The sequence below is a fragment of the Gasterosteus aculeatus genome, chromosome 11 (genome assembly GCF_964276395.1).
Source record: "Gasterosteus aculeatus chromosome 11, fGasAcu3.hap1.1, whole genome shotgun sequence".
NCBI lineage: Eukaryota > Metazoa > Chordata > Actinopteri > Perciformes > Gasterosteidae > Gasterosteus > Gasterosteus aculeatus.
The window spans coordinates 18,608,703-18,714,591 of record NC_135699.1 but is presented as its reverse complement, the minus strand read 5'-3'; the positions used below and the strand labels follow the sequence as shown (position 1 = coordinate 18,714,591).

The 105,889-nt window shown below is 43.5% G+C and overlaps 5 protein-coding genes, 3 long non-coding RNA genes and 1 pseudogene across 10 annotated transcripts; 5 read left to right on the top strand and 4 right to left on the bottom strand.

Annotated features, from left to right (window-relative positions):
• Window positions 1–6: 6 nt before the first annotated feature.
• LOC144384628 (uncharacterized) lies at window positions 7–13,400 on the top strand. The gene is made up of 2 exons (XR_013451447.1): window positions 7–4,629; window positions 5,725–13,400. It is a non-coding gene; the product is annotated as an uncharacterized LOC144384628 (long non-coding RNA).
• A 1,656-nt stretch (window positions 13,401–15,056) lies between these two features.
• Window positions 15,057–20,889, bottom strand: LOC120828484 (uncharacterized). Its single transcript, XR_013451383.1, has 6 exons — window positions 18,473–20,889; window positions 18,239–18,401; window positions 17,280–17,359; window positions 16,979–17,043; window positions 16,088–16,170; window positions 15,057–15,817 (listed from the first exon to the last, which is right to left on the bottom strand). It is a non-coding gene; the product is annotated as an uncharacterized LOC120828484 (long non-coding RNA).
• A 4,028-nt stretch (window positions 20,890–24,917) lies between these two features.
• On the bottom strand, window positions 24,918–26,389 carry LOC144384632 (general transcription factor II-I repeat domain-containing protein 2B-like; annotated as a pseudogene).
• Window positions 26,390–29,813: 3,424 nt separating this feature from the next.
• On the top strand, window positions 29,814–65,739 carry scn4ab (sodium channel, voltage-gated, type IV, alpha, b). Its single transcript, XM_078084331.1, has 31 exons — window positions 29,814–29,974; window positions 40,792–40,975; window positions 41,742–41,879; window positions 42,276–42,396; window positions 42,918–43,005; window positions 45,921–46,049; window positions 46,579–46,670; window positions 46,750–47,025; window positions 47,878–47,941; window positions 48,032–48,173; window positions 48,411–48,611; window positions 48,693–48,798; window positions 49,186–49,424; window positions 50,005–50,076; window positions 50,217–50,318; window positions 50,423–50,779; window positions 53,875–54,073; window positions 54,382–54,584; window positions 55,308–55,416; window positions 55,880–56,034; window positions 57,969–58,142; window positions 59,014–59,136; window positions 59,511–59,795; window positions 61,281–61,334; window positions 61,442–61,579; window positions 61,669–61,773; window positions 61,886–62,156; window positions 62,396–63,017; window positions 63,093–63,237; window positions 63,884–63,961; window positions 64,063–65,739. The coding sequence occupies exons 2-31, from the start codon at window positions 40,844–40,846 to the stop codon at window positions 64,429–64,431; spliced, it is 5,289 nt and encodes a 1,762-aa protein (XP_077940457.1). The 5' UTR covers window positions 29,814–29,974; window positions 40,792–40,843; the 3' UTR covers window positions 64,432–65,739.
• A 2,994-nt stretch (window positions 65,740–68,733) lies between these two features.
• gh1 (growth hormone 1) lies at window positions 68,734–71,409 on the top strand. Of its 2 annotated transcripts, none has more exons than XM_040191397.2 (6): window positions 68,734–68,869; window positions 69,370–69,500; window positions 69,584–69,700; window positions 70,649–70,792; window positions 70,862–71,008; window positions 71,082–71,409. In XM_040191397.2, exons 1-6 carry the CDS (start codon window positions 68,860–68,862, stop codon window positions 71,142–71,144), a joined length of 612 nt encoding a protein of 203 aa, XP_040047331.1. In that variant the 5' UTR covers window positions 68,734–68,859; the 3' UTR covers window positions 71,145–71,409. The 2 variants fall into 2 exon arrangements, with proteins under 2 accessions (XP_040047331.1, XP_077940460.1); XM_078084334.1 differs by having other exon boundaries at window positions 68,776–68,869; window positions 69,584–69,748.
• An 864-nt stretch (window positions 71,410–72,273) lies between these two features.
• Window positions 72,274–73,881, bottom strand: LOC120828077 (uncharacterized). The gene is made up of 3 exons (XR_005713480.2): window positions 73,748–73,881; window positions 72,952–73,210; window positions 72,274–72,830 (listed from the first exon to the last, which is right to left on the bottom strand). It is a non-coding gene; the product is annotated as an uncharacterized LOC120828077 (long non-coding RNA).
• cdc27 (cell division cycle 27) lies at window positions 72,717–84,850 on the top strand. 2 transcript variants are annotated; one of them, XM_078084332.1, is made up of 20 exons: window positions 72,717–72,939; window positions 75,627–75,702; window positions 75,801–75,948; window positions 76,157–76,282; window positions 76,587–76,684; window positions 76,773–76,918; window positions 77,114–77,334; window positions 78,502–78,601; window positions 78,870–78,979; window positions 79,107–79,206; window positions 79,313–79,493; window positions 79,607–79,779; window positions 80,638–80,700; window positions 80,945–81,025; window positions 81,094–81,221; window positions 81,330–81,447; window positions 81,526–81,654; window positions 81,824–81,898; window positions 84,081–84,210; window positions 84,491–84,850. In XM_078084332.1, exons 1-20 carry the CDS (start codon window positions 72,913–72,915, stop codon window positions 84,580–84,582), a joined length of 2,322 nt encoding a protein of 773 aa, XP_077940458.1. In that variant the 5' UTR covers window positions 72,717–72,912; the 3' UTR covers window positions 84,583–84,850. The 2 variants fall into 2 exon arrangements, with proteins under 2 accessions (XP_077940458.1, XP_040047273.1); XM_040191339.2 differs by having other exon boundaries at window positions 80,548–80,700.
• A 246-nt stretch (window positions 84,851–85,096) lies between these two features.
• On the top strand, window positions 85,097–94,270 carry LOC120828070 (uncharacterized). Its single transcript, XM_078084333.1, has 10 exons — window positions 85,097–86,194; window positions 86,558–86,629; window positions 87,322–87,353; window positions 88,889–88,943; window positions 89,064–89,140; window positions 91,844–91,993; window positions 92,074–92,155; window positions 92,848–92,957; window positions 93,258–93,395; window positions 93,472–94,270. The coding sequence occupies exons 2-10, from the start codon at window positions 86,563–86,565 to the stop codon at window positions 93,502–93,504; spliced, it is 744 nt and encodes a 247-aa protein (XP_077940459.1). The 5' UTR covers window positions 85,097–86,194; window positions 86,558–86,562; the 3' UTR covers window positions 93,505–94,270.
• Window positions 94,271–98,409: 4,139 nt separating this feature from the next.
• On the bottom strand, window positions 98,410–102,607 carry LOC144384578 (interferon alpha-G-like). Its single transcript, XM_078084330.1, has 6 exons — window positions 102,529–102,607; window positions 100,539–100,813; window positions 100,309–100,401; window positions 100,036–100,197; window positions 99,875–99,946; window positions 98,410–98,653 (listed from the first exon to the last, which is right to left on the bottom strand). Exons 2-6 carry the CDS (start codon window positions 100,671–100,673, stop codon window positions 98,546–98,548), a joined length of 570 nt encoding a protein of 189 aa, XP_077940456.1. The 5' UTR covers window positions 100,674–100,813; window positions 102,529–102,607; the 3' UTR covers window positions 98,410–98,545.
• Window positions 102,608–105,889: the final 3,282 nt, after the last annotated feature.

Below are 105,889 nucleotides of genomic sequence, written 5' to 3'. Positions count from 1 at the left end.
CATTGGCTCCGCTTCTTCTTCTCTCTCTCTCCTGGACCGTTGGTGGAGTAACATCTCCCCGTCCTTGGCTCCCGTTATGTAGCCGCTAACTGCTGTTTATTGTCCCTGAAGAAGACCTAAACCTGGTCGAAACGTTGGATGTACAGTAAGACGATTCTCATGTTTTGTCGGGCTCAAGAAAAATAAACGGCAAAGAACAATCCTTTCTCCGTTTTTTTTGCTAAAAGCTAAGTCATGCTGGAGCTAAATGCTAATGCTAAGCGGGCCCATAAGCTAACTGAGGCTATCCTAGCACAGCCCGCTAGCGAGTCCATAGACATTGAGGCGTACTACGCACAACATGAGGCGAACGCGAATGCGGCACGACGTATGACGATGCAATAACATCGAAGCAAGGGGACCGGAGAGAGGAGAGAGACGACGCACACACGATGACCTGCTAACCGAGCCACGCCGCTGAGACCGCTCCAGGTGCAGCGTCAGCTAAACCGCAACACGGACGGCTGCTGATGAAGGTGACGGCTTCGTGTTTACTTTTAACAAATAAATAACAGTTTAATAATAGAAAACTGGAGGCTGGAGACGGAGGACAACAGGAGGCTGCGTGGATGTTCGGGACTGCGGGACCTGTCCGGTTTGATGGACCGTGCACCGACAGTGGTCTTCGGACCGCTGTCCCAACCCTTTCACCCCTAACCAGCCAGTGCCTCGCCGGTCTGGGTCCTGTCTTCGCTGGACGTCTGTGCGGTCCCCGATGTTCCTGTCCCTAAGCCTAACCACAGAGGTTTTAAGCCCTAATCACAACCACAGTGACTCACCTGCAATCCACTAACATGGACTATTTCCTACTTTAATATGTATTCCTGCTATTAGGATTCTTCATCTGTGTGTACAATACTGTTTGCAATTATTTAAGAGACAAAGTTAACTCCCAGAATGTTATGCATATTTATAAACAGGACGTAGCTCAAAATGAAGCACAATTTGATTCCTAGTAATGTTTGCAACTCTGGTGAAGGTATGACAAATGTATAATTATTATAATGCACTGTATTGATAACGCCAATAGGGATGACTTTATGCTTGAAGGCAACATTGAAGGGCAATGGACCCATTCTTCAGTGGTTTGTATCTATCAGGGTGTTTTTAGATGAGACACCGGAAGGTGACCGGATGTCGTCATACCCAGCTCTATTATCATTGGCTCCGCTTCTTCTTCTCTCTCTCTCTCCTGGACCGTTGGTGGAGTAACATCTCCCCGTCCTTGGCTCCCGTTATGTAGCCGCTAACTGCTGTTTATTGTCCCTGAAGAAGACCTAAACCTGGTCGAAACGTTGGATGTACAGTAAGACGATTCTCATGTTTTGTCGGGCTCAAGAAAAATAAACGGCAAAGAACAATCCTTTCTCCGTTTTTTTTGCTAAAAGCTAAGTCATGCTGGAGCTAAATGCTAATGCTAAGCGGGCCCATAAGCTAACTGAGGCTATCCTAGCACAGCCCGCTAGCGAGTCCATAGACATTGAGGCGTACTACGCACAACATGAGGCGAACGCGAATGCGGCACGACGTATGACGATGCAATAACATCGAAGCAAGGGGACCGGAGAGAGGAGAGAGACGACGCACACACGATGACCTGCTAACCGAGCCACGCCGCTGAGACCGCTCCAGGTGCAGCGTCAGCTAAACCGCAACACGGACGGCTGCTGATGAAGGTGACGGCTTCGTGTTTACTTTTAACAAATAAATAACAGTTTAATAATAGAAAACTGGAGGCTGGAGACGGAGGACAACAGGAGGCTGCGTGGATGTTCGGGACTGCGGGACCTGTCCGGTTTGATGGACCGTGCACCGACAGTGGTCTTCGGACCGCTGTCCCAACCCTTTCACCCCTAACCAGCCAGTGCCTCGCCGGTCTGGGTCCTGTCTTCGCTGGACGTCTGTGCGGTCCCCGATGTTCCTGTCCCTAAGCCTAACCACAGAGGTTTTAAGCCCTAATCACAACCACAGTGACTCACCTGCAATCCACTAACATGGACTATTTCCTACTTTAATATGTATTCCTGCTATTAGGATTCTTCATCTGTGTGTACAATACTGTTTGCAATTATTTAAGAGACAAAGTTAACTCCCAGAATGTTATGCATATTTATAAACAGGACGTAGCTCAAAATGAAGCACAATTTGATTCCTAGTAATGTTTGCAACTCTGGTGAAGGTATGACAAATGTATAATTATTATAATGCACTGTATTGATAACGCCAATAGGGATGACTTTATGCTTGAAGGCAACATTGAAGGGCAATGGACCCATTCTTCAGTGGTTTGTATCTATCAGGGTGTTTTTAGATGAGACACCGGAAGGTGACCGGATGTCGTCATACCCAGCTCTATTATCATTGGCTCCGCTTCTTCTTCTCTCTCTCTCTCCTGGACCGTTGGTGGAGTAACATCTCCCCGTCCTTGGCTCCCGTTATGTAGCCGCTAACTGCTGTTTATTGTCCCTGAAGAAGACCTAAACCTGGTCGAAACGTTGGATGTACAGTAAGACGATTCTCATGTTTTGTCGGGCTCAAGAAAAATAAACGGCAAAGAACAATCCTTTCTCCGTTTTTTTTGCTAAAAGCTAAGTCATGCTGGAGCTAAATGCTAATGCTAAGCGGGCCCATAAGCTAACTGAGGCTATCCTAGCACAGCCCGCTAGCGAGTCCATAGACATTGAGGCGTACTACGCACAACATGAGGCGAACGCGAATGCGGCACGACGTATGACGATGCAATAACATCGAAGCAAGGGGACCGGAGAGAGGAGAGAGACGACGCACACACGATGACCTGCTAACCGAGCCACGCCGCTGAGACCGCTCCAGGTGCAGCGTCAGCTAAACCGCAACACGGACGGCTGCTGATGAAGGTGACGGCTTCGTGTTTACTTTTAACAAATAAATAACAGTTTAATAATAGAAAACTGGAGGCTGGAGACGGAGGACAACAGGAGGCTGCGTGGATGTTCGGGACTGCGGGACCTGTCCGGTTTGATGGACCGTGCACCGACAGTGGTCTTCGGACCGCTGTCCCAACCCTTTCACCCCTAACCAGCCAGTGCCTCGCCGGTCTGGGTCCTGTCTTCGCTGGACGTCTGTGCGGTCCCCGATGTTCCTGTCCCTAAGCCTAACCACAGAGGTTTTAAGCCCTAATCACAACCACAGTGACTCACCTGCAATCCACTAACATGGACTATTTCCTACTTTAATATGTATTCCTGCTATTAGGATTCTTCATCTGTGTGTACAATACTGTTTGCAATTATTTAAGAGACAAAGTTAACTCCCAGAATGTTATGCATATTTATAAACAGGACGTAGCTCAAAATGAAGCACAATTTGATTCCTAGTAATGTTTGCAACTCTGGTGAAGGTATGACAAATGTATAATTATTATAATGCACTGTATTGATAACGCCAATAGGGATGACTTTATGCTTGAAGGCAACATTGAAGGGCAATGGACCCATTCTTCAGTGGTTTGTATCTATCAGGGTGTTTTTAGATGAGACACCGGAAGGTGACCGGATGTCGTCATACCCAGCTCTATTATCATTGGCTCCGCTTCTTCTTCTCTCTCTCTCTCCTGGACCGTTGGTGGAGTAACATCTCCCCGTCCTTGGCTCCCGTTATGTAGCCGCTAACTGCTGTTTATTGTCCCTGAAGAAGACCTAAACCTGGTCGAAACGTTGGATGTACAGTAAGACGATTCTCATGTTTTGTCGGGCTCAAGAAAAATAAACGGCAAAGAACAATCCTTTCTCCGTTTTTTTTGCTAAAAGCTAAGTCATGCTGGAGCTAAATGCTAATGCTAAGCGGGCCCATAAGCTAACTGAGGCTATCCTAGCACAGCCCGCTAGCGAGTCCATAGACATTGAGGCGTACTACGCACAACATGAGGCGAACGCGAATGCGGCACGACGTATGACGATGCAATAACATCGAAGCAAGGGGACCGGAGAGAGGAGAGAGACGACGCACACACGATGACCTGCTAACCGAGCCACGCCGCTGAGACCGCTCCAGGTGCAGCGTCAGCTAAACCGCAACACGGACGGCTGCTGATGAAGGTGACGGCTTCGTGTTTACTTTTAACAAATAAATAACAGTTTAATAATAGAAAACTGGAGGCTGGAGACGGAGGACAACAGGAGGCTGCGTGGATGTTCGGGACTGCGGGACCTGTCCGGTTTGATGGACCGTGCACCGACAGTGGTCTTCGGACCGCTGTCCCAACCCTTTCACCCCTAACCAGCCAGTGCCTCGCCGGTCTGGGTCCTGTCTTCGCTGGACGTCTGTGCGGTCCCCGATGTTCCTGTCCCTAAGCCTAACCACAGAGGTTTTAAGCCCTAATCACAACCACAGTGACTCACCTGCAATCCACTAACATGGACTATTTCCTACTTTAATATGTATTCCTGCTATTAGGATTCTTCATCTGTGTGTACAATACTGTTTGCAATTATTTAAGAGACAAAGTTAACTCCCAGAATGTTATGCATATTTATAAACAGGACGTAGCTCAAAATGAAGCACAATTTGATTCCTAGTAATGTTTGCAACTCTGGTGAAGGTATGACAAATGTATAATTATTATAATGCACTGTATTGATAACGCCAATAGGGATGACTTTATGCTTGAAGGCAACATTGAAGGGCAATGGACCCATTCTTCAGTGGTTTGTATCTATCAGGGTGTTTTTAGATGAGACACCGGAAGGTGACCGGATGTCGTCATACCCAGCTCTATTATCATTGGCTCCGCTTCTTCTTCTCTCTCTCTCTCCTGGACCGTTGGTGGAGTAACATCTCCCCGTCCTTGGCTCCCGTTATGTAGCCGCTAACTGCTGTTTATTGTCCCTGAAGAAGACCTAAACCTGGTCGAAACGTTGGATGTACAGTAAGACGATTCTCATGTTTTGTCGGGCTCAAGAAAAATAAACGGCAAAGAACAATCCTTTCTCCGTTTTTTTTGCTAAAAGCTAAGTCATGCTGGAGCTAAATGCTAATGCTAAGCGGGCCCATAAGCTAACTGAGGCTATCCTAGCACAGCCCGCTAGCGAGTCCATAGACATTGAGGCGTACTACGCACAACATGAGGCGAACGCGAATGCGGCACGACGTATGACGATGCAATAACATCGAAGCAAGGGGACCGGAGAGAGGAGAGAGACGACGCACACACGATGACCTGCTAACCGAGCCACGCCGCTGAGACCGCTCCAGGTGCAGCGTCAGCTAAACCGCAACACGGACGGCTGCTGATGAAGGTGACGGCTTCGTGTTTACTTTTAACAAATAAATAACAGTTTAATAATAGAAAACTGGAGGCTGGAGACGGAGGACAACAGGAGGCTGCGTGGATGTTCGGGACTGCGGGACCTGTCCGGTTTGATGGACCGTGCACCGACAGTGGTCTTCGGACCGCTGTCCCAACCCTTTCACCCCTAACCAGCCAGTGCCTCGCCGGTCTGGGTCCTGTCTTCGCTGGACGTCTGTGCGGTCCCCGATGTTCCTGTCCCTAAGCCTAACCACAGAGGTTTTAAGCCCTAATCACAACCACAGTGACTCACCTGCAATCCACTAACATGGACTATTTCCTACTTTAATATGTATTCCTGCTATTAGGATTCTTCATCTGTGTGTACAATACTGTTTGCAATTATTTAAGAGACAAAGTTAACTCCCAGAATGTTATGCATATTTATAAACAGGACGTAGCTCAAAATGAAGCACAATTTGATTCCTAGTAATGTTTGCAACTCTGGTGAAGGTATGACAAATGTATAATTATTATAATGCACTGTATTGATAACGCCAATAGGGATGACTTTATGCTTGAAGGCAACATTGAAGGGCAATGGACCCATTCTTCAGTGGTTTGTATCTATCAGGGTGTTTTTAGATGAGACACCGGAAGGTGACCGGATGTCGTCATACCCAGCTCTATTATCATTGGCTCCGCTTCTTCTTCTCTCTCTCTCTCCTGGACCGTTGGTGGAGTAACATCTCCCCGTCCTTGGCTCCCGTTATGTAGCCGCTAACTGCTGTTTATTGTCCCTGAAGAAGACCTAAACCTGGTCGAAACGTTGGATGTACAGTAAGACGATTCTCATGTTTTGTCGGGCTCAAGAAAAATAAACGGCAAAGAACAATCCTTTCTCCGTTTTTTTTGCTAAAAGCTAAGTCATGCTGGAGCTAAATGCTAATGCTAAGCGGGCCCATAAGCTAACTGAGGCTATCCTAGCACAGCCCGCTAGCGAGTCCATAGACATTGAGGCGTACTACGCACAACATGAGGCGAACGCGAATGCGGCACGACGTATGACGATGCAATAACATCGAAGCAAGGGGACCGGAGAGAGGAGAGAGACGACGCACACACGATGACCTGCTAACCGAGCCACGCCGCTGAGACCGCTCCAGGTGCAGCGTCAGCTAAACCGCAACACGGACGGCTGCTGATGAAGGTGACGGCTTCGTGTTTACTTTTAACAAATAAATAACAGTTTAATAATAGAAAACTGGAGGCTGGAGACGGAGGACAACAGGAGGCTGCGTGGATGTTCGGGACTGCGGGACCTGTCCGGTTTGATGGACCGTGCACCGACAGTGGTCTTCGGACCGCTGTCCCAACCCTTTCACCCCTAACCAGCCAGTGCCTCGCCGGTCTGGGTCCTGTCTTCGCTGGACGTCTGTGCGGTCCCCGATGTTCCTGTCCCTAAGCCTAACCACAGAGGTTTTAAGCCCTAATCACAACCACAGTGACTCACCTGCAATCCACTAACATGGACTATTTCCTACTTTAATATGTATTCCTGCTATTAGGATTCTTCATCTGTGTGTACAATACTGTTTGCAATTATTTAAGAGACAAAGTTAACTCCCAGAATGTTATGCATATTTATAAACAGGACGTAGCTCAAAATGAAGCACAATTTGATTCCTAGTAATGTTTGCAACTCTGGTGAAGGTATGACAAATGTATAATTATTATAATGCACTGTATTGATAACGCCAATAGGGATGACTTTATGCTTGAAGGCAACATTGAAGGGCAATGGACCCATTCTTCAGTGGTTTGTATCTATCAGGGTGTTTTTAGATGAGACACCGGAAGGTGACCGGATGTCGTCATACCCAGCTCTATTATCATTGGCTCCGCTTCTTCTTCTCTCTCTCTCTCCTGGACCGTTGGTGGAGTAACATCTCCCCGTCCTTGGCTCCCGTTATGTAGCCGCTAACTGCTGTTTATTGTCCCTGAAGAAGACCTAAACCTGGTCGAAACGTTGGATGTACAGTAAGACGATTCTCATGTTTTGTCGGGCTCAAGAAAAATAAACGGCAAAGAACAATCCTTTCTCCGTTTTTTTTGCTAAAAGCTAAGTCATGCTGGAGCTAAATGCTAATGCTAAGCGGGCCCATAAGCTAACTGAGGCTATCCTAGCACAGCCCGCTAGCGAGTCCATAGACATTGAGGCGTACTACGCACAACATGAGGCGAACGCGAATGCGGCACGACGTATGACGATGCAATAACATCGAAGCAAGGGGACCGGAGAGAGGAGAGAGACGACGCACACACGATGACCTGCTAACCGAGCCACGCCGCTGAGACCGCTCCAGGTGCAGCGTCAGCTAAACCGCAACACGGACGGCTGCTGATGAAGGTGACGGCTTCGTGTTTACTTTTAACAAATAAATAACAGTTTAATAATAGAAAACTGGAGGCTGGAGACGGAGGACAACAGGAGGCTGCGTGGATGTTCGGGACTGCGGGACCTGTCCGGTTTGATGGACCGTGCACCGACAGTGGTCTTCGGACCGCTGTCCCAACCCTTTCACCCCTAACCAGCCAGTGCCTCGCCGGTCTGGGTCCTGTCTTCGCTGGACGTCTGTGCGGTCCCCGATGTTCCTGTCCCTAAGCCTAACCACAGAGGTTTTAAGCCCTAATCACAACCACAGTGACTCACCTGCAATCCACTAACATGGACTATTTCCTACTTTAATATGTATTCCTGCTATTAGGATTCTTCATCTGTGTGTACAATACTGTTTGCAATTATTTAAGAGACAAAGTTAACTCCCAGAATGTTATGCATATTTATAAACAGGACGTAGCTCAAAATGAAGCACAATTTGATTCCTAGTAATGTTTGCAACTCTGGTGAAGGTATGACAAATGTATAATTATTATAATGCACTGTATTGATAACGCCAATAGGGATGACTTTATGCTTGAAGGCAACATTGAAGGGCAATGGACCCATTCTTCAGTGGTTTGTATCTATCAGGGTGTTTTTAGATGAGACACCGGAAGGTGACCGGATGTCGTCATACCCAGCTCTATTATCATTGGCTCCGCTTCTTCTTCTCTCTCTCTCTCCTGGACCGTTGGTGGAGTAACATCTCCCCGTCCTTGGCTCCCGTTATGTAGCCGCTAACTGCTGTTTATTGTCCCTGAAGAAGACCTAAACCTGGTCGAAACGTTGGATGTACAGTAAGACGATTCTCATGTTTTGTCGGGCTCAAGAAAAATAAACGGCAAAGAACAATCCTTTCTCCGTTTTTTTTGCTAAAAGCTAAGTCATGCTGGAGCTAAATGCTAATGCTAAGCGGGCCCATAAGCTAACTGAGGCTATCCTAGCACAGCCCGCTAGCGAGTCCATAGACATTGAGGCGTACTACGCACAACATGAGGCGAACGCGAATGCGGCACGACGTATGACGATGCAATAACATCGAAGCAAGGGGACCGGAGAGAGGAGAGAGACGACGCACACACGATGACCTGCTAACCGAGCCACGCCGCTGAGACCGCTCCAGGTGCAGCGTCAGCTAAACCGCAACACGGACGGCTGCTGATGAAGGTGACGGCTTCGTGTTTACTTTTAACAAATAAATAACAGTTTAATAATAGAAAACTGGAGGCTGGAGACGGAGGACAACAGGAGGCTGCGTGGATGTTCGGGACTGCGGGACCTGTCCGGTTTGATGGACCGTGCACCGACAGTGGTCTTCGGACCGCTGTCCCAACCCTTTCACCCCTAACCAGCCAGTGCCTCGCCGGTCTGGGTCCTGTCTTCGCTGGACGTCTGTGCGGTCCCCGATGTTCCTGTCCCTAAGCCTAACCACAGAGGTTTTAAGCCCTAATCACAACCACAGTGACTCACCTGCAATCCACTAACATGGACTATTTCCTACTTTAATATGTATTCCTGCTATTAGGATTCTTCATCTGTGTGTACAATACTGTTTGCAATTATTTAAGAGACAAAGTTAACTCCCAGAATGTTATGCATATTTATAAACAGGACGTAGCTCAAAATGAAGCACAATTTGATTCCTAGTAATGTTTGCAACTCTGGTGAAGGTATGACAAATGTATAATTATTATAATGCACTGTATTGATAACGCCAATAGGGATGACTTTATGCTTGAAGGCAACATTGAAGGGCAATGGACCCATTCTTCAGTGGTTTGTATCTATCAGGGTGTTTTTAGATGAGACACCGGAAGGTGACCGGATGTCGTCATACCCAGCTCTATTATCATTGGCTCCGCTTCTTCTTCTCTCTCTCTCTCCTGGACCGTTGGTGGAGTAACATCTCCCCGTCCTTGGCTCCCGTTATGTAGCCGCTAACTGCTGTTTATTGTCCCTGAAGAAGACCTAAACCTGGTCGAAACGTTGGATGTACAGTAAGACGATTCTCATGTTTTGTCGGGCTCAAGAAAAATAAACGGCAAAGAACAATCCTTTCTCCGTTTTTTTTGCTAAAAGCTAAGTCATGCTGGAGCTAAATGCTAATGCTAAGCGGGCCCATAAGCTAACTGAGGCTATCCTAGCACAGCCCGCTAGCGAGTCCATAGACATTGAGGCGTACTACGCACAACATGAGGCGAACGCGAATGCGGCACGACGTATGACGATGCAATAACATCGAAGCAAGGGGACCGGAGAGAGGAGAGAGACGACGCACACACGATGACCTGCTAACCGAGCCACGCCGCTGAGACCGCTCCAGGTGCAGCGTCAGCTAAACCGCAACACGGACGGCTGCTGATGAAGGTGACGGCTTCGTGTTTACTTTTAACAAATAAATAACAGTTTAATAATAGAAAACTGGAGGCTGGAGACGGAGGACAACAGGAGGCTGCGTGGATGTTCGGGACTGCGGGACCTGTCCGGTTTGATGGACCGTGCACCGACAGTGGTCTTCGGACCGCTGTCCCAACCCTTTCACCCCTAACCAGCCAGTGCCTCGCCGGTCTGGGTCCTGTCTTCGCTGGACGTCTGTGCGGTCCCCGATGTTCCTGTCCCTAAGCCTAACCACAGAGGTTTTAAGCCCTAATCACAACCACAGTGACTCACCTGCAATCCACTAACATGGACTATTTCCTACTTTAATATGTATTCCTGCTATTAGGATTCTTCATCTGTGTGTACAATACTGTTTGCAATTATTTAAGAGACAAAGTTAACTCCCAGAATGTTATGCATATTTATAAACAGGACGTAGCTCAAAATGAAGCACAATTTGATTCCTAGTAATGTTTGCAACTCTGGTGAAGGTATGACAAATGTATAATTATTATAATGCACTGTATTGATAACGCCAATAGGGATGACTTTATGCTTGAAGGCAACATTGAAGGGCAATGGACCCATTCTTCAGTGGTTTGTATCTATCAGGGTGTTTTTAGATGAGACACCGGAAGGTGACCGGATGTCGTCATACCCAGCTCTATTATCATTGGCTCCGCTTCTTCTTCTCTCTCTCTCTCCTGGACCGTTGGTGGAGTAACATCTCCCCGTCCTTGGCTCCCGTTATGTAGCCGCTAACTGCTGTTTATTGTCCCTGAAGAAGACCTAAACCTGGTCGAAACGTTGGATGTACAGTAAGACGATTCTCATGTTTTGTCGGGCTCAAGAAAAATAAACGGCAAAGAACAATCCTTTCTCCGTTTTTTTTGCTAAAAGCTAAGTCATGCTGGAGCTAAATGCTAATGCTAAGCGGGCCCATAAGCTAACTGAGGCTATCCTAGCACAGCCCGCTAGCGAGTCCATAGACATTGAGGCGTACTACGCACAACATGAGGCGAACGCGAATGCGGCACGACGTATGACGATGCAATAACATCGAAGCAAGGGGACCGGAGAGAGGAGAGAGACGACGCACACACGATGACCTGCTAACCGAGCCACGCCGCTGAGACCGCTCCAGGTGCAGCGTCAGCTAAACCGCAACACGGACGGCTGCTGATGAAGGTGACGGCTTCGTGTTTACTTTTAACAAATAAATAACAGTTTAATAATAGAAAACTGGAGGCTGGAGACGGAGGACAACAGGAGGCTGCGTGGATGTTCGGGACTGCGGGACCTGTCCGGTTTGATGGACCGTGCACCGACAGTGGTCTTCGGACCGCTGTCCCAACCCTTTCACCCCTAACCAGCCAGTGCCTCGCCGGTCTGGGTCCTGTCTTCGCTGGACGTCTGTGCGGTCCCCGATGTTCCTGTCCCTAAGCCTAACCACAGAGGTTTTAAGCCCTAATCACAACCACAGTGACTCACCTGCAATCCACTAACATGGACTATTTCCTACTTTAATATGTATTCCTGCTATTAGGATTCTTCATCTGTGTGTACAATACTGTTTGCAATTATTTAAGAGACAAAGTTAACTCCCAGAATGTTATGCATATTTATAAACAGGACGTAGCTCAAAATGAAGCACAATTTGATTCCTAGTAATGTTTGCAACTCTGGTGAAGGTATGACAAATGTATAATTATTATAATGCACTGTATTGATAACGCCAATAGGGATGACTTTATGCTTGAAGGCAACATTGAAGGGCAATGGACCCATTCTTCAGTGGTTTGTATCTATCAGGGTGTTTTTAGATGAGACACCGGAAGGTGACCGGATGTCGTCATACCCAGCTCTATTATCATTGGCTCCGCTTCTTCTTCTCTCTCTCTCTCCTGGACCGTTGGTGGAGTAACATCTCCCCGTCCTTGGCTCCCGTTATGTAGCCGCTAACTGCTGTTTATTGTCCCTGAAGAAGACCTAAACCTGGTCGAAACGTTGGATGTACAGTAAGACGATTCTCATGTTTTGTCGGGCTCAAGAAAAATAAACGGCAAAGAACAATCCTTTCTCCGTTTTTTTTGCTAAAAGCTAAGTCATGCTGGAGCTAAATGCTAATGCTAAGCGGGCCCATAAGCTAACTGAGGCTATCCTAGCACAGCCCGCTAGCGAGTCCATAGACATTGAGGCGTACTACGCACAACATGAGGCGAACGCGAATGCGGCACGACGTATGACGATGCAATAACATCGAAGCAAGGGGACCGGAGAGAGGAGAGAGACGACGCACACACGATGACCTGCTAACCGAGCCACGCCGCTGAGACCGCTCCAGGTGCAGCGTCAGCTAAACCGCAACACGGACGGCTGCTGATGAAGGTGACGGCTTCGTGTTTACTTTTAACAAATAAATAACAGTTTAATAATAGAAAACTGGAGGCTGGAGACGGAGGACAACAGGAGGCTGCGTGGATGTTCGGGACTGCGGGACCTGTCCGGTTTGATGGACCGTGCACCGACAGTGGTCTTCGGACCGCTGTCCCAACCCTTTCACCCCTAACCAGCCAGTGCCTCGCCGGTCTGGGTCCTGTCTTCGCTGGACGTCTGTGCGGTCCCCGATGTTCCTGTCCCTAAGCCTAACCACAGAGGTTTTAAGCCCTAATCACAACCACAGTGACTCACCTGCAATCCACTAACATGGACTATTTCCTACTTTAATATGTATTCCTGCTATTAGGATTCTTCATCTGTGTGTACAATACTGTTTGCAATTATTTAAGAGACAAAGTTAACTCCCAGAATGTTATGCATATTTATAAACAGGACGTAGCTCAAAATGAAGCACAATTTGATTCCTAGTAATGTTTGCAACTCTGGTGAAGGTATGACAAATGTATAATTATTATAATGCACTGTATTGATAACGCCAATAGGGATGACTTTATGCTTGAAGGCAACATTGAAGGGCAATGGACCCATTCTTCAGTGGTTTGTATCTATCAGGGTGTTTTTAGATGAGACACCGGAAGGTGACCGGATGTCGTCATACCCAGCTCTATTATCATTGGCTCCGCTTCTTCTTCTCTCTCTCTCTCCTGGACCGTTGGTGGAGTAACATCTCCCCGTCCTTGGCTCCCGTTATGTAGCCGCTAACTGCTGTTTATTGTCCCTGAAGAAGACCTAAACCTGGTCGAAACGTTGGATGTACAGTAAGACGATTCTCATGTTTTGTCGGGCTCAAGAAAAATAAACGGCAAAGAACAATCCTTTCTCCGTTTTTTTTGCTAAAAGCTAAGTCATGCTGGAGCTAAATGCTAATGCTAAGCGGGCCCATAAGCTAACTGAGGCTATCCTAGCACAGCCCGCTAGCGAGTCCATAGACATTGAGGCGTACTACGCACAACATGAGGCGAACGCGAATGCGGCACGACGTATGACGATGCAATAACATCGAAGCAAGGGGACCGGAGAGAGGAGAGAGACGACGCACACACGATGACCTGCTAACCGAGCCACGCCGCTGAGACCGCTCCAGGTGCAGCGTCAGCTAAACCGCAACACGGACGGCTGCTGATGAAGGTGACGGCTTCGTGTTTACTTTTAACAAATAAATAACAGTTTAATAATAGAAAACTGGAGGCTGGAGACGGAGGACAACAGGAGGCTGCGTGGATGTTCGGGACTGCGGGACCTGTCCGGTTTGATGGACCGTGCACCGACAGTGGTCTTCGGACCGCTGTCCCAACCCTTTCACCCCTAACCCTAACCCTCTAACCCCCTAACCCCCTAACCCCCTAACCCCCTAACCCTAACCCTAACCCACACTTAGCCCCGGCTAACCCTAGCCCACACTTAGCCCCGGCTAACCCTAGCCCACACTTAGCCCCGGCTAACCCTAGCCCACACTTAGCCCCGGCTAACCCTAGCCCACACTTAGCCCCGGCTAACCCTAGCCCACACTTAGCCCCGGCTAACCCTAGCCCACACTTAGCCCCGGCTAACCCTAGCCCACACTTAGCCCCGGCTAACCCTAGCCCACACTTAGCCCCGGCTAACCCTAGCCCACACTTAGCCCCGGCTAACCCTAGCCCACACTTAGCCCCGGCTAACCCTAGCCCACACTTAGCCCCGGCTAACCCTAGCCCACACTTAGCCCCGGCTAACCCTAGCCCACACTTAGCCCCGGCTAACCCTAGCCCACACTTAGCCCCGGCTAACCCTAGCCCACACTTAGCCCCGGCTAACCCTAGCCCACACTTAGCCCCGGCTAACCCTAGCCCACACTTAGCCCCGGCTAACCCTAGCCCACACTTAGCCCCGGCTAACCCTAGCCCACACTTAGCCCCGGCTAACCCTAGCCCACACTTAGCCCCGGCTAACCCTAGCCCACACTTAGCCCCGGCTAACCCTAGCCCACACTTAGCCCCGGCTAACCCTAGCCCACACTTAGCCCCGGCTAACCCTAGCCCACACTTAGCCCCGGCTAACCCTAGCCCACACTTAGCCCCGGCTAACCCTAGCCCACACTTAGCCCCGGCTAACCCTAGCCCACACTTAGCCCCGGCTAACCCTAGCCCACACTTAGCCCCGGCTAACCCTAGCCCACACTTAGCCCCGGCTAACCCTAGCCCACACTTAGCCCCGGCTAACCCTAGCCCACACTTAGCCCCGGCTAACCCTAGCCCACACTTAGCCCCGGCTAACCCTAGCCCACACTTAGCCCCGGCTAACCCTAGCCCACACTTAGCCCCGGCTAACCCTAGCCCACACTTAGCCCCGGCTAACCCTAGCCCACACTTAGCCCCGGCTAACCCTAGCCCACACTTAGCCCCGGCTAACCCTAGCCCACACTTAGCCCCGGCTAACCCTAGCCCACACTTAGCCCCGGCTAACCCTAGCCCACACTTAGCCCCGGCTAACCCTAGCCCACACTTAGCCCCGGCTAACCCTAGCCCACACTTAGCCCCCGCCCCCCCAAAAAAAAGGTCTTACCTTCTGCCAAAGCCTGTAGAGAGTTGGATTCTATCATTTTGCAAGAAATAACAAGACTACTTCATGCAACTTATTCAGAACAGTCTTAAACACTAACACAATCTTTCACCTAAAACATTGGCGAATGGAAAATCGTTAAAACCGAATAGTTCAGGAAATACAACCAAAGACAAGAAGCACCGCAAGTACATTATGCAATCATACCATTTAAAACATTTTTCTAGACCCGTCACACAGCCTGCATGACAAGCATTACATAACCATTACTGGGAAAAAAAAGTCTTACCCGTTAGTCAAATCGCTAATTTGGCAGGAGCATTTGGCAATTTCCAAAGGAGGCTAAAGCTGCTTGCCCCTGAAGCAGGAGCATGTAGTGTTCTCTGAATCATCCTGTGTGGTAGCACAACAGTACTTTAGCAAACAAGAAATATTTAAACACTCACAAGAATGCATCTTTTTACACACTGGGAAAGCGCAGATAAAAACTTGATTAGTTCAGTACATATTAGCAGCAGATGCAGTTAACCAACAGTCAGGCATTCTAACATTTTATTAGACTTTTCACACAGCATGACATGAAAAGCAGTACTGAGAAAGGGTCTTCCCTCTCAATTTTCACAGGAGGCTGAAGTTGCTTGGCCGCTCCCAGGGAGCCCAAGGCAGGATCCTGTTGTCTTCTCTGGACCGTCCTGCATGGAATCACACAACTACTTTACCCAACCGGAATGTCAAACATTGATCGCAGTTTCCCTGTACGAGCAAAAAGCTGCCAAATTTAAATGAAGCAGCTAAAGAGGGTGGCATAGTTCAGGACATCCAACCACATTTTAGAAGATACAGTTAACACATTATGCAACAGTCAGGCTCTTGACGGTTTGAAAAGGAATGTTATTAGACCCGTCACACAGCCTGCAAGACAAGCATTACACATCAAAAACCATACTGGAAAAAAGGCTTACCGTTCACTCAAATCACTAAAGACTGCTGGTAATTTCCACCGTCATAGGAGGCTGAAACTGCTCGACCACCTCTCTGGACCGTCCTGTGTGGAATCACAACTCATTCTGAAAAATCTTTGAAACACTGACAAGATTGCTCTTTTTGCCCATAGGCTAATGTTATTTAGCAATACTAACACATTGGCCAACAGAAAATAGATAAACAGCAGCTAAAGGATCCAAATAGTTCTTAAAGACAGGCCACAACACAGGCATTCTTTACAGTTAGAAAGACATTTTATTAGTGCCATTACAGCTTGTACGACAAGCATTACATTAAAAAAAACACCTTGACAAAGAGCCCAGGTCTCGCCCATCTTCTCCCTCTCCTCTAGAATACATTGACATTTTATTAATTCACTGCCAAAATTACATTCCAGGTACACAGTAAATTTGACTGTCAAATTGGAGAACATTGCAACGCTAAGCCAGTAAACAAGGTCTTAACCTACAGTCTTGGGGTTACACTGAAGTGTACAGCACTATGAGGTTGACTTTTTCCAATTTAAAACATCTGCATGAGAAATATTTAAGCAACTATTTAAATCAATAAAGTTATTACTATAACACCCACTTTTGATATATTGTGCAAAAAACTGGTTCAGTTAATGAAAAATTGCTCTTTAAATACAAATTTAAAATGACAGTTTTAATTACCGTCACAGAAATGTGTATTTAAAGTGCATTTTTACAGGGTACACACATAATATTCACTTGCACTATGGAACAAACATCACAATCACCACAAAACACCAAGCAATTCAAACAGTTAAAACATTGTGAAAAATACGTGCAGTTAAATATGAGCAGTGGCTCTTTAGTAATGTACTTGTTAACACAAGTCAGTCATACCTTTTGTTTGCTTTCATGGCACCACGGTCTCCACTGGGTTTCTTGCCCAATGCATATTGAACCAACTGAAATGAGTAAATGACAATACAATATTTAAAAAAAATGAAATGATCTGCAACAATTTATGAAACAGGGTTACGAAATATCCCACGGGCAATCCACAGGTAGGTCAAACATTTTACACATCAACTAACCCGTTTGGCCTCCTACTTGTCCCTGAAATTCAGTGGTAGAGTTGAGATTAAAAGTAATTGCCAAAATCTTTGTCCATGTATTGAAGTGAGGTTGCCCTTTAACCTACCCCGAACTTCCGAACCTTGGAAGTTTTAGTTTTTCCATTGGTCATCTTGATTCTGCAGGTGTAGAACCAGCCATAGCAGCCTGAGAAGAGATCACAAGCAATTAGTAAAGTTCAACGTGCAAGTAAATCCTCTCTAGAGGTACCATTGGCCGATTTCTATTTGGGCGGTCGACAGATACAAGAGAATGAGGGAGAAATAGTTATAGGGCTGTTGTATTAGAATGCATTAGTTTTAGCTGATGCATAGTGTGTAGATCAAGTCATGAGAAGTTGAGCAACTGGAAGAAAGACATTTGTAACCACCGGTAGCACAGAGTTAAATATTTCCTCATAAATTATCCAACAACCACGGATCAACAGGTGACTGAAGTCAGACAGAGGAAAAAGTATTCCCAGATTAACATTTAGTTAAAATATAGAAAGCATACAAAACAATTAAACCAATTTCCATCAGCTGTAGAAATAACCAAATGCACCTCTACAAACAAATTGAGTGCTACTGGTGACTGGGCTGCACCGAGGCAGGAACATTACAGGTCATTTAGCAGACGCTTTTATCCAAAGCGACTTACATTACCACTTTAAACCCATGGATTTTTCACATTTTTGCCCGGGGAGCAATTAGGGGTTAGGTGTCAGGTGTTGCTCAGGGACACTTCGACATGGAACATGGGGCAGCCTGGAATCGAACCAACAACCTTGTGCTTCCCAGCACACCTTCTCTAACCCCTGCACCACGACGACACGAGGGACAGGGACAGGCTCTGGCACAGGGCACTCACAGACTCAGTTTCTCCACACAAACAATATAAAATAGAGGCATGCTATGTAAAAAGAAAATACAGACAAACACAACGGACAATGGGATGAGCAGATGAAAGGCCCAGCCACCAAACCCACCATCTGGGATGCTACCCTGCAGACAACCTCAAACACAAAAATAAACACAAATTACTTACCAAAAGTAATCATCTGCAAACTAGTATTACCAACATGAAGAAACTCCAGACCAGAACTGAACAAGCAACACTAAACAGCAATGGCTTCTAATGCCAGCCTGGAGTTACTTTGAGGCTCCTCCACCTGGTATGGCTCACACATGATTTGGGCCTCCCTGACGAGCTGGGAGACACAAACAGAAAGATCACCAACGGCCAAACATTTTAAAAAGAACTGAGAATGAAAACACCTACCAGCTCACTGGCTTCTCCAGCCCAGAAAGGGACAAGCATGCCAAAAGCAGCTTCATTATGGGCAGCTTTATACCCTTTCTAATGGGTGAACCAGGAAGTAGGAGGTACCAAGGCCTGCCTGAACCTACAGTAGCTCAGGAAGGACATTTTCTCACTGGCTACACATTGAAAAAGATTATATATTATTCAAATCATTGAGTTATAATCTCACCGGCTGAGCTTCTTCCCAACAAAGATGAACTTGTGTTGCAGTATCACCATTTAGATTATTTCATCAAAATCTGGCTGTGCACCCAGTAAGCCATGGATCAAAATTTCCCTCACCTGTAGTTTAGTCCATTATATGCCACATTTTTGGCCAAGCTTGCACTGTCATTAGTTTTGGTCCTTAGACTTTTGTTTTAGAGTATTTGAGATATCCTTGGTAAAAACATCAATGTAAAGAGTGAAAACATTTATTATGTCCAATAGAGGTCTGCTGAAGCCACGTGCGTGTAAATGATTTGCAATCTGAAATTGATGTATCTCAGAAAGGGGAAGAAGCACATTTGCAGAATGCTGAATTCGAAGCAAAGACTTTTAAATATATTGGAATGCCATACGGGCAGCACAGTGGGGTCATGGTTAGCACTGTCGCTATTGATTGCAGCCCCCAACGACCCTGTGTGCACCATAAGTGGTTTGAAGATGAATGGATGGAATTACTTACTATTATTTTGGTGGAGTACATATTCTACTGGTTCCACTACATTAAAGTGGGTCCTCCAAGCACTGTAAAGTGCACCTATGCCACCAATTGCTTCTAAGAAGGCTTCTCTCACAGAACGCACTGGCTAGCTTTTCAACTACTGACTGGTCAAACTTCCATTCCAAACATCCATTATCTCTTAATGCTTGGCTAATAGTCTTTTGCGTAGTCTGCACAGACAGAACCAATCAAATAGTTAAAACTCCTGCCAAATCTAATCTGTATAAGACACAAGAAAGATTTTCTATTCTTTAAGCAAAACGGAAGTCATTTTAACCTCATTATCCTTCCCCAAGTTTTGAGAACTCCCATTGTAAAAAAATGAATTTAAAATAGCATTGCTCTCTATACTTTCCTCATCTGGAATAATATTTGCGACATTGGCACAAGATTGTCCAACTGCATGTATCTCAGGCTTAAAGATTTTCCCTGTTTTCTATATCTCTCATAGATTTCGGTTAGGGTTAGGGTTAAATTAGGAACACACATGTTATCTTATTATCTATTCTTTTTTTTAATGGTGAAGGGTGTGTTGGAAATACTCCCTTTCAGTGGACAGTTGGACCACAAGTATTGCAGTTGAACATAGATAGGCTTTGTTGACTGTTCTTTGGGCAAAGTGATTTATTGACAGGAGAAATGCACAGGTGTACAACGTGGGCCCGAGGTACGCCTGTAGAGGGTCCCAGTAGCTCAGGTTTTTGAGCGTTGGATTACGGCGGTCCAGGTCCCACAAAGAGTTATTAAAGTTTCACACATTTTGTTGATGGGAAAATACACAAGTGTCCTAAATGGACCAGAGCACGCTTCCCGCGGTCCGATAAGCTTAGGTCTGGTCTCATTCGAACCGCACCACTGCTCTCCACATAGGTACACCAACCACAAGATGGTGCAACCTCCGCAGACCAATTGATGTCCAAATCATGCCCTGTATCGATAGAAGAAGAGGAAAGTGTCTCACATTGGTGATGACATTATTTATTCAACTGTATTTATGTCACATTTCACACATGAGGCCTAGATACGTCATATGATGATGATAAAAACAATTCTAACAATAAAAAAATACATCTTCAATAATAATTGATAACACGTTGACCTAGCCCTGCGATTGGCTGGCGACCCATCCAGGATGTTCCCTGTCTATCGCCGAAAGTTGGCTGGGATGGACTCCAGCCCCCCCGCGACCCTGTGTGCAGGATAAGCGGTTTGACAATGGATGGATGGATGGATGGATGGTTGACCAAGCTCGGTAAAATCCTTTAATTATGTGAGGAAACTGAAATAAAACCCGTAATCTCAACAGACTCACAATAGTTGACAGCAGAAGATATTCATTACTTGACATCAAGATCCCACATCAGTCTTCATCACCTGTCCACTGATGAGGAAGTATGTTGATGATTCAGATAACATTATGATAATAATAATAATAATAATAGTAATAATAATGATAGGTGTTCATGGTGCTGGAACTCAATAAGTATCCCACGATCCCAGCTCCTTGAGTATTTTTTATCACTGTGTCAGTTTTGTGTTTGGTATCATTCCTGAACGTAACCTGAGGGCTATTGCATGAAACCAGGATAAGGGATTAAACTGGTAAATTCACGTTATCCTGGATAAATGTAGCTTTTACTTGGTTGCACGAAAGCAGGTTCAATTAAACCCAGCCAAGTAACCATGGCAATCTATTATTTGCAGCTAGCCTGCTCCAGACCAGGTAACAGCCAGGCTAAGATTAATCCTGGAGACTCATGTCTTAAATCAGCTGCCGCTCTGATCCAAAACAAACGTGTTCAACAGTTATTCCGTTGTCTCCTGAATGTGTTCTGATTTATCTTTTTTAACATGCATTACTTGTCACTATTGCTGTCACCAGTTTGATTTTAAACTCTACTATTGCAGTTGTTTAGATCAGTGGTCCACAACCTTTTTTGCCTCACGGGCCGTTTTCATGTCAGACAATATTTCGTGGACCAGTCAAAAAGGTCCGGCAGATAATAAACACGCCGAACTAACAGGGGGGTTAGTAGTCGTTGGGGGCGGGTGGACCTTCATTATTAAACCTTCAAGTATGATTCACTGCAGGACTCCTGTATTATTATTATTATGTCTGTTTTGTAGCCTTGAAATTTCAAACTATTACGTTATTCCAACGAAACCTTCTTATTTATTCTACAAAACGTAATATTCAATAATTTTAACAAACAAAGTTACACGATGTGAACAATATGGCAATTCCATTTCTTAGAGTGGCAGCGAGATCTTGGGTTTGAGTCACTCAACGGCCTTTCTGTTTGGAGTTAGTTGAGCCGAGGTTGGCTGGGATTCCCACAATTGTGCAAAAAAAGCTATGTATCTAGTATGAGAAAGGTTTAGTTACTACTTTAAAAGGGTGAGGGCTTTAAAACATACATTTGAAAAAAAATCACAACATGTTTTTGTAAAAAGTCATAGGAGCTTATAATACCATATTCCCCTACTAGAGAGCTGCACTCCATAAATGCGGGGTTACTTGTTCTTACTAGAGCAGGGGTGCCCAACCTTTTTTGAACCAAGATCTACTTTTAAAGTTGATAGTGATCGAGATCTACCAAGTGTTACGGACCTGCCGGCTCCTCCTCCTCGTTTTGTCTATTTGCATCTCCCCTACAGGTGAGCGGAGCACAGGTGTGACGGGTTTCCTATGATTCCTTCCAGGAACACCTGGGATGGCTTTATGTATCCTGAGGGGTTTAAAAGCTGGGGAGACCTGGTGGAAGGAGGGCTGCCGCTTCTCCTTCTCTCCCGCACCGTTTTGCTGATTTTGTTTCCTTTTACATGACTTTTCATATACCCTGATTGCATACGCTTTCAGTTCTCCTGACTAACACTTATACTGACTTTATTTACTTTACGTTGCTCATTCGTTGTCCTTAATAAACGGTATTTTCTTTCAATCAACTCATCCGCGTGGTCTTCCCTCTCTGTTGCATGGCCAGGCACAGGCAGAATGTAACACAAGCCATATCGAAAGCCGTAGCATAGCCACAATGTATTGCGCACCTATATAGGACACTGTTTTCTGACACATAGATACAGTTTTAACAATCATAATACATTTATTGAAGTAAATGTGAATTTGCAAAGAATAAGCACAAGTAGGCCTAGGACTGGCCCGTAACAACATGACAGACAAACAACCAAATAGTACAATGCCTAAATTCTTTGAACCTTTATAAGAACTAATTCAAGTTTGAAAAGTGGTATTTCCTCTACCGTAGTGGTATTTCTGGCACTGAGAGGAGGAAGCTAGTCTCTCATAGTCTGGACAGTAAGAGCTGAGTGCCAGCCGTAAGCAGACTGCAAGGTGGTCATCAGTCATGGTGGATCTGTATTTTGACTTGATGATTTTCATATGTGAAAAGGCAGACTCACACAAATATGTTGATCCGAAAAGTGCAGTCAAATTCTCTGCAGTTTGTCTGAGGTTGGGGTACTTCTCTTTCTGCATTAGATTCCAGAATTGGACATTCATGCCACGTGTTCCTCTGGATTTGAGCTCAATGTCATTCTTCGGTGTGAGGATCTCATTCTCAATAGCACCTATCCAGGTTGAAGAGTGATGCCACTTTGGACGTCATACAATCCACATCTACATTTTCCCCAAATGGAAAACAAAGATAGCTGACAACAGGCTCAATGGATGCAAAGTCAGCGAAGCGCCTGTCAAATTCTGACAAGATGCTCTGCACTTGCTCATCATAATGTGCACCCTCAAGCTCCGCCCAGTCTTTGCCCACAGCCTGGACTGCCAACTCTCACGCATTGGCCGCGAGACTCACGCATTTGATCGGTTTCACACGCTCTCACGCCACAACTTCGATTTCTCACGCCAAAAAAATTGGGAGACTACCATTGAAAAAGAGGGGCGCCAGAACACAACAGTAATGTAAGGTTCCCTTTCCTGTCCATGGTCACGTTGACGACGCGCTCGGTATCGCGCTGCGCGGACAGCCCGCGATCGACTGGTAGACCGCGATCGACTGGTTGGGCACAACTGCTGTAGATATACGCTCTACAACATCAGGAGAACACGTCCCCTTCTCACTCAAAAGGCAGCACAGGTACTGATTCAGGCTCTTGTCATCTCCTGCCTGGACTACTGTAACTCTCTCCTGCAGGTCTCCCTGCTACCGCCATTCCACCTCTGCAGCTCATCCAGAATGCAGCACTTAAATTGTACTTGTAACGCCACTCATCTATAGCAAATTGTAAATTGGCTTATTTAAGGAAATTGCACTTTCTTGTTTCTTGTTTTTCTGAGTAAGAATACGTGTTCAAGATTTGGAGCCTGGTCGGGGTTATCAAAAATTCAGCCGAATGACTTCTCTCGTTCTGGAAAATTTATTTGTCAGATCACAGGTCAAGTATCAGCGCTGCGTTTGCAAAGGCAGGAGCAGTTCAGGCAGCACACAGGCCGGAAGAACAACTAACTAACATCAGCAAGAACATCATGTTTTATAACCCTTGAAAGACAGAGAAGGAAATATTTAAACGCCTAAACTGGCGTAGAGGAGGACCTTCCACCTCCCGCATCTAAGATCCAGTCACATCCAATGTCCAGACTCCTGACTTAACGTAAACATCGTAAACAGAGTGTGTATGTTGAATAGTGTTGGTGTGTCTCTAACCCCCCTTTGGCTGGTAAATCTTCTAGTTGACCCGCAGACCTTACATTCCTCAGCCAGGACATAAACTGACTCCCCATCCTGTCAGACTCGTGTCTGCCTGCTTGGCAGATCCTGCTTACCCCCTTACCTAACTCTTAAATCAAGACAAGACAGCAAACCCCCAACTAAGCCCATGAAAATAACTTTTGATTATCAGTACCCTTATGGTTGAATGCACTTATTGTAAGTCGCTTTGGATAAAAGCGTCAACTAAATGACATGTAATGTAATGTAATGGAAATAAACAGCATTAAATACATATTTAATAACCTAGATAAATAAGTTACTTACAATTAAATAAAATTAAATATATGGTTTAAATACACGTATTCTGTCACCTACTGGTGGTTAGCTTTGCTAAAGAAGATTTTAAGTGGCAGGCAGCCATCTTATCCTTTTTAAGAGATTAACACTTATAACAGGGGTGGGCAATTATTTTTCCCAGGGGGCCAAATGAGAAACTGAAAATATTTTGGAGGGCCAGGCCAAAATGCCGAACTCAATTATGCATAATATACATTTTTTTCTATATTAAAAGCAGTAAATGGCATTGTTTTGCAGTAAGGCCGAGATCCTCCTTGTGGCAGTGGCAAGTGGGTGGCATCAAACTTGAGAGCCCCACCCCCTACACGGAACCCGCCGGTCCAAACCTAAAATTAGCCTCTGTAATAAGAAGACGGGGGCTCACGTGTCTCAAATAAAATTAAATAAAATTAAATAAAATTAAATATTTACAGCAGCTGACCTGTCGTACAAATAACAGTTGTTTCTGGGAAAAATTGGCTCCTCCCACCCAGCGTGCCGTCGTGACGCCGACTGATTTACTGGCGATTGCCGCTGCCTATCACAAAGTTGCCACCCACTTGCCACTGCCACAAGGAGGATCTCGCTGTCACTCTTGTTTTGACCGCTGGTAAGAGTGTATGTTATTATTTGGCAATTCAAAGGTGAGGTTGGCTTTCAAAAGTATAATTTATTCAAATATAATTTTCAAAATGTGAAACATTTGACTCATTTTCAGTCACATTAATAACAAAGGGCATTTTCAGTTTCATATACTATTGAAACAAGGATTTTCTTAGCTTTCTAAAGACATCACATCATCAGTCCCAGTCCCAGTTTCGTAGCCTTTTTGACTTTACATGCCTGTATTAAAACATTTTCAGAACTGTGCAAAAAAAGAAAAGAAGCATATCAAGTGTCCCATTTTACTTGTTATATTCCCACATTTTTGTGTTCTTCAGTTCTTCTTTTCTCATTCAGTGTGAGAAATCCAGTCTCTGTGGAGCTGTAACAAGTCCATCAAAGTCAGGTTGAATGTCAGAGGTGGAGATGCGAAGCACAGCTGACAGATGTTCATCAGTGAGAGAGGATCTGTACCTGGATTTGGTAAACTTCATGACTGAGAATGTCTGTTCACATATGTAGGTAGATCCACAGAGAACCAACATCTTCTGAGCACGTCTCCTCATGTTTGGAAAGTTCTCCTCCTTGAGAGCAGAGTAGAACTCTGGCAGTGATGCTGACTTAAAGTGCTCTTTCAGTAGTGAATCAGACTGCAGGTCAGTGAGTTCAAGCTGAACGTTAGTGGGTGCACTATCAACACTGCAGGTAAAGGGAGAGGAAACCAGCTGCATTTCATCCTCAACCTTTTTGAAATCTTGAAAACGCCTTGAAAATTCATCACGCAGTGCTCCTAACATGGATGAGATCAGATGATGGTTTGACTTCTTTCAGGGTTTTCATGCGTTTGAGATTGTTGCTGCCTAGTTGCCTTGAAATGAATTGCAACTTTGTCACGAAGGCTTTCACATGGATGTGCATTTCATGAGCAAAAAGGCCCTCGCCCTGCAGCTGTGTGTTCAGTTCATTCATCACTGCAGTCACATCAACAGCAAATGTTCAATCTGCCATCCAGTCCTTATCAGACAGCTCTGGGATGGTTTTGTCTTTCATCTCACAAAACTCTTTTATCTCTGATTTCAGAACTCAAAACCTTTTTAGCACTTTTCCCAGACTGAGCCATGTGACAGCTGTGTGGTACCGGACATCACCATGTTCGCTCTCTTACTCCTCCAATAGTGAAACAAACTGCCTGTGATTCAATGCTCGCGCTCCGATTAAATTAACTGTTGTAGTAACAACATCAACCACATGCCTAAGTTTAAGCACCGACTTACACAACGCTTGCTGATGAATAACACAATGTATGAACACCAATTTCTGCTCTGTGGTGAGTTCACTCACTTTATCTTGCATTCTTTTCAAAAGCCCAACATTCTTACCAGCCAAATTGGGACATCCATCCGTGGTGACCCCTGCCAGTCTGTCCCATTGGAGTCCGGGTTTGTCCATGCATGCGTTTACCTCGGTGAACAGATCACTTCCCGTTGTGGTTCCTTTCATTGGCCGCATTGCTGCCAGCTCTTCCGTAAGCTTGAAGTCGCTCGTCATCTACCGGGGCGATATGAGCAGCTGGGCCATGTGACGGACGTCACAGCTTTCATCCAAAGCCAAAGAGAAAAGTTGAAGCTTCACACTCCTTGCAGCTGAAACTCCAGATTCTCCGCGATGTCCTCCACCCTCCTCATCACTGTGCGGCGGGACAGCGGAATGTTTTAAACACTTCTTTTTTCTCTGGGCAGCAGTGCTGCAGACTCGACCATGCACTCTTTCACAAACTGCCCCTCAGAGAATGGCTTAGTGTTCTGGGCAATTTTGTGGGCCATCACAAAGCTGGTTCTGGTCGCTGCATCTCTGGCTGCATGCAGCTTTGTAAAACAGCCGTGTTGTTTTTATAGCTTTGCTATTGTCATCTCCCGCCTGGACTACTGCAACTCCCTCCTGGCAGGTCTCCCTGCCACCGCCATTCGACCTCTGCAGCTCATTCAGAATGCAGCAGCTCGACTGGTCTTCAACCTTCCGAAATTCTCCCACACTACTCCACTCCTCCGCTCTCTTCACTGGCTACCGGTGGCCGCCCGCATCCAGTTCAAAACACTGGTGCTCACGTACCATGCTGTGAATGGATCGGGTCCAGCTTACATCCAGGACATGGTCAAACCCTACATCCCAACCCGCACTCTCCGCTCTGCATCTGCAAAACTACTCGTCCCTCCCTCACTGAGAGCAAAACACTCGACTAGGTCTCGACTCTTCGCTGTCCTTGCGCCGAAATGGTGGAACGCGCTCTCTGAAGACATCAGGACCGCAGAGAGCCTTCACATCTTCCGCCGCAAACTAAAGACACACCTCTTCAGACTCTACCTCGACTAAAGACTAACAAATTGCAGCACTTAAATTGTACTTGTGACGTCACTCATCTATAGCAAATTGTAAATTCGCTTATTTGAGGAAATTGCACTTTCTTGTTTCTTGTTCTCCTGAGTTTGTACCCTATGGTTGAATGCACTTATTGTACGTCGCTTTGGATAAAAGCGTCAGCTAAATGACATGTAATGTAATGTAATGCTAGTAAATCCGTTGATCCGCGCTCGTTCGGCATCAGTCAAGTTTTTGTATTTATCGCCATGTTTGGTCTCGTAAAGCCGTTTCAAATTGTAGTCTTTAAACACGGCGACATGCTCCCCACAAACCAAACACACAGGTTTACCTTTGACTTCAGTAAAGAAAGAAATAGTAGTCCATTTTTGTTTGAAACAGAAGGTAGAGAGTTCAGGGGTGACCCTGAGGGAAGACAGGTTGTCAATCACACGCATTTCACGTGCACAGTTGACGTGCACGATTGCGTACACCGTGAGAATAAATGGGCTTCAAAATAAAAGCAATGCGGTTTTAGTTAGAAAATATGTTGTTTTTATCTAAATCATAGTCTAGTCGCGTAGTCTTTCGCGGGCCGGTCAGAATCATCCCGCGAGCCGTATTTGGCCCGGTCTGACTTATAATGAACTGTCATTGTAGGCAGACTAAATTATTTCTTTCCCCATAAAAATAGAAAAGCTCTGGAGAGACGCTTTTAACTGCGTACTTGATCCCTTCTATACCATCTTTACCAGCCTTGAGGGAGAAGGCCTCCTCAATCCTGACAACAAAATGCCTCTCCATGTTCTGCACTGGGGCTTTGTTCCCCATGTACGGAAACACCTTCAAGTTATCCAGGATGGCAGGACCTGCTACGTACCGAGGGAACCAGTCCCACTACGCACTGAGGGAAACCAGTCCCACTATGACTCAGGGTAACCAGTCCCTGTTGCAACTATGGAGTCTCCATGAACATGAGGCACAGCAGGACCCAAAACAGGTGTGAATTCATTCAGTCATGTTATTTTTACTATGACCTTACTTTCCTACATGGGACAATGTCAACATGAACCTCCCCTTATCTAACATTGCACCAAGTTTTTTTTGTATATTATTAACAATATAGGGAAGGTTCATTCCAAAGGGAAGGTTCATTCCAAAGTGCACGTATCAGAAGCATAATGTAACTAACAGAGAATCCTGTACATGTGGATTCTTTTAGTGCATATCATGGGAACTTGCTAATATGTTGTGATCAAACAAGGAGCAGTGTTTTAGAGAGATGATTATACATCCTAGCTCTCTGTTCCCTGTATTAATTCATCGGCTCTCTGGGATTATAATCCATCTCGCTTTCTGATGCCAAAGCTGTTCAAGGCATATTTATCCAAAATTGAAGGAAATTATAAAACCAGCAAGGTTCTACAAAATGAATAACTAACTGAAAATGACTTAATTCTGTAGACACGTTAACCCTAACCCTAACAACTTAAACATTACTTTTGGCTGAACAGACCCTTTAACCTCAAACCTTTTAACTGCGGGTTGACATGGAGTTTGGGTTTGACTGGTGGACTGGGCCTTGTGGTCAAGATCAGCTTGGTGTTCTTGTCCCTGATGTTCAGCTGCAACGTTGATGGCCCCCTGTCCAATGTGTCTGATGTCTTTGTACGCACTGTATGCCTAATATCAGAAATGCTCCAGTAAATGCCCGCGTCAGCAGCTGCATGATGCAGGAGGAAATTAAATAAATGCATAGATCTGAAATCTGTGTTGGATTGCATTCTTATTTCCCAAACTCCTTTCTGTTACACCTGAACAACAAGATTCCACAAAGAGACCACAAAAGTAAAAAGAATGCTAAAGACAGCACTGCGTGTCGGTGTATACATATTATATATCTTACAGTTTTTTTCAATTGCTAACAAGCATTGTTCAATACTCTAACCACATTTTCAAAACTCTTCACACATTCAGCGACACACAAGTGTATACGGACCAAACTGTGAATAATCTTTCATTGTTTTCAGACAAAGTACATTCAAGCACCACATTTTTCAAAATCCACAAACACTTTTGTCATTCATACAACACAAACTGCAAAAAAACTGTACATTTGCAGGATATTTTTCATACGGTAACACACTGTTTTCAAAACTGATGAAAGCACATTCAAATCAGAATGATGACACAATGCTGAAGAAGTCTTTAACAAGAACCAGGTCCTCTTGTTCCAGTGCCCGTATTGGCCTTAGGCCATGCCCCATGCCAAATCTAACCATTTCCTATTCTCTTTGAGCTATACTCCAAATTCTGCTGAATTATACCTTTGAAGAGTTGATTACATATTTATTTGTATTAATTATAGTCTGAATTTAATATAGGTAAGTTATTCTTCAATTCATTCATTTTACATTATTAAAATGTTGTTATTCAATATTTGGAAAATGTATTTTCAAAATGAACTAATTACTATAATTGAAAATGTATGATTGGATCTAATGAACATGTGACCCTGTGTCTGTGTGTCTGTGTGTGTGTGTGTGTGTGTGTATTTGTGCGCGTGTGTTTGTGTGTGTTAGAGATGACACAGTACCTGACCTCTCAAGTTTCAGTCAGAGAGGCAAAGCAAGGCGAGGCCAGAAGGTACCAGACAGACAGCTAGAGTGAGACACAGACAGGGGGAAGACAGAGAAAAAGACCGTCAGTCAGACAGACAGACAATAAGTAGAGACTGATGTTTTCTGGAATTATTCATTAAATTAACATCAGAAGCAGGTAAGTGTGAATCATTATATTTACCATAACTGACTGTTTATGTGTGTGGGTATGTGTGTGTATCTTTTTTTGTGTATGAGTGTGCGTATGAGTCTTAGATGTTGTGTCTTTATCAGAGAGTAGAGATTGAGATGTCTGTGTTCACTGTCCTGTCAAGACACTGTCCTTCATCAAAATATGAGACCCAGTTGGAAAAGGGATCCAGGTTGGCATGTTAGCATGTGGTGTAGTGTAATGGTCAGAAGACTTGAAAAACATTAAACAAGTACAGTGCAGTAACCTTAACCTCTACACAAAGAAGACACTTCTTCACCAATGAACTGACTAAAATGGAATCATAAAAATCCCCATTCCACTTGTTCCTGCTTCAATGCACCCTGTGTGTGCACACGTGTGTGTGTACACCTGCTGTGCTATTGTGGAACTGTTACTCTCAAAATGATTCACTGCTGGGTCATCATCAGATCAGCTGATCATAACTCTTTCAATGATTTGTAACATCCATAGACAACTTCTCTTCTCTTACAGACTGTTCAAAGATTAAATAGTCCCAGAAGGTTAAATAGAAAGCAGACTCAAACCTAAAACCGCATACGAATGCAACTTATATATATAAGAGATACCTGGGCATAAAGCCTGTGCCATCTTGGCATTAGGATGATGTTAAGTTTAATAAAACACAACAAATAGAACACGTGTTTCCCTGATTTCTTAGAATATATTATGCTCATGCTGTGGGTGACAATATTTTGTAACCCAAATTAAAAGATTATTGGGCTGTAGCAATAGATCTTTCTTTCACATTCAAACCAAGAAGTTTGAAGCATTATTCATAGTGTTTAAATTAAAATGTCATAACAATAAAGATACTTAAAGCAATGCTTGCTTTGGATGATTTATGAATTGTGTTTTTGTAACAGCTTTAGAAAAAAGGTCAATTTCGAGATGTAGTAATTTCAAAATTCCCAACATAAAATTTATTGAACATAAAATCCATATTTCTGAGTCTTTAGCATCCCAGAAAACATTTTTTATTGAAGTATAAAGAATACCAATTTTGTCTCCTGTAGGTTTCTGTACACACATTGCATTAACTGGGAAGTTCAGCAGCAATCTGACAGCACCATGAATTAGATTCATAATAACATGGTGTGCCGACATGACACAGTGTACCGACATGAGGGTCCATAGACAGATGAGCCCTCTCTAAAACAGCAGTGGAATTTCAATCAGAAAGATATGCAGCAAACTTTGATGTTTGAAGGTCTTAAACACACAAGCTACAAGTATATCTCAATGGCCAGCACTGTGGCAGAACTAAAGACCCTATAAGGATTTTTCTGCAATAATGTAGTACCCAGTTCCCTCTGCAGCACTTTATTATATTGACGTCCCATTATGATTAATTACTACTCACTTAAGTACATTTGGATTCTCTTTTCCTAAATCCTTTGGAATTGTCATGACCTCTTCCACCAAGAAATATAAAACTTTTTGGACTATAGAACCACAGCCACTGATTTAAGGGGACATGTTGGAAGACACTAAGCATTTGAAGGCCAACTGGCTGTGTTCAACAAGCTGATCAGGGATCAGATATTACCAACTGCTACCACCAACAACTGGTACAGTCTGATTTAGCTCAGTGTGGCTGTGATCACGATTACTGCTAACCGTGCAGGGTCACAGTGAAAGGTTAACATCCTGCAAGAACAAATACTGTTTAGGAAGTTGGATTAGCAGTGCTAATTTCTGTTTAGCATATTATAACTGCTATAAAAAGAAGCAGAAGGACCTGATAAGGAAGTCTTTAATATTGATGGATGATTCCACATATCCGGTTGCCGAAGCTAAATCTGCTGCAGCCGTGTTGAAAGAGGCTTGGCAGAGCCACACCTTTGTTAAAATAACAAGCAAAGACTTTGAAGTTGCACTTTGAACCATGAATTTACTCTCAGCAGAGTAAAGAAATGTTATGTAACTTCATTCCTCTCTTAAATAAATGATTCCATGTCTACAGAAAAATGATAATATTCAAGTTACAAGAGGTCAGTGTCAGCCAACTATCGAAATGAATGTGATTTATTCTCGATCGCCGGCTGAACTATTCTGGAACTATAAAGTGGAAGGTTCGGCTGTAATAATAATAATAATAATAAATGACATGTAATAATATTATAATAATAGTGTGGGAACCACTCGTATAAGTTATGATGTGTTGTTGCCTAATTCTGAACTACTGGGGACAAGCTGCATTAATACAGGCCAGAGGAACTGTGCTACATTGGGAGTAGACTGAAAGCCAGAGATCCCAACCAATATGGACAATTAGTTCTGTAACTTCCATCCTCTTTACCTCTACCTATTCATTAAAGGACACCTTTTGTTTCCGATGGTCTGCCTTAGAGCCTAGTATTATGAATCTTTTCTTACTATGAATCTTTTCTCTGCCACATTATATCAAGGCAAACCATGGCCATGATCTACTCCCAGTATAACATGTTTGTCTTCAAGCTGTTCGCCCTTAGCACCAAGGACCTGTAGATCATAAAGGTGAATTAAAGGTGAAGTTCATGTTATTAGATTATTATTATTAATTATTAGATTCCAATGAATCCAATGATTGTTATAGTCAATATCGCTGAATTTGTGTATACAGGAAGGTGGCGACTACTCTCGGATTGCGCAATCCCTCATGGACCTGGTTGATCTGACCATGTTTTTGCTCAATTTGAGCACATGCAATTAATGTCTCTACATGTCACCAATGTAATGTTTGTACACAGTTTTATCACATACTCACATCCCATCGTCTGGGTCCTGCATTTCACGTATGTTAGTCTTTCTAATCTGACATAACGCCGCAGTTGAAAAGCGGTAAGGGAGGCAGCCAGACTGGCAGCCTCCCTTACCGCTTTTCACCACGACGTTAGGCTGGGCCAGTACCTCTGCATCCCTGAAAACGGCGTGTCTGAGCACACAGTCTTGTTCTGCTTTTGTTTTTCTTTACGTATTACAGACAGATGGCATAGTTACCATCTGCTAGCTAAAAAAGTCAAGTGGCGAACTTCAAGTGCACCGCATCAGTCCCTTAAAGGACTGAACAAATACCGTCAGAATCAAACAACTTTCTCCCCTAGCAATAATGTCTATTGAGGCAAAGAGACTGAACCTGACTGAACTAAAAGATAAAGACAACCTTTACACCAAGGGATGTTTGTCCAGAAGGTGAATGTACTTGAAGTAATTTACAAGAAAGTCAGGAGTCAGCCAGGTGGATAGTACAACAGTGTTCATTGACAGGATTGCGGAACCAGATGAAGATATGGTGAGTAGGCAGACAGTTAGTAATCAGGATGGAACTTAACTGAAGGGTAGTCCGAGTCTCAGGTTACGGATGCGGAAGGAGATTCCCTTGGTGCAGACGGAAGGGGTTCAGGTATGTAGCGGGTAGGTTGCGTGAGAGTCTGTAGTGTCATGTAGAGACCAGACCAGACCCAGAGTGTGTGAAGAGGAGTCGAATATAAAGGGAGGTGAACGAGTGGGAGGCGTGAGTAAAGCTGGTGGGATCCTGACAGTACCCCCCCCTCCTCTGAGGCGGCCTAACCCTAGGGACGAAGATGGCGGCAAGGTCTACCACAACCCCTGGGAGCAGGACGATCAGGATGGTCAGTGTGAAACAGAGTGAGGAGAGCCGGATCCAGGATGTCATCGCGAGGGACCCATGACTGTTCCTCTGGACCATAATCCTCCCAGTCGACCAGTGTGATCCTTGGCTTTTTGGGAACAGGGATGATGATGAAGGCCTTGAAGCAGGCTGGTATGTGGCATGTGTCCAAGGGTGTGTTAAAGATGTCAGTGAACACCGGAGACAGCTGGTCAGCACAATGCTTCAGTGTGTGAGGGGAGACGGAGTCCGGGCCTGCTGCCTTACGGGGGTTTTGTCTTTCAAAGAGTCTTTTTAACGTCTCTCTCCAGAATAGAGAGGGTCGTTGCTGGTGGGGGAGGGGAAGGTGATACAGAGGCGTGAGCCCCTGATGGGCTGGGGGAGGGAGGGGTGGGGGACTGGGGCAGGTTGGTGGAGCTGTGGGGGATGGGATCAGGAAATTGTCTATCAAATCTGCAGTAGAACTCATTCAGCTCGTCTGCCAGGCGGAGGTCATTCATGGAGTGGCTTGTAGTTTGTGAGGTGTTTGAGGCCTCTCCAAACTGAAGCAGAGTCACTTGCTGAGAACTGTTGTTGGACTTTTCTACATTTTGTTATGGTATAACCCCCTACTCAAATTTCATGTAAAGGACAAACACAAAGTGGTGGTTAGCAGTCCAAAGATATGCGCTGGGGATCAGGTTGATTGGTGACTCTAAATTGCCCGTAGGTGTGTGAATGGTTGTTTGTTTCTATTTTAGCCCTGTGATTGGCTGGCAGCCAGTCGAATGTGTACCCTGTCTTCTTGCCTGAAGTTGGCTGGAATATACTCCAGCCCCCCCTCGACCCCGTGTGCAGGATAAGCGGTTTGACGATGGATTATTAGTGTCAGGGGTGGTGGAGGGTTGCCTCTAGTGCTTGCTGAAAGGACAACTGACAGCAACAGAGAGGAGAATAGCTTTAACGTTAAACAGCCCTGACGCGATTGGTTTACGGAAACAGTGCCTCCGCCCCCAATTAGTGGAGGTCCCTGGGCCAAGCATTAACTTCTCCAGTCTTCCTGAGTGAATTTACTCTTAAGCTTAATTTAATGAGCAAAAGTACTAACAGAAACCATTTGAACTCCATGAATCTGTCATTCACTTCATGAAGGACACTTACATACACACACATACTTACACACACATTTAATTTTCTATTGTCGCTTTATTGGCATGTATGTTTAAAAAAACACATTTTCCAAAGCCGTCAAAATACATAACTACATAATAATTTGAATATGAATATTGACTCACAATAACACGCATTTTATTTTTTGCAAGCTAACAGAGAGACAGAGACAGGAAATGCCTTGCGTCTCTGACTGCATCCAACAACATTCTGAAGTCTACAGTTGCACACATGGACACACGCAATCACACGCACGCACACACACAAACAAAGTGTGCACAATCAAGGAAGAATGACTGTTCTCTATCAGTGCGTCACAGCGCCGCACTGCCGGAACAACAACTCTGATAACAGCTGTTTGTGTGTGTGTGTGCGCGCGTGCACGTATGGTTCTGGGGGTGTGCCCGTCTGGCAGACAGACACTTCCCCCTCTGATTGCAAGAGAAAGCAAGACTACTATTGAAGGTCTAACATTCAATAAACCTATTGCCGATCATTTTTGTTTCTCCCAGAACAGGGGGCATGTATCTTAGCTTAGTACATTACATTACAGTACAGGTCATTTAGCTGACACTTTTATCCAAACCGTCTTACATTTTTTTAACCCTGTTTTTTGCCCAGGGAGCAATTAGGGGTTAGGTGTCTTGCTCAGGGACACTTCAACATGGGACATGGAGCAGCCGGGGCTTGAACCGCCAACCTTGCAGGTCCTAGAGCACCCTCTCTACTCCATGCGCCATCATCGCAAAAAATTGGAATAAGGGGCTTTCAGATTAATGGTCAGCTGATTGTCAGATGAAAGTTTATAGTACAATGTGTATTTAGTCTATTTCTCACTGGAGACTTCTAGTGGTGAGAGACCCAGTGGCATCAATGCAGTTTGTCTCAGACTATGTGTGGCGCCTGTTATCACAACGACAAGAGGCTGACCGACATGTGGGTGATGGACTCGCACACGCACACATACACACCTCCAGTTTAAAGCTGTGAACAAACCGACAGCCTCTGGACACAGTAAGACCTGTGTTTTCTAACATCATTATTTCTGTGGTGATATATTTAATCAGTTGTATCTTGACTTTTGAGGGTTAGCGTTAACATATTATGTTGTATTGATATAGCTTAATCATCTGTCTTGAAGCTTACATGCTATTGTTTTTACATTTTCTTTCTTGACTTCTACAATTTGTTTATACATTTGTAATCAATGCTAACATAGTTAGCCACATTCAGCTAATGTTTGCCAAAGGGTTGGCTAGCTTTTGTTGTAGACAATGATATCAATCAAATTATTAATATTTAACTAATCAGTGCATCACGACATAGCAGCAGCTTTGTGCCACGATGCTTTGGACTTGAGACTTGGACTGGAGAATTTCAGGTAGTGGCTCAAAGTCATCCCATGTCGCAGGTCCTAATGGGCTGCTGGTTCAATCCTGTAGACCAGTAAGGGTTTTGAGGAAAGGAACTTCAATTCTTCCCTACTTAACTTCATTAGCATAGGAGCTACTAGACCATCCTTTACAAAAGAAAAGCGATAACTCCCTCACACAATTCCTTGCGATGGCAATATTTAAACAGTAACATATCACTCAACCGTTCATTTATATTGCAGCCTTGTTGATAAATTAATACTTTGAACCTGGTTGTTTTACGTAGTCTGCATGACTCAGCACCAACACGTTCTCTCTTCACTGGCTACCAGTGGCTGCCCGCATCCAATTCAAAACATTGGTGCTCACGTACCGTGCTGTGAATGGATCGGGTCCAGCTTATATCCAGGACATGGTCAAACCCTACATCCCGACCCGCACTCTCTGCTCTGTATCTGATAAACTGCTTGTCCCTCCCTCACTGAGAGCAAAACACTGTTTGCTTCGAAATGGTGGAAGGAGGTCTCTGAAGACATCAGGACCGCAGAGAGCCTTCACATCTTCCGCCGCAAACTAAAGACCCACCTCTTCAGCCCCTACCTTGACTAAAAGACTAACAAATTGTAGCACTTAAATTGTACTTATAATGGCACTTATCTATAGCAAATTGTAAATTGGCCTATTTGATGAAATTGCACTTTCTTGTTTCTTGGATAAAAGCGTCAGCTAAATGACATGTAATGTAATGTCGTTGTGGCGCAGGGGGTAGAGCGGGTGTGCCGGGAACCACAAGGTTGATGGTTTGAGTCCTGGCTTCCCCATGTCTCAAGTCAAAGCGTCCCTGACCAAGACACCTAACCCCTAATTGCTCCCCGGGCAAAAATGTTTCCATCGGTTAATAATGTAAGGGTTAGGGGCCAAATGAAATGAAATGTAATGTAAAGGTATCTAGGATTAACTAAAAAGATTGACCAAAAAGACTAAATTGTAGTTTCAGCGCTACAGACTGACGTCACTAACATGCATCTCCCATCGTATGAGAACTATGTACCTTTCCTCATGAATTCTCCAACCCATCTTTCCTTGAACCCCCTGATGCTTTCCACAGAGGTCTAGGGATAGATGCTAGGAGGTCATTTTTCGGTCAATTAGAATGCAGCCTGCACCTCCTCTCAACCTGCACTCCCTCTCAGATTGCTTCCCCCTGACCAGCTTCTCTGCCTTAGTTTTATTTACCTCTCTGATCAAATATCTGCTCCGGGTGCATCTCTTCATCACCTGATCCAAAGTCTCTCCTGTCGCATGTGTACAGACTGTGAAGCCCTCTGAGGCAAATTTGTATTTTGCGATTTTGGGCAATACAAAATTAAATGAATTGAACTGAATTAGGTACTTCTCAATTGCCTATGCTGCATCCTTAAAGACGTATTTGTCAACCATACGTCACTTTGACTGCTACTTGGTTCCATCGGCTCTTCCGAACGCGGTCAAGGGACGCAGCCCTCCCAAACCTGATTTGGAGGACACATCAGAAATCAGGAAACATTTATTGCCAAAATATGTCACACATACAAGGAATTTGTCTTGGTGGTTGGTGCGTGACAGTAGACAGTGTAACAATAGACAACAAGACAGCAGTGCACAAGTAATAAAATAAAATGAAATGCTAATGCAATGGGTTAGTAGAATAAGGCTATGGGTTAGTATAAAATAAAAGAATAAAGTTAAAGTTAAAAAATTAAAAATATTTAAAAAGTTAAAAAATAAAGTGCACTAGCGAACAAGTGACAAAGTGACGAGTGACGACAAAGTGACGAGTGAAAAATGACAGTTAAAGTGGCATGTGCATTATGAAAGAAAGTGACCGGTAGAATGTCAGAGTCAGTCATCTGGTCTATCCTTTGCGGCCCAGCATATCCCATCATGCAGTGTAGTCCGACAAGGATTTCATTTCAAGGAGGCAAGTGAGCAAACAGCGGGGAAGGAGTTACATTTTAAATCTAGTGCTAAGTAATAGAATTCACTCAAATAGATACCAATATAAATATTATAAAATAATATATAACATCACTTAGCTTATGAAATAGCTTAAGTTATGTGACGAAGGTAACCGATGTGGTGTTTTTAAATACACATGATACTAGAATAAACTGCTACTTGTCATATCTTTAACTCCGTCATGCTTGTATGTTCGTGTATGTATGAATGTGTGTGTGTGTGTGTGTGTGTGTGTGTGTGTGTGTGAGAGTTGCTGTATTTAGCTGCCTGAAGCCTAATATTTGTGGGAACCAGCAGAGTCTGATAGACGATCTGACAGAGAGACAGGCAGGTGTTATCTGAAGCATGTAATAACCGGTTTTCATTTAAGAAAATAAAAATAAAAATGATTTTTGGGTTCACTTCAATAACAACATGGAAGCTTTATATTTACTTAGATTTTTTTTATGTGATCCTAAAGTCAAAACATCTTATTTGTAAATATTTTTCAATCTTTTCCATGTTATTAACATTGAAAACAACACCACTAACTTTGTATTAAGCAGCATGATATGTTGTGACAAGTGACCCATACATCGGGTTATCCTTCACAGTATCAGAGCTTTGATCCTCGGCTACTCCGGTCCATGCCGATTGTGCCCTCTGGCAACATACTTAACCCCAAAAGCTTATGGGTGAAAGGCATGTTAGAGAATGTTACAAGTCCAGGCATCAGAGTTTGTTTTCATCAATAATTTGTCTCTCTGTGCTTTTACATTTGAGTAGAGAACACCACCCGATTCATAGTCAGCCGTTACCAGGGGGAGAATCATGTGAGTGAAGTGACTTTCAGTTCTGTGACACATTTCAGATTTTCTCCAGGAAATGAATGGAAGTGTATGTAAAGTATGAAAATGTTCCCTCAGTGAGCATGTGCGTGTGTGTGTGTATGCGTGTTTGTTTTCGCGTGTGTGTGTGTGTGTTGGAATGAGCTGGGTCATCGTAGCGACAGCAACTTTACACCAGAGGGTCAAATTAATGTCTTGCAACAGCTGCTGGTGCCATGGCAACGGAAGGGTGGGGTAAACCCTGGCAACGATGAAGACACCAGAGACTGTGTGTGTGTGTGTGTGTGTGTGTGTATGTGTGTGTGTGTGTGTGTGTGTGTGTGTGTGTGTGTGCCTGTTTGTGTGTGTCTATATCTGTGTATGAGCAACTGCGTGTCTGATTAGCTATCAAACTGACTGTAGATTAGTTTAAGTGAGGTAGAAAGAAGTCTGCAGGTCAATAGATGACAATTTAGAAAAAATAATAATGATGATAACCCTATTATAAAAATAAACTTTGAAGTAACGATTTTCTATCAACAAATATATTATATGTAAATGAAAGTGACATGTAATGAAGTGATGTAACAAATCATCTGAGTATACAGAATCTCGATTATTGGCGATTCATTAATTAATTAATGTTGTTAAACTGTTGTCAATGAATGTTTGTTTTTCTTCTAAAGACTTAGAAGTAATGAGTAATCACTTTAGAAAGTGTTTATTTTAGACACTGTTGTTTAATTGTTAATGTTATATGAAACACAGAACTACACACATTGGATAGAGGCAGAATTCCACCTAGTGGAACTAACAACTCTGTCCCTGCAGCGAGCGGCCGTTTTATTTCCGGGGTCAAGTTAGGCTACGTAAAAACATTTTGTCACATTAATCTCCGCCACATTAATCGCATGCATTAACATGTTTATGTTGACAGCCCTGATATATATATATGTTTATATATATATATTATACCCTATGAAGCTAACATTAATGTGTTGAGGAAAGACCAACTCAAAAGCCCCAAAAAACTTAAATTATTGTGCTTTATGTCCCTTACCCCGTCAATTTAAAAAGCGAGCATCGGAAGCTAATCACCGTGTTAGCAAGACTTCATCTAGCTAACTAAACATTCCGAGTGTAGCAGTCTCTAGAGAGGCTTTGTATGTGCGGCTTCCCTTTCAAGCCAATTCGTTGTATGATTGTGAGGTCAGTCTGATCTGGGTCCAGTTGTTTTACTTCTAGTTTCTCCACCAAAGTTATTCTCTCAGTCTTAGAGTAGAGAATGTACTGAGTTCGGATTGGGTCTTACTGCTCGCCATTGTCATGTTGTTAAAACGACGCGTCACAAGACAAGCCCTTACGAGAGCGCAGTCTTGGGCAAGCCCCACGGCCCAAGGACGTGTAAATTATATGACACTCATTTATCTTTAATCACTTATTGGCTAAATTGAGACATGCAGACAGGCGTAGAGGACGTGCAGAAAAAGCATATATTTTGCATAGATATTAGAAGTATTCCTGGATGTATTCCATGTTTCAAATGCACCAATATTGACTATTTGTAAAATGTAATTTTGATATGATAAAAAAAAAATTGGAGCTCAAGGGGCTCCCACTGTATATGGTCTTTATATGAACTCACCAGATGGCATCGATTTATGTGTACCACAAAAACGTTTTAAATTGAATCTGCACTGTAATTGTTTGTAACCTGAGCAACATGCACAGCAAACTGACAGATTGCATTTCATGATTATTTCACAAACTGGCATGATACTTTGCTGAGTTTGGACAACCCACCCACCACACTTTTCTCTACAGGAGTTAATAACAAGAAGACTGAGGAGTTGCTACAGCGCTACACAATGCCAGGATGGCGCCTCTGCTGCCCCCTGTTGGTTCAGAGGTCTTCAGACGCTTCACTCCATCCTCGTTGGAGGAGCTCCTTAAACATCACAAACTCGTGGAGAAGGAGCAACAGAGCAGGAAGGAGAAGAATATAGAGGTACAACAAATATTGATTAGATATCAGTTCAAATGAATCAATACAGTGAAAACAAGGAATCAATACATTAAAAATAAGATATAATTTGTCTGAGATTAAATCATCTTAAATTCTTCAGTTATATGCGGATTGGCCGAGGATGGCATCACAACAATCTGGCTCCAAAGAACGTTTCTACATTAAATCTCTTGCGTATTCAGTGATCAGTTTGTAACAGTGTGGACTCCATGGCAAGATAGCTTGTTGGACTATCAGCTTGGGCCGGGCATAGTAATGGGTCAATCAAAATTTGAAATGAATATCTCATCTAATCTACAAACACTAATCTCAGGGTCAGGTCGCAGGGGCAACAGCTTCAGCAGGGGACCCCAAACTTTGTTTTCCCAGGCCATAGCTACCAGCTCTGACTGAGGAATCCCAATGCGTTCTTCCCTGGGCCTCTTCCCAGCTGGCCATGCCTGGAACACCTCCATATGGAGGCCCCCAAGGGGCTTCCTACCAGATGCCCATACCACCTCACCTGGCTCCTTTCAATGCAAATGAGCAGCGGCTCTATTCCGAGCTCCTCACGGATGGCTAAATTTCTCACCCTATCTCTAAGGGAGACGCAGCCACCTTCCTGAGGAAACCCATTTTGGCTGCTTGTACCCAAGCTGGTCGGTCGTTTCATGACCAGGACAAAAGTGTTCCTCTTCGATCCGTGGTACGATTCAAATTAATATTATTTAAATAAAAGTGACTACAAAATTCTTTCTCTGGTTGACAGATAGCGGAGGAAGATCTTCCTAAGCCAGCCAGCGACTTAGAGGCCGGAAAGCCTCTCCCATTCATCTACGGAGACCCACCCCCTGGACTTTTGAACACACCATTGGAGGAGCTGGATCCTTTCTACAAATCACACAAGGTCTCTGTCTCTCTTTGTTGAATGGTATTCAATCTGATCAGCAGAGATCAATAAATCATTAAATCTATTATCAGCTTAGTTAGTTTTCAATCATTAGCTCAGTAATATAGTGAATCAGGAGTCTCTTTGCTGGGTCAGTCTCTTTCTGTTTGATTATCTTTGTCATTCTTCCTGACCTTTCTTTCTGTCTGTCTCTTTGACATTTCTGTCCTTCATATCTGACCTACCTGTCTCAATTGGTGTCTCTTACCTATCCTTCTCTACGAACTGTTTGTCTCATCTAACTCTCTGTCCAAATTACCACCTGTCTCTCTGACCTCCCTGTCCATCGGACCTTCCTAACTCTATCTGTCTCTTGAACTTGTCCAGCCCTCTGACCTGTCCGTCTCTTTGCAGACGTTCATCGTCCTCGGTAAAGGAAACATCATCTATCGGTTCAATGCTGAGTCAGCCTGTTACCTGCTCAGTCCATTCAACCCTCTGAGGACTGTCGCCATCCGGATCCTAATCCACTCATATCCTTTACAATGTCTAAATGTGATTTCCCTTTAACCCAATCCTGTTATTTATCATGTCTTACTAAACCAACCCTATAATTTGTATTGTCTCACTAAGACAAACCTTATCCTTTATGATGTCTCACTAACCCAATCCTATCTTTTTGCATGTCTCACGTATCCAACCTTATTGTTCATGACGTCTCACTAAAGCAACCCCATCTTTAATGAGGTCTCATTTACCCAGTTATATTGTTTATGATGTCTCACTAACCTAAACCTTATCCTTCATGATGTCTCACTAACCCAACCTTACCTTTATTGAGATCTTATTAACCCAACCCTATTGTTTATACGGTCTCATTTACCCAGTTATATTGTTTATGATGTCTCACTAACCTAAACCTTATCCTTTATGATGTCCCACCAACCCAACCCTATCATTTATGATGTCTCACTAGCCCAAGAGTTAGCTTTGATTTGCGGGTAGCTATTTAACAATCAGCTGATGATTTTCTTTTCTTCCTTAAAAATCAAACATTATTCAGTTTGTTCATAATGGTAACCATTCTGGCCAACTGTGCCTTCATGACTCTGAGTGACCCTCCAGAATGGATCAAAACTGTGGAGTGAGTCAACACACACAAGAATACACATAATACACACACAGCAGCAATGTGTTGTTTCTCCATATTTCTGAAAACTGAAGCTTAAGTCGCTCTCTAACAGCCGATACCAACAACAGAGGCCAAGCCAACCGCGTAAGACAGTAACTACTGGTAATCTTACTGACATTGTTCTAAAATGATCAATCTAAACAAAATGATTATGTGATCATTCTGATCACTGCAATCAATATGATCAATCCGATCAATCGATCATATGAGCAATATGATCTGATCATGTCAATTGATCATGGCCATTACTATCATCAATTTCATTATAGCGACCAATATAATCCTTGTAATAAATCTGATAACATGATCATTATGATCAATCTGATTGCAATAATAATTGTCATCAATCTGATCATTGTGATAAGATCACAACACCCTTCTCAGTTATACAGAAGGCTCATCTTAATAAAAAATAAGTACAAACAGACAAAAGTTTATTAAACTAATAGTTAAACCTGTAGGTGATTACCTGTTAATAAATAAGAAGCCTTGAATGAAGTATTTTTTGTTCTCTGTTGAGTAATTGTTACACTAGCAAGGACGACGCCAACAACATGATGGGTTCAACCATTTTAATAGCAAGACGTGAGCGATATGATTGTAAGTTGATCCATCTAGTGGTCGAAAGGGTTGTGGGGAGCTACATCGGAGGATCTGCCGTGCGCTACCGTACGACAAACCTCTTCATGACCCTACGAAAAAAGGTAGAAAGAGATGGGGGGGACAGCACGGAAGACCCCCAAAAACTCCCATATGTGAGGTGTGATGAGCGGCTTGAAGAACTTTGAGATCCAAGCGGATGTAGCGGTGGGATGCTTTTGAGGACCGGCGGCTCATGATATGGATGAGGCGTTCTGGGTTTCTATTACAGGAGACACTAGTGCGGCGCTGATTCTCGAGGAGCGTCTGGAGTGCAAGGCTGGAGAAATGCGGGACGAGGAAGAAATGTTGCGAAAGTCCTGGTAGAACAAGAATCTGATAGTTCCTTGGCTTGATGGGCTTTGTTATTTTCAAAACTGCACGTATGTCGAATTAGTCTCAAATGGACTCTGGGGTGACTGTGTTAGAGTAAAGACTGGTGTGGGTCAGCCTGATTTTTGTTTGCTGAAATTGGATAGGCAGGTACGGCGGCGTGTGTTCAAGGTAAGGGTTGAACCGACAAACATTTGATGACTGTCTTGGAATGACCAAAAGTAACAAAACCTGTCACGTAGACCTGATCAAACGACGGGAACGTTATTGTATGGTTGTGGAAGTTCTTTGAAGCTGTCCAGTAAGACGAGAGGTATTAGACGAGAGTTTAACATCAGTGCCGAACATGGAGGAACCTGCCTCAGAAGGGCCACGCTTCTGAACCTGGCATGATGGATAACACGTGCAGCGTTGCTGTCGATACCTTAACCACTAGTTTCCTGATTCCTGATAGGAGGTTGCCGGAGTGAATTAGGATAAGCTTGCAAGACTGCTCGTGGCTCCACAGGATGGCCGTGGCTATGATGGCATAGATTTCGAAGAGTGCAAGGGAAGTTGCTGGGCAATCTCCCGCGAGCTCGAGAGGCCATCTTTGTTGTGAACCATCTTCCGTTGTAACAGCCCCCAAATACCAACAGAAGGAGCTGCGTCCGTGTAAAAATGTAAATGGCGTGCATGTGTTAACGTGTCATTGGAGAGAATAAATAATCCTGTTCCAATTGAAGAGAAGGTTCGGCCAGTTTGCATCGGCCCCAACTGTCGGGGGGGAGGATGAAATCCAGGAGAGATAGGATGGATGCGGCTAATGCTAGGAGGTGGAAGATCTCCCTTGCGGAATGATGCATTGGGCAAAGTTTGGGTGGCCCAGAGGATATGAAGTTGGCGTTGGCGAAGTTGGGTACAACGTGTGGCAAGGAGGAAGCCGACTGCTAAACTCCATGACGTAAACCACGGTAGGAAGTCATTTAAGGGGTGTGGTTTGCAGAGGGATGTACGAGCGGTCTCGGCCATTCCCTAAGCTGGACGTGTTTAGGACGTAGACGTGTTGATGCGTGGACAGACTACCGGGGAGGTATAAATGCATGGACGAGCGACATAAGACATATCAATGCATGGAGGGACGACTTGGGACATATTGATGCATGGATGGATGAACAACGTATTTTAATGAACGTATTTTGCGGGGCTTGCTAAAAAAAGACACGCAAGAGAGACGCGGTGTGCACGGAGGGGAGGGGCTGTGTGTGTGTGTATGTGAGACGCGTGAGTGACATAGACGGAGAGAGAGCAGGGAAAGGAAATGCAGCTGAACGAATGAGCTGCGTGATTTAAATAGCGTTAAAAAAAAAAAAAACACAAATTAGTCTATGTGTGGGAAACACTGCCTTAGCTTTACAAGCACCATGGCCGGCCAAGAAGAGAGACCTCAACAATGTGGTTTGAACTTGTTTACACAGAAGTAATTTTATTGCTATTTTGAGTAAAATCGTAAATAATAATTAACTGATTCATTAAGATTAAAATTGAGTTAGTATGTCCTTGTAGAAAAACTTATTTCATACAATTTCGATATCATAATGCAATAAATTCAAAACAAAGGTACAACCCATTTCTCGTTCCTATATGATCAAAGGTAGGCTCGACAGAAAAGGTTTGGGAACCACTGCATTAGTCGTTATATCCCCAAGTCCACACAAATGTTTGCCCTATCTTCTTCTCTAGTTTCAGCTCCAGTTTATTGTTTAATGTTTTCATTTTTAAGGTATGTTTATGTTTTAATATGCAAGATATGTTTATTTTAGTTTTTTAAATTTTTAAATTGAAACATACGTTGTTTAAATATTCATTCAACGTTAACGTTTCAATGTCTGAGGTACATTTCTGTCGTTGCACAGGTACGTGTTCACTTTCATCTACACGTTTGAAGCAACGATCAAAGTTCTGTCCAGAGGATTCTGTGTCGGTGGTTTTACATTTCTGAAGGACCCATGGAACTGGTTGGACTTCATGGTCATCAGCATGGCGTAATACTCCCAACACACCTGAAAACACATATTTATTACACATTAATACACATAGTTATTATTATTATTGTTAATTAATGAATTAATGTTGATCTTATCATTATGTTTTCTAGTATTTCTGAAAGCTGATTAAATCTTCACTAAAGCCTCCTGATAAGTGAATAATTTAGAATAATTTGTCCTGAATAGGGTTGAGCACTCTTATTTTTATGCCGATCATATTCTCAGGAACTGGAACTGTGAAAACATGAAACATGTGAACATTGTGAGAACATAAAACAATGGGGTTGGTGTGTGTTTAGAATCCATAACGCCCTCTGGTGGGAGGGAGGACTTAGTTTGGACTTATTTGCTCAACTAAAGTGTGTAGTACTTTCTATTTTTGTGAAGCCCTTGATACAGATTTACTTTCCTACAGTTAACAGATGACTCTTTTAATGTCAAACACTTAATCAACCTTTAATTACAAAGTCATCTGCTTGGTTTTTTGATTTCACTCCACGATGATGATGTCATCTCTGTTTTTCAGATACCTGACAGAGTTTGTAGATTTGGGAAACGTTTCTGTGTTGAGAACGTTCAGAGTCCTTCGAGCTTTGAAGACGATCACAGTCATTCCTGGTCAGTGTGTGTGTGTCTGTGTGTGTGTGTTCTCGAATCTGATCAGTTGCTCAGTTTTTATTGCCGCTATCCCCTCCAGGCCTGAAGACGATAGTCGGAGCTCTCATCCAATCAGTGAAGAAGTTGGCTGACGTCATGATTCTGACCGTCTTCTGCCTCAGCGTCTTCGCTCTGATTGGTCTGCAGCTTTTCATGGGAAACCTGCGGCAAAAATGTGTCCTGATCTCACCATTGTTGCTTAGTAACAACATCTCTGACTCTATCATTGGTACTGGGTACCATGGCGACAACAACACCAAAAGTAACCATACAGGAAGGGGTGACTTTGATTACTCCGAGCACATCAATAACCCAGGTATAATGATAATGTCCCGCACAACCCAGGTCAAATACTGAACCATAACCTATCTTTGGTACAACTATTACTACAATACCTCATTGAGTACCCAGGTATGACGATAGTGGTTCTGATTGTTTAGTAAGACACACTGAACCTTATTAACAACCTATGTACTGTACAAATCAGTCTGATCTCCAAAACCTGTTCGTAAAAATGTATACGAAAATCTTGAACATACAAATTCGTAGTGATACATACTAAATAAATACGGACTGCAACTGATGACGTCACCCTATTCAAAGTGAATGGGGACCTGCACCCCGTAAACACACTTCATGAATTCTAATGTAATGTGATGTAAAATAAACGTGTTATGCTTGCATTTTTAACGAGAAATCAATGTTAAATTGTAAGAATACAATACTAACCCTAACCCCCTCAAAAAATCCAACATGGCGGAGAGACGTTCACTCAAGAATCCAACATGGTCCGCCATGTTGTTCACTCAAGGGGCGTGGTTAACCACCGCCAGTTCGTATGTATTGTTACGAATTTGTATGTTCATGATTTTCGTATACATTTGTACGAACAGGTTTTGGAGATCACGTTGGTACAAATACTATCACTAATATAAGTCACCATTTACCTCCCCGAGGTACCAATACAATTACCAATACTTAACCTAACATTGGTCCAATACACAAACACAGCAAATTATTATATTCCACTTTGAATAATCAGACTCAGGTTTTCCTATTTAATCAAGAACATTTTAAATTAGATGCTCAACCTAAATTTACCATGCTTAGCACTTTATCATTTTCATTTGTCTACTTGTCTCTCTCTGCCTGCCTGTCTGTCTCATAGAGAACTACTACTACCAGCCAGGTCAACTTGATGCTCTGCTGTGTGGTAACAGCTCTGATGCCGGGTAAGTTCACAACAAAAATGGTAAAGATCATGATGATACTGACTGTGGTATTGATGATGATGATGATGATGAGGAAGATGATGTGTACAGGGTCTGTCCTGAGGGTTACGTCTGTCTAAAAGCTGGGAGAAACCCAAACTACGACTACACCAGCTACGACTCGTTTGGTTGGGCCTTCCTGTCTCTGTTCAGACTGATGACCCAGGACTTCTGGGAGAACCTGTTCCAGCTGGTCAGTAACTGACTGGTCCTTGTAATCGACTGGTTTCTCTACCGACTGGTCCCAGTAACTGACTGGTCCCTGTAGCCGATTGGAATGAATCGGCTCTCTAACTTAGTGTAGATAGTTTAAAGATTGACAGGACAAACAACCAGACAACCACAGCCGAGGGGAGGTTTCTGGTTCTCCCTTCCCTTTTACCTGTCTGTCTCTCAGCTGTCTTTTTAACACCTGTCTGTCTGAATGCAGACCCTGCGAGCGGCCGGTAAGACCTACATGATGTTCTTTGTGGTGGTCATCTTCCTCGGCTCCTTCTACCTCATTAACCTCATCCTGGCGGTGGTTGCAATGGCGTACGCTGAGCAGAACGAGGCCACCATGGCCGAGGCCAAGGAAAAGGAGGAGGAGTACGCTCAGATCCTGGAGATGCTGAAGAATAGAGAGGAGGAGGTCATATATGATATTTAACATTTAATCTGCTCACAGTAAAAATAGACAGCTCAGTATTAATTCTCCTTGTTGGCACAGCAGACGGCCCGCAGGGCACAACTCTCAGAGGAACAACATACAGCACCACAGAAGACGACTTCTTCTGCAGAAATAAAGGGCCATGAGCAAGAACACACTACCATGGAAGGTATTAGCTGTGTCTCACTTCGCAGGCGGTATCCTCCTGATGTCCGTTCCACGTAGGCCGGGTCCTTCAACGGCCGCATAGGCTGAACCAAGCATTCTGTAATGGGATGATCTGGCCTACGGGGGGATTTCCTGTTTACATCATCACCTTTTCCTCCGCCACCTCAGTTGCCCAGCAACTTGCAGCTCTTGACAGTGAAAACCTTGTAACTCAAAAAACAAATAAAAACCAGATAGAGAAGGTAATCTTGTTCTTCTTGAGAGAAGAACATTTTCTATCCAACTAAGAATTAACTACTGATCAACAGCATCTAAAGAACTTTCTCTTAGAATCTTCTCTCTAGGAACTGCTCTATGAATTTTCTCTCTAACCTGCTGCGTGTTTCAGACTTTGCAGACGACCAGAGGCCGTGCCCTTCATGTTGGTATGTCTTCTCTGACATCTTCCTGAAATGGAACTGTTGTGGCTGCTGGCGGCGGCTCAAACAGTTCCTCTACATCGTTGTCATGGACCCTTTCATTGACCTCGGCATCACCATCTGTATCGTCCTCAACACCGTCTTCATGGCCATGGAGCATTACCCCATGACTGAGGAATTTGAGGAGCTTCTGAGCATTGGGAATCTGGTCGGTGATGAAAGTCAGATAGTTGGTGTCTCTTCAAGTGAAAGCTTTGGTAGTGCTGTTGATTTGTGAAATAACTATTCACATCACTTCCTCAGTGAAATGATGTATGTTTTTACCACGAAGCTCATTGGAAGATCATTCTGTTGGATTTAAATATCCTTTGATAAGGATTAATGAACAATCAATAAGAGAGAAGGTTTGATACACAACGCATTAGTGTATCAAACCTTCTCTCTTTTGGATAATGTTCTAAAGCTAAATCTCCGTAAGAATCTGCTGTTGCAGCTTCGTTATTCTGCTCCAAATTGATGAAGCTGACCTGGGATCACCAGCCTCTCAATGCGGAGAAATACATTTAATAATCAATAAATAGAAGTATATAAATGTTTTGAGTAAAAGTAAAACTTTATTAGAAGGGATGTCAAACATCATATTGCGTCATATCATAGAGATATAACAAATAGACAGTGAAGTGCAGGAGCTGCAGCTCCAGTTCTGCAATGTTTAAAATCCCATTCATTCAATAGCCTTGGTGCTAAGCATCTTCTGCTGACCTCTTACCCCGGATCCTTGGCCATAGGTCTTCACAGGGATCTTCACAGCTGAGATGGTCCTTAAACTTCTGGCCATGGACCCTTACTACTACTTCCAGGTCAGGACTTCCTGTCTTTTTGTAGTGTTAAAATATGGCCATTTTCTGAATTTTTGACTGCAGCCCAATTCAGTGATGGCGACAGACAGCTGTTGCCAAGGTAACATGTGTCTCTCATTAGTAATTTCCCATTGTTCCAGGTGGGTTGGAACATCTTTGACAGCATCATTGTCACCATGAGTCTTGTGGAGCTGGGATTGGCTGACGTTCAGGGCCTGTCTGTGCTGCGCTCCTTCCGATTGGTCAGTGTGAACTCACTTATTACACTCTTAAAGCCAATCAAGTCATTACCTGTTTCCATCTACATGTCTGTCCTCACATCTGTCTCCTTCTGTCTCACGTCTAGATGCGAGTCTTTAAGCTGGCCAAGTCGTGGCCGACCCTCAACATGTTGATCAAGATCATTGGGAACTCGGTGGGAGCTCTGGGGAACCTAACTCTGGTCCTGGCCATCATTGTCTTCATCTTCGCAGTTGTTGGCATGCAGCTGTTCGGGAAAAACTACAAAGAGTGCGTCTGTCGCATTTCACTTGACTGCGAACTTCCCCGCTGGCATATGGACGACTTCTTCCATGCCTTCCTCATCATCTTCAGGATCCTGTGTGGCGAGTGGATTGAAACCATGTGGGACTGCATGGAGGTCTCAGGTCAGACCATGTGTCTGATTATCTTCATGATGGTCCTTGTCATCGGAAATCTTGTGGTGAGTCTGTGTAGTTCAGGCTCAGACTACATGGCGATCCACCCCCTCCAAGGACCAGTCGATGGGTGGGGGGGATGGACAGTGTAGAACAGCGGCACTGCACGGCGTCACGCCGCAGAGATGCGATGATGCTGGAGGGACGCGAATCGGCGATTGAGCAGCGTGTTTCTTGCGGCGACTTCGCCACGAACTCAATGCGATTCCAGGCGAAGTCGCGTCAAATGGCCAAACGCAGAAAGTTGAAATATTCAATCTTGGGCGACAAAACGCTGTGACGCTGTGGCGCGATAGCCTACATCGTCCTGCAGACACCGAGCTATACAATACATCCTCGGACATTGATTGCGAACGGTCCGGGAAAGATCTCGCACTTTTAACAAACAGCATACAACCCTATGTGCATTTTTACAGCATCCCATCACTGCACTGAATATAGTACAATAAATTGTAGGGTAATTGTATTGTTAAACCGCACACTGATACTAAATATTGAATAATATAAAGGACGTTTGCTCAATGATAACGTGTGTGTGGCCGTTTGGTTGTGCTTGAGAATACGGTGTCTCTCCACAGTTCCCTCGGCATGGAAGTATGATGAGAAGCCGGGGAAGTCCAGTGCCCCATCCGGTTAATCCGATCCAATGATACGTCGGATTTTGCTGCAGATGTGTCAGAAGGGGTGGAGGGTTGCATCTGGTGCACGCTGAAATGTTGACCCAAAAGCAAACCGGAGACACAGTTTTGAGGTCACAAAGAAAGGATTTATTTCTCGTGAGGCTCGTGAGGAGAGGCTCGGGGGTGGGTTGCCGGCAGGTACGGTGGAAGACCGTGCAGGTTACAGAGCGCAGGCTGAGCAAACGTGCTGTTTTGTCGTGGCAAGTTGTGTCGCATCACGTCGATGGGAGACAATGATCTGACACGGAGGCCCGGGAGACAATAGGCTTTAACTGGTGCCAGATTGGTGATTGGCCACAGGTGAGAGTGGTGAGAGAGCGCTCCTCTCGGGCATCCCGCCCAGCCTGAAAACACAGGAGCGCCAGCCAGCACCCAGGATCAAAATATATAAATTAGTGAAGGCCAAGAAATCATCATCACCACACGATGGTGTCCATGGAGTTGACCAATGCCTGTAGGTGGAGATGACAGTGCTGTTTGTTCTCGCTGGGCCTCAGAGCAGCAGGCGGAGAACACATACGATGTGTAGCATTCTTCCTCTTAGCCTGCAGAGGTTGTGCTGTCCTGATTTCCTCGCCCTTTTTCACCGCCAGGTCGATCGACTCGCTTACCAACAGACCTGGTGCTGGGACCACGCCGTGGTCTTTAGCCAGTTTAGCCAGAATGGCTTCTTTACTTCTCTAGGGAACCATCATCTTATAGTGGTGGAGAGATTTGTGTTTCCCTATGAACCTGAGGGCTGTGTTGTCTGGAGCCTTGTGCTCCTGGTAGGGTTACCCATGGCAAAGTGGTCTCAGGCGAGGGGCCAGGCTAAGCTAATGGTTCAAAAGATCCTATTAAAAGGCAGAAGAGGGAAGGAGCTACCTGGCCCAGAGGAAGCCCACACAGCCCGAAGGAGTGACACGGCACCCTGAAACTGCCAACTGCCGCAATTCCCATGGGCTCACCACCTGTGGGGAAATCGATGGGGTCAGGTGCGGTGCTACAAGGGTGGTAGTGACAGTAGGGGATCTAGACGGAACAGACTTGGGCGGCAGATGCTAGCTCTGGGGACGTGGACGTCCTCATAGGTTGGACAAGAGACAAATATTCACCCGTCCGCGGCCTAGGTTGATTTAGTGGCCGTACAGACCACCTCCGCCTCCGTCTCCTCTTCTGTTCTTGGTATTCATTAAAAGAAGTTGCTCTTCAATGTTCAGCAGCTCCAACGCCATCAACTGTTTTTTGGTGGGCCTCTCTGCCATCTTCCAAGGTGTATGTGGACAACAAGACTGAGTAAATAAACAAACCAACGACTTCCACACAAAAACGTGACTCTCTAGGTCGTCTTCGACAAAAAACGTTACTCCACCTAGTGTTCTGGCGGGGAACTGCTCTGTAACACACGCAAGCCTTTTTGAACCATGAATTAAAACGAGTGTGTCGACACAGCGGTGCGTTAAGACGCACCAGCCTTCAGCCTCCATGGTAAAGTCTACTCCAAGGTGCTGGAAAGGAGGGTTCGGCCGATAGTCGAACCAAGGACTGAAGAGGAACAATGCGTTTTTTGTCCTGGGCGTGGAAGTCGGAGGCGTTTCTGGTGGGGGTTGGCCTTCGCCAGGGCTCGCCTTGTCACCAATCCTATTTTCACGTGATATAAGGCATAGTTGGGGGGAGGAGGGCCTACAGTTCGGGGGGCTGTGGATTTCATCGCTGCTTTTTGATGATATGGTGATAATAGCATTCTCGGTCTGTGACCTCTAACTCTCACTGGAGTGGTTCGCAGCCGAGTGTGAAGCGGTTGGGATGAGGATTAGCACCTCTAAATCTGAGGCCATGGTTCTCAGCAGGAAACCGATGGATTGCCTACTCCGGGTAGGGAATGTGTCCTTACCCCAAGTGAAGGGGTTCAAGTACCTTGGGGTCTTGTTCACAAGTGAGGGGAAGATGGAGTGTGAGTTTGGCCAGAGAATCGGAGCAGTAGGGGTCGTATTGCATTCTCTTTACCGCACCATTGTGACGAAAAGAGAGCTGAGCCGGAAGGCAAAGCTCTCAATCTACCGGTCAATCTTCGTTCCTACCCTCGAGGAGGGTGCGAGAGCGCAGCGTAAGCTGGCGAAGGGCTGGCCCAGGGCTGAATGTATTTTAGGACGCTGTAATTATATGTCACTCATTTATCTTTATCAGTCATTGGCTAAACTGCTTCTTATCTTAGCCGGACTGAGACATGCAGACATGCTGAGAGGACGTGCAGGAAAAGCATATATTTTGCACAGATATCTTATTCTACAAATATTACTGGGTATATTCCATGTTTCAAAATCACAAATGGATATTGTGGTAGATAGGTGGGGCCACACCTCATGGTCCTCTATGGACCAGCCGCCACTGTCTGGTTGCCTATTACTAAACAAGCCCACTTCTCCCTGGTCTTATTTTAGGTCCTGAATCTCTTCCTCGCTTTGTTGCTGAGTTCATTCAGTGGTGATAATCTTGCGGCTCCAGAAGAAGAAGGAGAAAACAATCTTCAGATTGCCATTAACAGAATCAGCCAGGCTGTGGCTTGGGCAAAGAAATGGATCCTGGAACAATTCTGGACTCTCACTGGAAAGAGGAACCACGTTAACCCAGACCCCCTCGGTAGGAATAGATCCAGAACAAAAGCTAAGACTTTATCTATGGATTTATTTGAGAATCTATTCATCTGTGTTCTTTTCTTGCTGTTATTTGTTAAGTTGTGTTATTCATTTGGACTTCAATTTGTTTTGTTTTTTGTTTGTTTTTGTTTGTTTTGTTTGACAATTTGTTTTGTTTACAGTGTTTTTTTTCTCTTTATTTTATATCTGTATTACAGTATTGGTGGAAGTTCTTTAAATTATAGATTTCATGACGGAATATATATTGTGTGACTTACTGATTGTTTTACTTTTTGTACATTTTATTGTTAGGGGTTGACATTAAAGAAGACAACAGGACGACACAGGAGATTTTACCTTTGACCTTAGTGACTTTGGGCCAGCCTTTGTCAAAGGTCAAGTCCCTTGACTATTACCATGGCAACATGGTCCCTATTGCAGAGGCCGAGTCTGACCTAGAGACGCCCGACAACGATGAAGAGGAAGAAGATGAGGAGGAAGAAACGCAGTCCCATGTGAACATTCTTCTATTCTATTCTGTTCTGTTCTATTCCATGTTAGATCATATTTTATTGTGTTCTAGAATATTCTATTCTTTTGTGGCTTTTAACCTAAAACGGAACTCTTTTAGGTCTACTTCATATAAAACTAACTTCAGTTAGTGGAAGACCCCAGAGGTGAACAGCCCAAATATCTATTATTCTTTCTTTACCTTTATTTAACCAGGTAACTCAATGGAGAAAAAATTGTCATCCATAGTCGATACAAAATATTTGAATAGAAAATAGCTAAAAGTTTAAAGGGAATCAGAAATAAAGAGAGAATGAGAGTTAAAAAACAAATAAGTCAAAAACAGAATAAACGTTCATAAAAGAATGAGATTTCAATAGAGAATGAGAGATTAAGAGAGAATGAGAATTAAAAAACGAAGGATAGTTAAAGAGAGAATGAGAGTAAAAAAGAAAATTAGTCAAATTATGATGATAATTAAAGCGAATGTGCATTACATTCATGCATTTTGTTTTATTAGTAATAAGAAGAAGCTGAATGTTGGAGGAGACATTGAAATGATTCATAAAATACTCTTCTCTTATCCTGTGAGTATTGTAAAGTCACATCCATGACCGGTACCAAGGAGAGATGATTGCATGCATGGTGAGAACCCTGCGATCACAGGTGTGGGTTGTCAACAACACCCTTTTGATGTACTTGATGCTATGTTTGATGTGTTTTCTTAGTGTGATGAGTCATCGGTTTGCAGCACGATACAGAAACCTCCTGAAGCTCTTGAAGATGCAGAAAAAGAAGAGCATGAAGCAAACAGCCCTGAGGACTGTTTCACAGACGGTACAAAAACCCACAAACGTATCTACTCCTTTGTGTAACTTGCAGAAAACTTCTCACACCAGAACAAATGAATGAAGCCCAGTGGCAGTCTGTTTCTTTCCTAATAAAGCTGCTTTTCTTAAAACTCCCTTGCTGCTCTCTTCTGAAGGAGAGTGAACATCCCCATACGGATGCCTTGGTCTTCTATACAACTGCGCACGGCCCACTAACTGTCTGTCTTTGCCGTTCATGTGAACTGATGCATATCATTCATTTAACAATCCCGGAACCCTTTCTGTTCCATGAAGGAGTGAATCTGTCTGCTAGGTGGTGTTGGGTATTGTTTTAAAGAGAGCAGAATATGAATTGACAGCAGATAAGTTTGAAACTACATCTTGAGTCAAGAACAAAACAACAGGTGAAATGTTCCAGTCTGGAAACAATACCATCTGATTCTAATACAACGTTTGTGTATATATTTCAGATTGTTACAGACGCTGCCCATTCCTAGACATAGACACGTCCCAGAGCAGAGGGAAGGTGTGGTCTAACATCAGGAGTACCTGCTTCTTCATCGTAGAACACAACTACTTTGAGACCTTCATCATTTTCATGATCCTGCTGAGCAGTGGAGCTCTGGTAAATTAATAAATGATTGATTTACACGTTAGGCTTTCTTTGGTCATAATGTTGTTAACATGATGTCTATTTAATGCTATCACGGGATCAGGCAGGCCTGATCTGATCTGAAAAACGAATGCGGTGTGAGTACTAACCTGTGGAGACAACATGGCTGAGCTTCTGGATACTAATCATGGCCACCACATTATACCCAGGTGAGATGATCTTCACTTGAATTTGGCATTTGGCATTTTCCACTGATTACAGATAATCGTTATTGTCCGATATCAATATCCTATCTTTTTCTTTTTTTGTAGCTGCCGATGTACAATACTCCAGGCCACTACGTTTTGAGAATTATATAATAGTTGAATCAGAAGTGCAAAGAGCACAGTCGTGTAGCCTAATGTAGAAGGAAGGATCATCTTTATTCACCAAGGGTACAAGGAACCTGCTATAGGAATTCCTTGTTCTTTGCTGTCACACTATGTAGAAAGTTGGAGGAATGATAGGTACACCTTCAGTGTTCTGTCACCTGACTTTTCTAGATATTCCTGTAAACTAGAAGACCTCTTATAAAACTATACGGGAGAGCTTGGGATAAATTTGTTGTTTTTTTACCAACGTAAACTTAAAAGCTGTGGTGTGAGTACTAACCTGTGGAGACAACATGGCTGAGCTTCGGGATACTAATCATGGAAAAAAGACATATCCCCATTCCATCCCATATTCTACAATCTATCGCTCCTGACCTTCGTCCTTTTATCACCTGTCTGATTAACACTTCTCTGTTATCTGGCTCTTTCCCCCACTCCTGAAGAAACCAACCCTCAACCCATCTAACGAAAACAACTACAGACCGGTCTTTTGTCTTCACTTTCTGTCCAAAACTCTTGAACTGCTATCTTTAACCAACTCTCCTCCTATCTCCACCGTAACAACCTTCTTGACCCCGACCAGTCAGACTTCAAGGCAGGCCATTCCACAGAGACTGCTCTCCTCGCTGTCCCAGAGCAACTCCACACGGCCAGAGCCGCCTCTCTCTGCTCTGTCCTCATCCTTGTGGACCTTTCTGCTGCATTTGACAGACTAAACCACCAGATCCTTATTTCCTCCCTTCAGGAACTTAGTGTCTCAGGCTCTGCTCTCACACTTCTCTCATCCTACCTTGATGGCCTCACTTACCGGGTAACCTGGAGAGGATCTGTATTGGAATCTTTTCCTCTTACTACCAAAGGTAGTCAAGGTTCCGTCCTGGGTCCCCTTCTCTCTCTCTCCACCAACTCTCTCGGCGCTGTCATTTGCTCGCATGGCTTCTCCTACCACAGTTATGCCGATGACACCCAATTAATTCTCTCCTTCCCTCACTCGGACACTCAGGTGGCGGCTTGGCTCTCTGCCTGTCCAACTGACATCTCTCAGTGGATGTCCGCCCACCATCTGAAAATCAACCCCGGCACGATTGAACTACTTCTCTTTCCGGGTAAAGGTTCTCCTTCCCAATACCTGACTGTTAACTCTGTATTAACGCCCACTTTGACTGCTAGGTGTGACACTTGACAGCCAACTCTCCCTGACTCCCAACATTACAGCGACAATACGATCCTGTAGATACACGCTCTACAACATCAGGAGAATACATCCCTTTTTCACTCAGAAGACGGTGCAGGTACTGATTCAGGCTCTTGTCATCTCCCGCCTTGACTATTGTAACTCTCTCCTGGCAGGTCTCCCTGCCACCGCCAATCGACCTCTGCAGCTCATCCAGAATGCAGCAGCTCGACTGGTCTTTAACCTTCCAACATCTGTTGTGTATAGATGACACTTATTACCCTTCAGTCCAACTTGATGGAGTGGTCACTCTTCAATGTTTCTCCGTGAGGGTTCTTCCTGTTCTCAAGGACTTAAGTAGAACTCTGTCAACGTGGTAACATTACTGTGTGTGTGAACAGGCGTTTGAGGACATCTACCTGGAGCAGCGGCGGGTCATAAAGACGATCCTGGAGTACGCAGACCAGGTGTTCACCTACGTGTTTGTGGTGGAGATGATTCTAAAGTGGGTCGCCTATGGATTCAAGACTTACTTCACCAACGCATGGTGCTGGCTCGACTTCCTTATTGTAGATGTAAGTATGTTTGTTCCGGCTACTAGTCGAGTCAACAGAAATGGATTTAGTTGAACTAACCTGATTAGAGAAACGCTGAAAGAACCTGATCTCACCTCCACCTCATCAAACCATGTCCAAAGAAAACCACCAGCGTCACTATGAGACACTCAGAACCGCTGACATAGTATAAAGAGTGAGTCACAGGCCCTTCCCAACCTGATAGGACTATCAGTCAAAACAATGTGAAGCAGGACTGTTTCGAGAATTGAGCATCTTTTCTCTAAATTAGTGTTTGTTTCACAGTGTCTGTTCAGTTGAAGATAAAGATCTTGTTCCACCAACATCATTATTATTATTATTACTCTAATAAATTCCAGTCGTATCTCTGTTGGATTGTTTCTCACTCACGTAATCCATCCATCCATCCATCCATTGTCAAACCGCTTATCCTGCACACAGGGTCGCGGGGGGGCTGGAGTCCATCCCAGCCAACTTCGGGCGATAGACAGGGTACACCCTGGATTGGTCGCCAGCCAATCGCGGGGCTACACAGAGACACACAACCATTCACACTCACATTCATTCAACTACGGGCAATTTAGAGTCCCCAATCAACCTGATCCCCAGAGCATGTCTTTGGACTGTGGGAGGAAGCCGGAGAACCCAGAGAGAACCCACGCAGACACAGGGAGAACATGCAGACTCCACACAGAAAGGCCACTGGGTGGAATCGAACCCAGGACCTTCTTGCTGTGAGGCAACAGTGCTAACCACCACGCCACCGTGCCGCCCTCACGTAATCCAACAACTTTCAATTACTAATAAGACCTGAGCATTGTAGTTGAGTGAGAATATGTGATGTCATCACCAGGTGTGCTGTGTCTTCCAGGTGTCTCTAGTGTCACTCACAGCAAACATCTTGGGATACTCAGAGCTGGGAGCCATCAAGTCACTGAGGACTCTGAGAGCTCTAAGGCCACTGAGGGCACTGTCTCGCTTTGAGGGCATGAGGGTGAGACAGGCATTATGAACACTTACACTCAGACGGACAGGTTCATCTGTAGGTAATCTGTCTGTCTGTCACCAGAGGATTTTAACAGTCTTCCTGTTTGTCTCAGATCCATCACACATTTGTATCAAAGGTCCGTTATAGTATTATGTCGGTTATCCTCGACAGAAACTAAATTTTGAATGCCACGTGACGGCTGTCGTCCAATCTGACGAGGACATGAAAACCGTCCTCCATGGTTTTATTACAGGCTGTAATATGACAAAGCGTGCAACATGCTGCGTATTAGAGCCAGTAATACAGCGTGTAACATGCTGCATAATACATGTTTACATATTGCAAGCTAAATATTACAGCCTTTCCCTGTCTGTCCGCAGGTGGTGGTAAATGCTCTTGTTGGAGCCATCCCCTCCATCTTCAACGTGCTCCTGGTTTGTCTGATCTTCTGGCTCATTTTCAGTATCATGGGAGTGAATATGTTTGCAGGAAAGTTTTATCATTGTTTCAACGAGACATCTGCAGAGATGTTTCTCCCTGAAGACGTCAACAACAGGAGCGAGTGCATCGCTCTGATAAAGGCAAATTTCACGGAGGTGCGCTGGAAGAATATAAAGGTCAACTACGACAATGTGGGGATGGGATACCTGTCACTGCTGCAAGTGGTGAGTCTGACCTATGAGACTTATGACCCTGATGTGGCGTAGGGGGCGGGGCATCAACTGGGGGGGTAGGTGCATGTAATCATGAGTGACAGCTTAACATTTAAGGCTGAGGACAGCTTCGGACATCATGGGTCAATAGCTCGTCACCAAAGCGTTAAAACACAAACGACACCTCTCTGTAACCACAGTGATGTAGACAACCAGCTACAACCCCAATTAACCATCATTTTAGGAATATGGACTGGTCTGCCAGTTGGACGAATCACATTGATTTTAATGTGCACACGGGACCGTCTGCAAAGCGGCATCCCCATGGTTACAGAGAGGTCGTCGTTTGTGTTTCAATAACGTTTCCCTGACCAGCTACTAAACCAGGAAGTCCAAATCTGTGAATATCTTTCCAATTCTACCGAACTCAGACGCCATCGATGCTGCGCAGCGTTCACAGTTGTTTGTGGAAGAGGGAAACTTCAGAGATTCACGTGCGGTTGATGAATGGTTCATTCTATATAGTTAATTGGTCTCATTCTGCAATTCATGGAAAGTAGGTTCCAAAACAGCTCGTTAAACAGAACTTTGTCTCTGGTGTCAACGGTTTTACATCCAATCTTAAATATAGTGAAGAGAAAGGGTTGATTCTTAAGTCTTAAGTCGCATGCCGACGTCTCCTCAAGGCAATGCGGTTGAGGAAGCGGTCACTCATGATTACACGCCCCTCCCAGTTGATGCCCCGCCCCCTACGACACATCAAGGTCAAAAGTCTGAATGTGAAAAAAAAAGATCCGAACGCGTAAAAAGGATCTGAAAGTGAAAATATAAGTTTTGAATCTGAAAATAGTATAAGAATTGTATCTGAAAATATAATACAGTAAATATCAAAAAATAAACATTTTGGGGTCGTCGTGGCGCAGGGGTAGAGAGGGTGCGCTGGGAACCACAAGATTCCCAGCGCAACTACAAGGTAGTTCAAGTCCTGGCTGCCCCAAGTCCCATGTCGAAGTGTCCCTGAGCAAGACACCTAAAATGTAAAAGCCATGGGTTAAAAATGTAATGTAAGTTGCTTTGGATAAAAGCGTCCTGAAAATATTTTTCGGCCACTTCTTTTTATTTTGAATACATTGTTGTATTTTTCAATGTTCAAAGACAAAACTTAAACTTTCAGGTTACATTTGTTTTTCAAATGAACAAAACTTTTGACCTGGATTTGGCTCCATATTTCTGGCCTTTCCTTGGAGCTCTATTAAGGCATACTATTGTATTTACCACACACAGTTCAGGTCCAGTTTGTTTGACTCACAGCCTTTCCTCTAAATACAAAACCAGAAGCAATTAGTTGTTTAGTTGTTTTGGTATCTATTGATATATATACATCTATTGTCAGTCAAACTGTGTTCACAGATGTTTTACAGTTGTGTCTGTTGCGTTTATTCAGATATTTCATGTTCAGGTGCCTCCTTCAAAAAGAAGTGAATGTGTCTGTTTCAGGCTACTTTTAAGGGCTGGATGGACATCATGTATGCAGCTGTGGACTCCAGAGACGTCAGTACTAATAGTAGTTCTTTAAACTTACATGTCATTAAGTGTTGAATGAATACTCTTGATTGAATTTCTAAATTTTAATAATAAGCTACCTTGCATTTGTCTAGGTGGAGTCCCAGCCGTTATACGAGGCCAATTTGTACATGTACCTATACTTTGTCATCTTCATCATTTTTGGCTCCTTCTTCACCCTCAATCTTTTCATCGGAGTCATCATAGACAACTTCAACCAGCAGAAATCTAAGATATGTTTCTACTCAAAGACATTATTTTACTCTCTAAATACAGAAATGATAACAGATTTTTATCTGCTCCTATGTTTTGTCCTCTTTACTTAGGAGGAACAGATCTTTTCATGACAGAGGAGCAGAAGAAATACTACAATGCTATGAAGAAACTCGGTTCTAAGAAACCTCAGAAACCGGTTCCACGACCCGAGGTCAGTTCCGTTCCTGCCACACTTGCTTAGATACGGGTTTGAAGATTCAGGTGAGATTTGATGGAGGCAGCTTTCTGTCCGTCATATTTTTCTGCTCTCTCTGTCTCACCAGAACAAGTTCCAGGCTTTGGTTTTTGACCTGGTGACCACACAGCTTTTTGACATCTTCATTATGGTCTTGATCTGCCTCAACATGGTGACCATGATGGTGGAGACAGATGAGCAGAGCAAGGAGAAGGAGATGATCCTGTACTGGGTCAACCTTGTTTTCATCATCGTCTTCACTACAGAGTGCTCTCTAAAGATGATCGCTCTACGGCAGCACTACTTCGCTGTCGGATGGAACATCTTTGACTTTGTTGTTGTCATCCTGTCCATTGTAGGTGAGTCGGCGGATCAGTGTCCGGTGATGTCATTGTCTCATCAAGGGATGTCATCGTTCATTGTTGTGTCAAAGGGCTTTCTATTTATATATAATGTCCAGAAACATCATCGAATGGCAAAAAGTTTAGGGGTACTTTGTGGGTATTAATAGCGGTTCTGGTTTAAGTCTATTAACCATGTTCTGTTTAAACCCTGAAGAACAACATTTTGTCTTGCTTCCTTACTTCCTTCCCTTTAGGCCTTCTCCTTGCTGACATCATAGAGAAATATTTTGTTTCTCCCACGCTGTTCCGTGTTATCCGATTGGCTCGCATCGGCCGAGTCCTTCGTCTCATTCGTGGAGCCAAGGGGATCCGGACACTGCTGTTTGCCCTGATGATGTCACTTCCTGCCTTATTTAACATCGGCCTGTTACTCTTCCTGATCATGTTCATATTTTCCATCTTTGGCATGTCTAACTTTGCATATGTGAGGAAAGAGGCCATGATTGACGATATGTTTAACTTTGAGACATTTGGGAACAGCATGATCTGTTTGTTTATGATCACCACGTCGGCTGGGTGGGACGGTCTGCTTAATCCCATCATGAACACACCACCGGACTGCGACCCCAATTTGGAGAACCCTGGATCCATGGTCCGCGGAGACTGTGGCAGCCCAGCATTAGGCATCGTCTTCTTCACCACCTACATCATCATGTCCTTTCTAGTTGTGGTCAACATGTACATCGCTATCATCCTGGAGAACTTCAACGTGGCTACAGAGGAGAGCGCTGACCCGCTGTGTGAGGATGACTTTGAGATGTTCTATGAAACATGGGAGAAGTTTGACCCTGACGCTTCTCAGTTCATACAGTACAGGTGAGTTCTAGTCTGGTAGTCATGGATCCTAATGGGACCCAACAAAGCTCTAACAGACTCTACTATGTTTCACAGCAAGCTGTCAGATTTCTGCGACACTCTGAAGGATCCTCTGAGGATTGCCAAACCCAACACCATTAAACTGATCCACATGGATCTGCCTCTGGTTCCTGGAGACAAGATCCACTGTTTGGACATCCTGCTGGCTCTCACTGCACAGGTAGCATTACCTGCCCATATGTCATGTTAAAGGGGACATATTATGAAAATTAGCTAACCCTAATCCATTGCTAGGTCTTCTACGTGTTAATTTGGCGATCTGTCTGCCATGTTTACCAACCACTTAAACGCTGAAGAAAAACCATTCTGTGTTTTTGTATGATTCCTGTAATGGACAATCTGTTTTGATGTTGCGGGGTTTGCCGAGGTCACCAGACCAAGGGGGAGTCTCCCTTACATCGCCTTAGCTCTCACCCCACCACATCCCCCCAACACGCCAAAGCAGTCAACCTTCAAAATGCCCTGTAGTCTGCTGCACAGTTCCTTTCTCCACATGGTGTCCCAGTTAGAAGGCACAATAACCAGATCTATTCACTTCATATATGAGGACCATGTCCTGGCAAGAAATGGGGGGGAAAGCTGTGGGTGAAATACAGGGATTTTCACACAGACATGACAGGATGGGAGAAATTATTTGCTTTTTTAACATCAAAGCATGTGAACGTGTTAAAACCCTGTGTGTGCGGTGTAGGGTTTTAACCCTAAAGAAGCATGATATGTCTCCTTTGAAGGATTGAAGGATGTTGTCCCTTCCTGTCTTATGTCATTGAACATTGTGTTATATCATGCTTATCATTTGTGTGTAGGTTCTGGGTGATTCAGGAGAGATGGACGCTCTCAAAGCTAGCATGGAGGAGAAGTTCATGGCCAATAATCCCTCTAAGGTGTGACTGCTATTGTATAGTTTCAACTGTCATATTATAAAAGGGATGGATATTGCTTTTATTTAAGTATACTGGTCACAGAGAACCATTGTTACCTACAGGTGTCCTATGAACCGATCAGCAGCACTCTGCGGAGGAAACAGGAAGAGATGGCAGCAATGGTGATCCAGCGAGCTTACAGGAAACACCTTCTAAAGCGGACCGTCAAATTGGCCTCGTACAAATACCGAGAGAAGATGGAGGGGAGGCGAGACATGTTGTCGCCCTCTGAGACTGAAGGAGTTCTCTATAAACGTATCAGTCAGCTGTACGGAGACAGCGAGGACACAGAGGAGCCCAGATCAGGGGTTTCAGGTGAGGGTCCTCTCACCCGGGTGGAGCTTCAGAGCGAGTATCTCCTCCATGCTGCACCTACCCTCAATACTTCCAACTTCCTACCTGATGAGAACCTGAGAGAATCCATCGTCTGATGTTTGACATCTTTCTCCTCGTTGCCCTTTGTATGACCTCACCTGTCGGAGGAGCAGTAGTCTCTCTTTTAGCTTCTGTAAAGATTGATTGTCATGGCTTTTTACACCCAGGTTTTATCTCTGTGTTTTCATATTTCAAACATTACAAATCAAATTGAGTTTATAAGTAACAGTTATTGTGATGTTAGAGGTCTTGAGAAGTGGTGGAGCTAGTGTAGCTGCATTTCATAAATCTCTTTGTGGGTTCGCTGTTTTCTGAATCAAGTTTGTCAGCATTTTAACAAGCTACGTTTCTAAATCACAATTCCACCATAACGTTCTGCTGCGGTCTGATTTAAAACTGGGAAGAATCACTAAGTGAGGCTCCCCTCACACACAGACGTGAAGATAGAAGCACTTCTTGTGGAATTATGTAACTGATGCCAACAATGTCTGTCAGGAAATTTAAAAAAAAAGTTTGCTTTGACGATACATACATTGTAAACAACACACGTGTTAAAATTGGAGGAAAAGCTATATGCTAATAGCTGTTAACTGTTAGCAGTACTGTTATGTTTGGCTAAATAACGGCGCTATCAGCTGTTAATGAAGGCTCCATTGAGTTACATTATAAGGGGTTCAAAGTTCATTTATTAAAGTTGAGTAATGGCAAAGGTAAATTATAACATTTACTGTCATCTGTTGAAATTGAATCTTTTCAAATGTTGTTTTTGGTAGGAAACTTGAATGACTGCACTTTAACGTATGAGAAAGGGTATTATGATTACAATGTTTTTTTCTTTGATGGACTGTTAAAAGATCAATACTTTGTATCACATCGATCAAATCTATACTTATCAGATTGAAGAAGAAAAGTGTCATAGATCCTGGGTGTACAGAAGAAAGCAAGAATATTCAAACCAGACAATAGCTATATTAATGTACATATAGATCATATTTTTAAAAGAATTCTTAGGTCCTTATGGAACAGATTGAATTTCTGATTTTTACAAGAATTAGAGTTTGGCTGTAACACTGCATTAGATTATTTTTTATTTGATCATTCTTTTTTTAATAAGTATACTCTAAACCAAGACATTAATATTATGAGGATCAGTGAGCCAACTGCACACTGCAGCACATCTGCATTGATGAGCTTTATTCTGGCTGGTTGCTATGACTAATTCATACCACAGTATATTTGGAGTCTTTCATAATGCAGCTGTAACATAACTTGATGTCCACAATACAATATAAATAGAGTGCATGAAACATGTTCTGGGATGTACATTGTGAAAAGTTGAAATAATAAAATCAAAATAATCTTCAGCCTTCTTTTCTTCACTGAGCAGCAGATGTTTTCTTTCTTTCTTGATCATTTCATGTATTTCCTCTATTATTTTTGGTGTATCTGTGTTTGTTCAATTATTATAAATTGTATTTATTTGTGGAGTAAACCAAAAACCAAACTGAATATGATTACATTACATTAGTATTATTATGTACATTAGTATCATGTCATAAGCCTGCTGATTGGTCAACTTTCCATTTTTGAGCAGGATGAATGACAACTATGACCTGGTGTATGTCAGGATGGGGTAGGCAGGACCCAGATGCAGACTTTGAAAACAAAAAGACTTTAATCGTCAAAATCCAAATCAAAAATGCCAAGGGGGCAAAAACGCAGGCGGGACCAGGAACAAGACACTAAGGTAATCACGAGCATGCAAACATTCCATAATGACGCGACAAGGGAAAAAGAGACACAAATGGCTTAAATACACTAGGAAGGTGCAGGTGATTGGACACAGGTGGAAACAATCATGGACACAAACAATCACAGGGGCTGACAGGACAAGGCAGGAAGTAAAGTTAACCCAGGAGCACCAGAGGCATGAAACTACAAAATAAAACAAGACGTGAACCCAAACCGTGACAGTATAGACATATACGATTAAAGCTCCACGCCTTCTTCAACACGTTTCAGCTGCTGTTAATCATGTACATCTTCTTACATGTGCATTTTTAAGCGCGCTCTTTCGTAAATGTGCCCCTTTGTACATGTGCACCTTCACTTGTGGAACTTTGTAAGTGTGCACCTTCATTCCTCTGCACTTTCGCACGTGTCCAGTTCAACCTTAAAACATGTGCACCTTGATCCCTTCGTACATGTAGCTAATAGTCTACATATATTGGTTAACTAGCTGTTTGTTAACAAGCTCCTGGTCAATATATGTTGGTTAATGAGCTGTTTATTTTCCACTGGCCTCTGCTAGTTGTGGTGGAAATTTGTGGATAGACCCTTCTGAGAAATCGAAAGTATCTTAAATGTGTTTGTGATTAAGAGAATAAAAATATATAAAGTAAAGATTACAGAAAATCATCAACACAAGCCGTCAGTACAAGACAGAAGTTAAATAACAGTGTCTATCTGATGGTGGTTGGCCCTTCAGTGGTCCTGCTGTGCGCCTGGCTTACTACTCACAATTACTTGAATTATTTCTGTCATAGGAATTGCATGTATTATACATTGTTCATTCTGTACACATGGCATCCATTGTAGTCTGTCCATGATGGAGTGGATGATGGAGTTCCTGTGATGATGGAGGGTTTCGGGACAGAGGATGTCGTATGTGTACAGACTGTAAAGCCCTCTGAGGCAAATTTGTAACTTGCGATTTTGGGCTATACAAAATAAAATGAATTGAATTGTTCCTTCTCCCTTAAAAGAGCAGGAATATCTGACAAAGCTCTGTTGTGGTGTAAATAGAACCTTTAATACACATCAGAGAGGTTTGTGTTGTCCAATCAGAAGACACCCCTGCACAAAGGAACCTCAATAGGAAACAGATGTTGTAGGAAAACACCCTTAACCCCCCCTTAATGTGACCACAGCAATCATGTGTTGACAGACACAAGGAAAGACAACAAATGGATCAATAAAAGAACACGTTGTTTCCAGCTGTAAAAACACGATGCCACTGAGGACTAGTTTAGGTTTCAGGGTTCCCAAGAAAGGTCACACAGTTCCTGAGAGACCCACATTGTGCAGATCGATAAATTCTCCCCCACTGGTCTCTACTGGTCTTTATTGATTCTCTTAAGTCTACAAGATGTTGGTTAACAAGCTGTTGGTTTACTAGCTCTTAATCTATATATGTTGGTTAACAAGCTGTTTGTTAACAAGCATAAAATAAAGTTGTTCAAGCTGCTTGTTGTGTCACCTCTTCGGTTTCACATGGATCTGAGCTGAGCTCTCTGTGGTTGTATCACTTTCACGGAGTGTTGAATAAAGTCAGTTTCCATGTGATGTAACTCCTCTTTGCTAAATGTCGGACCTCAGATCAGTGGCGCTTGTAAATAAATTCAGATCTTGGAGCACAAAAACATCAAACATCTGACTTTGTTTTCTGAAGGAAAACAGATTGTTAAAGCTTTACAAAAGCAACGTGATTCCTTTAAATCTGCTGAAATAAAAAACATCAACTAAGAATTATGACATTTTAAAGAACTGTCACGAACCTTTAGGTCGTCTGGGACTGGTCTTCTTCTGTTCCCAAAGTCAAAACTAAATTACTGTGCCATAATGATCATTACTTTTTGCTAGTGATACCAACTAATTTCTACTGGTCTCTACTGTAATGTACTCAGTTGATATTTTCCTGTAACGATTTTAAAGCCCTGTGCTGCATACTTCTAATTTGTGATTTGGGGCTAAACAAAATAAAATTAATTGAAAAAAATGACTTGATCTCTCCCTAACCTCCACTGAACTGAAATGATCTCTACTGCATTCTAATGCACTTTATTGTACTTTATCTAACTGTAATTTGTCCATCTCTCTTTTTGGACGGATTGTTTAGATATGGTTGGTAATAAAGCATTCTTGGATTTCCCTTTTCTAGTGTTCCGATTCAAAGCTCTTTAACTCTAAATGTCAACATTCATCTGTTCATCCTCATTCATACCATGACGACCATAAATAATCATTCGAACACTGAAAGCTGCCATAATTAATCATTCATGCGCTGATAACTCCTTCACTGATCCACAGTTCTCTCTGTACATCAGAGATTTCTATCAGTAGCAACTGCTGTTTAATCTATCACCAGTTAAACATTATTATTTAGAAATAATGTTGAAAAGTGTTTTTTACTTGTAGCTCTACAGTCTTTGATGTATACAAAAATCAATTCAACGTCACCAGCCAGTCTTCCACGTTCAACCAATACTATTGTTAGGGTGTAAATGTTAAATAGAGGTCAACGCAAAAACATTCAAAACACAGACAGTGTTGTTTGTTCGCTTCATGTTTCTGATGATGAATAAAATCATCAAGTTCTCTTCTATAAAACCACCAAACTCAAAGCTGAAAAAATCAGAACACAGAAAACAACTCACCAGATCAGATAAAGCAGAATCTGAACCAGAACTGATCCAAGACCAGCCATGAACAGAGGTAAGGCCCCAGATCCAGTGGGTTAGGGTTTTTTAAAGAGAGATAGAACTAATTCAATTAATTTAAGTCTCACTGGTGTGTCTCCATCACTCGTCTCTTACCTCTCCGGCTCCTTCACCTGTCTGTCCCCTTTACTTGTCTCTTCCCTGTCTGTCCGCCTCCCTCTTTTCTCGTACCTGCCCGACTCCCGCACTTGTCTCTTTCCTGACTGTCTCCATGACTTGTCTCTTCCCTGTCCGTCTCTCTCACATTACATTACATTACAGGTCATTTAGCAGACGCTTTTAACCACAGCGACATTACACTTTAAACCCATGGCTTTTCAAATTTTGCCCAGGGAGCAATTAGGGGTTAAGTGTCTTGCTCAGGGACACTTCGACTTGAGACATGGGGCAGCCGGGACTCGAACCACTGACCTTGCGGTTCCCAGCACACCCACTCTACCCCCTGCGCCACGACGACCCCTACATGTCTAACTCCCTCACTTGTCTGTCTGTCAGTCATCCTCCTGCTGTCGGTGGTGTTTCTGGGCGTGTCTACTCAGCCAATCACAGACGGCCGTCTGTTTTCCATCGCTGTGGGTAGAGTCCAACACCTCCACCTGCTCGCTCAGAGACTCTTCTCGGACTTTGTAAGTCAGCAGCTGCTCACACAGCAGAGACAGAAACATTAACCATCAACGTGTGTACTACAACGTGTATTTGTGTTTGTTAGGAGAGTTCTCTGCAATCAGAAGAGCAACGTCAACTCAACAAAATCTTTCTCCAAGATTTCTGCAACTCTGATTACATCATCACCCCCGTCGACAAGCACGAGACCCAACGTAGCTCTGTGAGAGTCCGACCCTTACCACACTGTACTACCACACAATACTATGCTGTGAGATACCATGCTACACAATACCAAACAATACTGCACCGCAAGATACTACACTATACTAAACAACACTATACTAGAGGATTCTGCACTATACTACCCAATGCTACACTACACAATACTATACTGCACCATACTATACTACACGACACTGCACTATACTATATTACACAATACCATACTACATGATTATAGGGCTGCACGGTGTGGCCAAAAGTCCATATCCAGGTATTAAGAAAGATTCTGACGGTATCCCGGTATATTACGGTATCGCTTTTTCAAGTAAACAAATTAATTCATTGACCCCGAAAAGGGCCGCCGGCTATCCAAACAGCCGTTCGCCGCTCACTGGCCAATTTGCTTGCCACTGACCTAAGAGTTAGCGTGATATCTTGTTAGCGTGTTAGCTTGTTGTGGCTGCAAACAGCTGTTCGGCCCTCGCCAGCTACCCGAACAGCTGTTTGCCTTTCGCTGGCCAACTTGCTCGCAACTGGCCGGCGAGTTAGCTTGTTAGCGTGTTAGCTTGCTTTGTCTGCTAGTGTTGCCACCAGAGGCTCGACAGACTTTGCAATAAATTGTTTATATATACACTTTTCTATATGTATGCTAGATACATATACAATACAATACATTATTATATTACACAATACTGCACTATGCTACACAATACAATACTACACAATACTGACCTGTACTACATAACTTTATACTACAAGAAACAAAACAATACTATACTACATTGTGCTGTACTGCACAATAATGTACGTTAATACACTACTACTATACTACAGAATACTGAAAAATGTGTTTGTAATGTGTTGACACTGTTATTGATGTCCTGTCATCTGATTAGTTCTCGGTGTTGAATCTGTTATTGGTCTCCTTTTTTCTTATTGGTTCTAGGTGTTGAAGCTATTATCCATCTCCTATCGATTGGTCGAGTCCTGGGAGTTTCCCAGTCGTTCCCTGTCTGGTGGTTCTGCTCCCAGAATCCAGATTTCCCCCAAACTGTCGGAGCTGAAGACGGGAATCCTCCTTTTGATCAAGGTAAGAAGATCACGAATTGAACATTTTTCGAATCTAATCAACCAGCCTACTAACCACCTGACCCTTCAGGCCAATCAGGATGGAGCAGATCTTTTCCCTGACAGCTCCGCCCTACAGCTCGCTCCTTATGGAAACTACTATCAAAGTCTGGGGGCTGACGAGTCGCTGAGAAGAACATATGAACTACTTGCCTGTTTTAAGAAAGACATGCACAAGGTGAGGAAGAGCGTGTAATGATCAGCATTATGATGTCATGATGATGTAATGAAGAGGATGTTTGCGTTTCCAGGTGGAGACCTACCTGACTGTGGCTAAATGTCGACTCTCTCCAGAAGCCAACTGCACTTTGTAGCCCGCCTCTCGACTGTGCGCACACACCCTCATGTGAATGATGTAATCCTGTGTTTTTGAAGCTCATCCTCCCCATCATTATATCTCTCTGCTAACTAGCGTTAGGATTAGTATCAGGATCAGTTATCCTAATCAGTATCATTAGTGTTAGTTCAGTGTTTGTTCATGCAGCTTGAGTGTCTCTGTGCTAATGATGATGTTTTCTGATGTTATTATGTTGACGGTGTCATAACGCCATTATGTGAAATAAAGTGTGTTGTGTTGCATTCAGATGTGTATCGATGACTCACTCTGCTAAAGTTCACGGTCTCTTAGGGGCTTAACGATGTAGCCAAACACAAACTGTTTATTACGATATATCCGGGTCTGGTTGCTTCAATTTTTTAAATTACATAGAAAACAAAGCGCAGCGTAGCGATTATCCAACCAGCGGGGATTGGATTAATGTTTCAGCTACCATACCTTTTAGGTAGTTCTCGCTAGCTCAACGATTAGCGCTTTTGTGGACCTGGCTAAATGTTAACCTTGTAAATATTTGAGTTGTTTTATTTTAGTGTAGGGGTTAATATGCAAATTATGCTAAATGAATTGTTGAAGCCATTACAATGGTATGTGTTTTAGGTATACCATTTCCTATCCAAGTGAGTAAATTATAATCATGCTACCGCCTATCAAATTATCCTGATCATAATGAAATACTGTTTTCATGTTATTGCTAAAATGGCCGTGATGATGATGATGCAATGATACAATGATGATGTCAGGGGCGTTAAAGGGGTTAGGGAAGCAAACTATTTTTAAACCACATTTTGAAATAAAGCAAGTTTTTGGTGATCGTCTGATAGACGTTTCGGTTGCTGTAATGAAATAAAAGGAGGTATTGAAGTGACGAGAAAATACACGTTGATTCTGTTGTTGACTGACCGCTTCTACATGAATTGCCCTTGAGACATTTTTTAGGTCAAGTTTTTGTCAGACCCTGTACCTGGTATTCTTGTGAGCTGCCTTATGGACCAAAAAGTGTGGTAGGAAAGAAAACTCACTGTGTGTTTTCAAATAGGACTGGAACTGGACAGTATTTGTTTTTCCTCACCCTCTCTGATTTTGAATGGAATTTTGTGAACGTTGTGGCAAATTTATGCAATGTTTAATAGAAATATACCGCAGCATACATTTAACTGATTCACTGGGAGGGTTGGGGGGTTGGGCACATTGGGCTCCATAGACAAACTCAAGGTCTGGTATTTGCATAAACTAAACTCAAATAAAGAAGAAAACTACATCCTACACAGGTCTTAAAAGTGTGCTGAGCTTTAACAGGGCCCGTTAAAGCTTGACAGTGTGCTAGGCTTCAACAGTGCCCATTAATTTATCCTTTATTTTTTATTATTCCAGATGAAGCGTTTGACTTGGGGCCTTTCGCTTCCATAATTAGATACAAATAAAGAGACAGCTACAGTCATAGATGTATAGGTAAGAAAAGAGCACATCTTTCCTTTGGTGATGTATCAGGGACCCCTAGAGGTGAACTAACGACATTCCATCAGCAGGAGGCGCATCCGCAGCTTCGGCTCTTCCCGTTGGTCAGTCGTTGATCTCCGTCCCAACCGTCTACCCCCCTCGGCATTTCTCGGCTTAGTTCGGCTTTTAACGGTTGGTGAGTTCAAATCTTCGGCTGCAGCTCCTCCTGGAGACCGAAGTAAAGAAAGAGCCGAGAGAAAAGAGGGAAAACGGACGACAATATCAGAGAGACAGAGTCCTGAAGCGGAATGACGGTGCTGCAGGAACCCGTCCAGGTAAAAACACACCTTCATCTCGTTGTCACGAGCGGGGAGCCAAGTATTTACGATGTCCGTGTTTCGTTCTCCGCCCCGGCCTCAGCGGCAGGTCCAGTCCGCTGTGTGAGAGCGGGTCTGCCGAAGGCCTCCAGCGCTGTACCGATGGTATTGGTGTTAAATACCCGGGTCATCGCTGTGAGGGTCCGTCCATCGGAGGCCGTTTGGGTCAAGAACGCTAGGTCTTCTGTTGCAGTTGGCAGCTTAGTTTAGTTTAGGTCGATCCAGATCCCTTAAAAAAAAGGTCACGTTAAGGTTTCCGTTGGTGTGGGTGACAGAATAAAATGATTTGAATCATTATTGCGACCTTTGGTTAATCAGTTAGTTTTTGTCGTTGCTTCGGCAAAGACCTGATTCACATTATGTATGTGAGTTGGTGTTAAATAATACAACATTGGTGTTTGTGTCTGAGGTCACAATGCGCATACCGTTCTTTACGTTCATATTCTACTACAACTAAGCATGTCCGATTCAATGTGCGTGTCCCGAGATCATTCATACATAGATTATTATCTATGATTAAGCGTCTTTATAAAGCGTTATGCGATGTGCTGCGGAGCAAAACCAGCTGGATTTCAAACGGGGTTTTGTATGATTGGCGTTGCTAATACTGAAATGCTAACAGTGGAGTTGTGTTAGCCGGCTAACACCGCGGCTAACGTTTAGCTTAACAAATTCAGGAAAAATAAATCCAACCATAGTTCACCAGTGAACATTAACCGCTTTAGAGAGAATCTGTTCCGTTGTTAGTTTATGGTTGTCTACAGACCCGTTTCAGCAGCTCGCTGGTTAGCCTCTTGTCGCTAACGCTACCTAACATCAGCTAGCTGCTGGTTAATAGGAGCCATATTAGCTATCAGCTGGCTAGCCCCCAGTTGCTAACTAACATCAGCCAGCTGCTGGTTAGCCTCTGAATGCTAACGCTAACTAACATCGGCTATCTGCCATGCAGCCAGACTGTGACCTAATTACACATGATAGGTACTATGTATCGGTCAGTAAAAATATCACTGTTATATTATTGACACAACTGCTACAAAATGTGTAACGTTCAACACGGGTTAGATGAAGTAGATCTCTTGTTTGTTGTTCTTTTGAGTTTGTATCCATATGGTTGAAATGCACTTGTTGTAAGTTACTTTGGATAAACGCGTCAGCTTAATGACATGTAACCTGTTCTAACTGAAGTTCATTAAAAACTAACAACAGCATCTTACCTGACTGAACCTCAGATGTGTTTGCTGACGTGCTTGGTGATCATATGACACTCTTTCAATCTGAAGTAAACATTAACATCCACACACTTCGTATTAAGGTGCGTAATATTCGTGCCAAAGGGTTACATACAAAGTCTATGCACAGGCGCTATGAGACTGGCGTGACACAAATTTGCAATAGCACAGTGCCTCCGTTGTGCAAATCTTCGTCAAACGGCCCAAAGCACCAAACGCGACAGGTGAAATTTTGTGACCACAGCGACAAAATGGCATGACGCAAGGGTTAGGTGGTATGGCCCAAAAATTCACATCACGGTATTTTGTACAATTCTGGTAGTTTCACTGTATATCACAGTATTTTTCACATACATTCATTGATGCTGAAAAGGACCCCTGTCCACCAGCTGTTCATTGCTGGTTGGCCCACTCGCTCGCTACTGGCCAGCGAGTTATTTTGATAGTGTTTGCTGTTGTGGCTGCTAGTGTTGCCACCAGAGGCAATACCAGTAGCTCAACAAACTTTTCAATAAATCGTTTAATGATTTTTTTAAACCCTGCACCTTCCAAACAGCAGAAAACTCCTCTCTCTGGCACAAGTTGTGCTTCTGAATCTCTGGTCGCTGGTGGTTCCTCCTGCATCGCTCTTTTCCATGTTTTAATGTAGCAACAAAGCGTTTTCTCGTTGTGATAGCAGTGGAGCTATACACAAATTGCAGTTCGGTGGTGTGATTTTTATGAACGTTGAATTATTACTGTTATTAATTGTTTGTCAAAAAGTGTTGTGCCTTGGTGTTTTACCCTGTCAGGGAGCGTTAGTTGATGGTCATTAATCTGTGTTAGCAAGTTAAAACTCAACCTCAATGCACCCAATCTCAATACACGTCAGTGAGCGGTAAGCAATACACTTTTCTGCCTACTGAGGAGCGACAACAGGCGTATGAGTTGGTTGAACCCTAACCCTATCAACGTTGAGATTCTCCCCCTGCCGTCACGGACCTCCTGCAGACAGTTCATCCATTTTCCTTTTCATCCTCCTCTTCATCCATTAACCCCTTCTTCCACCCTCCCCTTCGTCCATCCTCGCCTCCATCCATCCTTGTGTTAGTGTGTTTGTCTTATGGAGATATGAATACAATGAGTATTTAGTAATGACAACATATAGCCTTGTTAGTTTCCACAGTATTTCCCCTTCCATTCTATAGGGTTAGAAAAATGTCGGCCTCCCCTCCCAACCCACCACCACCACCACCAACAACCATCTGTTTGAGAATACCAAATAAAACAGGAACCACTCAAACACCGGGACTCCCATCTACCTGAAAAGCTGTAAAACAATGAGAAACACTGTTCCATGTCTCATTCAAGGCTCTACTTTAAGGTACCTGTTCTCTGACTGATGCATTCTGGAAAACCTGCCTTTCTCTGTCTCAGGCTGCAGTGTGGCAGGCTCTCAACCACTACGCCTACCTGGATGCTGTGTTTCTCGCTGAGAGGCTCTACGCTGAAGGTAACCTGTGTGTCTGATCACCTGTCTGTCTCTTAGTGAGGTCAGAGGAGGCCACGTACAGCTTTACCTAACTATCTGTCTACCTGTCTGTCTCTCAGTGAGGTCAGAGGAGGCCCTGTACCTGCTTGCTACATGTTACTACCGCTCTGGAAAGCCATATAAAGCGTACCGGCTGCTGAAGGCTCACAGCTGCTGCACACCGCAGGTTCGATTCCTTTTGGCAAAGTGCTGCGTGGAACTCAGCAAGTAAGCACCAGAACTAGTTGAAACCAGTCACTAACCATTTCTTACCAGTATAACTTGTAGAAACGCATGTGTTTATATTCAATGGAGCTCTTAATTCTGACCCATTTGAAAAATTTGAAATGTTTTGAAATAAAGTGAAACACATTTGAAATAAAGCATGAATCTGCCTCACTGCTTGTCTTTCTCTGTACCTACCTGTCTCTCTCAGGCTTGCTGAAGGAGAACAGGTTCTGATTGGTGGAGTGCTGAACAAACAGAAAAGTCAAGATGACATCATCACAGAATTTGGAGACTCCGCCCCCTTCACACTGTCGTTACTGGGACATATTTACTGGTAAATGGATCCAGTCTGATACATATGAACATATATTCGAAAGGGCTAATGTTGGTTACCCGTCTGGCTGAGGTGAGGTGAGCTTTCACAGCAACCACTAAAATGAATGTGAGTAGTGACACAATGAAGGAGCGCTGCAAATCGCTCTTCATCTATGTTGTCACCATAGAAATGATAAACATTCATCATTTTCTTCAATTCCTTATCTACACCTATTCAATGTCAGCTTTCGAATGTTAGACACACTGCTTACGGTCCCGTCTCTCTCTCTCTCTCTCGCTGTCTGTCTGTCTCTGTGAGCCAGTAAGACAGACCGTGTTGCTAAAGGTGCAGAGTGTTTCCAGAGAAGTTTAGCTCTAAATCCCTTCCTCTGGTCGCCTTTCCAGAACCTCTGTCACCTAGGTAACGCGCACAAACACAGAAACACACACACACACGCGTGCCGTTACACTAATTGACTTCATCGTGTGGTTTAATTGTTGTGTTCCAGGAGAGAAACCAGATCCAGATCAAGTCTTTAGGTTGTCCTCTCTACACAACTCTTCTATAGCACCTCTCCCTCCATCTGTTAGCCCTGCTCAGAACCCCTCCCACCGCCTAGACACCGCCCTCATGGAGACACCCCAGGACACATTGGTATATAAAACACATCTCCACTACTCTCAGAGCACAGGTAGTCCTGTAATGTCTGTGGTCTGGTAATCAAATGAAATGATTAGATTACTGAGGTGAGTGTAGTTAAATGATCCGTTTATTGAGGTGGATATTGTCTGATCATAATATTAAGTAATCCGATAATCAGTGCTGAAACATGTTGTATTTTCTCCCCAGGAGTTGAATCGTTTGAATCTAGAATCATCTAATGGAAAGCTGATGTCTGATTTATCGGTTTCCTACATTGACTCCTCCCTAATCTCACCGGAGACCGGCTCACTAATTGGCAACTCGGTTTCCATGGCGTCAGCTGGTTCCCTATTGGCTAAACAGAACAAGCCCAAGAGTGGGCGGAGTTTACTTGGGGGACCTGCAGCACTGAGCCCACTGACGCCCAGGTGAGCTATTTCACAACCCCTGTAATGGTTTGCAACTGGTACTGCTGGTAGGGCTGCACGGTATGGCCAAAAATACGTATCATGGTATTAAGAAAGATTCTGACGGTATCCAGGTATGTGACGGTATCGCTTGTTCATTGACCCCGAAAATGTCCGCCAAACAGCTGTTCGCCGCTTGCTGGCCAACTTGCTCGCAACTGGCCGGCGTGTTAGCTTGTTGTGGCTGCTAGTGTTGCCACCAGAGGCTCGACAGACTTTGCAATAAATCATTTTCTGATCTTACTGACGGTGGATTTTCCGAAACCAAAAACCCTCCAAACAGACTCAGCTCGTCTCTTGGGCACAAGTTGTGTTGGTGCATCTCTGGTCTCTCGTTGTTCATCCTGTATCACTCTTTTCATGTAGCAACAGAGTTACTTCTTGTAGTGAGCTGTACCCAGCATGCAGTTCGGCGGGCTACATTTTTAGAAATGTACAATTATTAGTGTTACAAATTGTTTATGTGCTACTTTATATTAGGTAACATTGCAGGAAGTTTGCTCAACAATAACGTGTGTGTGGGTCTTAAAGAGCCCTTTGGATGTGCAAGCACACGGTGTCTTGCCATCGGCAGAGAAGTATGATGTGAAGGTGGTGAAGTCCGGTCCCTGATCCGAACCAACAAGCTATCAAACAGGCTAACGGCTGGCCTCATGTAGCACTGGAAGCGACAGTCACCCACGCGCGCTTCCTGTAGAAAATGTCTGCGGCTGCAGATGCTATTTAGTAAAAAAAACCACGATGCCGTGTGATGATCTGACGCGAGTAGGACTTTCACTACATGATTGATGCGGCGGAACATTCAACTGTTTTCAGGGTGATAAGGCACACCCCTTCTGCGTCTCGTCTTGTGCGATTGACGCGATTCATGCAAATTGACCAGAAATGATCACCCGACAGTGCGTGCCGCAATTAGAGCGCTTGAGGCGACGCAACCCTTTTAGTATCAACGCTGTATAAGGCTCGCCCCCAAGTGCTTGTGAGCAACACGTTGAAAGTAATTAAAGAAACTGCATTGATGCACAATAACATAATTGTTGGCATTAATTTATTAACATGTTAACCCGATAATGACACCCACTGCGGGTTTATACATCAAATTTAACATTGACTGTTTGCTTTCTGTAGTTTTGGTATCCTGCCCCTGGAGCCCAGCCCGGGAGACCCAACGTATCTACAGAACTATTCAGCCACCATGGAAACACAATCTACTGCTCCCAGCAAGAAGGTACACTTAATAAAGCAATAAGGTATGAGAGGCTGTACTTTATCATCCAATAATGTAACAGTTTGAGGGTTGCCTAACAATACCCCTAAATTGTTACATTATTGGACGAAGTATTGCCTCAAGTAACTTATTGGTTAAGTAATTACCCACACGCTACACACACTTTAGAAACCTGTTGCACATGTGTTACTAACACACACACAGGCCGCTCTACCTAAGACATTCTGAACCTTCCCGATGAATGTGGGTTATTCTGTCTGTCTTTCAGTCTGTCTCCAGGATCAGTCAGTCAAAATCTGTTTTCAGTCAGAGTGGAAACAGCAGAGATGTTCTTCCCATCCCCTTCAACCAATCACAGAGCTCCGCCCCTCACACCAGGTAACTGTAGCAACTAATCACAGATCTTCAGCTCTATTTAGTCTGACCAAAGATTTATGGTCCAATCAGAAAGCAGCATGTCTGGCAATTTGTCCCCCCTGTCCATCTGATGACCTGTCTGTTTTAGTGGCTCCCCTCAGGTCCTTAGTCCTAGTATGTCTGGTCCTCCAAACGTTCAGCCCAGAAGAAGCTCCAGACTGTTTACTAGTGCCAGTTCTACTGCCAAGGTACTGTGTTGCTACAGAAACTATGCAGTACTCCTGCACTGTTGGGTGAAACTAATACTGATTTAAATACTACTCTGCATGTTAACGTCTATTTCTGGTTCTGCAGGAGAATAGCAAGAAGTTAAAGATGAAGTTTCCTACAAAGATACCCAACAGGAAAACTAAATGTAAATCTGCAAAGACGTCCAATAGCAGCAACCTGAACGAGAGTCTGGACATCTTGAGACTAGACGCCAGTCTGAGTCTCCCAGACACAAAGATCCCCCAGTACCAAAGGGCTGCTGCAGGTACTACTAATACTAGTATGAGACACTGCGGCGCTCGGTGTGATTCTATCTAAGTTCAGACCTCAGAAGTGACTCCGACATTATTGTCATAAACCATGTCTCTGTGTACACAGACAGTGTGATGGCGTTGCTACGGGAACTTGGACGCGGTTACCAGGCATTGTGCTCGTACAACTGCAGAGAAGCCATCAACATGTTGACCTCGCTGCCTCCTCAGCACTACAACACCGGCTGGGTCCTCACTCACATCGGCAGGGCTTACTTTGAGCTGGCCGAGTACACGCAGGTAGGTTACCTGTAAATATATATATATATTGTATAGGTATTTATAATACGGGTAGATGAAATCAAACATTCTGATTTGTTGAGAGTCACAGGGTGTACTGTGTTTACATAATCTGCTCACTGTTGCCCAAATTGATGTTCAACATTGGAGCCCAGTTGGTGTCATTTGTAAGAAATCAGTCAAACAACCGTATTAGCCATAATGTTCCGGTTTGCACTCACCTCAGCATTCCGTATCAGTGCACATTCGAAACAACAGTTGGATTTTGCGCAACCGTTAGTTCGCTTAAGAAAAACAGATTCTATCTTTAATTTTTTTTTTAACACAAACTCCACAGACGTAATCGTCTTGGAGGTGGAACATGTTGAACTACGACTCTTCCTGCTGTCTTTGTGCTCTCAACTCACCATCATTTGACGTGTTTCGAGTGCCAACAATCTCCCCACATTTAGCAGGATGTTTTCACACCACTGTCTTCTAGGGACACCGTGGTGGACCTCTGCAGCGTAGATGTTGAGATGGAAGTAGCCTAGCAGCTAGCATAGCCTAGCAGCTATCAAGATGTCCCCCTTCTGTTTGACATTCCTCTGCACAGTTCTTTTGTTTGTTTTACTCGCTCTCTGAATCTAACTGACCCCTGACCAGAAGGACATAAATCTGCGTTTAAAATATTTTAGCGCATTAATCTAGCCACAGTAATCTCATGGAATAACGGGTTATCTTTGACAGCCCTAATATCTCTATATACGGTGACCTGTCTGTTTGTAGGCGGAGCGTCTGTTCAGTGAGGTTCGAAGGATCGAGTCTTACAGAGTTGAAGGAATGGAGATTTATTCAACAACCCTGTGGCACCTACAGAAAGACGTGGCGCTGTCCGCCCTGTCCAAGGACCTGACTGACATGGACAAGAACTGTCCCGAGGTAAGGACTGTCCCCAGGTTTGTTCTGCATTGACCTTCAACCTGGACTTCACCCTGTGTATAGATAAACAATATTTCTTCTAGGTTTACCACATGGAGGGTGACCGATTGACGGTGTGGTGGGGGGGGGTCTACAGACTCCAACATTTTAATCTGCACTGATGTGTGCGTGTGCATGTGTCCCTCCGCAAGGAGAGAGCACTGGACAATTGTTAACGTATAAAAACCGCTGCATGTCTCTGCAGGCCTGGTGTGTAGCAGGAAACTGTTTCAGTCTGCAAAGAGAGCATGACATCGCCATCAAGTTCTTCCAGAGAGCTATTCAGGTGAGACGCTGTTACTGAGGTGGGTTTGGGGCTGTCTGTTGTGTATCAAACCTGTCGCTGTCTCTCAGGTGGACCCAGCCTTTGCCTACGCCTACACCTTGTTGGGTCATGAGTTTGTTCTGACGGAGGAGTTGGACAGAGCACTCGCCTGTTTCCGCAACGCCATCAGAGTTAACAACAGACACTACAACGCCTGGTACGATATGTGTTCTGCTAATCGCAGGGTTGCAGGTTTGATCTCAGACTCCTCCTGACGTTGGGTCCTTTAGCCAGACTCAGTGTGTTTGTATGTGTGTTGGTTCAGGTATGGTCTGGGGATGATTTACTACAAACAGGAGAAGTTCAACTTGGCAGAAATCCACTTTAAGAAAGCGCTGAGCATCAACCCTCAGAGCTCTGTGCTGCTCTGTCACATTGGAGTGGTACGTAGCTCGTTAACATCCGCCACCTAGCATGTAGCTTCAGTCTACTGCTAGTGAACTGTGTGTGTGTGTGTGCAGGTGCAGCATGCGTTGAAGAAGTCTGATGCTGCTTTAGAGACTCTGAATAGAGCAATTGTGATCGACCCCAAAAATCCGCTGTGCAAGTTCCACCGGGCCTCCATACTCTTTGCCAACGATAAGTACAAGGTAATCAATACAGATTCATACTAATGTATACATCCATACTGAGACCACATGGCTTTGGTTACCAGCACATCTGGATCCAGAGGTTTGAATACAGCTACTTTGAAGGACTTTTGGTACAACGGTACCATCGGTCTCTCTGACCTGTCTCTCTCTCACTTACTCTCTGCAGGCTGCTCTCCAGGAGTTGGAGGAGTTGAAACAGATAGTTCCAAAAGAGTCTCTGGTTTACTTCCTCATAGGAAAGGTAACTAGAAAATGCATTTCCTGCTGAAAATGCGTTTGAATGTAAAAAGCTGAAATTACTTTTTAAAAATAACTGAAATTACAGAAAGTTGAAGGGAATTTGAATACAGTTACGTTACAGATATTAGAAAAGCTGAAATTAATTTGAAATTGCTGAAAATACAGAAATGGGAGAAGCTGAAAGGAATTTCAATAGGTTTGCAGAAAAAGCAGAAATGAAAACAGCTGAAATTAATGTGAAATATTGCAAAAAAATACAGAAATTAATATTAAAACATTGCTGTTAATACAGGCATAAGAGCTGAAATTATTTAAAAAAACTGCTCAAAATACAGGAAGTGGGGAAGCTGAATTTCAATAGATTTTCTAAAAAATACAGAAGTTGCAGGAGCTTAATTGAATTTTAAAAAGTACAGAATTAACAAAAGCTGAGATGACTAAAAAGAGGTTTTAAATTGTTTGTAGTAATATTAGTATTAGTTATAGTTGTAATTGTGGTATTCGTAGTACTAGCTGTAGAAGTAGGTTTAGTATCAATAGCAGTAGAAACAGCTGTAATACTAATACTATTAGCCATAGTAGTATTTGTAATAACATTAGTAGTAGTTGTAGTATGGTAGAAGTATCAGTTGTAGTACTACTAGAAGTATTAGTAATATTCTTAGTGGTTGTAGTAGTATTTGAAAGAGCAATACGTATTTTAACGAAACCGCTTCATTCTGAGCTTCATGGTTAAGGTACAGATAATCATTGATTGATCAATGTTTGTTATTCAAACTAAGACGTTTTTAATTAATAGGCCTCATCACAAACATTACAGTAAGAATTCCCTCCATGAGGCTTTTATTTTGTAATTATTGGACTGGGTGGGGTGGGGGGAGTGTAGATAGAGGGAGGGAGGGTGAGGAAGAGATAGAGAGGGAGAGGGGAGGAGAAATAGACAGACTGACTGACTGACAGTGATTAACAGCGAGAAGAGGTCAGGGGGGAGGGGGGAGGGGGGGCGAGTGTCTTTATCATATTGGTCTGTTGACAGAAAGCAAAGCTGCGTCATGTGACTCCACTAATCAGGTCATAGGAGCAGCTGTGAGTCACAGACAGAGATCCTGCAGCGTGTGTGTGTGTGTGTGTGTGTGAGTAACCACGGCAACGACGCACCTGTGCTCATAAACGAGCTGCTGCAAAAGGCAGAGACAGGACAGCGAGTTACACAGAATCCACACCTCAAACAAATGACAACCAGCGCAAAACTATAACAGCTATCTAAAAAATACGGCGTTTTTACGAGACCCAAGTCTCTACCGAACGCATGGATGCGTTTTTTATGTCTGTCCGGTCATAAATACGGCTCCTGTCGCAGTACACAAAACGTGTACCTTCTGGATTTTTTGAAAAATATGTCGGCAGATTTGTATTGGAGCCTATGGGGCTTTTGGCAGAGGTTGTGTCACTAACACTGAGGAATCCAAAACTAAAGAACTCTGGGATTCCATGAACACATAATCCAATCAGCACAACCATGCCATCATTAATCCAAAGAAATTAAGACTCAAGAGTGTATACTTTGGCTCTGAGGACAGAAGTTCCATTTTTTAAACCAGATTCTGGCGCTGCCCCACACTCTAAGATCTCCGGGTCTCACTCTAACAGACGCAATACACACTCATGTAAAAGTCAGAAACGGAGCAAAGAACTAATGAAACATAATCAGTGATTATGAAAAAAGTAGAATAGATATCAACAAGCAGTTGAAGTTTTCATAAATTAGTTGAGACTTGTGTCAACATTTGAAAGTTTAAATGATGTCTGTAGCTGAAAGATTGGCGAAGCTGAAAAATCTGAAAGTTGAAGTTTAAGAGGATTTGAAAAACGATCTCCATGTTAACCACGAAAACCATGTTAAGATATTAATGATTATTGATTTATATAAATTCAAGCTTAAGAGGTAGAAAGCTGAAAAGTCATAGCAGGAAAGCCGGAAAGGAGTTGAATATTTTAATATTTGAACGGTTTTAATAGCTGAAAGTGTGAAGGAGTTGAAAGGTGCCGCGGAAGAAATAGAAGAAGAAATAAAGATTCGAAGAACAATACTTGGAATGCTTAATTCCAACAATGATCATTCTTTGACCTTTTGAGGTGAAACCTTTCCCCGGTTAACTTGTGTTCATGTCTGTCCTCCTCAGGTGTATAAGAAGCTGGGTCAAACTCACCTGGCTCTGATGAACTTCAGCTGGGCCATGGACCTGGACCCTAAAGGAGCCAACAACCAGATCAAAGAAGCCATCGACAAGAGATACCTGCCCGAGGACGAAGGTGAGACACGCACAACCATGAAAAGTGATCAGTGACAATCTGATACTCTGATAGTAGGAGTAGTGAAACAACACTGTCTTGTGTACTTAACACAGTAACAGCTCTTCTCTTCATCTTAGATGTTGTACTGGTGTTTCCTGTAATCTGTGTCACTCCCAATGGGTGTCCTCCCAGTATGGGTTCCTTCTGTTGGTGGTTACGGTGGTTTTACTAGTTGCCCTGTTTCTCTCTCTGCTTTCTCCACCTGCCTCTCGCCATCTGTCTTTCTCTACATTTCTAGCTGCTGAAGTGGACGACAGTCAGGAGAGCAGCATCATGACAGATGCTGACGATACACAGCTCCACACGGCTGAGAGTGATGACGTCCTTTAGCCCGCCCCTGCATTTATCCCACCCCCTGCTCCACCCAATCCCTGCCCTGATTGGTTACAGCAGTACTGTTGCAAGACAACATTATGGTTAGCAGCCCCTCAGTCACGCTCAGCCCTGGCTCTCCTCCCTGTCTTCTGATTGGCTGATACAGACTGCTGAAGCTCCGCCCTCCTCATACGTCGTCATGCTCCCTTTGACATCACAGCTGTTTTTTATGTTCTTTTTATCATCGCTATGGAAATAAAACAATAAAAACATGTAAACCCTGCCCTTGCTGTCGGTTAGTCGCTCTTCTACCAACAGCCAATCACAGCTCTCTGCACAAATTCGGCTAGGTGAGTGAATACTGATTAAACATGCTACGTCTTATTGCGGTCAGGGGAAGTTAATGTGTGACTCCAGTAGGGGGCATCTGATCATACAGAGAAGAACAGAAGATTGATCTCCCAATCAACAATCTAGTTTGGTTTGTTGTAACTTTAATGAATCAATAAATCTGCGATCAATCTTCTAAGAGAAAGTTTGTGTCTCAGAGCTCCAGTGAGACGAGCTACGGTGAGACCGACAACTTATCGTTTAATACTGCACCAATCATCTGCTGAGAGACTGATGGGTACGGGTGGGTGTCTCTTTATGTGTGTGTCGGTCAGGTGTACAGAAAGTGTCAGGCTGAAGGAATCAGGAATCATGAAACATTTATTGCCAAAATATGTCAAACATACAAGGAATTTGTCTTGGCGGTTAGATGACTGTAAATATAACTATTTATAAAAATTGTAATTCACATTTGCATTCTGCCGAGGTAGCTGAAAATAATTTCTTACAGTAAAGCACCCAGCTAAGGGCCCTGTAGATGTTACTGTGGTAACCACAGTAGCAATGGTAATACATGTAGGTTTGTGTAGAGGAAAAAACGCAGGGTATGTGTTTGATTGTTTGTGTGTCTGGGTGTATGTGATTGAAATATAAAATTAAAGGCCTTATTTATGAATAGCAGTTAAAAAAAACAGTATTTGCTCTATCCACCAGATGCTTGAATGTATCATGTTTAAAGACATATTCCATAACGTTTCCTAGTGAAGTTCGACACCCTATTATGATTGAAATCTAATCAAACACACACTGTTGTGACAATGACAGACATGCAAGTCATTGATTCAAAAACATTTATTTCCCAATTTAAAATAACCCATTAGATAAATGTAAATAAGACATAAGAAACAAGATGATAATAATAAATGAATGAAGGAGGGAGGAGGAGGAGGAGGGAGGAAAAAGAGGTAGAAGGACTAATCTAGAGGGAGGAGGAGGGGAATAATCAGAGAAGCATCAGTCGGAGACCGTTGGGATTTTTAATGTTTGGAGAAATGAACATCCAACAGTATTTCTTTATACGTCAGAGTTGAAAACATCCTATAATCAGTTGACAAATAAAGTAGCACAAAGAAACTGATCAAACTTTATTCTCCAGTGTGGGCCTGGCTAAGTACAGTCAAAAGGAGCAGCAGGTTACCATGGCAACAGCAGCCTCTCTCCCAGCATGCAACAGCAGAGCGCCCCTCCCACCCGTGCAGCAGGGTGGAACAGCAGACGGACGGTGTGCAGCCAGGAGGTAAGACAAGAACAAGTCCTCCTGTCTGTCCCTCGCCTGTCTGTCCTCATGTCTCTCTACCGCACATGTCTCCTCACTGCTCCACAGAGGCCGAAGCGGCAGACACGTGTCCCTCCGCTTTCCTCTTAGCTTTCAAGCTAATGTGGCTTCAGATTTGACTTGATTGTGTTTTTTGCTGTATCATTTTTTGTGTTATGGAGCAGGCTCACCAACTCCTCCTCTCCTCCTCCCTTGCTATCCCCTATCTTCCATTTCTTCTCCTCCCTGTGTTCTCCCCTTCGTCCTTCCTCTCCTACTCCTCCCTTCCTCCCTTCCTTTCGGTCTCTCGCCCTCTCCTTCCCTACGCCTCTTCCTCATCTACAGAAGTGATGATGGATGGACACTTGCCCCCCCTAGGAGACGGTCCCACCCTTGAAGAGCAGTGCATGATGGGGGGTAGGAATCCATTCCACATATTGATCAACTTATGTATTGAGTTATTAATATGAAACCCTCCATCCTTTTCACAGTGTCCTCTTCCTCATCGTGCCTTCCTCCCTCTCTCCTCCACTTGATCATCTCCTCCTCCTCGTCTCCTCTTCATGATCTCCTCTTCAAAGTCTCTTGCTCTTTATTGCTCACCCGATCCTCTTACTCATCATTGTCTCTTCCTCCCTGTTTCTTTCTCTTCATCAACTCCTCTTCATGGTCTCATCCTCCCCATCTCCTCGTCTTCATTGTTTCTTTTACATGGTATCCTTCTCTTCACTGTCTTCTCATTACCCTTTCCTCCTCATTATCGTCTCCCCTACATCATCTCTTCCTCACCGTCTCCTCCTCCTCTTCATCAAGGAAGCATGGAAAAGTCTTCCTCCCCCAAACCTCCTCCACATCACATATGTCCACCTCATTCCTTCTCCTTTTCTCTTTCATTTAGCATTTCGTCCCTTATTTTGATAGTGACAAAAAGTGGAAACGTCCTATGTCGTAACCTGTGTGATCTCAAGGTAGTCATGGAAACAAGTCTCCCTGACCTTTGACCTCTACTGCTGGTTGACCTGCAACTCAAACGCATTATTAAATTAATGTTAATCAGATTAATATGAAACCTTCTTTACCTTCTACTTTATATGTATCTTCTCATTCAGCTGTGAAGAAACCTGGCAAAGAAGCTGTGAAGGTAAAAACATGTTTTAATAAAAATGATGACGAAGCTTTATTTACGTAATAAAGTAGATAAATATAGACAAATATATACGATGTTATGTTCCCAGCTAGGGTCCGGCAACATAACAAAAACAAACACGAGGGAAAATAAGGAATGTAGCAGCCAATAGTAAAGAATATATTGTTCTTAAACATGGTGGCAGCCAAGCCAGCCACATGCTTCTTTCCCTCTCCCGATCCCCCCCCTGGATGATGTGTTTTAAAGGGGCCGGCTCTGATGGTGCACCTCAAATAGATTAAAACAAGGATAATAATAATAAAACAAAAAGGCACCAGCTAGGCAGGGGGAGAGAAGATATAAAAAGCATGAGGGAGTAAAGCCTAGTTTATGCTTCTGCGTTTTCAGAGCGACGCAGACGCAAGACCCCCTTCGTGTCCCTTCACACCTTCTTGCATGCGTGGAATCGATCTGCAACACACGCAAGACTTTTAGAACCATGAAGTGAAGGCTGGCGCATGTTTCTGCGTCTGCGTCGTTCCGTCAACGCACTCGTTTCAATTCATGGTTCTGCGTGTGTTGCAGAGCAGTTCACCTCCAGAACAACAGGCGGAGTGACGTGTTTTGTTGAAGACGACCTAGAGAGTCACGTCTATTTATTTATTCATTTATTTATTTATCATATACTTTATTGCCCCGTGCATCCACACTGCTGCTTTTCATCAAGGACACATTTGTCCTCCACAACTTTGTTCTTCTCGACCGGCAAACCGGCGTTTGCGGCGATCTCCCTCCGTGAATCCAACCCGCTTCTAAACCCGCCAATGACGGCTTGTAGAAGCGCTCATATTTACGCATTTCTTCAGACAAAAGTTCTTCAATCTGATCCGTTCTCTCGTAAACATTCTTCGTTTTAATAACGGCCGTATCGGGCTATGAAAGCGGAAATGTGAGACTCCGTAAAGGACGTAGTTAGCGGACCAATCGCTGGTTGGAAAAATGGCTCGACACACGCAAGGACGCAAGGAGGTGTGAAAAGGGACGCAAGGGGGGCTTGCGTCTGCGTCGCTCTGAAAACGCAGAAGCACAAACTGGGCTTGAAACGAGTGCGTTGACACAACGACGCAGACGCAGAAGCATGCGCCAGCCTTAAGGGCAAAATAAAAACACAGGTGTTCCTTAAAATAATTAAAATATAGATATGAGCATGAAATACAGCACATATATAAAAAGTAAAAAAAATGTCCTTGAGGGAATAGGAAATAGAAAAGTTATAAAAATGAATACTAAGCTAATATGATTTACCTTAAAAATACACAGAAAATATTTAAATTTGTTAGTACGGAGTGAAATATTTAATTACAGATAACTTGTTATTTTACATTCATCATTTGTATGTGATTTTCGGTAAAATAAGGATTTTTTACAGTGTACACAGAACCCTACATAGAACTATTTACATAACCGGAGATAGAACCCTATATAAAACCCGCCCCAATAATAGGAGGCAGGCAGGAGTGAGTTTGTCTCTAATTGAATTTGTGTTTCAGTCCAAGTCAGCAGGGGTGACCAGAGCTGCCAGGTTAATGTCAGCCAAGAGTACAGGTACAACACCTCACCATTTCAACGAGCAACACTGCTTCAAGCAGTCCGACCCACTTTACCTGTCTGTCTCCCTACGTGTCTACGTCTGCCCGCTTGTTTGTCTACCTGTCTGTCTGTCAGAGTCAGTAGATGGAAGCAGTCCAGGAACCTGTTCCCCCACCAGTCGAGTCACAGCTTCAAACAGAGACGTCAAGAAGGTACATCTACTTCTCTGTCTGACCACCTGTCTCTGTGACAACCTGTCACTCGAACAACATGTCTCACTGACTCTCTGGGTACCTATCTGTTAATTAGTGACTGACTGCCCTGTTGGCCGGTTATATTTTGGGTCTATCATCTGCCCCACCCTCAACACCGGTGTGCGAGAATATTGTCTTTTTTTGGGTACAACAAGGTACGTCTGTTATTTGATTTTAAGTTAAGTTGTATCAGGAATCAGGAAACATTTATTGACAAAATATGTCAAACATACAAGGAATTTGTCTTGGCCGTTGGTGCGTGACAGTAGACAGTGTAACAATAGACAACAAGACAGCAGTGCACAAGTAATAAAATAAAGTAAAATGAAATGCTAATGCAATGGGTTAATAGAATAAGGCTATGGGTTAGTATAAAACAAGAGAATAAAGTTAAAGTTAAAAATTTAAAATATTAAAAAAGTTAAAAAACATTAAGCATAAAGTGCACTAGCGAACAAGTGACAAAGTGACGAGTGACAACAAAGTGACGAGTGACGACAAAGTGAAAAATGACACTTAAAGTGGCATGTGCAGTGTGAGGGGGAGTGACCGGTGGAATGTTATAGTCAGTCAGTGGGGGACCGGGCTCTGTTGATGAGCCCGACTGCCGACGGGAAGAAACTGTTGGTGTGGCGGGAGGTCTTAGTCCTGATGGACCTCAGCCTCCTGCCAGATGGAAGGGGCACAAACAGGTTTTGTCCGGGGTGAGAGGGGTCGGCTACCATCTTTTTAGCTCGTTCAGAGACCTGGAAGCGAACAAGTCTTGCAGGGACGGCAGATTGCAGCCGATCACCCTCTCTGCAGAGCGGAGGACCCGCTGCAGCGTGCCCTTGTCCTTGGCTGTGGCTGCAGCGTACCAGACGGTGATGGAGGAGCAGAGGATGGACTCCATGATGGCCGTGTAGAAGTGGATCATCATCGTCTTTGGCAGGTTGTATTTCTTCAGCTGCCTCAGGAAGAACAACCTCTGCTGAGCCTTCTTGGTGATGGAGCTGATGTTCAGCTCCCACTTGAGGTCCTGGGTGATGATGGAGCCCAGGAAATGGAAGGAATCCACAATAGTGACGGAGGAGTCACACAGGGTAATGGGGGAAGGTGGGGCTCTGTTCCTCCGGAAATCCACAACCATCTCCACTGTCTTTAGAGCGTCAAGCTCCAGGTTGTTCTGGCTGCACCACGACACCAGATGGTCAGACTCCCACCTGTAGGCGGACTCATCCTCACCAGAGATCAGTCCAATGAGGGTGGTGTCATCCGCAAACTTCAGGAGCTTGACGGACTGGTGACTGGAGGTGTACAGCGAGAAGAGCAGAGGGGAAAGAACGCAGCCTTGGGGGGAACCGGTGCTGATGGTCCGAGAGGCTGAGACATGTTTCCCCAGCTTCACGTGCTGCTTCCTGTCAGACAGGAAGTCTGTGATCCACTTGCAGGTGGAGTCGGGCACGTGCAGCTGGGAGAGTTTGTCCTGCAGCAGAGACGGGATGATGGTGTTGAAAGCAGAGCTGAAGTCCACAAACAGGATCCTGGCGTAGGTTCCTGGGGAGTCCAGATGCTGGAGGATGTAGTGGAGGGCCATGTTGACCTGTGATCCTGGGCTTCTTGGGAACAGGGATGATGGTGGCGGCCTTGAAGCAGGCTGGTACGTGGCATGTCTCCAGGGAGGTGTTGAACTGGGGCAGTTTGGTGGAGCTGTGGGGGATGGGATCAGGACATTGTCTTTCCAATCTGCAGTAGAACTCATTGAGCTCATCTGCAGGCGGAGGTCATTCATGGAGTGGGGGGTTTTTGGCTTGTAGTTAGTGAGGTGTTTGAGGCCTCTCCAAACCGAAGCAGAGTCACTTGCTGAGAACTGTTGTTGGAGTTTCTCAGAGTACAGTCGTTTAGCGTCTCTCACCGCCTTGCTAAACTTGTATTTTGACTCTGTGTACAAGTCTTTGTCCCCACTCCTAAATGCCTGATCCTTCTGCAGGCGTAGTGTTCTGAGTTCCGCTGTGAACCAGGGTTTGTTGTTGTTGTAGCTCACCCTGGTGCATGATGGTACACAGCTGTTCTCACAGAAGCCGATGTAGGAAGTTACAGCCTCTGTGAACTCATCCAGACTGTCAGTAGCAGTCCTGAAAACATCCCAGTCTGTGCAGTCAAAGCACGCCGGAAGATCCGCCAGCGCCTCACTGGTCCACTTCTTGAATTCCCTCACCACAGGTTTGCAGAGCTTTAGTTTCTGCCTGTATGCAGGAATCAGATGGACCATGACGTGTGCCTCGTGCACGTTGCCCGCCGGCGGCATGTAAACACCGACCAGGATGAATGAAGCGAACTCACGGGGGGGTATAAAAAGGTTTGCAGTTGATGAAGAAAGTTTCCAAATCAGGAGAATAGTGTTTTAGGATCACCGTTACGTCGTTGCACCAGCTGTTGTTGAAGTAGAAGCAGCTGGCTCCGGGAATCGCAGCAGGAAACATAATTAACAACAAAAACAGCAAAAAATGAAGCGCACCGAAGCACCGTGGCAGCCATCATCGGCGCCATCTTGGAAACTAGGTGGTACTAATAAATAAAAGTATTGCTTCTACCAAAAAGTTCTGATATATGATATTTTGAGTTGTACTAGGTAATAGATGTAGGAACTAGAAGTAGTAAACTGGTTTCGGAGTCCTGCAGGTGGCGGTGGTCCGAACCCCCTCCAGGTCTCCTGTCTCTGCTCGGGGCCGGGCGTACCCCCTCCCGTCTCACCCCATGCCGGACATCAGTAACGTAAAGTCAAAGATTGGATCCACAGAGAACATCAAACACACTCCTGGGGGGGGCAAGGTAACACTCACAAATACATATACAACTACATGTCTATAATGGTTTTACGGATACGTCTATCTGTCCGTCTGTCTCTGTAGGTTCAGATCCCTCATAAGAAGTTGAATCTTACTAGCATTGCATCAAAGTGCGGCTCCAAAGACAACCTCTACCACAAACCAGGTAAAACATACACACACACTCACACATCCATATATATATATAGCCAATCGCAGGGCTAACACAGAGACATACAACCAATCACACTCACATTCACACACCTACGGGCAATTTAGAGTCCCCAATCAACCTGATCCCCAGTGCATGTCTTTGTCCACTGGCCTTTTTGTGTGGAGTCTGCATGTTCTCTCCGTGTCTGTGTGGGTTCTCTCTGGGTACTCTGGCTTCCTCCCACAGTCCAAAGACAAGGCATCATAATATAATATGTAAAATGTAATATGTATAATATGTTTGTATAATTTATACAAACATATGTGTGTATATATAGCTTTGTCTGAGAGAAATAAAATATAATTCATCCATTATGGCAAATATTTTCGACGGACTACACAACAAGTTGTACACCACCATACGCACCATCTTTTGATACATTTGCATAGTATTTTTATTTTAATAATATTTCCATAGATAAAGTTGTGTTGTGGAGTATTTCATTTGGATTGCTGATTATCGTAGCCAGGCTGAATCAAATGCTATAGATTGTTCATGTGCCAGTTATTACTGATACATCTGTAGTTACACTCTTATGGAAGGTTGCACTCTATAGTATGTGTTGATATATCTTTATTGGATTGTGTGTTTTATATTCATATATATTGTACTTTGTGTATATGTACACCTGTGTGTTGTGTCAGGAGGAGGGAAGGTGGAGATTAAATCAGAGAAGGTCGATTTTAAAACTGTTCAGTCTAAAGTGGGTTCTCTGGAGAACATCACTTATATGCCAGGAGGAGGGAAAAATAAGGTACATGCTAACAACATGCTAACAATTCAACAACAACATGCTAAAAGCCTTTTAATACCATGCTAACAGCATGCTAACACATGTCATCAAAACACCAACTGCTGGCTAAAAGCCTGCTAACAGCATGCTAATTCCCTGCTAACTAATGTATGTTTTTTACATTTTTCTTATGCACAGAAGTATCTCTCATCCGTGTATGATACGAATATCCGTTGTTATGGTAACATTTCCACACTACACTATATTTACACTAAATGTCCGACTCAACTCTGTGAATTGGTATTGATGGCATGTTGACAGATTGAGAGTAAGAAACTGAACTTCAGAGAGGGCGCCAAAGCTCGAACCGACCACGGCGCTGACATCATCATCCAGCCCGGCAATGCTTTCGCCCCCCAAAGCCTTCACGCCGCTGAAGCTCCGCCTCTGGTTGATGAGGTGAACTATTTACCTGTTTACAACAAAAGACCTTGACAAACCCACACATTAATGAACAACCTCCTCTTCCTGGCAGGTGTCCACCTTCCTCAACAAACAAGGCCTGTGATTGGATGACCCTGTGCCTTCAGACCTTGCCCCCCCCCCCCCCCCCCCCCAGTTACCAAGGGAACTGCCCGAAAAAAGAAAGAAAAGAATCATAGTTATTTCCTTTTCCCCCCATGACCTCCATCAGACAGCATCAGGACATTGTGATTATGGGGATTTTATTAGTGAGGATTGGTGCTAAATGTGTCACTGATCCTATATGAGGAGCCTCTGACAAGGCTGACGATGATGATCAAAAACGTTTTTCTTAGTGTTCCTATAGGGAGTTTTTATTAATTCTGTGTTGTTTAGGGATTTCCATGATTAACACATTCACACATACTCACTGATATAGGTTTTTAACATCTGGATTAGTTATTTTTCATTAAATAAATTATGTAAAAAGGGGGCATTGATAATCCAAAACGTTCTTCTTTGTGCTCATTTAGGGAGTCAATATCTTATCCTGGTTGATGAGTGCAAGTTCAGAGGGAAAACCAGAAAGTGCCAACCAGGAAGACACAGGTCTGATAAGGATGAGAGTTAGAGACACACCAGGCAGCATACAACACTCACGCTTTGTTCCTTATGTTTACATTAATGTCAGGAGACCACACATTGCATGTGATTGGATCTTTTATTACAGAGTGAGGACCTGCTCCTCCTAAACGCCAGTTTAGGGCCAATAGAAATCTTTTCTTCTATATCTAACAACAAGTACAACTGAAGTACAACACACGCTGATACTTGAGACCTGTGATCTGACAAATAAATCTACCAGAACGAGAGAAGTTGTTCGGCTGAATTCTTCCAGATACCGCCAACAGAGCTTCCAATTTTGATCACGGTTCTTTCAACAAGCCCAGACAGACCAAACATTGGTCTAGTGGATTAGTGGATTAACCCAGATAAAGAGATTATTAAGAAACAAATAAAAAGAATGCAGAAACAACCATGTAATTATACCAATTTGTAAAAGGTCTCTTTGGATAAAAGTGTCAGCTAAATGACCTGTAATGTAATAATGCAATATTTGTGTAGCCCATAGATATACATAAAGGCCAGATGTCTTACGGCTTATAACAAACCAAACCGTTTGAAAATGGAGCTAAGTTATTATTATTTAAAGTACATGTACCGCTACCAACACAATGGTATGGGTGAGCGAGCTGACCATACCAAGATTGCCGCCATGTGCGGACGTTCTAGCCTTTATATATATCTATGTTGTAACCGCCTAATGTGTGCTGCATCTTTCATCGTCAATTATAGGATTTTTGGTCGACCTAGTGTAAATAAGCTGTGCCATAAGTTTGCTTGCTTTCTACCAGCTCTGACTGGGGGATCCCAAGGCGTTCTCAGGCCAGTGCAGAGATATAATCTCTCCACCTAGTCCTGGGTCTTCCCCAGGGCCTCTTCCCAGCTGGCTGTGCCTGGAACACCTCCCTAGGGAGGCGCCCAGGGGGCATCCTCACCAGATGCCCAAACCCCCTCAACTGGCTCCTTTCGACGCAAAGGAGCTCCTCACGAATGGCTGAGCTTCTCACCCTATCTCTAAGGCCAGCCACTCTCCTGAGGAAACCCATTTTCTTCCAGATATCGCCAACAGGGCGTCCAATTTTGATCACGGTTCTTACAAGGTTTGGATGGCCCCAAGCAAGGACCCCCTCACCCCGTACTCCCGCAGCACCTCCCACAGTTTCTCTCGAGGGACCCGGTCATACGCCTTCTCCCACAAAACACATTTAGAATGGATGAGCATACTCCCAAGCCCCCTCCATGATCCTGGAGTAAAGAGTAAAGCATAAAGAGCTGGTCTGTCGTTCCACGACCAGGACGAAAACCGCATTGTACCTCTTCAATCCTTGGTTCGACTATCGGCCGAACCCTCCTTTCCAGCACCTTGGAGTAGACTTTACCCGGGAGGCTGAGTAGTGTGATACCCCTGTAATTGGCACACACTCTCTGGTCCCCCCTTTTGGAGAGGGGTACCACCACCCCGGTCTGCCACTCTTTTGGCACTGTCCCAGACTTCCACGCAATGTTGAAGAGGTGTGTCATCCAAGACCCCCAACACCCATTGCTTTTAGCATCTCTGGACGGATCTCATCAATCCCCGGGGCTTTGCCACTGTGGAGTTGTTTGACTACCTCAGTGACCTCCACCAGGCAAATTGACAATGATCCCTCCTCCGCCTCTACCAAAGAGGGCGTAGTAGTTGGATTCAGAAGTTCCTCAAAGTGTTCCTTCTACCGCCCGATAACCTCCTCAGTCGCGGTCAACAGGGTCCCATCCATACTGTACACAGCTTGGATAGTTCCCCGTTTCCCCCTCCTAAAGCGCCAGATGGTCTTCCAGAAGCACTTTGGTGCCAACCGAAAGTCCTTCTCCAAAGTTACCCCAAACCCCTCCCATACTCGCTGCTTTGCCTCCATCACGGCAGAGGCTGCTGCCCTTCAAGCCTCCGGAGTCCCACCAGATATCATAACCCGGAGGGCTTCCTTCTTCAGTCGGACGGCTTCCCTGACCACCAGTGTCCACCACGGGGTTCGAGGGTTACCGCCCCTGATGGACCTTGAGGCCACAACTCACTGCCGCGACTTCAGCAATGGAGGTTTTAAACATCTGGTTCAATGTCCCCTACTCCACAGGAATGTGAGAGAAGCTCCGCCGGAGGTGTGAGTTGAAAATCTTTTGGACCGGGGCCTCCTCCAGACGTTCCCAGTTCACCCTCACTACACGCTTATGTTTACCGGGTATGTCCCGACTCGCTTCCCCCATCCTCTGACCCTGCTCACCACCAGATGGTTATCAGTTGACAGCTTTGCCCCTCTCTTTACCCGAGTGTCCAGAACATGCTGCCTCAGATCAGACGATACGATTACAAAATTGATCACTGATCTTTGGCCTAGGGTGTTCTGGTACCACGTACACTTATGAACATCCATATGTTCGAACATGGTGTTTGTTATGGACAATCCGTGACAAACAACCGCTCGGGTTCAGATCAGGGAGGCCATTCCTCCCAATCACGCCTCCAGGTATCTCCATCGTCGCCCAAGTGCACATTGAAGTCTCCGAGTAGGACTATGGAGTCCCCTACTGGAGCCCCATGCAGGACTCCATGCAGGGTCTCCAAAAACTCAAAGTGACCACTCCGGAGTAGAATAGAATCCCCTGTACAGGAGTGTGGTTCCAGAGCCTCGCCTGAGACCACTTTGCCAAGGGTAACCCTACCAGGAACACAAAGCTCCCAACAACACAGCCCTCAGGGTCATATGGACACACAAACCTCTTCACCACGATAAGGTGATGGTTCCCCAGAGAGGCCACCCTATATAAAGGGTATATATATACATATATTTGTCATACGGGCTTATTGGTTAAACATGCCATGGCACTTTGACGTCATGGATCTGCCCTCTCGCTTAACATAGTTCTCCACAAGTTCTCCTTGTGAGAAGATGCTTCAGTGTTTTTTGACTGGATACCTTCAAGTTATATAATAGCATAATTTTTTGTTACGGGGAAATCGTTAATCTCAACACAGTCCGTGTTAAGCATAAGAGGGTGACTGCGGCGCATGAAGTAGAGAGGGTGTTGGCGGTTCGATGTCCCATGTCAAAGTGTCCCTGAGTGACCCAACTGCTAATTGCTCCCTGGGTGCCCTTACGACAGCACACAGGTACCACTGTGTGGGATGGGTTAAATGCAATGACAGTTGCTTTGGATAAGCTCAGCTAAATGGCGTGTTATGTAATAAATCACTTCTAAATATTAGGCTCAATACGGCTTTGATACTATTACATAATGTGATAAAGCTGTCTTTATAGTTTCTAAGTATAATTTTACCCATTATTTTGTATTATTATTGTTGTCATTACCATGATTTGATGACGTGTAATATAGTGAAATAATAAATGACAATTCTTCGCAATGTTAATTAATTAATTATTGAAAGATTAATGAAGATAAACACATTGACTTTTGTATAGAATTCATTAACTTTGTGCTGCACTCTGTTGGCACTGTGATGTCACTGCTGGCACTGTGATTTCGGGGTTTTGTGATTTTGGGGGGTCTTCGGCTTCAGGGGCTTTTCGTGCTTTGGACCAGTCACAGATTTCTCTGAGATAAATAAATGTTTCAAGCTGCTTCTGTCAGGATAACAGATTTAACTTCCTATCCAGTTCTGATTGTGTTTCCCTGATTTATAACTTCACCCACTAACCAATCAGTGAGAACACCAGGACACATTTATATCTAATATCTAAGAGTGTCCCTTGAATCTTTTGCAGCTGATTTCATAACAGAATGAATGAAGCTGTATTTTTTTATTTATTTGCGTGGTATTGATTATAATAATTTCTACTTCTTTCAGTGAGTCAGAGTTAATTACACTTGATGACTTAAAGCTTCAGACTTAATGTGACTCACTCATGTTTGTCTGAATGCGCCTGAAAGTGAAAGTGGCACGTTCAGCTGGTTTCACCCTTTTATAACAGTCTGCGCAGCTTATCATTAGCTAACATTAGCTGGGTCAGTATCCGACACCTCTTTCTCCAGAGTCATCCAAGGAATCAAAGAAATGTGTAAAAAGTATCAGAAAAAGTCAGATCTTAAACATTTGAGGAACATCATCACAAATGTTCGGAATGCTGCAGAGAATTAAAACATAAAAGAGTTATTTCAGAGCTGAGTCAGCATGTTTACTCTCTGTGTGTGTTGGGGGGGCGCCTTAAAGCTTCATGAGCCCAAGACGCAGAACCACTGCCTCCCACCACCACTGTGTGTGTCTAGAGTTGTAGAGTAAAGGTCATATTGTCAATATGTTTTTCATTATGCTTTAATAAAGTCAGATTGATCATTGATACAAGTAAAATAACTTAATTGAAATAATAAATACATAAATAATAGTGATATAAAAATATAGGTATTCAAATATAAAACATTTCTTGATCAATGTATAAATACATAGATTGAACTAGTTAGATGAATGCATGAATATTGTCAGTGTCATCCGTGGATGTGGCCTTTTCTCGCAGTGGGCTTGGTCTCGGTCTTCATTGGGTGTCTCTCCAGGTGAAACAAGTGCGTTGATGCAGAAGGGTGGACTGTAGGACCTGGACAAGATCTCTCAGCAAAGCCATCCAACCACAGGCTGCGCTGTCCTGAGTGACAAACAAAGAGAGATACGCCCCTTCAGCTGTGATTGGTGCAAGCGTTGTGCATATATATATTAGTGCTGTCAAATTTAACGTGTTAATGTAGGAGATTATTCTGGCCGAGATTAATGCAGTAAAATATTTTAACGAAGTTAACACAACTTTTTGCATTGGGAGTAAAACAAACAAAAAAACTGTGCAGAGGAATTCCTCCACCTGTCAAACAGAAGGGGGTGATTTCTCTGAGATAAATAAATGTTTTAAGCTGCTTCTGTCAGGATGACAGATTTAACTTCCTATCCAGTTCTGATTGTGTTTCCCTGATTTATAACTTCACCCACTAACCAATCAGTGAGAACACCAGGACACATTTATATCTAATATCTAAGAGTGTCCCTTGAATCTTTTACAGCTGATTTCATAACAGAATGAATGAAGCTGTATTTTTTTTTGATTTGCTTGGTATTGATTATAATAATTTGTACTTCTTTCAGTGAGTCAGCGTTAATTAAACTTGATGACTTAAAGCTTCAGACTTAATGTGACTCACTCATGTTTGTCTGAATGCGTCTGAAAGTGAAAGTGGCACATTCAGCTGGTTTCACCCTTTTATAGTGCTGTCAAATTTAACGTGTTAATGTAGGAGATTATTCTGGCCGAGATTAATGCAGTAAAATATTTTAACGAAGTTAACACAACTTTTTGCATTGGGAGTAAAACAAACAAGAAAACTGTGCAGAGGAATTCCTCCACCTGTTAAACAGAAGGGTGTGATTGTCAAACGGACCACTTTAGGACTGATAGTGCCGGGAACATGTTCCTAGCTGTTAGGCCAAACTGGCTGCTGGGCTACTTTCATCTCAACATCTATCCTGCAGAGGACCACCACTGTGTCCCTAAAACAGACAGTGGTTTGAAAAGATCCTGGTTAAATATGGGGAGCTTGTTGGAACTTCAAACACAGCCATCAAATGATTGATGATTAGTTAACAGCAGAGTCACTAGTCCTCCAAGATGATCACATGTGTGGAGTTTGTGTTTAAAATACAATTAAACAACACGCTTTCTAAAGTTACTACTCGTGAATTCATAACATTTAATCTTTAGAAGAAAAAATTAATTGTGATTAGTCTAGATTAACAAATTTAGTTTTTAAATTATAAATCATTTATATAGATAGATAGATATACATATATTTATGTTCATATGTTGCTATACAAACTTTACCTGCTGCTGCAGAACTGCTGTCACATTACTGAAGTAAGAGGATAAAACCACTGACCCATCAACACTGGACAACTGGAGAGAGAGAGAGAGAGAGAGACAGGTTAGAGTGAGAGAGAGAGACAGGTCAGACAGATCGGTTATTCAGATAGACAGTTACTCACACAGCTTCCATTCTCCAACAGTCGGTGTTGTAGGTGTTGGAGGTGTTGGAACTTCTGGTCATCCCAGGAGATGCCTTCCTCTCCGACAAAGAACTCATGGTCCTCAAATATTTGCTCCGCCTCCTGCAGTGACTCATACACCACCCGTAATGCTTGGCGGCACTACAGGTAAAAGTCAGGTCATTTTTTTTAACCAGCAGCAGAGATTTAAAGGGAAAAAAACTCCTTGGACATAAATTAGCTCTGTTATTGTCTGACATGTCGGAGGATTACCTGAATTGGATTGTCTTTGGCAGCAGGGAAGGCGGAGTACGGAAAGGAGATGTTGGCGTTGTATTGGTAGCAGTAGTCGGGAAATTTCCCTGCCTACAGGAAAGACAGGAAGCAGGTGAACCTTTACAAAGTGCAACTTTATCTAACAACAACTGTAACAGTGCTCTAAAAACTAAGGTTAAACCAAGTGTCACATGATGTGTTGAAAGGTAACAGCTCATATATATTACCAGGTCTCTAAGCAGGTGGTGGGCCAACAGGACCATGCTTCCGTCCAGAGAACAGGTCGGCATCGCAGCCCCTAGGTGGAGGTTGTAGACCTGCAGATAGATGAGCAGGATTGAAGACATCCTCATGGTCCACATGGTTCTGGTCTTAAGCAAATCTTCAGATGTTTATGGTCCCTCAGGTGGTTCTTCAGGTGGTTCTGGTCCCTAAGACCGTTTTAATGGTGGATGTGGTGGTTCTGTCTTCAAGTCGTTCAGGTGGTTGTGGTTCTTCAGTTCTGAAATAGAATTTGGTTTCAATTTTACAAAAAGACTAATTGAAGTCTGACTGAAAACCTTCACCTAAAGCAAGTCCATGGCCTGGTACTGGGCTGAGCTGGATTGAGAAGTTTCAGGTATTTTTAGGTACCTGGAACAGCCTCAGAAGTGAGGACCAATCAGCAGCCGACTCCCTGAGTCATCAAATTCTAGAACGTCTGATACCAACCACAAGGCCAGGTACCAGAAGAGTTCCTTCTGGCCGGTGAGTCACTGCAGGTTGAGGCAGGTAGGTAGACACCTCTTTCTATTCATTTAGTCTTTAAAGAAACTTTAAATGTGAAAGGGTGTTGTGAATTAATGAAACTAATAATATGGGATAATAATAATGCAGATAATATTGGTAATAATTATATAAGTAATAATAATGATAATTTAGAGAATATGATAATAATGATAATCAGGATGATGATATAACAATGATGATAAATAAAATAAAACTAGTAATATGATAATAGTGACAATGATAGTAATACTATTAATAATGATAGTAGTAATCATTAGAATAGTATTAATAATGGTAATAATAATATTACTAATGATAACAAAAGTAGTAATCATTAGAATATTATTAATAATGATAGTAATGATAATAATAATGCTGGAGTTGATCAATGCGTTGTCACAATAACCAATTGACTTTCCGGATCGAACCCTCAAGCCTCAGGTCAGAGATGGAAATAACAAAGACATCGAGTGAAGTTTCATTTTACTGGAAACAAAGGGACTGATTATTATTAATGTGAAGGTGAAGCAGTAAAAAATAATCAGTCACACGTTTACAGCAATAAGAAATGATAATGTTAAGTTTCATCACCTATCAGCAGGAGCTGTGAGTCAAACGGATCTCAAACCAGGACTTCTATCGCTGACTAATGTTTCCATCTGTGCCGCATGGACGAGGAAACTCAGAGTACAAGTTATTATCCTAATTACGATAACTGACAGCTGTCGTTGATAAACGAGGGAATAGTTCAATATTCATTCTTTAAAAGTACTTATACCACTACCACAATACTCTGTTATTGCTAAAATACTACTACCAATCTGCAACAATACTCGGTTATTACTAAAAGTATTTATGTATCCTGTCTAGCTGTATAATCGGCAACTAGTTAAATAAACACAATAAAAGTACCAATATCGTTCTGTAAAAATATCTGTTAAATAAAAGTTGTTACTAACAAATTAACTTTAACTTAGAATTATTATTAACATATTTTTATTATTGATATTGTAATTACTACTACATTAATAATATAAATGGTCTTACTTAATTATGAATATTATTAAAAAGTATTAATTATTACTTAAATGTTTTTAACATTGTTACTTCTACATGAATAATATATATATAATAATATATATTTTGTCTGTAAGAATCTTAATTTGTAAAGTATGTATAGCTGCAAAATTAGAAGACAAGTACCTAAACCATGTACTTTAGTACGTGGTAATCATACTTACTCTGAACGGACTGTTATTGATGATTATTAATAGCTATTATTAATCAAAAACAACAGTCCATCTTGAAAAGTTTAAAAATTAAATCATTTACTCTTAAGATAAAAATATAAAATTAATATTAATTAATACCAAATCATGTGTATATATATATGCATACACACAGATTTATATTTAGATATAGAACCTAAACCTAAATCAATAAAATCACCGTGAGTGTGGTGTCGATCCTCTGGAGGTTCTGGTCCCGTGGCGTTTCTTTAAGTTCTGGTCCTGTGGTCGAGTTGCTGGTGGTTCTGATGAGTGTTTCTGTCATCTTGTGGCTTAAATAAAGCTTCACCCTGGACGGATAGAAACTGAAACTCTGATGTTTTCAAAGCAAATCAAATCAGAAAATTCTACAAAATTTGGAAACTCCCCCCCACCTCCCCCGCCCTCAGGGTACCACTCTGCATGTGGAGCATCTTACTATCTCTATTACTCAGTGGCGGCTGGTGGAAAATATTCTAGTTAAACTCATCCAATTAATTTCAGAAAACATTCCAGTATCATTAATGTAAAATAATTTAGGTTTAAAAAAAGATTAACTTTGCAGTTATATTTAATAATATTTATCATTCATTTCAACAAAAAGTAAATAAAAATAAATCTTCAATTTCAATTTTGTCACCCTAACAGGAAATTCATATATATGAATATTTATGATATATATATATATATAGCAAAAACAACTTTTTGCATTGGGAGTAAAACAAACAGAAGAACTGTGCGGAGGAATCCCTCCACGTGTCAAACAGAAGGGGTTGAGTGACAAACGGACCACTTTAGGACTGATAGTGCCCGGAACAGGTTCTTAGATGTTATGTTGCATATATATATATTTGGTCATCCAAATATAAAATAATATCTGTCCCATGGGTTTTGGGACAGAGGATGCCGATTGTGTTCTGTACAGCCCTCCGAGGCAAATTTGTAATTTGCGATTTTGGGCTATACAAAATGAAATGAGTTGAAGTGAATTGAATTTAATCCTATCTCCTTGAATGGCGATACAATCTGCACTCCAGAACTTAATTCTTTATTACAGCATGCAGTCAGACAGCTCGAAATGTTCAGTCTTTGAGGCCTTTAAACATGCTAGCTGTCTTAAGGTGTCCCTTGAGCTCACCGTCTATGGAGGCAACAACATGCACCAATACCCTTAAAATCACTGGGGTGTCCAATGAGTCAGTCTCTTCAGGCTCATGCAAAGCCAATACACAATATCTTCACTAAATGAATCACTTTAGTGATTTAGTACTTTACAAACACAAAATCAATTATCTTGCATAAAAGGTACTTTTTTTCGTGTGGTGTTCCCTTGTTTTCCTATTTTATCAGTCAGGTGCTTTATGTTCTTCACTCCTGAGGCTGTCCCTGCTGGATCTGTCCCTGTTGCTTCATTAAGCAGGCTCGGAAAGCTAAATATACCGTTAGCATTAGCGCATCCAGCCAGCTGAACCTTCCTGGTGGACTACTCTAGAAGCTTCTCACGAGTCTGCTGTCTCATTGTGAGCTCAGATTGATCTTCAGCTCTTCACCTCTCTAATGGCTTTTGGAGGAGAGTTTTTACGGAGTCGTGGTTAGTTCGCCATTGTTGTTAATGTTGTTAATATCTAACATGTCTGATTGGCTAAATTGTAAGCCAAACATTTAGATCTTTAATCAGCAATTGGCCAAACTGCTTCACATCTGAAGTGATTCGTTTAGTGAAGGTATTGTGTAAGTGTGTGTATATATATATATATATATATATATATATATATATATATATATATATAATATGAAGAAGCTTTAATGACGATTCACAGATAGAAGCTTATTCTTCCACGGAATGTTTCTCTAAAAAAGTAACTATGGCTTTAGATGTAAAGAGGAATATTTGTTAGAATAGAAACAGGAGTTTGCTGCATCATGACTTCTCCCCTGAAGTGGGGATCCACTTCCATGTAGATCTCTTCATGTTCTCTGTATGAATCAACGTAGAACAAGTCTGTGTCGTCACTCCTCCACTCGCCCAGGATGCGGTTTAACCCCCGAACGTATTTCAGTTTACATTTACAGAGAAGAGTTGAAGGCAGGAAGTTCAGCCTCGGCACAGAGAAAAGAAAGAGACAAAGAACCACAGACGAGGATCCGAGGAAACAGGAAGGAGACCACGAAACTCCGTCTCTGATGGGTCCCCACACATTCTGACGTGAGGCGAGGGAGGAAAGTCCTCCCCCAGTAATTAAACTGTAAAGTTTTGAAAAAGGACCCTGGAAACCTTCAGTAATAGTAAATAGAGTTCTACTTTATCAATGTAACAGAAAAATATGTTACATTGATGACGTTGGTCTTTGTGTTGCTCTCAATGGACCAGAGGTTCACATGTCTATGAGGCCTTTGCTTCAGATTAAACATACTTTGTACAGATAGTTGATCCATCCCGCAGAAAAAGAAAAGACAGCAGCCGAGTAGGTTTAGTGAGAGTACTTTAAGTAGAGTTGTGTTTTAATGTTCCTTCTTCATTAAGTGTTTATGTAGCATTACTTAGCTTGTTACTTAGATCTACATTAATCCAACATATTTTATAAGATCATATAATAATAATAATACATTTTATTTACAACACGCTCTTCATCAGCAGATCTGCAACAGAAATAGCAAAACATAGGTAAAACATAGGTAAAAATAAAGTAAAAGCTAGTAAAAACATTGGGGAAGAAAAAAAACTATGCAGGTGCATAAGGTCATGTTTCTCAGGATTTCTTCAACATGGCTCTCCTGTACCTCAACAAGACTTCGATGAGACAGCACAGTGGGAGAGAAGGTGTTGGTGTCAGAGGGAAGCAGAGAGATGGACATCAGAGAGCAAAGGTTGTTGACCTTGGCTCTGAAAAAGTCAATGAACCTGTTACATTGCTCCTCTGTAGCCTCAGTTGAAAAGGGTGGTTGTGGCCTCAGGAGATGGTTTACAGCAAAGATCTAGAGTTGCCAGGGTTTTTGTTGATTGGGCTGGAAAAGAACTGTGAGCGAGCATCTTTGATAGTTGGAGTGGGCCCTCTGATGTTCTCGGAAAACCAGTATATTTAGTCAGATGCAGAGTGTGCCCCTTGGTGTGAGTGCTGCAGACCAGGTCTCTCAATCAAAGTCAGGAAATCTGCTGCAAATTGACAGGAGGGGTTGTCAACAATGACAACAACGACAATATTAGTTGACATATTAGTGCAGAGTGAAGTAAGGAGATTACTTATCAAGTAGAAAAGATTGCTTTGGCTTTGGAGGACGGTATATGACAAGCGCTGTCATGGAGTACGGAGATTTGCACTCCAACACCACGACCAGAGCTGTGGGCTTTCTCCATGTAGTTATAGAGAGGAGACATGCTTCATAAAGCACACAGTAGTCCGCTGGCTTATGTTTCTGTTAGGCACATGAAGTCAAGCCCTTTGTCCACAATGTGGTTATATATGAAGAGGGCTTTATTAGTGAGGGACTGTGTGTTTAGCAGTTCCATGGTGGTAGGAGACAGAGCTGGGGGTGGAAGTCGT

Bases quoted from the DNA above. Each gene is read 5' to 3' on its own strand.
- LOC144384578 (XM_078084330.1), bottom strand. From the start codon at position 100,673: ATGTGGACCATGAGGATGTCTTCAATCCTGCTCATCTATCTGCAGGTC. The intron at 100,402-100,538 runs GTAATATATATG...TCTTTCCTGTAG, and splicing joins ACCACCTGCTTAGAGACCTG to GCAGGGAAATTTCCCGACTA. The intron at 99,947-100,035 runs GTGAGTAACTGT...CTCTCTCTCCAG, and splicing joins TGTTGGAGAATGGAAGCTGT to TTGTCCAGTGTTGATGGGTC.
- cdc27 (XM_040191339.2), top strand. From the start codon at position 72,913: ATGACGGTGCTGCAGGAACCCGTCCAG. The intron at 75,703-75,800 runs GTAACCTGTGTG...TCTGTCTCTCAG, and splicing joins TGAGAGGCTCTACGCTGAAG to TGAGGTCAGAGGAGGCCCTG. The intron at 81,222-81,329 runs GTACGATATGTG...GTGTTGGTTCAG, and splicing joins AACAGACACTACAACGCCTG to GTATGGTCTGGGGATGATTT.
- gh1 (XM_078084334.1), top strand. The intron at 69,501-69,583 runs GTAAGTCAGCAG...TGTGTTTGTTAG, and splicing joins AGAGACTCTTCTCGGACTTT to GAGAGTTCTCTGCAATCAGA. The intron at 69,749-70,648 runs GTGAGATACCAT...TATTGGTTCTAG, and splicing joins CTACCACACAATACTATGCT to GTGTTGAAGCTATTATCCAT.
- scn4ab (XM_078084331.1), top strand. From the start codon at position 40,844: ATGGCGCCTCTGCTGCCCCCTGTTGGTTCAGAGGTCTTCAGACGCTTC. The intron at 54,074-54,381 runs GTAGGAATAGAT...TTTTATTGTTAG, and splicing joins CGTTAACCCAGACCCCCTCG to GGGTTGACATTAAAGAAGAC. The intron at 63,238-63,883 runs GTAGCATTACCT...ATTTGTGTGTAG, and splicing joins TGCTGGCTCTCACTGCACAG to GTTCTGGGTGATTCAGGAGA.
- LOC120828070 (XM_078084333.1), top strand. From the start codon at position 86,563: ATGATGGATGGACACTTGCCCCCCCTAGGAGACGGTCCCACCCTTGAA. The intron at 86,630-87,321 runs GTAGGAATCCAT...CTTCTCATTCAG, and splicing joins AGAGCAGTGCATGATGGGGG to CTGTGAAGAAACCTGGCAAA. The intron at 92,958-93,257 runs GTACATGCTAAC...GCATGTTGACAG, and splicing joins CAGGAGGAGGGAAAAATAAG to ATTGAGAGTAAGAAACTGAA.